The sequence below is a fragment of the Eubalaena glacialis genome, chromosome 16 (genome assembly GCF_028564815.1).
Source record: "Eubalaena glacialis isolate mEubGla1 chromosome 16, mEubGla1.1.hap2.+ XY, whole genome shotgun sequence".
NCBI lineage: Eukaryota > Metazoa > Chordata > Mammalia > Artiodactyla > Balaenidae > Eubalaena > Eubalaena glacialis.
The window spans coordinates 62,928,592-63,072,770 of record NC_083731.1 but is presented as its reverse complement, the minus strand read 5'-3'; positions in this window follow the sequence as shown (position 1 = coordinate 63,072,770).

Here is a 144,179-nt window from a genome sequence, read left to right as displayed (position 1 = left end):
CAACCACTTTACTACTTTCTGTTTTGACTTTTTTTCTGAAGATTCCTCATATAAATGATGCAAAAAGTCTCCTTTTGCAAAGCATGCATATTAAAATCTTGTAGAACACTGCAGGTGTTACCATTTTCAGAAACTGAAGACTCAAGTCATATCCACTGAAACCAGGGATAAGACAGGATCCTCATGTTGAGAAAAGTCATTTAGCTTTTTTTTTTCTTCCTATATGGAAATTTCAATTAAGAAGACAAGGAAGGAAGGAAGAGAGAGGGAGCTAGGGAAATAACCAAATGGCAAGTATTAGTAAAGAAGAAACATATTTTTAATGTTCTTAAATTTACAGGATTGCTTTAATCCTAACTGCATCAATTGAAAAGCTTTTAAACCAGGGAGTGTACTAAAATAGTCAGTCACAAAGTCAATATATAGAACTTAGTATCTCTTCTACATTCCCAGAAAAGATCATTTACAAATTATAGTTGGTAAAAAGCTCCCATTTCCAAGAAAAACAAAGCATGTAATACAGCTAACAATACATTTTACAGAATCTAAGTAGTGTTTATATGTAAAAAATAATTAAAACTATGAAACTGTTTTTAAAAGTATGTAAAATATGCAAAAGTGTAACAAAATGCACTATGTAAAGAAAGTACAGAACTATATTCATTGTTATAAAAATACATAAAGTCATTTGTCCTGGATGGCAATCTTAATGTTGTAAAGAAGCTAATTTTTCTCAAATAGATCTTTAAATTTACAATTACTTCAATCAAAATACCATTTTCTTTCTGGTATTCAAATAAATTGTCCAAATAAATGTGAAAAATTAATTCTAAACCTTATACAGAAAAATTACAATAACTAACAAATCACGGAAAAGATTTTGTACTGCCAGATATTAAAATTCACTAAAAATTCATAATTATAAATATGTTGTAGTGATAAAAATAATACCTATACATATAAAGGAAATAGGATAGAATATTAGAAAAATTTTCCAGGTATAATAAGAGTGCAGTATAAGTATTGTGTAACACGTTTAAAAGTCAGTATTGTACCACCAGTGGTGAATGAGAACAATGACCAATCCAGGGCAGCTAAGGTGTTGGGAGAAAGCTTATTTTATAAGCTGCCAAAGCAGAATGTCAACTGGAATAAATTTTCTGGAGAAATTTTCATCAGTAGGTTTCAAAAATGTTCAATTTGTATATGCCCTTTGGGCTCCGACTTTCTTCTCTATCTCCTTGAAGCAGTATAAAATTTTTATTTCTAGTAATTCATTCAGAGATAATTACAAATTTCACAGAGATATACTCTTGAGGCTGTTAATCTCAGTGTGGTTGAGACTATATATATTTTTTTAAAAAGAAAAAGACAAAAAGGAAAGAATCTAAAGGTCCAACAGTAAGGGTTTGGTTTAAATATAGTTATATTTCAGATAGGTAATGAAAATGATGCTATTATTAAGATTGAGGGGATAGATCTGTATGTGACATGAAAAATGGTTCACAACATGTAAGAAAATTTACAGTACACAAATATACATATATACATTTTATACATGAACACACCTACATAATATATATTTATATATGTATGCTGTGTGTGTGTGTGTGTGTGTGTGTGTGTGTGTGTGTATGTTTCTCTCTCTGTCCCTTTCTCTCTGTCTCTGTCTCTCTGTCTCTCTCTTGAGAGAGAGAGATGAGAATATCTGGTACGGATTTTTGGTCATTCACTCCTCCACTCAATTATTAAGTTCCATGGAATTTTAGAATTTGAACTTAACCCCTCTTTCTCAAGTCTCTTCACTTAATTAGGATTGTCTCCTGTCTTTCACAGGTGAAGCTCCTTGCTATGTTTAGAGCCCATTGCCTTGTTTCTGTCAAAGAAAGACGTCAGCTTCCTAATGAAAGCTTCTGTCTCACTGGGGTCATTAGATGGGAGCCTCTCTTCACTTTCTAATAAAGGGACGACATTTTCCTCATTGGTTTTGCTCTGTTCTGCCATATGTACATGGCCTGGCACAGTAAGTTCCTAGATCCATGGCCGTTCATTTGGCAGAAGTTTATTTCCTTGATTTGTGCATATGTTGGTTAGGTTGTAGGCTGTAAATTTCTATACTATTTTACTGGGTGAGATGAAGTCAATAGTAAACTTTACTAATTCATTCAATTGAACTAAACTTTGCTATAACAAATTGTAAGAGGTGTCCAGACTATTTTGAATGTTATATCAAACCCAGGACCTTTGGTTCACTGTAGCCTCATGTGGTCTGTGTCACGAGACTTTCCTTGTACTGTAATGCTTTGGTGACAAGAAATCATACTTGCTGTGCATTGCCTTTGCTGCTGGAGGCTGACAGTACAGGCACAGCTTTCAAAGTTAAAACAAAAAATCTTACAAAGCAAATAATTAATAATAATAAATTACCCAATGTAATCTAAACATACTAGAAATTAAAATGCGGAGTGTTTTCAAATTATACTTATATCCAGTTCATTTACAAAAAATGATAAATAATATTACATGATTTCTGTAATTTGTCAAATGACAACTCAGGGAGTTTGCCAATTTACTGAATTATTATTTTTTATTTCTGTTTTGTGACAAAGTATAAGAAGCTATGAGAAAAATATATTTTTGAGTGATTAAAGAAAAATAAATAATTCCCTTCTTTAAAATTGGTAAAATAATCATTATTTTACTGATGATAAGAAAAGTTTATTTTCCTGGACAAATTTTACACAAACTGCCCCTTCAGTGTCATAAACAGAATGCTTAAGGCCAGAAATATCCAAACATATATTTTCGGTCTGTTCCACAGTAAAAAAAATTGACTCTAACTCAAAAAGAAAATCTGTGATTTTATGTGACAGGTAGTTCTGGGTTTTATTTTAAGGTAGATGTTTAACATTAAACCTGTAATTCCAGTGAAAAATTATATTTGCTCATTTTCAACTATTCATACAGCCTATGTGACTTAAAGACAATGATGTCCCAGCTTGTAGAAAAATCTAATTACTGATTCTACTTTTCTTCTGGTTTTCTCTCCCTCTCCTTTTCACAGCTTTGTGCATTTTATCTGCTCAGAAAAATAAGCCCGAGAGCCTACATACACAAAGGAAAGATAAAATGTCACCTCCAGAGCTTTCATCAAAGGCAGACTCAAACTAAATATTCTAACAAAAGGTAAAGGAACAATGAACTAAAACAAAGTAACAAATATGTAATGAGCTGCAAAAAAAAAAAAAAACGATCAATAATTGCACTTGAGATCTGTGAAAATTTTACTGTCCCTGATCCAACCAAGAGACTCTTTTGCTGCAGTATTTTGTGAACACAGCTCTCCTGTGGGATCGGGCTGCAGAGGACATTTTAGTGGGAGGACGAGAGCAATAGGAAGAGGGGTATGATTCATGTTCAGCATCTCAAGTGGAGGAAGGAGTGCAAGCATTGAATAATGAAACAAAGACAAGATATTCTGCATGCCAGGAAGGTGACTGTTAGAGAGCTGTTAGAATTATTTAAAAAGGTTAGTCTATGAATAAACATGCTTCATCAAGGTCTCTTACACATGCAAAGAGAGATGTTAATGAATAATAGAAGAGTAATGGGGACTGGCGAAGAAATGAATTTAATCTTATCCAAAGCAGATACAAATTAATATTGGAGCAACATTTTTGTAATCACTTCTCAAGGCAAAAATTCAATTAATGTGACTATATCAATATTTCAAATCTTAGTCCCTTGAAAGTATACTTGTCTCTCTTCATATAAGCTTGCTCTCCTCTGCGAATGGCTGTAGCTCACCTTGTCAATACTTAGGGAGACTTCTAAATGGTATAGTTAGAGGATATTGAGACCAGTTTTATAAATCACAGGGCTATGATGCAGAATTGCCTTAGGGCACGTTTCAGTTAGGAAATTCATGTTAGAGAAGAGTAATTATTCTATAGAAAATAAATATGCAAGTCCAGAACAGTTTCACTCACTTCATGATTTTATTTCCTGCTTTATATACACAAACACGTATATATTCACACACACACAGGAGGGAGAAAACTCCATGATTTCTGGAGAATACACATTTTTAAGTACATGTTTACACTCACGTAATAGGTGTGTATATATTATATAATATATATATGTTTACCCCTATAATATATGTATTTAAATAACATCATATCAAATGGATTAGCACAGGAAACCACCACCAAAAGGAGAGTAGTTCTATCAGTGAGAAAACAATCATGTAAACCAAAGTTGAAAAAAATGTCTGCATCTGAGCTAAATTTCATGCTTTGTCACAGCCTGCTTTGAAAACAGGAAAAAGAAATTGAATATTTTCCTTGGAATTATTAATATATCTGATTTTTTCCACTAGAGATTTATTTTATCTTATACCTTTTTCTTTTGTTGGTAGTCACTAGATACATTTTATATAGTGAGTTATATAGCATATATAGTATCCTATTTGACATGCAATATAAATGCCTGTCATAGTTTGTTTAAGGTGTCAGAGACTTAGAAAAAGTTTATGAAACTAAATGGACTCCTTGAATAAGTGTTTTACAGCTGGGCAGAATGTGTTGTTTATGTTGTAATGCCCTGACAGGTTTATATAATAAGAAGTGCTAACGCCACCATACTATGATAGATTGGACTTATTTGAAGCATGGTGCTGTAGACAAATATCCTTTCATGCTGTTGTTTGCAAAACCAAATGACGATCCAAAGCAAGCCACCCTATTAAAATAACTGTCTGGACAATCTCACTTCTGTAGTTTTAATAGACAGTGTATCATTCCCATAATGCAAGAAACATGAAATGGTTTCCATACACAATGAGTTCCCTAGAGGGGTTGGGATTTGTCTCATTATATAAAGCTTTTCCATCACCGTTGCAATACCTCTTCTCATCTTTGCTTCTCATCCGAGTGGAGAATTTTCTGTCAACAGCTTTAGCTTGGCTAAACCTGCATAACACAGAAGAGAAATATATTGGAGATAAGATTACTTCTTTCTATTTATGTAGAAAATTATACCCAGTATCCCTGCCTGAAAAGGAGTACTCTCTGATGTGGACAGCATTCTGCACTCTCATTAAGAAAGGCAGTCTATGATTTTATTTTATTTTATTTTTTAAAGAAGTTGGATGTGGCAGGAAATACTATCTGAGATTTCCTGCTGTGAAATTCACCAGGGGGAGAAAATCACCACTTGTGATTTCTCCTCAGATGCCTTTGGGAACTAACAGTCCAATGCTGTACCGAGAGCTTCCCATGGCCAGCAATCCTACCACCTGCCTCAATAATTTTGATGGGAGGAAGAAGGTTAATATGATGGAATAAAATGAACTTTGTCAAGTAATATTAAAGTTCAGTTACTAACTGACAAGCCCAAGGACTTTCTGAGAAAGGATGCTACTGTGCTCTGTGATTCTCCTTGACTTTCTGCTGCTTCTTTTTGCTTTAGTTCACACAGGTCCTTTGGGCAGCCATTATCTCACAGCAGAGGGACTTCTTCTTGTCCTCCCATGCTCCTTTATATCCTCGTCACCAACATCTTCTTCATTCTTATCCTCTTCCTCCTCCTCCTCCTCGTCATCAATCATTGGGTACTTATAATATATCAATCAATATACGTTCATCATCAAAAAAACACTTCTGTGTATTTTTATGTTCATTGCACATTCAAAAATGTGACTTAGGATATAATTAACTTCTTCAAAGTCACAAGCTAATAAATGGAAGAAATAAGATCCAAAACCATGTTTGAATCTAAAGACAAGGCTTTTAACCACTCTGCAACACTGCCTCAACAATGATGTTTCAATACTGTTGTTCTTCAGACATATTTCTTCTATGAATTTAATCCAAATATCAAGTGCTATTGTTAAATTGCCAGATTAGGGTAAAGCCCCTTGAGAGGCAAAGCTACTCCTTAACAATCCACCTCCTAGACATCAGGCTTATGGAAAAACATGCTGTGATTTAACATGCAGTAGGAAGAACAAATTTGCATGCATGGGTTTGTTCTTTGACAAGCAATCAAGTGGTTTAATTTTATTTGATACTGATTTCCAAATGGTTATTCTGGACATATCTTTAAAGACAGGTATAGCAATGAAGTGAAGCTTGTTTTTTTTTTCTTTGTCATTTTAATAATTTCTCACATAGCAATGTAATTTTCCTTGTATTTACAAAAAAGAATTTAAAATTTAAGTGGTGATGGAAAAGGTGAAAACATGTGTTGTCCATTATTGCTTTTAATAGAAGAACTGGATTAATCAGATTGATGTAAGATAAATGGGACAAAATAAAAATGATCAAAGAACTTAACTCTCCAGTAAAGAGGGGAATTACTGAGGAAGCCATCAGCAGCTAACCAAATCTGTAGCAAGCACTGTCATAGGTAAAGGCTGGCAGAAGGTATTCCTATGGCTTGCAGATAAATTTCATCAACTAAATAAAGCACTCTCTTCAATGTACTTTGAATCACTCCATGTTACCTTTTATGGAGTATCTTCTAGATCCCATTCTATGGATAAAATAAAATAAATATGTTTAAGATCAACATTGAAAATCAAAGCTATATAACCTACCAGCAGATGACTATTCTGTTATTTCCATGGATATTTTTAGGTCTGTGGTTTTGCAGCATCCATCTTCTTTGGGGGAATTATCTCTTCCTCATTTCATGTCGTGATAGTTGACTGTAATGTAAGTCATATATTGGCTCTCACCATGCAGCTGAAAAGGTTCCTGGCAGTTCCTTTAACAAGTCCTTTCTTTTACAGCCCCAGTATTGCAAAAGAATGTATAATCAGACCTTCTCTCTTGGAACACTGAATCTTGAGTGAATAATGCAAAGATGGAAAAAGTGACTGAGTTTTGTTCTAATTGTGGTACCCTGATGACTGGGGCGGGGGGGCAATTCCTGCTCTAATAATTTCTAGAACTTCCAGGACTCCCCCAAACTTAGTTTGTTAATGTTACCTCTGTATTAGTAAGATCCCTTGTATCGTTCACAATAATTATTTATTTATTTAAATAGGGCCACTTTCTATTTCTTGCATCCAGAACAGTAAATGGCTAAAATTCAAAAAGCCAAATATAAATAGCCAAATTTAATTGGTAAACTGAATTCATGTGTCCTTAAAGACAATTCCATGCCAAACCATCATATACTGTTAAGGTAAAGAAAGGCTAATTTGATGATCATCATTTGATGATCATCTTTGTTAAAGGTAATTTACTTTCCCTGTCTAATCAGCCAGCAAGTCTAATGGTCTGTCCTTCCAAAATGAATCTCATACCTAGCTGTTTCCATCATGACTTCTAAAACCTTTGTCCAGGCCACCATTTTCTCTCTTTGTTTAGCAGATGCCATATCATTTTATTTGCTCTTCATTTTTTGCTCTACTCCAAACTAACATCCACTTAACACCTAAGGAAATATTTTAAAAATATAAATTCAATCATTTCACTTCCTCCTTAAACTTCTTTGATAGCTGACAATTATACTTCAGATAAAATCCAAACTACCATGCTTTGTAAGGCCCTGGATAATCTAGCCCATGGCTCACTGTTAAACCATATCTCATGTCACTGTTTCACAAGCCACTTCTACTTTCTTTAAGGTCTTATCAATTTCAAAACGGGGCCCCACCTTAAGCTTTCAGCTATCACCTTAAATGCTACCTCCTCAGAAAATTCTTCCCTAACAATCTCTTTTCACTTACTTGCCCTTGTTTGTTTGCTTCATGGTTTTATTATATTTTAAGTGTATACTATTTGTTTTTCACTCATTTATCATTTGTGTATTCACTGGAATGTAAGATCCTTGAGGGCAAAATGATTCACAGATGCATCCCCAGTGGGTCAGTGCAATAGAGCCCACGATGGCCTCTCAAATAGTTTGTGAAGAAGTAAATGCATGTTTTCTACGTAGATCAGCACTGAATTGCTTTTCTTATAAGAATACAGCTTATTATCCTCTTTTCCTTAAAATGAAAGAGCTTTTTGTTTTAATTCCACATTTCATGTTTTAGTGCTTGAAAATTTCATACAAACCTTTATGTAAGCTTGTCTTTTATAAGATATAAAATGAATAGTATTTTGAAGTGTTAATGCCTATTTCCTTTGGTTTATGTAACAGTAATGAGATTAAAATGAATATAGTATAGGCAGGAAATTTACTAAAATTTCACCAGAGAATAAGCTTATAAAATACTCCTTGTGTCTGGGGAAACCTAACAAATCTTCTCTCTACCTGTAAAGCGTTTTTGTGTTATAGACAACATGAGATTCCAAGATCTCCTGTAGACAGTGGAATGCTACACTTGAATTACTGTATGCTGTGTCAAATTCCTGTTTTTTCTCTGAACAATACACTCAAAGAAACTCTCACTGAAATGGTTATTGAGTTAGAAGGAAAGAGAGCTCAACACTTTTGAGAGAAAAAATTCAAATTCTTCCACTTTGGAGCAATTATGGTAGTGATTAGAACTCTGCAAGACAGATCATTTCCATGGAAATGTCAACAGGTTTCATATGAAAAATAGTATAAGGAGTGCTATGCTCCTTTTTTTTCACATTCCAGCAATACTCATCCACCCGATGAAGAATGAATAGAAGTTAGAAGGGAACGTGTGCAGAACTGAGATAGCAAGATGCTCTAAGAATACAAATAAAAATTGAGAAAAAAACCCTGTCAAATAAAATGCACACTCTGATTTCCATTTGAGATATAATTTTCACATTTAAGTTGTAACAAAATGTCAAATATGATACTAGATACCATTTGTTGGATCTAGTCTGGGCAAGGAGATTAACTGGAGAAAGTCTATTAGTCTTTGCTTTCTCTTTGTTAGAAAAACATGGTGACGATATTATTTCTATGAGGCAAACATGTAACATTTCATTACTGGAAAGGGAAGAAGAGAACACTGATAAGCTCTTTTTTGTTTTTTGTTTTTTCTGATTATAGCGTTTGATCTAAAATATCACTAATTTTAGATTTAAATGATCTAGTTTAAAAAGATGTTACAAATGATTAACTTTTCACATGGGTGAGATCAATGTTCTAAATCCAATTTAATAAACATTTTAAAATATTTGCTATTTAGAAAACACTAGGCAGTGGAGTTTTTCAAAGGTGTACAGACTTTTCTCAAGTAAGTTTCAATTTACCAGGATATATAAGACTTGCACAAATTAGGTGAGAAATCCAGGCTTCTCAAAGCTTAATGAAGGAAATCTCTTGGAGGTCATAGTAAAATGCAGGTTCTGTTTTAGTAGATTTAGTGTGGAACCTAGAATCTGCATTTCTAACAAGTTCCAGAGTAATGCTGATTTAGCTGTTTTATGGACCAAACTGAGCAGTGAAGGTATAAAGGATAGTTGTCTGAAGTGGGTCTCAAAGAGTAAGCTTTCCCTTGACTAGAAAATTGCACTTATAATGAATATCTATGGGATGTTGACTGGATATATTCTAGAAAAAAGGAAACCGTGTAAGTAAAGGAATACCAGTAGGAAATTGTCCATCGATTTTGGATGGAAATTGATAACTATTATGCCTTTTTTGGAGTGAAGGATATTGGTCACCTGCTATGTGCCAGATCATATACAAGGTTTTACTATATATAGTTGGTAAATTTCAAGATTTACCACTGGTTAGTGCAAATGTTTATTTTTGAAAGTAAAAAATCAAAAACAACATCTTCTCAGAAAATTGAACCTTTTTCCAGGTTTCTTCTTTCCTAGTATACCTGTGAATCTCCAGAGATGCTTTCATATGTAACTACTAGATCATTTTGTGAAGTCTTATTGCAAATGTAATTACCACCATCCTGCTCTTTTGCTCTGTAAGCTCCTGCCTGGTTTCTTCTGGCCAGAAGTGAAGTATTCCATACTTCTTGTGCACAGTCATTCAAAAGGCGTTCCACAGCAGAGAGATTAGGATCCTGATCCTGTGAAACTTTCTTTCTCAGAGTAAACAGAATCTGGGAGTGAGAAAAGGACCCAGGTGGGTCTTGGGTTAGAGTGGTGAGGTGCATCCCTTACATGTCAACTGTAATCATTCTAGGCCCTGCTGCTCTGCCTGGCCCTTTCTTCTAGACCTCTCTCCCATATTATTCCCATATTATTTTCTTTCTTATGGGTTCCTGTAACAGAGAAGAACAAACCTGACTCCATATTGGATCCATTCCTTTAGCTCTAACCCTTGTGCTCTGTTGCCTGTGCTTAGTCATGCTGGCTCTGTGCCTTTGTCTAGTCAGACTGTAAAAAGAATATTACCTATAGCCTGAAATACACAGAATAGTCCATTCTCAAGGCTCTGATCTTTAAAGGTATAACACTTTTCCATTCATATAGAGATTAAAGTGGTGCAGTAACAATTGTCTTGTTGGAAATTTATAGGAATACTGTGACCAGATCTACATGGACAGCTGCAAGAACAAAAGATTCCAATACAAAGAAGTTTGCAACTACCAGCCACACTCCCTCCCTCCCCCTTTAGTATAAAAAAAGCCTGAATTCTAACTCGGGTAAGATGGTTCTTTGGGACGTTAGTCCACCATCTTCTCGGTCTGCTGGCTTTCTGAATAAAGTCACTATTTCTTGCTCCAACAACTGATCTTTTGATTTATTGGCCTACTTTTCAGTGAGCAGTATGAGCTTGGACTCAGTAACACTCCTTATTCTTTCCCTTCATCTGATTTCCTTCAATTGCTCTTTGTTTTTGGATAAGTCTATTAAAAAGAAGTTCACATTCTTTTACACTGTGCTCCTACACCCTGTGTAAATTAAAGCTGTGGCTGGGTAATGTTTTAGCAAAATTACACAATCTGTGACATTTTTATAAACACTAGAACTTTGTATTACATTCAAGTGGTTGGTCTATTTGGAGGACTAAGGGGACTTCTAAGAAGTAGTCATTGTGTATGCCACCCACTTGTCTATCTAAGTCTCAGGTCTGGCTCAAACATACAAACCAGTCAATTGTGCACTATCATTTAATCCTAACAACCACCTTATAAGTTAGATATTATCTCCATTTCAAGCAATATTTTAAGCATGGAAAGCAATTAAATCTCAAGAAAATTAAATAACTTTCACAAAGTCAGATATCTAGTATGGTGTTAAGCCAAAAGTGTTCACCTACTTGGATTTGGAAGATAACTGTGGTCCCAGTGAAATAATAACTAGTATTTCTAAAGTACTGGCTATATGCTCGCCAGTGTTCTAAACCCTTGACATGTGCTAACTAATTTATTCCTTACCACAAACCAAGAAGGTAGGAGTTTTATAGTTGAGGCCATTAAAGTACAGAGACTTGTTCCAAGGTCACACAGTAAGTAAATAGAACAGCTAGGATTTAAACTCAGGCATCATGGGTCTAAAGCCACATCCTTAACCAGTAATATGTGAAAGATGTATTAGAGTACACTGAGACTAAAGATAATAGATTAGGGTAATAGATTGTTACTGAAATGTAACCTAACCAAATGCACTGGATGATGGCAACTATGTGTAGCATGGTATGAATCAGCTGATTACAGATACTTTTCCACCGTGGAAATCTTTGTCAGGAGGTGGAGAGGAGGTCCCTTGAACTAAGTGCACAGAAACCACAGAAACAAAGAAAGAAAATGAAGCAAGATTAGGTTGAGAGAATCGTGGGGAAGGATGTGAATTGCCAAATCTCAAGAGAGTATCTCAAACAGAGAATTCCTCTGAGTGTAGAAGATTGTATGGAGAGTATAAATCTTAGGTGGTATTGTGCAGCCAAAGTTAATCCACTCCAGCTAGGGTGTAGACCCACTTAAAGTTTCAGTTCCTGCCTCATGGAATTCCTTCTTGATATTTTAAAAATAAAATCTGTATATATTGAAGACATATAACATAATGATTTGATATACATTACTGCAGTCAAGTTAATAAACATTTCCATCTCCTCATATAGTTACCATTTGGGTGTATGTGTGGTAAGAGCACCTGAAATCTATTCTCTTAGCAATTTCCAGTATCCAATGGATGAGAGACTAACAGTTTGATTTCAATATCTTCCATGACATGAAATAGGCCAAATGAGAGGAAGTCAAGGTGTGAACTATTATAAACTATGTGGAAGAAGAGAAGCCCATAAATGTGAAAGGCAGGATGTAGAGCAATGGAAAATTCTGTGTGATTCCTCACATATAGGAAGTGAGACAGAGAGATGAGTTGAAGGTGGAGATACACTTTTCATCCACTACTTCCAACATCTACCATCAGAGTTATTCTATCTGGTTTGGTGCTATACCTGATTATTTCACTAACTGTTTGTGCCAGTTAGTAAAGTACATCAGCTTTAACCCTCTGTTCAATAATCTGTGATGCTGGGGCTGGAACTGCCAACCACATTTCTGTTTTCCCACTTTGGGTCCCTTTTGTGCTCAGCCAATGAGGGACCCTAGAGGGAAAATAGAAGACTGGAGGGGGAAGAAGAAACTTGTTTTTCCTCCTGTCAGGATTATTCTAGCAATATGTCTTCACTTGGTAGTGGCAGTTCATTCTAGTTAGTAGTAGTTGAATCCAGTTTGAAGTTTTGTCATACATTTGTAGGACCAGTCTCATTGTCCCCCTGCCTTGGAGATACCAGCACAAGCCAACTATTCTGGCTAATGGCTCCATGGGGTCCCTCTTCTTAGAGACATCAGTACAAGCTTAATGGCATCGTATGTTTAGCAGTCTGTGTTTCAGCTTTGCAGAATCCTTCCTTGTAGCTTCTAAATTTCAATAATTTCAGCCCCTTCTCTGCATCAGGGGTGGAAACTGCCCCACAATTACTACCTCTGTGATAGTTTTTGGCTCTTCAGTTCTTCATTACCTAGTTAGAAATTATATATATATATATATATATATATATATATATATATATATATATATATATATATATATATATATACATAGTATACTGTGTTTAAAAAATGATGTAGTTTCTGTCTCCTAAATAAACTCAGACTGATATACCACATTTATGCCCTTGAAAAGTTTCTGAGACTTAATTATTTCATTACTAAAAAGAAAGGTTTTTGCTGGACAAAAACCTTTTAGCTGTAAGTTCTATGACTGCTTGTATGGCCTTTAGAGCTTCTTTCTTAAAATATGTGTTCACTGCCAAATTGGATAAAAGAAAAGACCTGGAAGTTTTACTTTGTTTTTCACTTACTATTGGCTTTACAAGGATTATCAGTCTAGCTTATAGTCCCATCAAATACCCTAAACATCTTGGCTCATGAGGATAAAACATAGTCATAGTAAATTTCACTGAAATTCAGAGGAGCAAATGCTAGATGCATACAGTGTTGGTACAGAGACTGGGATGCTAACTGGGGAAGGAAACCACAAGTCAGGACCCAAGACATAATAACTAGAGAATAAGAAATTAATTGTTACTAATATTGTTATTATTTATTGAACACAGACTTGATACCTAACACATGGTTAATCCCTTTATGTATGTTTAATCCATCCAACAACCCTATGTAGTTGTGGTGGTGTTTTTATTAACCTCTTAGAAGTTAAGAGGAAACCAAGGCTTAAAGAAGTTATATAGGGTACCCATCCTCTGTAATAAGTAACGGATGGGGCTGGATTCCAATGCTAACCCATGATGTTGCAAAGCCCCCTCTTTTAATCTTTATACTTAATTTCCTGTGGTAAAGTGCTGGACCAAGGAGGGAGTGGGGCCATTAACAGGGCCAAAAGATGGATTATAAGAGAAAGATACTACTAAAAACAAATGTTATATACATCAACTTCTGGTTCTCAATATATATTTAGTGCCACTTTTGCATTTGAATGAGTTATATGACCTTTAACCAATTTCTGGTTTATCTTCTTTTTTAATATATATTCTCAGGTACAAATTTTCTATCAATAATCATATCTAAGCCATAGAAACAATTGCACAGAAACACTGTCAAAGTAGGTCCAGAACCTAAAATACATACAGTTGTATGAATTTCTTTATTTTATTTTTAAATCCTACAGGTTAATAATTTACATCTGCATGTGAATTTGCTGACACTCTGTTAAATTTTGATTCATGTATATTGGCATCCTTTGTAGCTACTGCAAACAAAGCTGAATTTGTTGGGAAACTCAAAAAAGAGACTGATTCAGACAAAAATTTTACCCTTTAGTCTTAGATAATGATTAATGGACAGAAACCAGTGCTTCTAATTAACAGGCAAGGTATCATGAAATTCTGCCCAAATCAATGACCTGCTTATTACAAATAAACTAATATAGCTAATAAGGTCCTATTGTTTCAATCTTGAGTTTGTTTATAAGTTATACTTCTGCACAGTAAAGCAGCAAAGTAGTGATGACAATGAACATGAACACGTTTCTAAATTTCTCAATCCCGCATCTAAAAATTCCCTGTCTAAAAATTCAAGAAGATAGAAGGATACTATGTGCCTATCCATCAGGGAAGTTACTGGGTTTAATGCGTTGGCATCTGCAAAGTGCTCAGAGCTGAGGGAACCATCCTGAATAAGTATGGATTATTACTATTATTATAAAGTAGCAAATGGTCCTGGGCATGTGGTTAGTGGTTAGACTACTAAGAAATTCAGTGTAAAAAAGCAGTAAAGAAAAAAAAAAAAAAAAGATAAAGAAAAAAAAAAAGAATCTTAACAAAAAGGAAAAAAAAAATTGCTGTTATAAAAATTAGTTAGAACTAAAAGTCAAAAGTTAGAAATTTTATAGGTTACTGGCCGGATGCTGATCATTCTCCTTTGAGCTCTTCTGGTGCCTGCGCAAATGGGCTGAAAATCTAATGAACTCCGTCTTCCTCATGACATATCAAACATCCCACCCTGAGACAGCACCAAAAATACCACAAGAAAGAACGGTCCTTCTCAGAGTACCCCAGCTTTCCTTTTCCAGATGGATGGTATAATAAAAATATTCTTCCAATTATTTCAGGGCCTTAAAAGAGAAAAGGAGAAGATACAGCTTAAGTTCAATTCTGAAAAGGCGTGGAGCTTTCAGTGAAGTTATTTCTGAACAGGTTGGCCATTCCTAGTAAAGATTCTTTAAAGATAACTTTTCTGTCCTGTTTAAAAAAATATTAGAGGGAAAGTAGAAGAGTCACCCCCTTATATCATAGTAGCTGTGGAAGAAATACAGTGTGGAAGTTTGTGAAGTCATTTAAAATTTTGAAATTCTCAGACAAAAGACACACAGTAAATATAGGAATGTACAGGAATACTGAACTCAATTTGGCAGTGGCATCAAAAGTACTTTCTTGTAAGATTTCCTCAGGGGACGGTCTAAAGGAGTAACTGCTAAGTACTAAAGGGAATTCCTTCCTAATTTCTCTTTCCAGAACACACAACCTCAACTCTTTTTCAAAGTCTCCTCATAATGTGAGTCTATGTAAATACTTACCAGAAGTGAGTAATAGATTTTCAATGACTAAGGGCCAAGTTGAACCTGTGGAGTGTGTCCCCAGTGTAGATGATTACTCCTGTCCAGTTCTCCTTCCTCTAGCAGGTGAAACCGTGAAGGTCATAGTGTCATCAATCTGCATGGAGAGACTCCCCTCCTATGTCACATACTTTGTCTGAATACAAATTCCCTTAAGTAAGAGTAATGCTGGTAGTAACTGTATTACAGAGAAATTCCATTTTCTAAAATTGAATCCAAAAATGAAAAGGAAGTTAAGGGGACTAACTTAGTAGGCTATTGCAACAGAGAGCACCTTGGACTTGGAAAAACACTCATATTTTCCATATAACTGACTTTTATGTTTAAATTGGACAATTCCATTTTACTCTCTGAATAGATGCAGAGCAAAATCTTGTGATCTTTCATGTGGCAGAGAGAGTAAATACACATTGGACAGTTTATTTGATAGTGTTCAGGACCAAATTCAGTAATTCTGAGTTTTTATTCTGGCTACCACTAGTACATGATTAGCAATCAGGAAGAGATGAAATCCTTTTACTTAGAATGATCTGAAAGGAGTTACTTAGAATGATCTGAAATGAGTCAGCATCAATCTCTTGCCCTCAGAGAGGATTCTCTTGAAAATTATTAAAAGCTGCCTAAGAACTAAGGGTTCTCTGATTTCTGTGTGGGATATGTGCCATTTATTTATTCGAATGTATTATTCTTTGTTATGAACATAGCCCTGGTTGTGTGTTTATGACCCTAAGCCTTATTTAGCATTTACATAGTGCTTCTACTTTTACAAAAGTGTGCTATAGCCACTTTTACTAGTTATTCCTCAGAGCACCCTGGTGAAATAGAACAATATTACTGTATTATTTCCTGGATGTAAAACAAACTCAAGCAGGGCTTGGAAGTATGGCCATTTTTAATTGATACATTCAGAATTAAAGGATGTGACTTCAAGGTACACTGTTTTACTGGGTGAGCCAATAAATATGTTTTGAAAAAGAGATGAAGGATTCAGATGCACTTCTTATCTTAATTCACTAAAGATTTTTATATGTTTGTTGCCTTTCAAGACAATGAATGTGTATGTTGGTAAAATAATGTGTTCAAAAGCTCACAAAATATTCTCCATACACAAACATATACATATATTCAAATATTCAGCCAGGAATGCATTCCTCAAAAAGAAAGGCTGGATGAATCAGTTGTTATTTTTGTTGCAGGATTATCTTTCAATTCCTCTTTTTGCAGGACATAACATTTCCGAAGGAAGAGGCTGATACTAACCTTTTAGCAAATTGTCCATTTGTCTTCTGTAGCTGTTTCTGTATCGATATGTAAGGTTGACATTTATAGCTGCTTCTCCCTACCCAAGACTCAGTAGTTGCACAGACAACAGATTCAGATACAGTGGAGCCCTATTAAGCCAGTTATTTCAGCACTGTCAAACCAATAGAACAATTAATCAAGGTCATTAATTCCTTTTGTTATTCTGTTATTACAGCTGGGAGAGAATTTATCTCATTGGTTTCTTAGTCTCTGAGCTATATTTTATTCAAAACAGATTTGTTAAACATCCACTTTGTGAAAGGAACATTGTAAATGGTGGGGATACAAATTGATGTAGTGGGTCTAAGCCAAGTTTCAACTAGTTGATATAATAATGATATTTTCCCTGGGTGGTAGATGATATTAAATATCATTTAATATTTTTCTCTGGTTTTACAAATCTCCAGGCACTTTTGATTATTTCAGCAGTCTCATAGGCTTCATCACTCTAGTGGAGCAAGGTGAGTTAGTGGAAAAGTACTGGAGGGCAGTAAGGGGGAGGTTGATCAATGGGATTGAGTTGTTCTTGTATTTGCAAATATTTTTTTACTCTGCGATTAGGTCATGTATGTTTGCTAATTGGTGCCCATCCTATGTTAGGCTCCTACTTGCCCACAGAGACATAGAGATAATGTTACCATCTCCTATGAGGTTTAGATTTCCAAGACATAGTTCTCAGGTCCTGGAGAAAGACATTCCCTGGGTTGGAAACTGGCAAAAGACTGGGAGAAAACTTACATACGTGTCAAAAGAACAGAGAAAAAATTTACAGTTGCAATTTTTGTAAAGTAAATGCTCCAGAGGAATTCCCTGGCGGTCCAGTGGTTTGGACTTGGCGCTTTTACTGCCGCGGCCCAGGTTCAATCCCTGTGAGACTAAGATCCCACAAACTGCGTGGCGCAGCATAAATAAATAAATAAAAATAAAGTAAATGCTCCAAGAAAAGGGAGATCAGGGGCCTATGGTGAGGAAGGAACCTGAATAATGTTAGGTAAGCTAAAGGGAATGTTAAGACCATTTTGGGCACCACTGTTTGTGGAGAGACTGAACCTTGGCAAATTGATTAAACTCTGAAGGGGGTAGGGGAGCAGGCTGTGGTCATCAACTTTCCCAAAAAGAGAGAGGCAGCCTATGGAGGCCCCTATGGTTTACTGTTAAGGGCAGGACTAAAGTAATAGTCTTTGTTGTGTGACTCATGGATCAGACGCTTGCATACTTATTCAAATAAATAGACAATGACCCTTGCCTTGCAGTGGCTAAGAATTCTAGTTATAGAATCAGGCTGAATTTAGTTAAAATTCTGTCCTTGAAATGTATTTGCTGTTAAATCTGGAAATTTTACTTAATGCTTCTACTATGAATAGATAATTATACCTATCTCATAAGTGTATTGAAAGAACTAAATGAAAATGTTCTAAGGAACATTTTCCATACAGTTCTTGGCACATGATGAATGCTCAAGAAAGGGTATATACTTTATGTGTACCCAAATGAGTGTCAGTTCCTAATGGGCCTGTTGCCTAATATTATTCTCATTCCGCATCTCAAACCCAGCAGATAAGCACTTATATTTAGTCTTGCTCTTGGAAGAAAAATATAGCTATCTCTTTGATCTCATCATGTTAATTTAATTATTAATATTTATCTTTGTTATTATTGCTTATACTTTACATTCACACATCATTTATGAATTGATTATCACAGGTGGAAGTGATCTTAAGGGGACTTACTCCAAGATATAAGAAGATTTTTACTTCTTCTTTGGAACACTGTCATTCATTTAACCTCTAAAAAATTTTATTTGAATAGTGATTTCATCAAAGCTTTATATATCCTTATTACCTTACAATTCTGAATCTTTAGGGAAGCTGTATGTTACATAAGCATGAAGGGCTTTAGAAGAGAAAATCAGTAGAGCAGAGTGAAACTCATTCTTCAAAAAAAAAAAAAAAAAAATCCCCAAGCTTCCTCGGGCCACCAGCAGAAGAAATTTTTCTTTATAACAAGAGCCCTGCTACTCTATAAGCCCTTTTTCAAATAGGATAGAATTTTCTGGATTTCCAGCTTGCCTAAAATGCCAAGCTTCCTGCATCACTATTACTGATTACCTCAGCAGGAAAGATGTCAAATAAACTCTCAACCTAGAAAGTAAGGCTGTAGCCTTTGGTCAATTACTAGAAACCCAATGTTGATTAGAATATCAGTATAAATACAATCTGGACGCAGTGACTCATTCTGTTTTCATTTAACTAATTTAACTAGGCAAGAAAATATTTATATTTATTTTATAAATGCCTACTATGTTCTCAGTACTTTTGGAGGTACCTATATGATATCACCAAAGAGAAAGACTGACATTTGCTGTAGGCTAAATGTTCATGTTCCTGCCAAATTCATTTGTTGAAATCCTAACCCCCATGTATTGGGCGGTGAGTCTTTTAGGAGATGATTAGGTCATGAAGGTGGAGCTCTAATGAATGGTGTTAGTTCTCTTGTAGAAGAAACCCTAGAGATGGCTCCTTTGTCCTTTCTGCCATGTGAGGACAGCAAAATGATGACCATCTATGGACCAGGAAGCAAGCCTTCACTGGACACCAGATCTACCGGTGCCTTGATCTTGAATTTCTCAGCCTCCAGAACTACGAGAAATAAACTTCACTTGTTTATAATCCACCCGGTCTATGTTATTTCTGTTATAGCAGGACTAAAGGACTAAGACAGTATTGTTGTCACCATTTTCAAAGATGAGGAAAAGCATTCCCAAGATTAATGAGTTGGGAGGGGATTTGAATTCAGATCTCTGAAAGTTTCTAACAAGTGTTAAGAAGACAGACAAAACAGAAAACAGGTGAGTAAGTCCAACACTGAAGGAAAGAATGCTTTTGGAAAAGGGGACAGCGTATGTCTTGAATACAGGTAACATGTCAAAGCAAAGGAGAGACTCTCTGAAGGAAGGATTGTCTTCTTTATACAAAGAGAAGGACCATTTACTGGCGCTCAGAGAAGACAGAGACCTTTATTTAATGCTCTTATCAACTGGGATTTAAATGAATTATTTTAGAAGATGTTTTCTTCCTCTCTGATTCAAAGAAAAAAAACTATCACTCAATTTTTCTTTTCTAAGAGATATTCAGCAAAATGTCAATTAAAAATAAAAAAGAAAATAAGTGGGTATGTAGGCAGGAAGTAAATATTCCAAATCATTTACCTCTATAACTACACAAAAACAAGTGGCTCTCTGCAAGTGAAGACAATAACAATAACACATTTGAGATGCTTTAGATAAAAAAGTAAAGAATCACGATAATCAATTTGATTATCTAGCTCTGGAAATATTAAATTTTGTTATTTCTTCTATCGGATATAATTAAATACTAAAACGAAAAGGCCTGCTATTGATAAGCTCTTTAAAATTCAAAAAGCTGAATTTAAGCAAGGTACAAAAGACTTGATACATATAAATCACCATCATGGAAAAATCTCAAGGTATAAAAGCCTTTAAATGATTTCCTTTACAACTCATAAAATATGCCACAGGTAGCCATTGGTCTAGAATAAGCTCCAACAAGAAGAAATGTGTTCATGAAACTTATCATGAACAAGAAACCTTGCAGGTGTGAGACTTGCAAAGAGAGAATTACAATAATGTAGCCTGCTGGTAATTTATCTTAGCCAAAATCACTGAAAATATATACATGATATTAAAATTCTGATATCTTGTTCTTGTGTCAGAAATGACAATGACAAAGGAAAAAAGAATCCATTGTCTGACAAATACCCTAGGACCACACAAAATGGCCAAGTATGTCATCAAAATGAAGACAGTATGAGCTTATCTGCTGGAAATGCTTTCTTCACACTCTAGCTAAAATTAGTTGAAATGTGATTCTACTCTATTTAAAACAGTTTTTATTTCCAGCTTCATTTAGAGAAAAATATTCTCTTTCTAGGGTAAAACTCTCCTGGCAGGAAATGATACACAAGTTCATGAAGCTGTACTCTCCACAATAGGGTTAATGGGCGAATCTACTGTTCACAGTAATTTATTCTTTTATGTCTAGTCATCCAACCTGGTTATAACTATTACTTTATTTACGCACTCATATCCGAGGTTAGTGAGAGGTCAAGATGGAAACACTATCACAAAAGTATCTATAGTAGTGCTCTCATTTTTTGATATATAAAAATTTATAGAATTCAACAAAACAACACAAAACACACCCAAGCACTGTCCCTTAATTCTCTATATCCATATTAATACTGTACTTAGTGCCATATTAAATTGTCCTTCCTAAGATTTGCTTGCTTCAGGTTGAAATATGATGCTTCATATTTATACTTTACATGTTGCTGCTATTTAGAAACTTATAATTATCTATCTTTGTAACCTTTGCTTTAATGTCATTATAATCACAACCTGGTTTGGGTGCAAATTAGCAAAACTCTACTGGAAGTCCATTTGGAAGTATATATCAAAACTGACCCAGAAATTCTACTTGTAAGTATTTATCCTACAGATATACTTGCATGCTTTCAAAATATCATGTGTACAAGATCAGTCATTGAATCATTCTTTCTAAGGCAAAATATTGGAAACTATATAAATATATATATAGAAATGGATTAAATCAATTATGGTATAATCACAAAATGGACAATTATGTAGTCATAGAAAATAATGAGGTTGCTTATTTATGTGCTAGTGTGGAAAGAGCTCTAAGATGTACTCATAATTAAAATATCAAACTTTGTATAGAAATTTCCTAAAAGAGGAAAATGTATACACATAGCTGAAAAAACTTCATCAGAAATTAAGATTATTTTTTACTATGTTTAGGAGAACTAGGTAGATAAGGAAACAGTAGGAGAACTAATTTTCCATGAATGTTCTTATATTTAAAAAAATTTTTCCATATGTGAATGTATTACTGGGCAAGGAAAGGTTAACTCAGCAGTCCTGGATTGCTCAAACTCTGCACATTTCAAAGAAAGGTCTGTCTTCAGAACTGGCCTTTGGTAGACTCCTGGGAGGAAACATCTTAGTCTTTGGTATATTCTGTCTGGGAAGAATGATTTTTGTATGACTGATGCCTTACATCACACTGTATTTATGGTAAATACCTGTGTTTGTATACCAGAGACACTGAGTCACACTCTACCAGCTTGATCAGATACAATTTTTTCCTAACAATGTAATTTATTGTGAACACCTGCTTTTCCTCAAGTGTTTGGGGAGAGTGAAGTGGGAAGACTGGGGTCTGAGTAACTGAGGTCATCCATGTAGGTACTACATGCCTCGGTGACTGACCCCTAATAAGACCCTGGACACCAGGCTCTGGGTGGGCTTCTGTGGTTGGCATCATTTCACACATACTGTCATATACTGTTACTGGGAGAACTGAGTGTGTCCTCCTGTGACTCTACTGGGATGGGACACCACTGAGAGCTTGCACACGGCTTCTTCTAGTCTTGGTCTCAGCTGAATTTTCCCTTTGCTGATTTTAACCTGCCCCCTTTCACTGTAACATACTATAATCATGAGCATAACCATTTTTCTGAGTCCTAGGAGTCCTTGTAGAAAATCACTGTGTCTTAGGATGGTCTTGGGGAACCTGACACAACTGCATATTCCCAAAATCAAAGTAAAATATTTTAAAGTTTAAATTGCCTTTATCAGAGTCAAATCAATCAGTAAATAAAAAGTTATTCAACTCCTACTATAACCAAGTTCAGTGCTAGACACTGGGAGAAATCCTAGAAAAAGGCCTTCACCAAGCTTATTGGCTAATTGAGGGATACAATTAAGACAGCAAAATTATTTACAATGCAAGGAGTTATGACTACTTCATATAAAGAGTGAATCAGAGGCTCTGAGCTCCTGGAATTTAAAGGTTATTATTGTTATGGAAAAGAATACAAGTGCTGTTTAATGAAAACAGTTCTCTCTTACTGAACATCTACTGTGCTCTGCAATTCTTGCTACTTGTTTTACTTTCATTGTCTCTAAATCACTTCAAGGTAAACATTTATATTCTTATTACAGATGAGGCAATTGAGGCTCAGAGAACCTGAGGCCAAGATCATGAATTTAATAAATGGTGGAAGTAGGTTTCTGGTCAAAAATCTCCTATCTTATATTTGTTAGTGTATTATAGATGCAACATAATTATTTAATAGTATATGAGTGCATTATTTACAATTTCAAGCTTTAGAAGTGAAGCATTCTAAGGGTTGGAGAGATTAACTAACACTCAGATAGGAAGAGACGGACCCAAAATTTGAAGCACTGTCCACTTAAATCTGAAGAGGGCTTTTCCTCCTGTTGTGTTAATGTGTCCTATGTCTATAAATAAGATTTTATTTTTAACTTTTATCGAAGTATAGTTGATTTACAATGTTGTGTTAATTTCTGCTCTACAGCAAAGTGATTCAGTTATATATATATATATATATATATATATATATATATACTTTTTCATATTCTTTTCCATTATGGTTTATCACAGGATATTGAATATAATTCCATTTGCTATACAGCAGGACCTTGTTGCTTATCCATCTTATATATGATAGTTTGCATCTGCTAATCTGAAATGAGATTTTATAAGACAGACCACACTTACATGATTCTAGAGAAATAACAATACATCTGATTTTAACAAGAAATTTCAGTAATGCTATATTTATCTCTGAATATAAACTAATTGTAAAGGAAGAAACTGTTAGAGTAGTAGACTTTAAATAGTATGAAAATATATGCATATAAAGCTACTCAACATTGCACAAAAATTAAATATATGTATATATGTGTGTTACAAACAAAAGAAAGTGAAACAACTGTAATGTTCTCTAATTTCAACTAAAATTAAATGAGGGAGTCCAGATACACACTTCTCAGACTTTAATTCCTTATCCATAAAATATCTTTTGTACTTTGAATGTATTGCTATATAAGTCACAAGTAATCACAGAAATAGTAAAGAGTTGTCAAATTGCATTAATAGATAGTGCATCTATGGCAACATCATAGTTATTAACCTAGGTATTAATTTCCAAGCAATTTCTTCAAACCTCTTAGAGGGAGGCTAAATGCAGCTTTGTTTGATGACCCCCATCATTGCATTGTTATTGAAGAATCCAACAGAAATTTAGGTTACTAACTAAACACATTAAAAGCTTGTCTGAAACTCCAAATTATAGTCTTTGAAGATTCAAAAAGTCAGAAACACAAAAACAGCTATATTTAACTGATTTAAAAGAAAAAACAACACAGCTGGAAATTTATCATAAAATACAGTGCTCATAATACAGAACTGCATGTAGTTTTCACTGATGTCTATCCAAGAATTCAAAGGATGCTTTAACTTAAAGACAATATACATTTCCCTTAGGATATCACTGTGTTAAAAGTAAGGTGCATTTTATTTTTTGTGGAAGAATGAAGAACAGTTTGAATCTTGCCATACTTTATAAGCAATAAGGATGTATTACCCCCAAAGGCAAGTCAGATGCAAAGATTTTCTTAAGAGGAGATTAGTGGAACACATGCTTCTTATGATAAAAATTGGTAGGAGGAAAATGATGAGATAACATAACTCTCTGAGCCATCAAAATTTTCCTGAAAAATAGTCCATGAATTCAGGATTACAAATCTGATAGATCAAGGCTGTGGGATTGAAATGGTATCACATCCTGGGATTTTGCATCCACTGAGGTCGGATCACTGCAAGTATACCACAGAAGCTGCTTGGTGCTTATATATAGCCTGCCTTGAATCTTTCAAAAAAGAAAAAAATTATTAAGTAAAGCAGGAAACATTCCTCAATCTTCCTTTTAATTTCATTCATGCTTAAACGACAAAGGAATATCTGAATATCTTGGAAGAATGGAAGCAATTTAGTGGCTTGAAGTATACCAACAAGAGGAAGGAATAAATGATGATGAAATAAAACATTTTTTTAAAGAAACTGCAAAATTGGTTAAAAAAAGAGTTTATTAATACTTATTGCAATACATTTTGTCCTTTTTGTAATTTTCTTACAAAATTTAAGATACAACATTTTTATTGAAGTATAGTTCATTTGCAATGTTGTGTTAGTTTCAAGTGCACAACAAAGTGATTTAGTTATATACACACACGCATCTATATTCACTTTTTTCGATTCTTTTCCATTATAGGTTATTATAAGACATTGAGTATAATTCCCTGTTATACAGTAGGTCCTTGTTATTTACCTATTTTATATAGTGTGTATATGTTAATCCCAAGCTCCTAATTTATCTCTCACCCCCCTCCCCCGCTATCCCCTTTGGTAACCATAAGTTTGTTTTCTATGTCTGAGTCTAGTTCTGGGTTTTTTTTTGTTTGTTTGTTTTTCCATTTCAACCAAGTATTCTTTATTCCCTGTGGACTAGACATCTCATTTTAACTTCTATATTTTTCTTCTCTGTTATCTTCTAACTAGAATCATTTAATGTTATACAAGATGTCCTTTATATGTACTTTCCTTTCAATTGTTAAACAAACCCACCATTTTTGTCACTGTTCCCAGAAGATTCATTTGCAAGTTTGTTCTTTACCTTCCAAGGAAACATGAATCATACCATGAAGTATTGTCACTGACATTTTAATCTTGACTATTGGAGAAGTTAATCTTTTCCTCTTAGATTCTCTCCTCCGTGGGTTCTTCTTCAGTCTTCCAGTTAATTCTCTAATCAATTTGCAGTGGAAAGTCATTGTTGTTTTATAAGTAAGTTCATTTGTATCAAATTTTTTAGAGTCCACATATAAATGATATCATATGAAATTTGTTTTTCTCTGTCTGACTTACTTCACTTAGTATGATGATCTCTATGTCCATCCATGTTGCTGCAAATGACATTATTTCATTCTTTTTTATGGCTGAGTAATATTCCATTTTGTATACATACCACATCTTCTTTATCCATTCATTAAGATACAACACTTTTAATTAACATAAAGAGAGACACATTCCCTGACTTCCTTTAAATGTCTATTTTAATTAAGAAAGCAAAAGACTTTATTAAATGTATACCAGGTGTCAGCAATATATTAATTTTTTTCTGGAGAACCAAAAATAAATGAGACACAGTCCTTTAAATACCCTTCTAAGGACACAATGAAGAATTTTGTATCTAAAAATTTTAGGATTAGTCATAAAAGTGTGTAGCATATTTTGACTGTGATGTTGGATTCAAATATCAGCTAAGGAGAAATTGAATTTGGGAAATAAGAAAGGAAACAGAGTGATGCTAGACTTGGAATTGAGAACCAAATGAGGCTTTTTTATATAACTTCAGGTTGGGTTCTAAATAATTTCCTAAAAGTGATACATAGATGGAAGCTAGGGATCTTTCAAGATGATCCTTGGTCTTTACTGTGTATTTTTGACTTGTTGAAAATGCCTTTAATTTAATATGTTCTCAGTTCTTTGAGTTCCCCTAAGCAAATAATATTATAAGCCTTTTAAAATAAAAGTTTTACAAGGAATTGTATGAATTACTGTGAAAGACCAAATCTCAGAGCACAAACTTTGTGTTAACTGCCATTGCAAAGAAAAATTTTACTAAAAATATAAGGCTCTCTCCATATGAGACTATTTATTCTGCCCACTAGGCAAAATTAATTCTCCTTTGAATTCTTCTCTTTCCTATTTTAAATATTATTTATTTAGCATTTGTTTAGTAAACACATTTATTTATTTTACTTAACAGCTTCCTTATATATGTACTTTATGCAACAGCTGTTGTTCATGTTTATTGCCCTAAACTGAAGTCACTAGAGGCACACAAATATCTGTCGAATTAGTAAATACAATTTGGATGCAGAGTAAAGTCAGTTGAGATTCCATTTGGCAAGGATTATCTAAGTTAAGAAAGGTTTTGACCACTGATTTGCAAGCAATATTTTTGTAGAAAACCATTGTGGCACAGAGATTCAGACAAAAAAAGACAAATAAATATGTGTATGTGTGTGCCTGTCCGTGTGTATATTTAAAACCAAATGGATACTGTGAGTCCTGTTTCTAAACCCTTAAAGTATAATAAAAACAGGTTTAGGAGATGATACACAGCACTTTGACATAGGCAAAATTAAACACATTACTGGAATATGTTAGTGGTGAAAACTGCTTTTTTGATTTCCACATTGATGGATGCTGGCAGGAAATTCTGGGAAATTTCTCATAATAGTCTCTTTCTGTCTTTTTTGTTGACAAACATGTTTTCTAACAAACACGGTGTAGCATTACATTGTAGTAATGACTATCTTCATTGGTGTCATACACAATAGCACATGTACTAGTAAAGAAAGAGTTTTGAATTCATTTAATTAACTAATGAGATACATTAAATTTAACAACCTGCTCAAATGGAAATTAAACAGGCTGATTATTCATTTACATATATTTGTAATATATAGAGAGAATAGAAAACCTTTACTCTGAGTTATTAATTCTCTTTTGGAAATTGAGCAAGATTAAGTTAGAATTTGTAATGTTTCAATCTGGATTCATTTTCAAGTTTTCATGAAAAAATAGTTTCTCATACAAATTTTGTTTAAATTATTTTGTCTAAATTATCCAGCTCCAGTATTTGAACATGTTTAGATTCAATAATCTGCTCAAAATGGAAATTAAGCAGACTGACTATTCATTTACATATATTTGTAATATATATAGAAAATAGAAAATCTTTGCTTTGGTTTATTAATTCTCTTTTGGAAATTAAGCAAGATTAAATATTAGAATTTACGATGTCTCAATCTGGATTTATTATCATTTTTAAGTTTTCATGAAAAAAAGGCTTCTCATACAAGTTTTGTTTAAATCATTTTGTTTAAATTACCCAGTCCCAGTATCTGAACAAGTTAAATTTTGGATCTCTTTTTCCTAATCTGTAAAATGGGGATAATAATAGTCACTACTGCATAGGCTGTTGTGTATATTAAATTAAATGTAAAATAAGTACATCAATATACGGCTTATAGCAATCACTCAATAGTTGCTAACATTTGCTATTGTTGTCATCATAATCATCACCTTTATATAAGCTAGTTGCTGGTAATTTATATAATTAAAATAAGTTCCATAGGGTCACTATAGAAAGACCTTACTGTTATTATTTACGATTGATCAAATATTTGAAGGCAATAAATTAAAATAAAAGGTTGGCTTTTTCCCCACTCATTGGACTGGAATTCCTTCTGTTTAGGCTGTCAAATAGACAGCTACAAAATAGCTAACAAGTACTGTAAAAAGAATGCTACTCTGATAGCACACAATAGGAATACCTAAACTGAACTGGCAAGTTTGGAGATATTTCTCAAACAAAATGAAATATGTGCTGAGTTCCAAAGGATAAGTAAAACATATTCAGGAGAAGTTAGAGATCTAGGGAAATCCAGGTAAAGGAAGCAGCACGTGTAATGGTATGAAGATTTAAGAGAGTTCCCACATTGGGGAATTTTAAGTACAATAGTTCAGTAGCACTGGAGGTTATGAGGCATAAGTAAGTAGAAAAACAGGTGAGAAAGAAAACTGAATGAAAAATGTGAATTATATAGACCATTGTATGTGTTTAAAGGTATTTGAAATTTATCCTATAGGCAAAAAAGAATCAACCCAGGTATTTTTGTTGGATATATAGCTTTTAAGTTGTTCACATATAATTTACGTGCATAATTTCTTTAGTGTTCAGTTTGATGTGTTTTTACAATTGGTAATTCACATGTAACAATTGCTCCAATTAAGATGTAGAACACATCTATCTTCAAACAAAGTTCCCTCATATCCCTTTAAATAAATGCCCCTTCCCACCTCTGATTTCATTGTTACATGTTACTTTTCCTTGTTCTTGTTCTGTATATAAATAGAATCATAGAGATTGTATTATTTTGTGCTTGGGTTCTTTTGTGTAATAAAATATTTTACAAATTTACACAGGTTGAATATATCATTACTTTATTCTAATTTATTTTTAATAAGTATTCCACTGTATGAATATATTTCAATGTATTTATCCATACTTTTATTGATGAATATTTATGGGAGTTGTTTCCAGATTAAGACAATTATGCCCAAGGCTGTGATGAACGTTACCTATAAACCTTTTTTTTGTGTGTGTGTGAACATATGTTAAATACCTCAAAGTGGAATTGTTTCATCATTGTGTGGAAGCATGCATAATTTTAAAGGAAATACCAAACAGTTTTCTAAAGTTATTGTGCCATTTATGCAATGAAACTCTCAGCAATGTATGAGATCCAGTTGCATCAATCTTGTCAGCATTGTGAGCTTTCTTGATATTAAACATTCTAGCAGGTGACAAATGATGTTTAATTGGGGTTTTGATTTGTATTTCTGTAATGACTAACACTGTTGTACTTTTCATATATATATTGAACATTCATATATCTTCTTTTTCAGTTATTTTCAACTAATTTGTCTGTTTTTGAACTGAGTTCTCTATTACTGCATTGTAGAAGTTCCTTATAAATACTGGATGCACCATTCTTTCAGTTTGTGGCTTTTCAGTTTATTTTCTTAATGGTGTATTTTATGAGCAGAAATTATTAGTTTTGATAAGGTCAATTGACCGTGTGTGTGTGTTTGTGTTTGTGTGTGTTTGTTCTAAGAAACAATTTATCACAATCATGAAGATAATCTGTTTTCTTCTAGCTTGTGTGTCTCTAGTTTTCATGTTCAGGTCTATACCATTTCAAATCAATTTTCCTTTATAGATTAAGGCAGGGGCTGAGATTATTTTTCTTTCTTTTCCATTTTTTAGCATAAATATCCAGTTGTTTTAACACATGTTAAACATGCTAAATACACACACACACACGCACACACCCTCCTTCCTTTTTCCCTTTAAATTGACTTTGTACTTTTCTGTAAAAAAAAAAATCAAGTGATAATATATGTGTGGATTGAGACTCCCTATTCTGTTCCATTGATCCATGTGTTTATCCTTAGACCAATACAACACTGTTTGATGTAGTTTCACAGTATGTCTTGAAATCAGGAAATATAAATCATCGAACTCTGTGCTTGTGCTTTTTAAAAAAATTTATTCATTTATTTATTTATTTTTGGCTGTACGGTGCAGCATGCGGGATCTTAGTACTCCGACCAAGGATTGAACCCATGCCCCGGTCCATTGTTTGTGTTTTTAAATGTCAGATTCCTTTAGATCCTTTGTATTTATATATTGACATTAGAATGAGCTTGCAAATTTTCTTTTTAAAGGTCTGCTGGGATTTTGGTTGTGATTGTATTGAATCTATACATCAATTTAGGGAGAATGTATATTCAAAAATATCAAGTATTACAATCCATGAACATGGTATATTTCTCCTTTTACTCATATCTTCTTTAATTTCTCTTCGAAATATTTTGTAGTTTTCAACATAGAGATATTGCACGTTTTCATTAAATTTATTCTTAATTATTTTATGTATTTTGGTGCTATAGTAAGTGCTATTATGTTAATTTTCTTAGATTGTTTATAGATTGCATACAGAAATAAAATCAATTTTATTCTAATCTTGTATTCTGCGATTTTCCCAATTTCTTTTCTTATAGCTAATAGCTATTTTGCATATTCCAAATGATTTTCAAATATATAACTGCTATTTTATTTTTTTCTCTTTAATCTTTACACTTTAAAGCATTTGTTATCTCTCCTTATTGCATCTGTTAGGATTTTTCAGTACAATGTTGAATAGAAGAGATGAGCACCTACCAGACATCCTTATCTTCTTTATTTGCTTTGTTTAAGTGGGAAATGCTTGATGTTTGCCATTAATTGAGACGTTAGCTGTAGATTTTTATAGATGTCCTTTTTCTCATATTGAGAAAGTCTCTTCTAATTCTAGATACTGAGATTTAAAAAAACATTTATCATGAATAGGTGTTGATTTTTTTCAATTTTTTCTCTGTATGTATTTTAATTATCATTATACTTTTAATGTGATAAATTACAATGATTAAAGATGTTAAACCAACATTACATTTCTGGATTAACTCTAATTGGTCATGATATACTACCTTTTTTGCATATTGTTGGATTCAATATGCCAACTTTTGTCAAGAATTTTGCATCTATGTTCATAAAGTTTATTTTTCTCTGATTTTTTTGTGTGTAATGTCTTTAATATCAAAGTTATGCTGTACCAATCGAGTTTGAAATTAGTCCCTTCTCTCTATCTTTGTAAAAGACTTGTTTATGATTTGTATTATTTCTTTTAAATATGACTGATGAAATTCACTTATACATCTGGCCCTCGATTTTTCTTTTTGGAAAGGTATTTAAATATGAACTCAGTTTCTTTGATAGGTATATTTGGGTGTTTATTGCTACTTATACCAATTTGACAATTTTTTTTTTTTTTCAAGAACTTTCTCAATTTTATTTAAGTTGTCTCACTTACTGGCATATTGTTTCCCTTAATATTCCCTAATTATTGTCTGTCTGTGGAATTTATACTAATATCCTCTATTTCATCCCTGACATTAGTAGCTTTTGATTTCTCACTCTATTTTATTTTTTTCCTTTATACATCTTGCTAAAACATTATGAGAATAATTCACTTTATTCAAAGGGTAAATTTCTGACAATGTGATTTTTCTATATTTGATCTATTTCTTATGTCATTGTTTTTCACCCATTTTTAAAATTTCTAACTTCTACTTAATTTTATTTTAATTTGCTCTTTTTTTCTAATTTCTTAAGGAGGAAACTTAGATAATTAATTTTATATTTTTTTAATATAGGCCTAAAATTCCAAGAACTTCTTTAATTATTTCTCAAATTTTTATGTGTTTTCACTAAAATTTAATTTATTTTATAACATCCATTATGATTTATTTGATTTATGTATTATTTAGAGGGGTGTTGTTTAACTTCCAAATATTTAGGGATTTTTAAGATGTCTTACTGCTTTTGATTTCTAATTTAATCCTTCTATTGTTACAGAACACATTTTGTAAGATTTGAATTTTAAGAATTTGTTTAGAATTGTTTTGTGGATAAATATACAATCTGTCTTGGAGAATGTTCCATGTACCCAGGAAAATAATGCTTATTCTACAGTTATTGGGTGCAATGTTTTGTAAATATCAATTTTGTCAAGTTGGTGGATAGTGTTTCATTCTTCCTATCAATTACTGATGAAAATTGTTGCATCTCCAAGTATGATTTTGTATTTATCTCCTTTGCCTTTAGTTCTATATTTTGCCTCCTCCACTATAAGGAATGAAGCAATTGAGACTAGATTATGAACAACTAACTCACATGCAAATTTACAAGGATTTCATTGGAAATTTCTTAGACCAACTATTCTAGGAATTTATAATTTCTAAATTCTAGGGGTCATACCAATTTCAAAATCATACAAAACAAGATTATTCCTATTCAGGGAAATGAAGTTACATTATTCACCAGATGTAAGAAATAGAATGAAACTTAACATATTATATGTAAAGTCTGAAAAGAAAATGACTAAACTTCAATATCAATAACATAAAGAAAAAATCCTTAAAAATTGTGGAAAATACAAAAATTATTAATTTTTTGTGTAACCAATGACTGTGAAAATCTCCCATGTTCTGAATGAGTTGAGTGAATGATTTGGAGAAATTAAAATCAATAAGGTGTCAATTTCCCAGAAAATAAAATTTATTTTATTGTGTTCAAATTATGTTTGTCTTGAAATAAGTAGAATTGATACACAAAATCACATTTACATGAACATACCTACAAACTTAATAGTTTCCCAGCTTAACACCTCACTGTTTTCAAAATATGTAGGCCTCACAAGTAATTTCTAATGGATTTATTGTGCTATATAGAATAGTCAGTTAATCTTTTCACTCATTTTACATTTGTACTTTAAAAGGCCAAAATATCTGTAAAGAGCAGAAGCTTGCTATATTTTATCATTCTCATATAAATTGATCAATCTATACATGTACAAACACCACTAGGTGTTTTACTTAATGGCTATCTAAACATAAAGAGATAATTAGAACAGCTATGAATGCCATGTCTATTTTCTGCTTGGGGGTGGAGGGTTGTTGCTTGTCAATGAGATTGTGCTCAATCCTCTGTATTATGGAAACATAAGCCTCTGTATTTGGAACCTTCTGTAAGAAAAATTCAGATAGTCAAATTTTCAAAATAGCAAAGAGTTAGCATTTTAATCACCGGTGGTTGTCCTTGTGCATTAAAAAGGATACATTTTTAAAATATGAGATTTTTCCCTAAGCTCTGAAACAGAAAAGTGAACATGATTTAAACCTCACTTTATAGGCAAGGGGATAACAGTAATCTTCAAAGTTTGCCCATTACTCTAAGTATTATATAGAAGCTTATGTTAGTGATGTTGTACACCATCCAAAAGAAATAGTAATTGCATCAATTGTCTTTGGAAAACAACCCTGATGACAGTTTACTTTTGGGTCACTTGCTGTTAATTGTATAACTGATTATTCAATGAACATAACACTTACAAAGCAACTACAGTGTGTCCTTTAATTGTCAGTGTATTAGGGCTTCAAAGATTTTATATTAGTCTCTGTCCTCAAGAAGCTTGCTTTCTGTTAAAGCCGAATGAAAAGCCTGTGTTAGCCAACCCTGTCCATCCAAGCCCAACAATGCTGCAAGGTGGGGTTTTATACTCCTATTACCTAGGAGAAAATTAGGACTCGGAAATGTTAAATAACTTAGCATACACCAAACAGTGGTGAATGTAAGAACTAAATTCAAACTCAGTTCTGACTTTCAAACTTGTGTTCTTTCAGTACTTCCATGCCCCCAAGGGTTTTGATTTACAGTGAAGCATCTTCACTTCTTCCCAGTCTTCTCCCCTGGGGAAGACAAATTCTGTGAGGATGGCTGCTTATCTCTGCACTCTTGACATTCTGAAGCAGCCAGTGATGCCTCCTTTGCTGTGAGAGTTGCCAATTTCAACAAATCATAGATCTTCAGGATTGGGAAGGTCCTTACAAGTTGTCTAACCAAGCCCCTACATGTGCAGTTTAAGGCACTCAAGCTTAGCAAAGGCGACTTCACAGTCAGACCAGACTGCTGTTGGCAGAACCAGGAACAGAGTGAACATATTCTCTAGACTTGCAGGCACATGTCCTTTCCATCAGGCCATGGCATTCTTCCTCGGATGTATTCTCTATGCTCTTCCATTTCCTAGTTCTTTAATATTGCTTAGTCTTCATTTAAAAAATACAGGCTTCAATAGAGATGCCATCAGTCGGTTAGATGACTACACCTTTCCTTATGAAGGATATAATAGCAGAGTAAGTATATTCTTCTGCCTTTTAATCCTTGTTTATATGTTATTGGATGCTTCTACAAGATGATTTTGGTTAACAAGTTCTGTGTGTTCCCTGTGATTAAGCTAGTTTGCACATGTAGACTAGGTATGAGTTAGTCCATACAGAGCTAAAGTGATGTAGGCCTATGCTTCTAGGACAATCTAGACTGTTTCAGTTCCATTTTTAGCACTGTTGCCAATTGGCTTATTATAAGAACAGCCTGGAGAATGTGTTCAGTTTTTACATAATTTGGAGTGGGTTTTTTTGTTATGAAATAGTTTTGCTTCCACAAATTCTTACTGTGATTTAAAAAAAAATAGCTATTTCTAAGTATTTTTATTGGCTCTCAGTTTTACTAACATCTCAATCACAATAGCAACTAAAAGAGACCAATGCTTCTGTATACATTACTAAAAAATTTATCCTTTCACTGATAAATTAAAAAAAAAAAAAGCAGCTCTTTCTTCTAGGTTGACAAGCTCCAGGTCCAGTCACATGGGAGCCAAGATTTGGTACCTGGACCCAGGTTGGATTTAAGGCTTCACTTCTTCCTTTGGTCAGATGTCTCTTTGCAACAACCTACAGGAGGTATATTTTCAACCATGTGGATTAATCAGAGATTAGTTTGTTAATACCCAGGCATGTCCCTAAATGATGTTTTTGACATAGAGGAAATATACATAAGGAATGGTCAGGGACAGAGAATATGACAAGTACACACAAAGAACATCTTGAGATACCAGGTTTTGTATAGTCTGGACCCTACCTTGATCATCAGTCAGTAAGAATGTATATGATTTGTATATGTGCATGCATTTTTGGATTTATTTGACACTGACTCCCTCTGATTTCACATTGAATACATTTAATATGTCATCATTTTATCACCTTTTATAAGATGATGCTTTCACTGTCACTATTTTGGAAGAGTGTTGGTAAATAATGTCTGATCTCAAACAGATTTTGTGATCATAGTCACATAGACTAAGTCATAATCCCCATTCCGTTGTATTTTTTAGAGTATTTTCAAAGGCTTTTATACGTATTGACTAGCCAAGCATTTCTAAATACTTCAATAGGGAGACCAAGTTATATTTATCAATTTAGTTTGGATACTATCTGCTAGAAATGTAAGCAATTTAGTGTACTTGGTAAGTAATTTAGTACACTTGGTATAGTTTCTAAAAGATTATTCTGAGTGAAGATTACACTATTCATTAAGATTCTTGGAGTTATGTTTCATATAAAAACAAACACTGAAAGAGATGGAAGCTAACATTATACATTCTTCCAACCTCATCAGAGTGATTGAACCCATGAAAATGTGGGAGACTAATCTCTTTTATTGTTATGTTAAAACAAAATATTTGCATCTTTGGCATTCTAGCATTACATGTGTAGATTTTTTTAAAAACTGCCCTTCGGTGTATGAGCAAGAACTAGTGGTATTTATTACCTTTGCACTGTCAGTGCAACTTTATGGCCCTGTGAACTGTCTCTGTATTTGACAACTGTAGAACTTTTGCTGTATTTCCTAAGAAGTAATGGGCTCTTAAAAACTGAACTAAGATTTTAAAAACCTGGTCACTCCTTTAAGATCTGCCACTTACCAGTCAAGTAAACCTTAAAAATTTATGAGGCTCACATTTCCATCTGTAAATTGGGGCAAGAAATACTTGTCCCGGCTTCCTTCGAGGGTCGAACTGTTAGAAACAAATGAAAGTAATATATGCAAGTATTTTAAAGTTGTAAAGTCCTATGCAGAAACAAAATGTAATTATTTGAAGTCTATTAAGTTGTACTTTGGAAAGTGGTTTCACTTCTGTTATTGACATCACGTATCATCATACATCAAATGTGGTCAGCCAAAATACACTTCTGAATATCATCTTTTAGCCCATCCACTCTCATCATCACGTGTTCGTCAATAAATTATGCATCCACATTTTCCAGTGTATAGATTCCAAGTGCGTCAGGCCATCCTCCAAGGCTAGAATGTGGAGAGTCAGGGTTCAGGCCCCAGAGAGAGGTGATCACTTGTATTAGAAGGCGATTGCAGCTCCCCCTAGCGGCAAGGCCTAGATTTGATCTGTTTTATTCACTGACGCATCTCAAGCACCTACAACAGTAATTAGTTCTTACAACCTTTCAACGAGTACTTGCTGAATGAATGAAAAAATATCTCCCCTGTAATAGTGAAAAGATCTGAGTACAAGTGGGAAAATGCAGTCAGCCGTCGATGGCATTTTTCAAAACAACGGTTTATGTTCGTTGTGTGTCCGGGGAAATGCCAGTAGACTTAGCTCTTTCATAAAACTCATTTATATACAGATCGCATTCATGCCTCAAGGTTTAAAAACCACTCAGTGAAGTTCAAGGGAATAAACAGCACATTTCCTTACAACCCCTTATCCATCACTGAGAACCTACATTTGCTTATACTATTTTTATTAGTAAGCATTATATATATATAGTGAAAAATTCATATAATACCAACAGTTAACAGGGAATGTGTCTCCCTTCAATGCTGTCTCTCTGTATCTCCAATCTTTTCCAGAAATATCCAGTTACCAGTGACCTATGAATCATTTCAGATATATCTCTGAATATCTAAATGATATCATAATATATATGCTCTCTTGCAACTTGCTTCTTCCCCAAACTAAACATCTTGGTTGTTATTGATATCAATTTATATAGATCTTAACAAATTTTAATGACCATAATAACATATTAATTCATTATATGCTTATACATAATTTATTTAACCAGTGATCTCTTAACTATTTCTGTTGATTTTAATCTTATGCTACCACAAAAAATAGTGAGATAAATATCCTTATCCAAATGGTTTGTGCTAAAGTATGAAAACACCTGCAGGATACAATCCTAAAATGAAATGACTGTATCAAACGTTTTATGTGACTTTTATTTGGCTACTTAAAAACAAATTTCCTTCCAAAGAAGTTTCCATTATGTGAGCCCACACACTCACATTCCAACATCTCCAACAACAATTCAGTGTATAATCAACCTTTCACAATTTTGCAGTTGTGATAGTTGAAATATCATGTCTCATCTTATCAATTTTGAATAAATTTTATTATAGTGGAAAATTTACACAGTATTTTTCATGTGCTTAAAAGGTTTTTGCCTTTATTTTTATATGAACTATCTTTCCATATCGTTTGCCCTTTTTTTAATAGAATTTTCACAGATTTTCATTGATTTGTAATTGCTCATTATAAATTAAGAATTGCATTTTTGCCTATCAGACGGCTCAATATCTTTATTTTGTGTGTCATTGATTGTTAATTTGGATAATAATACTTTTCATGGAAGAATTTAAAAAATCTTGTGTAGTCAAATTTATCTATACTTTAAGACTCAATTTTTTATTATATTGAAATGTTTTGCCCACTTTAATATTATGAAAAACTTCAATTTTATGATAATGTTTTTATCAATTAATTTTCCATTTAATTATTTTATTCTCCTTGTATTTATTTTGTATTAAAGACTGATATAGAATTCAAATTTATTATTGTGCTTTTCTCAGGTGGTTGGCAAATTTTCCTACTTATATTTATTCAAGGATGAATTGTTTCTTCAGGAATTGGAGGTTACCTTTATTATAAACTAAATTCCTATTTGGGCATCTAATTCTGTGTTCTTTCTGTTATTCCACTGATCTGTCTGTATTTTTAGGGATAAGTACCTGGTTGCTTTGTTTTCTAAAACTATATACATATTGAAATATCTTACAGGGCTAGTTCCTACTCATTATTCATTTTTAAAAGAATCTTCCTGGCAATTCTTACAAGATTTTTATTCCAAATATACCCTATAATTAGCTTGCTTGGTTGCAAATAAAAATCATTTTGGTGATTTGTATTAATGCTGCACTAAATTTATGATTGATTTATGGAAAACTGGTATCTTTATAATACAGAGTCAAAGAAAATTCATGGTTTTCTAGTCAAGTATTCTAAGTCCCCCTTTTCATTTTTATATCTTCTACTTTTCCTGTTAAGATTTTCCAAAAGAAGTTCACCTTATTCTGTTACTATTGTAAAAATGGGGGATTCTTTCATTATGTTTTCTAGATGGCTATTTTTACATAGGAAATATGTATATACATATATATGTATATATATAGTTTTGCCCATTATGTTTTTACTCAGCCACATAACAAATTATTTTATGTTCTATAAAGTTTTTCAGGTTATTTACATGTGTATTTAAGGTATAGCCCATCACTTCAAATATCTATCTATACCTTTGATTTTCTCCTCCAGTCTAAATGTGTCAAATAATTTCTCCCCAAAATATTATATATATATTTTTTAACATCTTTATTGGAGTATAATTGCTTTACAATGGTGTGTTAGTTTCTGCTGTATAACAAAGTGAATCAGCTATACATATACATATATCTCCATGTCTCCTCCCTCTTGCATCTACCTCCCACCCTCCCTATCGCACCCCTCTAGGTGGTCACAAAGCACTGAGCTGATCTCCCTGTACTATGCGGCTGCTTCCCACTAGCTATCTATCTTACATTTGGTAGTATATATAAGTCCATGCCACTCTCTCACTCCATCCCAGCTTGCCCTTCCCCCTCCCTGTGTCCCCAAGTCCATTCTCTACGTCTGCGTCTTTACTCCTGTCCTGTCCCTAGGTTCTTCAGAACCATTTATTTTTGATATTAGAATTTCTTCAAGCATTCTTGCCTTTACAAATAAAACTTCTAATTCTCCATTAAAAATTCTACTTGCTTTTGCTTTGTCTATATCTATATCTATATAGCAATACCTATATCTATATTCCTATATATACATATATATAATGCAGGTATTTAAGTGTACCTTAAAACTATGCTTTTTTCCTTATACCATGTGCTTTTCACTACACTTGTCATCTGTGACCCTTGAAGGAAAACACGAAGGCAGGTGGAGTATTCTGGGCTTCCGTTAAAAAATCTTATTTATGTTTCTATCCAAGCACAATGGAAAAGTAAAATTCATGGGCCCATCCCTCTAGTTTGTGTAAGGTAAGGCTTCTCAGGGTACAGTGAATGCAGCATTGCAGTGAAAACGAGAAAGTTGTTAGTTTTTTTGTTTTTTGAGGAGGGCGTTTGAATGATGGGAGATGGATATGAGAATTTTTGGGTCTCAAACAAAATGATACGTCCTTTCAGTGGTAAAGTAAATTGAGAAGAGTTGTAACCCCAAGTCTGATACTAATTGTATATTTAATACATTACTTTCTTTTTTCGTCATTTGAAGTGTGAGAAAGTTAGAGTAGATAGGGCCAAAATATTTTTCATATTTAACATTATTTAAATTCGTTCACTTAACGCAACCTAGAAGGTGGTGACCTGACAAGCTGAATTACCGAACTAGATTATAATCTCCCATTTATGCCTCTTTATTCCCTAGTTTTAAAATGTAGAGAAATAAGGCGCTTCAAAGCTTCTCTTTCTGCTTATTTGATCTGCATTTTCATTTGTATGAAAAATGGGAAATGAATTCAGAATATATTTCTGTTTGATTTTATATTCTGCCAAGTATTTTTCCTAATTTGGTTGAAGAGTTTAAATTTTTACAGAAGATTAAGCTCTACTAAGATGCAGATTTCTTGGTTGTGAAAATAAGGGATTGGAAAACATGTGATTGGTTGACATGGAGTGGGTAAGTCCTAATAGTTTTAGCTTTTCTTGGTAAGTAAACCTCAATGCCTGTAATGGTTTAACATAATGGTATTCAAGATTGTGATGATATATTTTTCTTCTCTAAGTAGGTGCTCTCAGGGAATTCCCCGGTGGTCTAGTGGTTAGGACTCGGCACTTTCACTGCTGGGGCCCCGGTTCGATTCCTCGTGGGGGGATCTAAGATCCCACAAGTCACGCAGTGCAGCCAAAAGAATAACAAATAAAAATAAGTAGAAGCCGTTATCATTACCTTTGCCAAGTCATTTCAGTGTACAGGATTTGAAATACAGGATACCTGCACATGCTGCTCTGTGCCAGGCAAGTGCTGGTCACCAGTGAAGCTTGAGGTTAGTAGGTGGAGGCAGTAAAATTTGGGCTTGCTACAAATCTCCATGGAGTTTCTTGCAAGCCTGATTCAGTGTCCTCCAAGAGCTTATGACACATGAGCAGTAAGGAAGGATGAGTAATAATGAAGCTCTGGCAAGCAACCAATCCCCCTGCGATGAAGCTCTGCTCACTTTAACGAAGCTCCACTGGGCTGGATACAGGTGGAGGATGGATGATGGCAGTATGCTGAAACAGCTGCTCGGGGAGAAGCTGAAGTGGACCACATGGATGTGGGCAGGGAAGGAGGAATGTGGACACTAGGACATTTGCCTGAGGACTGCTAAAACCACACCGTAACACCATGGTGCCGTCAAGTTGTAGACTCTTACAAAACAGTAGCATCACAGAATCCATCTGGGCCTATAACTTTCAGGGGAAAAAAAAGTGCCTTTCTTTTAAAATAATGGATGAGAATCAAAGCAACAAAGTTCTTTCTGGGAATGCTGGACCGACTCTTATTTTGACATGCACTCCCTTAAACAGTCAATAGACAGATATCTAAATGTTTTGATTTTTCTGCTATACAATCAGCAGGTTCTACATTTCCAGGCTTCAGAATGTGCTCTTTCAGCTTCCTTTTCAAATCCTATAAATCAGCCTGAGAAAAAGTATGGCATGAGCTAAGGTAAGGTAATAAAAATGAAAGAACAATTAAGAAGTAAAAAAAAAAAAAATCTGTACTACTTTTCTGATAATTAAGCCTTCTCCTGGAGGGTTCTGTGTATTTTTGGAGGTTAAATTAGTCTTAAGTTGGTGCTAAAGCTTGAAGTTGTTGTCTAAAGAATAAGCATTACGTTCATAGAAAAATATACTGAAGAATGTTTATTGTTTAGAGGAAATATGCTATACCTGGATGTCCATTTATTTGGATATAGTTATCTCAAATACAATAGATCATGACCCATTCCTTTACTCCAAGTTTGGAGCTGACTACTTGATTATGTCTTATATATTAATGTACAGTTTGTATATATGACCAGATTTAAGTCAGTTTGGTTATTTGGATGTTGTCCTTAAAATCAAGATATTTCAGATATCCCCCCAAGCCCGGCAATCAATAACCAGCATCCATTCTTTTTCTTTTTGCTTTGCACATCTACCCTGTACTTGACACAGTGCAAGGGACCGAGTGTAAAAGAATGAATAAGAAACATATAGTTCCTCAACTCCTGGAACTTGCATAGTTATTGTTTAAAGCTTACTTTACTTGTTATTGTTCAGTGATACTAAGTCATACAATACATGATACCTTCTCATAAAAGGCCAACAATTTCACCGGCTAAGTATGAACCATTGAAAAGAAAATAATATGAGGCAATATGTAATAATTATCTAATGAGTTCTTCAGAGCAGGCAAACTTTTCTACAAAGGGCCAGAGAGTAAATATTTTATGCTTTGTAGGCCAAATGGTCTCTGTTATGATTACTCAACTCTGCTATTAAAGCACAAAAGGAGCCACAGACAATAACTAAGATAATGGGTGTGATTTTATTCCAATAAAACTTTATTCACAAAACAAGTAGTGAGCTGGATTTGCCCCATGAGTTGTAGTTAGTCAACACCTGCTTCAGAAAATAATTTGTATAGGGACAGAGGAAGAGAGGTCAGAGAGGAGGTTCACTGGATAATAAACGCTGGAAGGAAAAGTGGTTCATATCCATTTACTGAATTTCAACAAAATAATTAATATGACATATATCTTATTGACAGTACATGAATTCATTTATCTGGATCCAAACTCTGTTAGCCACATCAAGTTTAGCTCCATCTTTTCTAGCTCAAGTCTTTCTACCTGATCCTTTATCCTTTCCTTTGGTTTTTAGCTTGGTCCCTGGAAAAGACTTAGTTCCCAGATCTCTTAAGCACTTAACAGACAATCACAAACTGACTGCTTTAAGGCTCAGGTCTGGATTTTTTATTGGTTGGCCGGCATAGAATTCTGTACTTGATAGTGAATGAAAGCAAGTAGAAAAAGAATGAAGAATAGGATGCACATACATAAGAGTGGTAGAAAATGGGTAGTGATGGGAAGAATAAAACCTTAGGGGAGATTTTTCAGAGAATGAAAGAATGTCAAAGAGGCACATTAACTTTCTTCAGAAGGTCTAGTTTACTATGACATGCCATTACCTCGGACAGAGACAACTTCATTAAGAATTTGATGATGTTACAGTTGGTTAATGCCATCTCTATAGAGAGCTCATGGAAAAATTATATATTCCTGCTGTTTTATGAATATGTCACTAATTAGAACATACTTTCTATTTCTATAATACTCTCCATAGTCTCCATAATTAAGCATTAATCATTTGTCGGTCTTTGAGTTCTTTGAGGTTTTCCGATTATTGTATAAGGATTGAAGAACTTTACCATTACAACTTTTTCTTTTTACCAAAAGTTGTTAATTAAGTAACAAAGAACACATGATTCATTTTTAAGTACCAAATACATTTTAAATAAATGCACTTGCAAAGTGTGTACTCTTGTATTGCTTGGGACTATCCAGGCAAAATATTTCTAAAAGATCTTACCTCTTTATGGTTCTGCCTATGTCCATATTTTCCAAATTACTTCCCTTCTGCCTGGCACTTTCCCTTGCATTCACATGTAACTGAACTTTTCAACTCATTCTATCGCATCCTTCAAAGGAGTTTTCCTTGGTCTTCCCAGGAAGGTTAAGTACAAACCACATCTACTTGTTTAGGACCATCGTGATGCTTGTCACATTGATTTCTAATTGTTTTTTTCTAATCCATTGGATTATGAATCTGCAGAACACAGAAATTCTTTTTGGTCTCAGTAGTCACTGCTTTTGCCTGGTACATAGTAAGCACTCAGTACATACTTGGAGGAACAAATGAATGATAAGTATTGTGCAGGTATTATGACTATATCCTAGAAGTACAAGAAAGCATTTTTTTTTCTTTAGCGTAATAGCTAATACACTATGCATCTCATCTTTGACTTACTCGTTTATGTTCAACACACAATTGGAAATAATGCATAGAAGTTACAAACACAATCATCTATAGTTGTAGTATTTCTGATCTTAGACAAAGACAACTTAAGTTCATTACTTTCATTGTCAGCTGGGGTACTTTGAGAAAGTCACTGAGCCTCTCTGAGCTTGAGTTTCCACATCTATCAGTAGAATGATAATAGTATTCTCCACGGTTGCTCTGAGGATGGAAAAGTTAATTCTCATAATGGCTTCTAAATCATATCATGAAATATAAACCATCATGATTATTTCATTTCTGCTCATATTCAGCTCTAAGTATCACCCACTAAAACATGGTTAAAAGTCTCAAAGAGCAGGACTTGCCTTGAAATTTATATGGAATATTATTTCCAATCATTACCTATTTGCCCCTCATTGTCATCTTTACTGTTCCTACTGGGTATTTAAAATGCTGCACCAGATACACATTTCCATAGTATTATTTATTTCTACCTTTGGTTTGAACCTCTAATGACAAATGGAGAATTAAGATCGAAAATAGTCTAATTTTCTAACTAAATAGAACCAGGGTAATAATCATGGTTCTTTAGTTTTTAATGAGAATGATTGGTCTTTAGATAGAGATGTGTTAAATGATCAGTTTACAAAGAACACAGTTTCCAGGGATTGGATATGCACACCAGGGCTCCTTTCCCAGGTAATCACTTGGCCAGCAGAATAATGATTCTGTCTTTCTCTTGCTTGAGAGGAATCTGGCTATGCCTCTAGCAAATTCATGCTGTCTGACTCTGCATATCCATTATCTGTGAAAGACGGTTTGGTCTCCAGAATGTTAACTCACATTTACAATGTTGGCAAGAGCTTGCAGTGCAGGAGTGAATCTTTAAACAGACTTACTGCTACATTCACCACCCATCTTATTTAATAAAATGGAGCAGTGGAGGTGCTTTAAAAAACACATTTGTTCTTCAAATTAGAAGAAAAACAGTGCATTTCTGAAAGCAGAAGTTTTGAGTGGCGGAAGTAATTGCCTAGGTCATTCACATATGGAAATGGAAAGACTCTTGCTATGCCATACTTAGGTGTGCAAAATGTTTTTCAATTAACTTTCTTAATTTTGACTTGGAAAATTTGGAAAGGAGATAACAAAGTAGATATTTCCAAATGGTGAGACCAAATTTCACAGTAAGACAGAATTTTTCATCACTGAATATATCAATGACATGGTCACAATTTAAGCCGGGTTAAAAGTAACACATTTTTATAACTCCTTTGTCTGGAGGTGAGTCTTCTAACTATTCCTATCTTGTAAATTGCAGAGAAATGGAGTTGGAATTGGTAAGGGAGTAGAAAAGTGGGAAAGTGTATTACGTGGGTCCCAGGCACAAGGATGCTTAATTCTGGGACTCACAGAGTGATGATAAGCCCCATGACACCGAGGCCATCCCTTCAATAGTGCAATTTCCATGTAAGAGACTTTCTAAAAATACATTGCCCTGGGAAAGAACAGTTAATTCCAGCCTTCTCTTTCTAAGTTTCTAGACCAACCTTCCAAACTGGAGTTAATTTGGATGCCTGGATGGAACTGCTAACAAATATAACAGCATTTCTTCCATTCTGAATGTTCTATAGTTGGAAATTCGACGGATAAATAAAACAAGGCAGGGGGATATAAACTGTATGGTTGTGTCAGGGGAGGGGCAACTTTAGGGAAAGTGTTCTGGAAAAAGTCTGAAAAATGTGACAGTTGATCGTGAAAGATGAGTAGGAGTGAGACCTGCAGATGGCCCACGAAAAGGTCCTGAGGCTGCAAATAATTTGATCTGGGTTTGGAGTAAAATGAGAGAAAGGACAGGAGTGAAGAGGTAGAAACCTCATCTCTTAAGGCTTTGAGGCTGTTATAACCAGTTAATTTAAAACTCTCAACGCATAGTGGATAAACATAAACCTTTTATTTAAACCTGTCACTGTATTAAATCACGTTCTAAAATATTCATTCCTTTTTGCTCTCGAGAGGCATCTTTCTGGTTATAGTTTATTAAAATCTATCCAGTCCACGTTCAAACTTCCAGTCTCATATTTGAATCCCATGTTTCAAAGTTCTACCCGTCCTCTCCTTCTGATGCTAGGATGTAGTCCTCCACAATGTTCAGAGTAGGGAGGTAGGCAGGGAAGAGGACAAATGGCTCTTTGTGGCCACATTTGGGTTTTGGCCCTTCCTTGCCAACTTTCACTGCTTCTCTAGCTGATACTGCTGGCCGTCAGTCTCTGTGTGGCAGGCACTGACCTGCTGGCTCCTGCATGGTGTGGGTGACAGATCTGGGGGCCCTGCAGGTCCTCCCCACTGCCCAGGTCTCTGATCTGGGAGTTCTGACTCCTATTCAGTCCCTTTCCTACCCACACCGGCAGCCCAGCTGCCAAGAGATGGGAGTGCAGATTCCTAGACCGCCAGCCAGCCTTCGCTCCAACTGCTTATTTTCCCTGCTGAGAAAGTCAGAGAGGAAGGTCAACAAGTTCACTGCCTAGGCAGATACCCAGCTGGGAGACAGAATGCCAATCTCCTTTTATGGTGACAACATCAGTGATTATCTTGCAGTCTCCCTGTCATCTCTTTGGGGAGCTGGATGCCTCTCCCAGCCAGAGAGCTCTGTCCATAAGGCCAAAGATATTGACCACCTTGCTCTCCTTAGTCTTCTAAGTACACACATTGGGGAAAGTTGGGGAAGCAGGGACTGCTTTTGGCATTTGGTGGCTGACAAAACTCAAAATCAACAGATAGAGTTGAATTTAATATTCAACAACATTTGGAAAATGATGGATTGAGTCTCCAGCATAGTTGTAGGAGTATTATGGGCTTTGGAGTAACTGACCCATGTTCAAATCCTGGCTGCTGGATTTACTAGAAGTTTACTCTTGTATAAGCTAAATTCTTCAGGGCTTTAATTTCTAATTTGTAATTATGGGTAAAATAATAATATCTACCTTATAGAGTTATTGTGAAAAGTATATGGCTTAGGGCTTCCCTGAAGGCGAAGTGGTTAAGAATCTGCCTGCCAGTGCAGGGGACACGGGTTCTAGCCCTGGTCTCGGAAGATCCCACATGCTGTGGAGCAACTAAGCCCGCACATCACAACTACTGAGGCTGCATGCCACAACTACTGAAGCCCGCGCACCTAGAGCCCGTGCTCCGCAACAAGGGAAGCCACCACAATGAGAAGCCCGAGCACAGCTACAAAGAGTAGCCCCCGCTCTCCACAACTAGAGAAAGCCTGCATGCAGTAACAGAGACCCAACGCAGACAAAAATAAATAAATAAAATAAATTAAAAAACAAACAAACAAAAAACAAAGCAAAACAAAAACCCCACTACCCAGCTGGAGTGTCAAAAAAAAAAAAAAAAAAGTAAATGGCTTAATCCCTCTAAAGTATGTACCTAAGTACTGGCATATAGGACTTGGTGAGTTAACTATTATTAGGGACTCTGATTAATAATGATTTTATGTGATCATTCTGACTACTAAATGAAAAATAGACTGGGCGAGGGAAAGCAGGGCAGGATGGAAGCAGAGAAATCATTAAGGCAGATAGCAGAGGAGTCCAAGAAAAATCTTACAGGGATTTGGAATAGAGTGGTGTAAGTAGAAATAGTAAAGTAGTCATTTTCATTATTTGGTTCTAGGTATTGCTGTCAAGACTTGTTGAGGAATTTTTCATTGGGTTTGAGATAAAAAAAGAGGAATCAATGGCTCTGACATTTTCAGCCTGAGACACTAGGAAAGCTGCTAGGTTTTTAAGGTAGGGTTATATGAGATCAGAAAATAAAAAAGAAACAAAAACGTAAGGATCTGAAAGGAAAAAAAAAAAGAAAAACTATATTGTCATTATACACAGATGTTGTAATTTTCTACGTGGGTCTATTCAGAGAATTTACCATATGCTATTAGAATTTAAGCACATGATATGGATTAAAAAAAATACTCCATGGAAAAAAATGTTTTTTGCAGGTGAAAATGGATCCCCAAGTATGTCTACACCTTAATACCTTGAACTATGAATATGTTATTTTACATGGCAAAAGAGACTTTGAAGATGTGATTGAAGTCAAAGACATTGAGACAGTGAGATAACTGATGGTTTCAATCTAATCACATGGGTCTTTAAAATCTGAGAATCTTTTCTGTCTGGATCAAGGAATATTGCATTGATGGGGGAAGAGTCTGAGAGATGGCAGCATGAGAAGGATTCCATGCCCAGTGCTGGTTCCGAGATGTAGGGGGCTATGTGCAAGGACTGAAGAGAGGCCTCTCAGAGCTAAGGGTGGTCCCTAACTTTCAGCAAGGAAACAGAAAAGTCAGTCTTACAGCTGCGTGGAACTGAATTCTGTCAATACTGGATGAGCAAGGAAGTGGATTCTCCCCTAGAGTCTCCGGAAAGGGACGAAGAATGATAACGCCTTGATTTTAGCCTACTGAGACCTCTACCACACCTCAGATCCACAGATCTGCAAAATAACTAATTTGTATTATTTTAATCCAAAAAGCTTTTGACAATTTGTTGCAGCAGCAAGAGGAAATTAACACATATATCACAAAATTCACGCACTTTTTTGGACATTTAATGAATTTATAGAGTTGTGTAACCAAAATTCAGTCGTATAGTATTCCCATGACCCTGAAAATACACCATGTAACTATTTGCCTTCAATTCCGGTTCTGACTCCCAGCTCCAGGCAACCACTGTCTGCTTTCTATCTATATAGATTTGGTCTTTCTGGACATTGCATATGAATTAAATCATGTTATGTGTAGTCAGAATTTTTATTATTATGAATAAAGTTGCTGTGATCATAGGTCTTTGTGTAGACCAATGTTTTATTGCAGGCGGATATCTTGGAGTGAAATTCCCAGGACATAGATAAGTTTATGTTCAGCTTTTTAAGAAACAGCTCAAATTGGCTGTACCATTTTACATTCTCATTAGCAATATAAGTAGGTTCCGGTTTTTCCACTATCTTTGCCTTTTTAATTATAGCTGTTCTAGAGGGTGTGAAGTGGTGTCTCATGTGATTTTTTAATTTGTATTCCCCTAATGACTATTAATGCTGAACATCTTTTTGTGTGCTTATTAGCTATTCATATATTTTCTTTGGTGTAATGTCTATTCAGTTTATTTGCCCACTTTTTAATTGGGTTGTCTTTCTTATTATTAAATTATGAGTTCTTTACATATTCTGGATACAAATAGTAGTGGGAAAATTGGATATTCTCATGACAATTATGTAGACATATACACAGATAAGTAAGTTAAAATGAATCATATGCCAAATCATAAAGGTTAAATATATGTACATAGTTAACCCTTGAACAATGTGGGGAGTTAGGGGCTCAGTTTGACCCTCCATGTGGTCAAAAATTTGCATACAACTTATAGTCATTCCTCTGTATCCATGGTTCCTCTGAACCCTCGGATTTGATCGACCATTGATTGTGTAGTACTGTAGTATTTACTATTGAAAAAATATTCGCACATAAGTGGACCCAGAAGTTCAAACCCATGATGTTCAAGGGTCAACTGTATGTGTGTGTATATATATATATATGTGTATATATATATATATATATATACATATATATATATATATGTATATATATATATTTCTCCCAGAATATAACTTACCTTTTCATTTTCTTAGGGGTGTCTTTTAAAACCAAAAAGATTTTTTTTTAATAAAGACCAATTTTTATTTATTTATTTTTCTTTTATGTACAACTATTTTGGTGTCATGTCTAAAAACACTTGGCCTAAAATCATAAAGATTTTCTCCTAGATATTATTCTAGAAGTTTTATAATTTTAACCTTTACATTTTTGTGTATGATACATTGGATTTGTTTATATATGATATGAGGTATCTGAATTAAATTTTTTTCACAAGAATATCCAATTTCCCCATCATTATTTGTTGAAAAGATTATCCTTTCCCCCACTGAATTGTCTTAGCACCTTTGTGGAAAATCAGTTGAACATAAATGCTAGGGTTTATTTCTGAACAGCATTCTAATAATCTATTCTATTGATCTATATATCTGTCCTTCTACCAGAACCATAGTGCCGTGATTAATGTAGATTTATAGTAAGCTTTGTCACTGTTATTTTTCACAATAGTTTTGGATATCATTGGTCCTTTTCATTCTCATTTAAATGTTAGGATAAGCTTGTCAATTTTTGCAAAAGCACATCTGTTGGGTTTTGATAGGGATTATGTTGAACCTGTACTTAAAACTGTGGAAAATTGCCGACTTTATAATATTGATATTTCCAATGCATGAACATGGAACGTTTCCCCATTAAGTTTAGATCTTTTAAATTGTCTTTCAGTAATGTTTTGTTGTTTTAAAGAATAGGTCTTGAATTTTTTGATAAATTCATTCTCAAATATTTTATTCTTTTTGATTCTACTCTAAGTGAAACTGTGTTTCTTAATTTCATTTTCAGAAGTCATGCATCCTTACAAAAGGGATGTTTGATAATTCAGGGGGGCAGTTGGAAGAGTATAGGTCTTTTTGTGAAGCATTTGATGGTATATTTGGAAGGATATGCTGAATTAGATTTTAAAATACTTTGCATTTAAATTCTGATCTATACAGAAAAATGACCTATACAGTGAGGAGGAGAAAATAAAGCTAGAAGGAAGAAAATTGGGAAATGGAGATCTTTGCAAAAAATGAAAAATTAGAGAAGGGTGACTTGAGGAGGGCCTGGACAAAACAGTAGTAGGGACAAGTATGATTTTCAGCTTGGGGTGTACATCAACCTTATGTCTAGTGAGCCAAAAGGAAGATCTGCCTTTCAGAACCCATCACCAGTCTGGCTTATTTGAGGGGTGGAGGAGTGCTCACATAAGTAAAAGATTTGTTTTAAAAAAATAATAACAATAATTGGCCTGAGAAAACAATGTATTTCATTTTAAGCAATATTTTTATTTATTTATTTATTTATTTATGGCTGTGTTGGGTCTTCGTTTCTGTGCGAGGGCTTTCTCTAGTTGTGGCAAGCCGGGGCCATTCTTCATCGCGGTGCGCAGGCCTCTCACTATCGCGGCCTCTCTTGTTGCGGAGCACAAGCTCCAGAGGCGCAGGCTCAGTAATTGTGGCTCACGGGCCTAGTTGCTCCGTGGCATGTGGGATCTTCCCAGACCAGGGCTCGAACCCGTGTCCCCTGCATTGGCAGGCAGACTCTCAACCACTGCACCACCAGGGAAGCCCCCATTTTAAGCAATATTTTTGACAATCATTTGTATGTTTCATTTTTAACTTTATCATTTTAAGAAGTGCTTTCTGTACTTTATTTACTATGTAGAAATTTGCAAAGTCTTGGTTTATAGCTTTACAGTGAAGCAAAAAAGTAATAGATAAAAATCCAACTATTCATTGGCTTTTAAGGAGAGAATGTGTTTGTTTTGTTTTGGTTTGTTTTTTTTTGGCTGCACCACGTGGCATGTGGGATCTTATTTCCCCACCAGAGATCGAACCCACGCCCCCTGCATTGGAAGCACAGAGTCTTAACCACTGGAACTATTCACTGACTTGTGTTGAACATTCCCCAAATTGTAAATAGTTGTGGTGAGCACTAAATGAGGTAATATCTAGTACAGTACAAAAAACTGGCAAAAAAAAAGTCATCACTCAATAAATGTTTGTTTTCTGTTCCTTCCCCTTATTTATATTCAGTATTTATTGTAAGTAAAATTATGCTTGACATTCAGAAATAGGTGTTTCCTCTAATTTTTTTTTTTTTTATATTATGAAGGCAAAATTAAGGTTAAAAAATATCAACAGAAATTTCACAGCACACATCCTACAAGAAGGACAGGAAAATAAGCCTGCAATTAGATAAAACTGCATGCTTTTCAAAGAATTTTATTATGAAATATTCAAGATTATGTTCATTAGGGAGGATGTAAACTCAAAGACATACCTTTTTGCAGGACTTTTGACAGTAACTAACCATTAGAGAAACATTAAATGAAACATTGAAAGGGAAAAGCAGTTCAAGAAATGGACCAATTTGAACAACTCAAAGTACTGCTTTAGATGGCACACTTAGAGAACAAAAGACAAAAGAGAAGCAGAGAGAAAAAATCGTTTAAAGACCAAGTGGCCATTGTCCATTGATTGAGAGGTCACACTTTAAATCATTTTGACAGCTGAAAAGGAAGAAGAATATAGTTTTTCCAAAAGGTAGTTTAAACACTTTTTTTGAAAATAATATAAAGAAAAGGACACCAGAGCTGACCCAGAAATGACCGAGAGATTTAGTTGCAGATGATATGACCAACATAGGACTAAGTCCAGATAAAGAGTATTTAAAAATTGGATGCAGAATAGATAAAGGGAACAACTCACTCACTTGGCATTTTCTGGCACCTTTCGAAACTCTATCTCCCTCTAGCAATATTCTACCCTTCCATTTTTTTAAAGTATAATCTCATTTTTTCCAGCATGATCTGGGTTTATGACAGCTTCCATTTTTTCTTAGCAGAGGCATTTATTAGATTTATTGCTTATGACAAATTCTCTCAAGATTTAGACGGTGAAAACAATAGCAACACCAAAACACTTTGAACTGTTTTCGTGCTTCATTTTATAAGTCCTAAATATGTGCATCTTATCCACCAAATTTCCTGTATATTATATACAATATATTCGAGGTGAATCAATAAAATGAAGTATGATTTGCTTTACATCTCACAGACTTGTGATCAAACAGGGTTGGCATTCGTATTATAGCTTGGGAGATTTTCTTTCTTGATTTTATTTTGAAATGTTCAGTGATCCTGTCAGTTGGGCTTATGCCACATACACAACGAGAAACCTGGAGAAATGAAGGAATTATCAGGATGATTCATGCAAATACCCCATTTTCATCTGAATTCTATGAATGTCAGTAAGCATGATTTAATGGTTGGGTTCTCAGGTTTAGAGTTAAACATACCTGGACCTGAATTCAGTTTATGCCACTTAAAGTCATTAATGTTCTATTCCCCTTTATATACTGGAATAATAATAAAATTGATATAATAATAGTAATAATTTCTATGAAGATTAAATGGGATGATGCATAGTACCAGAAAGAGTAGTTATTCAGCAAATGAAAGTGATACAGTAATCATAGTAATAATAGTAGATATGATAGTAGTAGTAGTAGTAGCAGTGGGATTACTAGTCATAGCAGTTGTATTTTCATATTTGGCTTGCATTATCAAATATTTTTAAAATTTTACTCTAATTCTTGAACCCCAGACTGAGTCAATTAATAAATGAGAATCTTTATATGTGAAAAGTGGAAGGAGAGTAAGTCATAATAAAAATGGCCTCAACTTAACAATGCTTTTAAACCATGATTGATATTCTACATGTACTCTCTCTTAACTCCAAAACAACTAATGAAGGAACATTAGTGGAACTCTAGTTATAAGTTGCTAATGCATCTGTAACTGGTTTCATTTTATAAAGGGGATGGTTCATCTTACAATTGAAGCCATGGGATGGAAGTGATGTCAGAACATCTCTGGATTCCATGTTGTCTCTATTCTTTGCTATTGCAGATGTGCTTCTCTTAGAGGTATGTCGGTAGTCACTCTGGTTCAATGCCTTGCAGATCCCTGATCAAAGGGAAAAGGGACCTGGTCTCCTTCATGTCTAGTTTGAATACAAGAACAGAGGACATCCACTTGCTTCAGCTGGGGTAATGCTCTCATCCTCTGGCAACAATCACTCTTGGAGATTGGAAGTACAGTTGGGAGTTAATTATGGAAGTAGGGTTGAGAGTTGATTAGCCTAGCTTATGGATATGACCTTTCTGTGTCCAGGATGGGATCTGTAATGTCAAGAATGCAGGAAAGATTGCGAGGCACCAAGAAAGATAGCAACTACAGCATGTAATCAGAGCTCCTTATTTAAAGGTAGGAAATTAGGTTTCTGAGAGAGTGAGTATAATAACCCTCAGATTTATAGTGGGAATTCAAATTTGTGTCTCTTTCACTGCAAGCCACGTAGTCTGTCCACTGTCCCATACTGCTCTCATAGTTCCACAGATAATATTTATATAACAAATACAAGTAGTAGGCATTGAATATCAGGTCAGGGAATCCATACTGAGTTCTGCAATGTAAGTGCTAAATAATCCCAATTCTCTTGATAATTGGCAAACCTTCACTTAGTGCTAAAAAAATTTTACTAAAGCATCATTAAATCCACACAAATTGATGTGTTTTCCTAAATATCCCAAATGATATTCATTCAGCACACAGCCCAATTGCTATTCGTCATTCAGTTGATCAATTTTCAACAGCATGCTTAGCAGACCTTGTCATTAGTAATGTCTTCCCCAGATCTAGAGAATGTTTGCATTTTCTTTCCATTTTCCAGAAGATCTCATGGAGCCCTTGAGGTGGATATATATACATATTAAAACATAGATCAATCGTGATTATCTGCTACCTCAGCATTTTTTACCATGATTAAATAATAAGTACAGATTATCTTTTGAACTATTTTGGAGATCCTTAAAGTGTCCAAATGCATGCAAAAGAAAATTGTTTAATTCACTGGATTGTAAGACCCAAGGTCCATAATGCTGAAGAGTCTGGGAATATTGATTCGATTCATACTTTCTTTACCGTTTTTTTTTTTTTAACCCCTGAAGTCATTGATTTAATCAGTTTTATTCCACCCCCCACCCCGAATTTAACCTCGTTATTTGGTTTTGATATGAACTCCAAAACCATGCTCTTTTCCCAAATGCTTCTTGACATATTACAACCAACTAAAACAGTAATACATAGTCTATTACGCTTTGTGGCATGATCAATAATATAAATAAAATGTGCTTTGATGTAATTTGCTTTTTGAAATATTAGTGGTTACAGTTTATTAAGCTATTTATAAGGTAAGATTAAGTTATGCTGTAATTACCTGCCTTTTCCTCCTGTGTGTACCATAATATTCTTTATTGTTTCTACTGTCTCAATAGGTGAACAATGATTCCTTTTGTTTTATGAATTTGTATTTTATTGTACAGACTAGTGTGATCATCACACTTTGGCTTAATTGCAAGCCTGCCTTAAAATGTATTTACTCTGTTTTCCAAGTAGATAAGAAGTTCAAATTTTGCATTATGCAAAAAAAGTTCCATTTTTAAAGGAACTCAAAAGTTAATGTTAGTGTAATCCTAAATAAATGAAGCAATGGTGAAGAGAACTGCAAAGCAAATATGAAATTTATTAATGGCCTTCCAACAGCTTGCCTTTCAAATTATTAGGAATTCATTAAACAATGTTTGAGAGGCACTGACAATTAAATTACTCTCATATGAGATATCTGGCCATATTATGAATATTGCATACTACATAGCTCACATTTCTAAAGGGATGTAGACAACAAATTGGATTTCAGATAATTAACATGCAGCTTGAATTCAGTCTCTAGACACCTCCCACTCTGTTTCCAAGCAAAAGTAATTGGGATGTAACTGTATAAAGAAAGTTAGCATTAAAAATGTTAAAGAAAAAAAAAAAAAAAGAATGTAGAACTTGTGGCTGCATAGAAGGCACCTTCCACAGTTAGAAAGTTAAGAGGCAGAAATAGTAATAGTGAATAACCTGACAGAATTGAAAATATTTTGCATAAATCAAGCCTTTTAAAGCTCGCTTGTATGAGGCACTCTTCTTTTTCCCACAGATTACCAAGCAAATGGTAGAAGTCATGCTGTTAAATGTGTCACAGCTGGGACTGAAACTTATAGAGTTTGAATTTATTACCACTGCTCTACAAACCTTTTAAGACACATAGAGAAGCATCATCCACAGTCTAACAGCTGGACTATTTTTTAATATTATGTTTAGTGTCTGTGTATCTCCTCGAAAACAATGAGAAGATTCTACTAAGAATATGTGTAAAAACTAAAACCCCAAAAAAGGCTTACAATAAGTTCTTCCTGTGAAGCTGTCTTATTCACTCTTTGGGTGGAGCCCATAGGAAGTTGGGAAAATGAGAGAAAGAAATGCAGAAGACAGGCCTGAATATGGACCAGAAGTTACGGAGAACAAAGTTGGAGTCTGTCTTTCCTGTGGTGGGCTTCTGTTAACTACTTTTTGAAATACACTTTTGAATTTTAGAATACTTTTAGATTTACATAAAAATTGTGAAGAGAGTACATACCCCACATTCAATGTCCCCTATGATTAATATGTTATTATTAATTAATAATTTAAATGTTAATATTATTAACATTTATCACAATTAACCAATTAATAAACTACTATTGATGTACTACGATTAACTAAAGGTCGTTGCTTATTCAGATATCCTTACCTCATGTCCTTTCTCTGTTCCAGGATCCCACCTAGGACACCATATGACGTTTAGTTTTCAGGTGGTTTAGGCTCCTCTTGGCTGTGAAAGTTTCTCAGACTTTCCTTATTTTGATGACACTGACAATTTTGAGAGTACTGGTCAGGCATTTTGTAAAAATCCTTCTATTGCGACTTGTCTTATGTTTTACTCATGATTAGACTAGGGTTATAGTTTTGGGGGGAGGAAGACCACAGAGATAAAGTACCATTTCCATCACATATCACGAGGGCACATAATCATCATGATCTATCACTTGAGGTCTTTCTCGCTCACCTGGCTGAGGTAGTATTTGTCAGGTTTCTCCACTGCAGTTACTTCTCCCCACCTCCTACCTCCATGCTGGACACTTCGGGAGGATGTCACTGTGGTCTTTCTGTTGGCTCCTGTGTTCCTTTGACATCCTTTCATCACAGTGGGGTTTTTTGAGTACTTCAAGTTGCTTCAGGCACATTTTGTATAGTTGATGCCCCATCAATTAACTTTTAATGTCACTGCATGTTATATAGTGTACACATTTTAAAAGGCTGATTTATTGAATATAATTGATATAAAGTGCACATAATTAAAATGTATAATTTGCTAAGTTTTGAAATATGTATACAGCTAGGAAAGCATCCCCACAATCAAGATAGTGAACACACCATCATGCCCCAAAGTTGTCTCAAGTGCCTTTGTGGTCCTTCACTCTTGCCCTTTCCTCTCTTCTCCTTCCCCGTCCCCAGACAAATACCAGTCTGCTTCCTGTCACTAGGAATGGTAATGAATTCTCTAAACCTTCTTTTAAAAATTGGACTGTTTATTGTATATCCATTTTCAATAGCTTCTTTCACTTGGCATAATTATTTTGAGTTTCATCCATGTGTTATATGTATAAATAGTTAATCCCTTCTTATTGTTGAATAGGATTCCATTATATATATTGTTAATTTTTGTATAAAATATATAATATAAATGTATATATAAAATGTATATAGTATATACATATCAAATTTTTTTTCTCCATTTACCTGTCCATGGACATTAGGGTTGGTTCCCTATTTTAGTTTTTACAAATAAAGCTCTTCTGAATATTTGTGTACTCTTCTACATTTCTCATGGGTGAGATGGGAATGGCTACTTCATATGATTGGACTATGTTTAACTTTTAAGAAACTGATGAATTGTTCTTCAAAGTAGTGGTACCTGGACTTCCCTGGCAGTCCAGTGGTTAGGACTCCAGGCTTTCACTGCAGGAGGCATGGGTTGGATCCCTGGTCAGGGAACTAAGATCCCACAAGCTGCATGGTGTGGCCAAAGGAAAAAAATACAAAAAACAAAGTAATATTACCATTTTTAATTTCTAGCAACAGTGAGGGAAAGTTCCAACTTATCCAGTTGCTCATCAGCACTTGGTTTGTTGTCTTTTTGTTTTCAACATTCTAATACATGTGCAGTGTTATCTCACTGTGGTTGAATTTGTATTTTCCAAAGAAAAATGTTGTTGAGTATCCTTTCATGTGCTTATTTTTCATCTGAACACTTCTTTGATACAGTGTTTGACCTTAAATTGTGTTCTGTGCTTTCTTTTTATTGTGTTGAAAGTTCTTTTTATATTCTGGATGCAAGCCATTTATCAGATATTGATTTGTAAATATATCCCACCTTTGTGACTTATTTTTTCATTTCTTAATAATGACGTGTAAAAATCAGAGCATCAAAGACCACTGATCACAGAGCGCAATAGCAAATATAATAATATTGAAAATTTTCAAAGTGTTGCAAGAATTATCAGAATGTGACACAGAGATACAAAGTGAGCAAATGCTGTTGGAAAAAATGATGCCTATAGACTTGCTGGGTGGAGGGTTGCGACAAACCTCCAATTCATAAAAATACAATGTCTGGGAAGCACAATAAAATGAAGCAAAATAAAACAAATTATGACTGTACTTAATTTTATGCAGTCAAAATTTAATCAATAAAAGAAGAATGTTAAAGTGCAATCTCTCTCCAATGCTATTTTAGTTCAATAATGGATTTCTAACTTGTCTTATACCCCAAACATTTGCTATCATTATTACTACTGTATTTCTAGCCAATACTGATTTAAATTTATCCAAGCCTTTTGATCACTACTTCTTACATTTCATTCCATCCCTCAAGGTTTAATTTTGTACATTCCTAAAGTATGTATTATTTTATCTCCTACATTGAGGGACTGGTAAAGATAAAGATTCAATCCTTGTCTAAAAATATCTATATTTAACCTACACTATTAAATGTTTTTAAAGTTTTAGCTGGTTGCTATTTTCTGGTGTTACATTATCATCCAGTTTCTGTTGTTTCTGTGAATAGCTAGGTATCAGTGTGATTATTGATTATTACAGGTAAGTTTTCTTTTTGTTTGCTTTTAGGAATTTACTTCTATGTGCATTGTTTTGCCTAATTGTGTATTATTTGGCCTTCATAGTGCTGACTTGGTGTCCTGATTTTGAAGGATGTATGCCTTTTTTCAATTCAGGAAAATTTTTCTATCACTTTCTCTTTTGGTATTGCCTCTCCCCCATGTTTATTAAAAACAAAAGTATACAAGGTATGGTATTTCCATCAAGATAAATAGGTCAACAGAACAAAATAAAGAGCCTGGAAATATACCCTCATTTTCTCACCTTTCATTATGCAAATATTATCAAACATAATTATCCTCAATTTTTCCTTTATTCCTCTTAACCACCCTTTTATATTTTCCACATATCTCCTTTATATGGCACTATTTACAATATCCTCAAACTGATTCTGTCAATTGTATCTAATAGTATAATCTATATAAAGGTAGATTCAAATCAGGAGAATTTAGAATGGCTCAACTAAAAAAACTTAAAGCCTGTAAGTTTAAGGTTATTGTTCTCTGGATATATACCTGATTTTTCATTTAAAACCTGTTCATCTTAGATATAATTCTCATAATTTTAATGGCCCCTAATGTTGTACTTTCAATTGCAGTAAACCGAATAGAGAAACATAGAAAAATCACAGATGCCTAGATGTAAAGATTAAAGGAGAGATGACAGAGAGGCAGACGGGTCTGAAAATATACTCATTGCTAGTAATAACATGCATAAAAGTATAGTTAAAGAGTTATAATGTTACCCTACCAGGGAAGAAAATTGTTGAAATATTTTAATCACATTAATGTTATTATCAAATTTCTATTTCAGAAAGTTAACATATTTTTCAATGAAAATGTGAACATAAATTAGAAAACTATTGTAATAGCATATTTATCACATGTATATGATGTCTTCTCTCTACTGTGAACTTCTCAAAGGTAGATTCAGTGTCATATATATATATATATATATATATATATATATATATATATATATATATATATATATATATATATATGTATATATATATAGGTATCTCCAGAATCTTAATCCAGTGACTGTAACAAGATAGTTATTCTCTAAGTGGTAGTTGAATTGAACTAAAAATAGTAAAATGACAGGTTTAGGATCCCAATCTTTAGAAAATGTGATAAAAATATCATAAGGTTCCAATTTCTCATACATGCTTCATGCATAACTTTTAATATTAAAACCTAATAAAATTGCTATCTATAGTAAATAAATGACTACATATTGATAGTTTCTTCATAAAAATTAAGAGGTTTGCATAGATATTGGGTTCTACTATTAAGATATTAAACTGTCAAGAATGAATAGTAACATGTATTTCCTGATTATAATGTTATAGGTGACTGAACTCTGTATTTTTATACTAGTAAGATATAAGACAATTATATTTATTAAATATGGTCTACAAAGTGTGGTATTTCCATCTAGAGAAATATATCAATGGAACAAAATAAAGAACCTAGAAATACACCCTCAAATAGAGTCAACTGATTTTTGACGAAGGTGTAGAAAGAATAGTCTTTTTTCCAAATGGTGATTAAACCATTGAATATCTATATGCAAAAAACCCCAAAACTTTGAACCATATTTTTCACTGGAAGTTAATGTAAAATGGATCAGAAACCTAAATGTTAAATCTAAAACTTTAAACTTCTGGAAGAAAACAAATCAGGACATCTTTGTGACACTGGATTGAAAATTTAAGACAGAGCAAAAACCCACAAACCATAAAATAAAACTACTGATAAATTAGACTTCACCAAAATAAAAGTAAATACAGGCATCCCTTGTTTCATTATGCTTCACTTTATTGTGCTTCACAGATACCACATTTTTTGAATTAAAGGTTTGTGGCAACCCTACATCCAACAAGTCTATTGGTATGATTTTTCCAACAACATTCGCGTAGTTTGTGTCTCTGTGTCACATTTTGGTAATTCTGACAATACTCTAAATTTTTCATTGTTATTATATTTGTTACAGTCTGTGATCAGTGATCTTTGATGGTACTATTGTAATTGTTTTGTGATGTCACAAACTGAGCTCATGTAAGATGGCAAACTTAACTGATAAATATTGTGTGTGTTCTGACTGCTCCCCCATCATCCCTTCCCTGTCTCTCTCCCTCTCCTCAGGCTTCCTTATTCCCTAAGACAAACAAAATTGAAATTAGGACAATTGATATCCCTACAAGGGCCTCTATGTGTTCAAGTGATAGGAAAAGTCATGTCCCTCACTTTAAATCAAAAGCTAGAAATAAGTTTAGTTAAGAAGGCATGTCAAAAGCTGAGACAGGTCAAAAGCTGGATCTCTTGAACGAAATAGTTAGCCAAGTTGTGAATACAAAGGAAAAGTTCTTGAAGGAAATTAAAAGCTTTACTCCAGTGAACACATAAATGATAAGAAAACAAAATAGACATTGCTGAAGTAGATAAAGCTTTAGTGGTCTGGAGAGAAAATCAAACCAGCCACAACATTCCCTTAAACCAAAGCCTAATACAGAGAAAGGCCCTAACTATCTTCAATTCTATGAAGGCTGAGAGAGGTGAGGAAGCTGTAGAAGAAAAGTTTGAAGCTAGCAGAGATTGGTTCATGATGATTAAGGAAATAAGTCATATCCATAACATAAAAGTGTAAGGAGAAGCAGCAAGTGCTGATGTAGAAGCTGCAGCAAGTTATCCAGAAGATCTAGTTAAGATAATGAGTGAAGGTGGCTATACTAAACAACAGATTTTTCAACATAGATGAAACCCTCTTCTATTGAAAAAAGGTGCTAACTAGGACTTTCATAGCTAGAGAGGAGAAGTCAATGCTTGGCTTCAAAGCTTCAAAGGACAGGTTCTCTCTTGTTAGAGGCTAATGTAGCTGGTGACTTGAAGTTGAAATCAATGCTCATTTACCATTCCAAAAATGCTAGGTCCTTAAGAATTGTGCTAAATCTACTCTGCTTGTGCTCTATCAATGGAACAACAGAGCCTGGATGACAGCACATCTCTTTATATCATGGTTGACTGTATATTTTAAGCCTATCTGTTGAGACCTACTGCTAGGAAAAAAAATTCAAAATATCACCCCAATTGTGCTCATTGACAATGTACCTGGTTCCTCAAGAGCTCTGATGAAGATGGACAATGAAATTAATGTTTTTTTATGACTTCTTACACAACACTCTTTCTGCAGCCCATGGATCAAGTTGTAATTTCAACTTTCAAGTCTTATTATTTAAGAGACACATTTCATAAGGCTATAACTGCCATAGATAGTGATTCCTCTGATGAATTTAGGTAAATTGAAAACCTTCTAGAAAGGATTCACCATTCTAGATACCACTAAGAACATACGTAATTCATAGGAAGAGGTCAAAATATCAACATTAACAAGAGTTTGGAAGAAGTTGATTCCAAACCTCATAGATGACTTTGAGGGGTTCAAGACTTCAGTGGAGGAAGTAAATACAAACATGGTAGAGGAGAGAGGGGCAAGATGGCGGAAGAGTAAGACGCGGAGATCACCTTCCTCCCCACAGATACATGAGAAATACATCTACACGTGGAACTGCTCCTACAGAACACCCACTGAACGCTGGCAGAAGACGTCAGACCTCCCAAAAGGCAAGAAAATCCCCACGTACTTGGGTAGGGCAAAAGAAAAAAGAAATAACAGAGACAAAAGAATAGGGACGGGACCTGCACCAGTGGGAGGGAGCTGTGAAGGAGGAAAGGTTTCCACACACTAGGAAGCCCCTTCGTGGGCAGAGACTGCGGGTAGCAGAGGGGGGAAGCTTCGGAGCCACGGAGGAGAGCGCAGCCACAGTGGTGCGGAGGGCAAAGCGGAGATTCCCGCACAGAGGAGCGGTGCCGACCAGCACTCACCAGCCCGAGAGGCTTGTCTGCTCAGCCGCCGGGGCGGGCGGGGGCTGAGAGCTGAGGCTCGGGCTTCAGTGCTAGCCGGGAGGGAGTCCGGGAAAAAGACTGCAGCTGCCAAAGAGGCAAGAGAATTTTTCTTGCCTCTTTGTTTCGCGGCGCGCAAGGAGAGGGGATTCAGAGCGCCGCCTAAACGAGCTCCAGAGACGGGCGCGAGCCGCGGCTATCAGCGCGGATCCCACAGCAACAGGGACGCAGAGGGAAAAACGGAGAGATTCCCGCACAGAGGCTCAGCGCCGAGCAGCACTCACCAGCCCGAGAGGCTTGTCTGCTCACCCGCCGGGGCGGGCGGGGGCTGGGAGCTGAGGCGCGGGCTTCGGTCGGATCCCAGGGAGGGGACTGGGGTTGGCTGCGTGAACACAGCCTGGAGGGTCTAGCGCACCACAACTGGCCGGGAGGGTGCACGAGAAAAAGTCTGCAGCTGCCGAAGAGGCAGGAGACTTTTTCTTGCCTCTTTGTTTCGTGGCGTGCAAGGAGAGGGGATTCAGAGCGCCACTTGGACGAACTCCAGAGACGGGCGCGAGCCGCGGCTGTCAGCGCGGACCCCAGGGACGGGCATGAGACGCTAAGGCTGCTGCTGCCGCCACCAAACAGCCTGTGGGCGAGCGCAGGTCATTCTCCACGCCGCCCCTCCCGGGAGCCTGTGCAGCCCGCCACGGCCAGGCTCCCGTAATCCGGGGACAACTTCCCCGGGAGAGCGCACGGCGCACCTCAGGCTGCTGCAACGTCACGCCGGCTTCTGCCGCCGCAGGCTCGCCCCGCCTCCTCCGTACCGCTCCCTCCCCCCGGCCTGACTGAGCCAGAGCCCCCGAATCAGCTGCTCCTTTAACCCCGTTCTGTCTGGGCGGGGAACAGACACCCTCAGGGGACCTACATGCAGAGGCGGGTCCAAATCCAAAGCTGAACCCCGGGAGCTGTACGAACAAAGAAGAGAAAGGGAAATCTCTCCCAGCAGCCTCAGAAGCAGCGGATTAAAGCTCCACAAACAACTTGATGTGCCTGCATCTGTTGAATACCTGAATAGACAACGAATCATCCCAAATTTAGGAGATGGACTTTGGGAGCAGGATATATTAACTTTTCCCCTTTTCCTTTTTTTTGTGAGTGTAGATGTGTATGCTTCTGGGTGAGATTTTGTCTGTATAGCTTTGCTCTCACCGTTAGTCCTAGGGTTAGGTCCGTCCGTTTTTTTTTTTTTTTTTTTTTGGCTTAAAAAATTTTTTTTTCCCTAATAAATGTTTTCTTAATAATTTTTTCCTTATTTTCTATTTTTAAAAAAATTTTTAATAAGTTTTTTCATATTTTTTATTTTAAAAAATTAAAAAAATTTTTTTCTTAATAAATTTTTTCTAAATAATTTTTTTCTTATTTTTAGTATAAAAAATTAATAAATCTATTTTTAAAAATTAAAAAAAATTTTTTTTTCTTAATAAATTTACTCTTAATAATTTTTTTTCTTATTTTTTATTATAATTGCTTTATTTTATTTTATTTTATCCTCTTTTTTTCTTTCTTTCCATTTTTTCTCCCCTTTATTCTGAGCCGTGTGGATGAAAGGCTCTTGGTGCTCCAGCCAGGCATCAGGGCTGTGCCTCTGAGGTGGGAGAGCCAACTTCAGGACACTGGTCCACAAGAGACCTCCCAGCTCCACGTAATACCAAACGGCGAAAATCTCTCACAGATCTCCATCTCAACATCAAGACCCAGCTTCACTCAACGACCAGCAAGCTACAGTGCTGGACACCCTATGCCAAACAACTAGCAAGAGAGGAACACAGCCCCATCCATTAACAGAGAGGCTGCCTAAAATCATAATAAGGCCACAGACACCCCAAAACACACCACCAGACGTGGACGAACCCACCAGAAAGACAACATCCAGCCTCATCCACCAGAACACAGGCACTAGTTCCCTCCACCAGGAAACCTACACAACCCACTGAACCAACCTTAGCCACTGGGGACAGATACCAAAAAAACAACGGGAACTACGAACCTGCAGCCTGTGAAAAGGAGACCCCAAACACAGTAAGATAAGCAAAATGAGAAGACAGAAAAACACACAGCAGATGAAGGAGCAGGGTCAAAACACACCAGACCTAACAAATGAAGAGGAAATAGGTAGTCTACCTGAAAAAGAATTCAGAATAATGATAGTAAGGATGATCCAAAGTCTTGGAAATAGAATAGACAAAATGCAAGAAACATTTAACAAGGACGTAGAAGAACTAAAGAGGAACCAAGAAACGATGACAAGCACAATAAATGAAATTAAAAATACTCTAGATGGGATCAATAGCAGAATAACTGAGGCAGAAGAACGGATAAGTGACCTGGAAGATAAAATGGTGGAAATAACTACTGCAGACCAGAATAAAGAAAAAAGAATGAAAAGAACTGAGGACAGTCTCAGAGACCTCTGGGACAACATTAAACGCACCAACATTCGAATTATAGGGGTCCCAGAAGAAGAAGAGAAAAAGAAAGGGACTGAGAAAATATTTGAAGAGATTATAGTTGAAAACTTCCCTAATATGGGAAAGGAAATAGTTAATCAAGTCCTGGAAGCACAGAGAGTCCCATACAGGATAAATCCAAGGAGAAACACACCAAGACACATATTAATCAAACTATCAAAAATTAAATATAAAGAAAACATATTAAAAGCAGCAAGGGAAAAACAACAAATAACACACAAGGGAATCCCCATAAGGTTAACAGCTGATCTTTCAGCAGAAACTCTGCAAGCCAGAAGGGAGTGGCAGGATATACTTAAAGTGATGAAGGAGAAAAACCTACAACCAAGATTACTCTACCCAGCAAGGATCTCATTCAGATTTGATGGAGAAATTAAAACCTTTACAGACAAGCAAAAGCTGAGAGAGTTCAGCACTACCAAACCAGCTTTACATCAAATGCTAAAGGAACTTCTCTAGGCAAGAAACACAAGAGAAGGAAAACACCTACAATAACAAACACAAAACATTTAAGAAAATGGGAATAGGAACATACATATCGATAATTACCTTAAATGTAAATGGATTAAATGCTCCCACCAAAAGACACAGACTGGCTGAATGGATACAAAAACAAGACCCATATATATGCTGTCTACAAGAGACCCACTTCAGACCTAGAGACACATACAGACTGAAAGTGAGGGGATGGAAAAAGATATTCCATGCAAATGGAAATCAAAAGAAAGCTGGAGTAGCAATTCTCATATCAGACAAAATAGACTTTAAAATAAAGACAATTACAAGAGACAAAGACGGACACTATATAATGATCAAGGGATCGATCCAAGAGGAAGGTATAACAATGGTAAATATTTATGCACCCAACATAGGAGCACCTCAATACATAAGGCAAATACTAACAGCCATAAAAGGGGAAATCGACAGTAACACAATCATAGTAGGGGACTTTAACACCCCACTTTCACCAATGGACAGATCATCCAAAATGAAAATAAATAAGGAAACACAAGCTTTAAATGATACATTAAACAAGATGGACTTAATTGATATTTATAGGACATTCCACCCAAAAACAACAGAATACACATTTTTCTCAAGTGCTCATGGAACATTCTCCAGGATAGATCATATCTTGGGTCACAAATCAAGCCTTGGTAAATTTAAAAAAATTGAAATCGTATCAAGTATCTTTTCCAACCACAACGCTATGAGACTAGATATCAATTACAGGAAAAGATCTGTAAAAAATACAAACACATGGAGGCTACACAATACACTACTTAATAACGAAGTGATCACTGAAGAAATCAAAGGGGAAATCAGAAAATACCTAGAAACAAATGACAATGGAGACACGACGATCCAAAACCTATGGGATGCAGCAAAAGCAGTTCTAAGAGGGAAGTTTATAGCAATACAAGCCTACATCAAGAAACAGGAAACATCTCGAATAAACAACCTAACCTTGCACCTAAAGCAATTAGAGAAAGAAGAACAAAAAAACCCCAAAGCTAGCAGAAGGAAAGAAATCATAAAGATCAGATCAGAAATAAATGAAAAAGAAATGAAGGAAACAATAGCAAAAATCAATGAAACTAAAAGCTGGTTCTTTGAGAAGATAAACAAAATTGATAAACCATTAGCCAGACTCATCAAGAGAAAAAAGGAGAAGACTCAAATTAATAGAATTAGAAATGAAAAAGGAGAAGTAACCACTGACACTGCAGAAATACAAACGATCATAAGAGATTACTACAAGCAACTCTATGCTAATAAAATGGACAACCTGGAAGAAATGGACAGATTCTTAGAAATGCACAACCTGCCGAGACTGAACCAGGAAGAAATAGAAAATATGAACAGACCAATCACAAGCACTGAAATTGAAACTGTGATTAAAAATCTTCCAACACACAAAAGCCCAGGACCAGATGGCTTCACAGGTGAATTCTATCAAACATTTAGAGAAGAGCTAACACCTATCCTTCTCAAACTCTTCCAAAATATTGCAGAGGGAGGAACACTCCCCAACTCATTCTACGAGGCCACCATCACCCTGATACCAAAACCAGGCAAAGATGTCACAAAGAAAGAAAACTACAGGCCAATATCACTGATGAACATAGATGCAAAAATCCTCAACAAAATACTAGCAAACAGAATCCAACAGCACATTAAAAGGATCATACACCATGATCAAGTGGGGTTTATTCCAGGAATGCAAGGATTCTTCAATATACACAAATCAATCAACGTGATACATCATATTAACAAATTGAAGGAGAAAAACCATATGATCATCTCAATAGATGCAGAGAAAGCTTTTGACAAAATTCAACACCCATTTATGATAAAAGTCCTGCAGAAAGTAGGCATAGAGGGAACTTTCCTCAACATAATAAAGGCCGTATATGACAAACCCACAGCCAACATTGTCCTCAATGGTGAAAAACTGAAACCATTTCCACTAAGATCAGGAACAAGACAAGGTTGCCCACTCTCACCACTATTATTCAACATAGTTTTGGAAGTGTTAGCCACAGCAATCAGAGACGAAAAAGAAATAAAAGGAATCCAAATCGGAAAAGAAGAAGTAAAGCTGTCACTGTTTGCAGATGACATGATACTATACATAGAGAATCCAAAAGATGCTACCAGAAAACTACTAGAGCTAATCAATGAATTTGGTAAAGTAGCAGGATACAAAATTAATGCACAGAAATCTCTTGCATTCCTGTATACTAATGATGAAAAATCTGAAAGTGAAATTAAGAAAACACTCCCGTTTACCATTGCAACAAAAAGAATAAAATATCTAGGAATAAACCTACCTAAGGAGACAAAAGACCTGTATGCAGAAAATTATAGGACACTGATGAAAGAAATTAAAGATGATACAAATAGATGGAGAGATATACCATGTTCTTGGATTGGAAGAATCAACATTGTGAAAATGACTCTGCTACCCAAAGCAATCTACAGATTCAATGCAATCCCTATCAAACTACCACTGGCATTTTTCACAGAACTAGAACAAAAAATTTCACAATTTGTATGGAAACACAAAAGACCCCGAATAGCCAAAGCAATCTTGAGAACGAAAAATGGAGCTGGAGGAATCAGGCTCCCTGACTTCAGACTATATTACAAAGCTACAGTAATCAAGACAGTTTGGTACTGGCACAAAAACAGAAATATAGATCAATGGAACAGGATAGAAAGCCCAGAGATAAGCCCACGCACATATGGTCACCTTATCTTTGATAAAGGAGGCAAGCATATACAGTGGAGAAAAGACAGCCTCTTCAATAAGTGGTGCTGGGAAAATTGGACAGGTACATGTAAAAGTATGAAATTAGAACACTCCCTAACACCATACACAAAAATAAACTCAAAATGGATTAAAGACCTAAGTGTAAGGCCAGACACTATCAAACTCTTAGAGGAAAACATAGGCAGAACACTGTATGACATAAGTCACAGCAAGATCCTTTTTGACCCAGGTCCTAGAGAAATGGAAATAAAAACACAAATAAACAAATGGGACCTAATGAAACTTAAAAGCTTTTGCACAGCAAAGGAAACCATAAACAAGACCAAAAGACAACCCTCAGAATGGGAGAAAATATTTGCAAATGAAGCAACGGACAAAGGATTAATCTCCAAGATTTACAAGCAGCTCATGCAGCTCAATAACAAAAAAACAAACAACCCAATCCAAAAATGGGCAGAAGACCTAAATAGACATTTCTCCAAAGAAGAGATACAGATTGCCAACAGACACATGAAAGAATGCTCAACATCATTAACCATTAGAGAAATGCAAATCAAAACTACAATGAGGTATCATCTCACACCGGTCAGAATGGCCATCATCAAAAAATCTAGAAACAATAAATGCTGGAGAGGGTGTGGAGAAAAGGGAACACTCTTGCACTGTTGGTGGGAATGTAAACTGATACAGCCACTATGGAGAACAGTATGGAGGTTCCTTAAAAAACTAAAAATAGAACTACCATATGACCCAGCAATCCCACTACTGGGCATATACCCTGAGAAAACCATAATTCAGAAAGAGTCATGTACCAAAATATTCATTGCAGCTCTGTTTACAATAGCCAGGACATGGAAGCAACCTAGGTGTCCATCATCGGATGAATGGATAAAGAAGATGTGGCACATATATACAATGGAATATTACTCAGCCATAAAAAGAAATGAAATGGAGGTGTTTGTAATGAGGTGGATGGAGTTAGAGTCTGTCATACAGAGTGAAGTAAGTCAGAAAGAGAAAAACAAATACAGTATGCTAACACATATATATGGAATCTAAGGGAAAAAAAAAAAAAAAAAAAAAAAGAGGTCATGAAGAACCTAGTGGCAAGATGGGAATAAAGACACAGACCTACTAGAGAATGGACTTGAGGATATGGGGAGGGGGAGGGGTGAGATGTGACAGGGTGAGAGAGTGTCATGGACATATATACACTACCAAATGTAAAATAGATAACTAGTGGGAAGCAGCCGCATAGCACAGGGAGATCAGCTCGGTGCTTTGTGACCACCTAGAGGGGTGGGATAGGGAGGGTGGGAGGGAGGGAGATGCAAGAGGGAAGAGATATGGCAACATATGTATATGTGTAACTGATTCACTTTGTTGTAAAGCAGTAGCTAGCACACCATTGTAAAGCAATTATACTTCAATAAAGATGTTTAAAAAAAAAAAAACATGGTAGAATTAGCAAGATAACTAGAATTAGAAACAGAGCCTGAAAATGTGACTAAATTGCTGCAATTTCAGGATAAAACTTTCACAGATGAGGAGGTGCTTCTTATGGATGAACAAAGAAATTGTTTTTCTTGAGATGGAATCTACCCATGGTGAAGATGTGAAAATTGTGAAATGACAGCAAAGGATTTAGAATATTACAGAAACTTAGTTGATCAAGCAGTGGCAGGGTTTGAAAAGATTGACTAAATCCTTACAGATACTTCTTTGAGGAACTCTCTGCTCTTCTCACATTTGTTCCTTAAGGAAAGCTATTCTCCCAGAACACTCTTCACCGTCATCCCACACCTTCTTTCCAGCCTAATTGATCAACACTTCAGTTCTTATTTTAATTATCATAGGCTATGACATTTTAGCCTATGACATTTGCTTGGTCTATGACTTTGCTTAAGACCTTGAACTTCTCTTTCGTCAGCTTTGTCACAGTTTCCTAAAATGACTTTCCTTCCTCCCATAGAACTCTGAAAGGGCTGTGATGTAAAGGAAAATGTGCTGGATTTCCTGTATCCCCAGACCCAGCCAACAGGATAAATAAATGAGAGTAGAGCTCTGCGGGTTGAAAGAAAAACTTTCCTCTTACTTACAGTGTTTAAAAAAATGTTTTCTTGGAGTAATATATTCTTTAGGTATCCTTCATGCTTCTTTGAGTTAATTTGTTCAATATTCTTTCAGCAGGTACTTATTGATCACTGCAGTGTTCCAGGTACCACGACCAGTGTTGGGTTTTCAATGGTGAATAAGATAAACATGGCTCCTTTGCTGATAATGCTTCTTAGAATTTAATTTTTTTTTAAAGGGTACATATCCTTAACAGCTTACATTTGGAGAGGAAAGCCATTAAATTAAGTAATGTGTTTTGATTCAGCAAACCAACATCAGTGTTTACCTCCTTGACAAGAACTGTGGCTGAAAGTAATGTAGATGAATGAGACTCAGTTCCTGCCCTGAGGGACTTATAATCTAACAGCAAATATTGACTACAGAGCTCGAGTGAATGAATTGTAGTGTGATTGTGTGGCTTGAGTCTGTTGGAGCACAGAGAAGGGAGCAACGTTAGGTATTGGAAGCTTTGGAAGAATTCACATGGAAAGTTACATGTTATCTAAGGCTTGAGTCTGGAACTGATTTGCTAAGTGTGATCTCTTCAGGACACTCTCAGTGAAAGATAGAATGAATCAAGGCCAGTGGTAGACACCTTCACTGACTTTTCAGAATTATTAGCCAGCCTTAACATCCATTAAACATTTAAGGAACAGCATAATATTATGTAAAATTTGTCAATGCCTAGAATGTAGTGACAGTTGCTATGGGAATGTGACTCCCTTATAATTGGGATTGTAGGTGAAGCTATTTCTCTATTTTAGTCCTTTAATCAAGTGACATAAGAGTTAGAGTGGTCAATACACAGCTCACAAAAATAATTGCCTCTTCTATAACAGTAAAGAACATGAAATTTTTATTTTTTTAAAACCTCCTTCAAAACAACTACTCTATTATATTCTTCCATTAATTGCCATGAATTAGTTTAACCCAAAGTCAGTTTACACACTCATTCCTCCTGACTTTATGGATGCAGCATCAGTCATAATTGTTTTTTATTCCATTTCATTTAGAAAATTTAACTCTGTAGAGACCACTTCCATTCTAGTACTACTTAGTCTATTCAAATGTGTCATTGAACTTATTTACAACCCTGGTACAGAGTGTAAATTGCATGCAAAACTCTGTTTATTTATGCAACTGCATTTTTCTTCAGAGTTCATGATCTTCATGATCATTAGACTCTCAAAAGGATGAAGACCTAGTAAAGTCTCAAAAGCACTTGAAATTCTTTCTTTTTGGATTTGTCAGATTTTAGTAACCTTGAAAAGACTCCACTCAGGTGTTTTCTTGAAAGCAATAGAAGTTATTTAAAAATATTTTTTCTTATATCAAAAAAGGAAGCATTACTCACTGTACAACTCCTTCACAATGTCCTGTAAATTACTCTGGATTGTCAACAGCTGACTTCTGAGATGGAATCCTATTTGTTCTAGTATAGCTGGTATTTTACACAATACACACCGCATGGTTGGGCCTCTGTATACGTGAAAAATTTGAATGGATGAAAGACATGAGTTCCTTTTTTTGTTCACTGTTTCTGGCTGAGTACACATTGGATGCCATATACCCCTAATCATGTTGCCTTGATATAATTTGTTTTATGGCTACATCCATCCTGTGACATAAGCTATTTAAGTTACAGTAAGTCCCCTACATACAAATGAGTTCTGTTCTGAGAGTGTGTCTGTAAGTCCAATTTTTTTGTAAGTCCACAAAATTAGCTTATGTACCCAACTAACACACTTGGCTATATAGTACCGTACTGTAATAAGTTTATAATACTTTTCACACAAATAATACATAAAAAACAAACACAAAGAATAAAGAAAACATTTTTAATCTTACAGTACCTTGAAAAGTACAGTAGTACAGTACAACAGCTGGCACACAGGGGTTGGCATCGCCTGAACAGGCAAGAAGAGTTACTGACTGGAAGAGGGGGAGGAGGTGGGAGGTGGTATAGCTGAAAGATCATCAGCAATAGGAGATGGAGGGCAAGCTGCAGTTTCACTCATGCCTGACATTGATGGAACAGGTTCTGGTTCCTTGCTGGATTCAATTCTATATACCCTCTTGAAAAAATGATCCAGTGATGTCTGGGTAGTAGCACTTTTTTCTTGTCATAAATGACACGGCAGCACTTGGTTGCTTTCTGAAAGGGGGCTGCAACCTTTATGTACTGTTCTACACTCGGGTCCTATGCCTCAAAAACGAACAGTGCCTCCTCAAATAAAGAAAATCCCTTTGCCATTTCCTGCGTCATGAATCTCTTCGGTTCTTCAGTTACTTCTTCTTCCTCTTGTCCCTCTTCATCCTTTCTCTGGGCCTCTAATTACATCAGATCTTCATTAGTAAGTTACACAAAGTAAGTACACAAAGGCATAACCACTTGTAGAGGTTGCACACACATGACAATGTACGCCAGACACGTGAACTAATTTATGGGATTGGATTTGCGAACTACACGTTCGCAACTTTGAAAGTTCGAAACTTGAAGGTTCGTATGTAGGGCACTTACTATACAGTAAATGTTTGATAAATATAAATGCATATTAAACATTTATCAGTTAAAACAAACAAATCAATGTCTGCAACTGCTTGGTTTACTTAAAAACAAATGGAATAATGGACATATTACACCTTCAGGTATTCTATTATTTTTAACACTATTTTCATCCTTCATGATTCTTTTTGTTGTCCTTTAATATTACTGAGTTTCCAATAGGGAGTCTGAGCTGAAACGTCTGCCACGTGAGGCTGGGACTACATTGTAAGGAAATCATCAGAAGTGAGTCTCAGTGCATTTGCGTCATAATTTAAGGCCTAGTTGAAGTGTGATGAATGGTCCTTGTCTCTAATCATTATACCACCTGAGCAGGGCTATGTCATTCATGTCTTCCCGTTGTACTCTTGGAACTGCCACGGAGATAGCAAATGTACAATAAATACATTGCTGGATTAAATTTATATTTCAGAAAAATTCAATGTGTTAGAGAAATAGTAGTAGCAAACTTAAATGTAGCTGAGATTCTACAGTGAAAAAGACTTTATTGACACCCCCCGGCTCCATCTCTCATTTTACGGTTCAGAAACAAAGAACCAGGTATGTTGAATATTTTCCCAAGAAGATAATCAGTTACTATTTGATCTAGAATTAGAACACAGATTAATTATTCATCTAGTAATTCCACAAGTATTTATTGGGTGACTGTAATGTTCCAGGCACCTAACTAGGTATAGATTAAGTTAAAAGGCAAATTTTGCTCTGAAGGTCTTTGGGTCTAATAGGAGTGACTAACATATTAGTAATAATTGCAATACACAGTAAATGAAAAGAGCTCCAAGGGAGGTTATGTACAAAGCCCATAGTGTTTTTTTTTTAATTATTTGCAATGTTGGAGAAAGTCACGTATGTGTTGTTTTTGTTTTCTAATGAGAAAATGCTTTCATGCAGGGTTGCCAGAAAAATACAGGAAATCCAGCTAAACAATGATTTTTTTTTTTGTTAGTATATCCTAAATACGAAATTCAACTTTAACTGGTATCTTGTATTTTTATTCGTTACGTCTGACAACTAATTTGTTGTTGATGGCAATTCCTTATTTGAAAACTATGAAATTTGTGGTGTTTTGAAACATTTTTTTGTTTGAACTTCAGCTGCTATTATTTTATTTTTAATTTTAATGACTCACTTTTAAAAAATTCCTTTAAAATTTTATTAACTATTATATAGAAGTAACTGGTATGCTACAGTTTTTACAAACCTAGGTTTTAACCTCCCAAATTATGGCAACTTTGTAACCCTCATTTTGCATAAATTGAGAAAACATAATTTTCATTTAGTTAATTTTTAACCTATATTCTCTCTTACAGGATTCCATAAGGATATTCACATGATCCACACATTCAACCTTGATGGTCTGGTACCTTCAGACTAATTTCTACTCTACTTCTCTGACAAGCCACTTGTTCACTACAGATCAAATCTACTCATTCTAGTAGTACAGTCCCTCCTCCTCCTCCTCCTCCTGTACAATTCTAGTAGTAGGTAAATAACCATTCTCAAAATTCTAATGTTTTTCCTTAACCAATTCATCTCAATAGTAGAAGTGCTCCCTATAACTGTCAGCTAAAACCAAGCACTATTTACAACAGCCAAGACATGGAAGCAAACTAAACGTACTTGGAGAGATGAATGGATAAAGAAAAAGTGGTGTATGTATACACACACACACACACACACACACACACAATGGAATACTATTCAGCCATAAAAAAGAATGAAATAATGCCATTTGCAGCAACATAGATAGACCTAGAGATTATCATACTAAGTAAGTCAGACAGAGAAAGACAAATATATGATATTACTTATAAGTGGAATCTAAAATATGATACAAATGAACTTATTTACAAAACAGAAACAGACTCACAGGCATAGAAAACAAACTTATGGTTACCAAAGGAGAAAGGGAGGGATAAATTAGGAGTTTGGGATGAGCAGATACAAACTACTATATATAAAACAGATAAACAACAAGGTCTTGCTGTATAGCACAGGGAACTATATTCAATATCTTGTAATAATCTATAATGGAAAAGAACATGAAAAAGAATAAATATTGATATGTATGTATAACTGAATCACTTTGCTGTACACCAGAAACTAACACAACATGGTAAATCAACTATACTTCAATAAAATATTCCCATAATTTATAGCTGATGTCATGCTATAGTTTTTAAAGTAAGACTTTCTATAGTTTTAAGAGTAGGGAGACAAAATCCAATACTGGGAATAATTTTTAATTGTTATTATACATGAAGACTCCCACAGATTATATTGTATATAGAAGCAGATGTAGCTTTTGTCTCTTTCACTGTCTTGAGAAGTATACTGCATACACGCACACACACACACACACACACACACACACACATATATATATATAAAACATCAATATGTATAATATTGCATTTTTTATTCCAAGAGTTTGACTATTTTATGGAACACCATAAATTTAGAAGTCACACACTTAGAAAAAAGAAAGAATCATGCCCACATTAAAAACAAACATAAATTGTAAGACACAGATTGACTTAGAAATGTAACAATTTGAAGTAAAATGCACATATTAGAGTTGACAGTATAAAATAATATTTACACAGTCTAGCCCATCTGGTAGTAGGCAATAAATAACTTTTTACTGAACTTATTTAAAAAAACAAGATACTTAGGATAGGCATTAGGAAGAAGGGAATCCATTGCTCTCCCCCTAACTTTTTCACCTAAGCCATCTGAGTATCCTTTCTCCCTCTCTGCCCCAACCGCCACCCAGGGACACGTTGCTAATCTAAATAGTCTGATACAAGAACATTTATTGCACTGTGATTCCTAGTGAAATTTGCTTAGAGAGTAGAATTTAAGACTCTATTCCCCCCCAAAAAAGATACATATGTGAGATGATGGATGTGTCAATTAAATCAGTCTGGGGGAGGGGGCGGGATCCTTTTACAATTTATATACTATCAATTCATCACATTGTACTCTCTAAGTATCTTACCATTTTGCTTGTCAATTATACCTCAATAAAACTGCGAGGGGGAAATATTTGTATAGAAGTAGGTGAAAATTAAGTGCTTAAAGTAAATTAGATTCATCTTTTCTCCTCATTGACTTAAGAAATTTTTGATCAGGTTGAAGATCATTCTCTTTTATAAGTTTTGCAGGTGGATAATGGTGGAAGTCCTTAAGAGCCTTAACTTACCCTTAATGACATTATAACAAATATCAAGATGCCTTCTAAAAGACAAGAGATTTTGTCTAAAATTTGTTTTAATTTAGAACTTATTTTTTAAAACAATATTTCTCCAAAAATACTTGAGTCCCTTCCTGGGAAAAAATGAGCAGTAGCAAAATTATTGTGCTAGAGCAGCCCTCATATCCCTCGGAATGAAGCTATATCATTCCATAGTGATGTTCATGTAATCATGATCATCCTTATTTGTTTCTAGAATTCCTTCTTCCAAGAACTTTCGGTATTCATTGTTAGTGAATGACTTGAAGAAATATCTTTTTTGGTGACAACATTGGCTTTAATTAAAAATATATGACAGAAAAATCTATGACTTTAGTAATGCACTTACTTTGTGTCTATTAAGGATGGCCTTTGCTCCCAGTAAAGTTACGTGGGCACAGTCACTCTCTACTCATTATAACGTGATTTTCTTAATGAGACAGTTTTACTTTTACTTCAAAATGAAATAAAATATATTTTACTGTACTCTCCTTGGGTCTATTCAAATTATAAAAAGCATAATACTTATTAATGACAAGTGAAGAAAGCAATGGCTAATATTCTCTTGTCCTTCCTGTCTGCCTCTGAAAATGATAATTACAATTTTAATTTGAAGACTAGGCATATTTTAAAAATGTTCACCATGTGATATTTCTAGGTTGAACTATATACTTATTTTTCATTATGAGTCGTGCAACAGTTACAGTTTCAATTACATTTTTCAATCATAAAACCATTTATATTACTACTATTGATTTCAACATGAAAAGTTTCAAGATGCAGTCTTTCCCAGTTAGTGATATATATTGTATACACTATTATAAGTTTAATAACCACCATTGTGGAGGAGATTACCGCTATTACGAAGCTCTAAAAGGGTCTGGCTATTTTCTCATAAGCATATGTTATGCCAACAAAGCTATGTGGAATCATCTGTTTTCATGTTTGTTTGTTTTTCAATGAAAGATTAGATTTTATTGAATAGCAAACATATACTACATACATACAAAAACAATGGAAAGGTTTAGTCAAAACAATAAAAGTTTAAAAACATTTTTATTAATGTAAAGTACCACTTAGCTTAAAAATGTCCTGCATTTTCAATTATTTAGTATGAATATATAGTTCACATCAAGTTACTTTGATTATATTATCTTTCAAATATTGTTTCCAAAATCTCTACAGATTCAGTGAAAAAGAGGGCATCATACAACAAAGTTGCAGTAAAAGCAAACTTAAAAGCCCTGATTTAGGCATAGAAGTATGGCCTTTACCTTCACACTAACGTTCTAAAAATTTTGTGTAATTTTATATTTCTTTCTAACCTCTTTCGAATTCCTCCAAGAGTTATTATTTCATATGCATTTGTTTAGAATTTCTTACTAATAGCTTCTTTTCAGTAGGTTTTAGAAAATTGCTTATGAAAGGAAGTCTTTAAATACATTATATCAATTCTAAAACATATATTTGACTAAACTATTCACCAGCTGATAACATTTTCAGTTTTTTTAAAGTTTTAGTGAATAGTGGAAATATAACACTTCATTGGCATTCTCTTTGTTTTCCTTTTTATTACTTTTCTTTGCCTTTATGCATTTTATTCACCTCCGTGACAGTGAATTCTGAATCCCAGGTCCCTATGTGAGGTTTGGTTTTGCCTCATCTCTTAGATCAAAATAAAGATTATTATGGAAATAACAAAATTTCTGGTGATGATTTTTCTTGTTAAAAATCTTTATATTTAAGTATCTGTTTCTGAATACATTCATTAGTGGATGGTGACCCTCATGAATCCCACATATACAAATATAAACTTTTAAAAGTTGAAGTTATTTTCATTAAGTATTTGTGAATTATAGATATGGAATGGTTGGGTACAGAAGTGGCTTCCTGCAAAAATCACATATATAAATTAAGATCTTCTGAAACCATGTAACCATATTTTATTATCACCTCAAAGTTCCTTATATTTTAACAACAATTCCCAAATGGTATACCTATGAACACCTTTTATATTTTAGGGTTTTGAGGCAGGATGTTTGAATCCATTCTATTTTATTCCTATCTTACCTTTCACTTGAAATGCCCTTGCAAAACATTAATCCCCTTCTTACTTTAGCATATGTGATCTAGTATTGTGTTTAAAATTAATTCAGTAATCTGCAGATTAAGATAACACCTAGATACACACTATGTTGTAAAGGAGATCTATTTTCAAATAAGGTGACCCATTAGCCCATGACTGATCATTGGTATGAATGAATTTTTCAGATCAATGCACTTGAACTAGCCCAGAAGAGGGACCTCAATTGAAAAAAGGGACAAAAGAAAGAGTTGCATTTTGAAAGCCAAATTTTGTTGTAAAAAGTATAACATGGATATTACCTAATAAAGGTAAACTGAGGCTCATTTGACACTACCATGGTAAGGCATGGATACGAGGCTGTGAAATGGCTGCAGAGCTCTGAGAATGATGGATGTCCAAGGGTCTATGAATGAGTAAAAATAGGTGGAGGATCAAAGAAAACTTTCTGATTTTACTTTGCTTATGTAGAAACTGAAATAATCAACTTTGCATATCATCCATATTGTACCAGACTCTGTTATTTATTTGTAAAACTGTTTTAAAAGATCATGTAATAATTTCCTACTCTTAACCATTTTGACAGTAGGATTTTATTTTTTAGATATAATCTTTAAAGATTATACACCTAGCCTTCTAAATAGGTTAAATAATACATTTTATAAATTGTGAGGGATTGCCCTGCATATTCATTTACCCCTGTCTTTGTCTGATTTGCCCTTCTATACATGTATTGACAGTGTTTTGCACCTTTTGTCTTTTACCCTAGGGTGCTACTGGGGTGTATTACAATGTTCACTAACATCTCTAACAGTTTTTGACATCCCATGATCCCAAAGGAAAACTATGGTCGTGTACTCTATTTTTACATTAATGATGCCTTTTACTTATGCAAATGTGACAAGTCATTGGAGGGTGGAAATGATGAGTAGGTTGGATATAAAGTGAAGTCCTCTCTAGTTAATTGATTTTTCATTTGTTTTACTGAGTTAGAAGGAATTGTTTTAGCAACGAACTTACTTCAGCCTGAGTTTTCTTCCTTTGATTTCGTGCTTTGTGGTGTATATCTCCCCCTTTCTTTTAATGATCAGTAACTGCTTACCATTCTGCTTTTTACCCGCTGACCTAAGCTAATTAGTTTTCTCCACTAGCATACCACTACAATTACTCCTATTTCTACCATTTCTCTTAAGAGCGACACAGTATATTAAAGAGTCCCTTGAGTTATATTTTAACTGTATAATGACATAAAAATGTGAAATTTTAAGAAGTGAGTCAAGCTCATATTATGCATGCGATGTAACATACCTCATCTGTTTCTCATCTTAAATCTCCTTAGATCTTCACAGGACAACATCTTCAACCTGTAAAATGATATTTTGAGGAGAGCAGACATTTCAGTGATTCTAAATTTAAAGTTAGAAGATTATCTCTAAGGTTGATCTATTGGAATTACTTCTCTGAGCCAAAGTAATTCAAGTAATTCAGGTGTAGTGAAACACTTCTAATTTTAAATTCAGAAGCATTGAGGAATGAGTTGGGTTATTGGCTATAGCGCTTAGCTGATCCTCTTTCTTATCATCCTTAACTTTTAAAGCCTGGCCTTTGTAAAATGTGTTTCAGAAATCCATGTGTTCACAAGCATTTGATTCATTAATTTTGAAAGACTATTACAAAGGTCTTTTAGTGATAAGTTCAGAGATACCAAAAAACCCAAGAGTGAACATACACAATTAAAATAAAGAACTCTGTAAAAATGTCTCAATGAATCAGAGGTGAAAAGGTGATCATATTCTAACAGGGAAGTCATATACATATATATGTCTAAATCCTCACACAATGGATCCCTGGAATTGGAGGTGGGCAGAGAAAAAAGAACTTCCTTTTTGTCCCTATGTTATATGTGTTTTCAGTATATACATTTGTAACACTTTATTTTTGGTATTTGTTAGCAAGTGTTAGCACTTGCTAGCACTTGTTAGCAAGTGCTACAAGGGAATAAAGAGAATACAAATTTTACAGATATCAAATCAAATGTCTGAGTAGAGCATGTACCAAATTTAATATTGAAAGACTAGGCATAAGCTAAACTAATGTTCAAGATATTTTTCTTTATTTCTCTCTCTTTCTTTCTTTCCTTCTATTTTCCTTCCTTCCTCCCTCCCTCCCTTCCTCCCTCCCTTCCTTCCTTCCTTCCTTTCCTTCTTTCCTCACTCTCTCTTTCTCTCTCTCTCCCCCACCCCCAGCTCTCTCTCTCTCTTGCTCTCTTTCCCCCCTGAAAGGTGTAATAGCATTTAGCAAGAGTAGGTATGACATTGCTACCATTTATTCAAATCTCTAGTTCTATCCAATAGTCCCTGTTGTATGTATGTGGGTGTATAATGTGTATATCTACAGATGTACACATATACATGTAATATATAATTTTATATTATAATACAATATATACTAAACAAAATATGGGTTTCAGATTAAATAATTTTTTATAAGCTGAACTTTTGATGCTTACTAAATTGTAATGGGTTACACATTTTAATCTATTACTACAAAAAGATTATTTACTTACTTTGTTTTCTAATTCTATATAGCTTTTTTGTTTGCTTGCCACTGTACTGGCATAGTAGAGGCAAAAAGATGAATCTTTACACTGTTTTAAACTTAATAACTTACTGTTCAGCTGGAGGACACATGTCAGTAACTACCACTTGATCTAGGTTTTTGGGTAGAATTAGAAGTATCGATATTACAGGGAGTGGAGAGGAAAGGGAAAAGGCCTTTAAGATTTGGGAAACATTTTCAAAAACAGAGAAGGAACAAGAATGGAGAGAGCCTTACTGTGAGAAAGGGGACTATTGGACATGGCAGGAGACAATGCCATGGCCACATCAGGGAGAAGCTGAACAGCGAGGCTGAGTGATGGGTGTTACTGCATGAAGAACAAACATGTTTCTAGGAAAGAGGAAAGAACAAATGAAAGGTAAAAGAAGATGAAGAAGAAGAAGAAGAAGAAGAAGAAGAAGAAGAAGAAGAAGAAGAAGAAGAAGAAGAAGAAGAAGGAGAAGGAGAAGGAGAAGGAGAAGGAGAAGGAGAAGGAGAAGGAGAAGGAGAAGGAGAAGGAGAAAGAGAAGGAGAAGGAGAAGAAGGAGAAGGAGAAGGAGAAGGAAAAATTGCCAGATCTCAGAAGACAAGAGAAGAAATGGGCTAAAAACAAACAAAAGGAATACAAAGAACATCTTGGGAAAGTAAGGACACAAGGGATTTGGCCCTACTTTGTCCATCTAACCATTCTTGCAGACATTGCTAATCCACCATGTTTTTCTCCAGAAAAACTTGATCAGAACGAGAATCATTCATGAGGTAGTACTCCAGGAACCCCTTATCTATCATTACTGACACATGAGATGAAACTTATTTTCTATTTTAGAAATAATACATAAGAGTTCAAGAGGCACTAGAGACAGAAGTCACTCATGTTACCATTTTCACTTGCAAAGGTGTAGATAAATAATTTTACTTTTTATTTCCTGGATGGAGAGTTCATTGGTTGCACAGTTGTGGGAGATTATCCACCTAAACTGTTTATAATGCTGTGTTTCTCAAATGATGGTCTGCAGACCACCTCCAGCAAAATTGTTGCCCTCCTGAATCTCCAGATTCCTCTGCTAAGGCATCCTGAATGAGAATCCAGCGCAGGGAACAAAGAAGTTGTGTTTTTAGCAAGCACCTTGCCTGCAAAGTTTGAAACACAGGAGTATAAGGATCGCTCAGCTGGGTAACATTCCTATCAGCACTGAAACAGCAAATGCTGACTGAGTGAACTGGTGAAGTTACTTTTCCTTAATGATACTTAGTTTCTTTGAATTCACAGCTTTAGGAAGGCATCAAACCTACTAGCTGAGATAAAATTTAACAAAGTATCTGTGTTAGCTAAATGGAAACACAAATATATACATTTGTACAATACTAAAATAATACATCTATCCAACTATATTGTTTCTGATTTTTAATTACCAGTGATTTAGACTAGATGAGGGTGAAAACTCCCCCAGGCATAACCAGGGTATGCCTCCTGACTAGACCCTCTTTCCCTTTCGCCTGCTGGTGTTATGTCACTGTGTCAATCTTATTCCATCTGCTTATGTGTTCTGTAACCCTAATTGAGACCTGCCCATTATAATTTCCTCATAAAGACTTGTTTAATTAAGTTCTGCTTGATTTTCCCCTCTGGTGATGCAAAACAAAGTAACATGCCATACAGAGTTGTGAAGGAAGGAAAATAGTTTTGCATAGGTGGTCAGATTCAAGTCATACATATCTTAATATCATATACAGAGCTACTAATAGTCAAGCTAAATCATGAAATTTAAAACCACTTTCCATCATTTTCCCCTAATATATGCTTTTTACTTTCTGTGCCTTTCCTCACTTTACTACTTCTGCCTAAAATGCCTTTATTCCTCCCACATCTTACCCCTCCCTCACTTTTGCCTGTCTAGATAAAATATTTTCAACCTATAACTATCTATAATGTGTTTACTATGTCTCTCTTATGACAGTCAAATATACCTTATATTTTCTTATATTTATGGTAGCATAATTCCTTATTTATACAAAACTGTCTCCAAGGGCAGATTCTCTTTGCTTCCCCAGCACCCGGGTGTATACAGTAGGTGCTCAATTATACTTGCCAAAATTAACAAATTAATAGATGATCAAAAAAGCCAGCTCTGGGAGGATTGTGCAGCGATAAATTACTTTTTGCCTCATCGTCACTGTAAAATGATCTTGCTAGAAAAATTTTGCCCTGACCTGAACACAGAGCCACTCCATCAGTTCTGAAATGTAACTATCCAATGGGTATTTTTGAGATCTTCATTTGTGCACAGCGCCATGGTTACCAGGTAAACACAAAGTGTTGAGAAGAAATTCAATTATTTCTTTGTGACTCATTGACATTCCACCTAAGTAAGCACTTGTGCATTTGTTTTAATGATTCTTTCTAGAAGTTTTAGGGATAGTTAAGAAAAGAAGTTATGGGACTTCCTGGTGGCTCAATGATTAAGAATCTGCCTGCCAATGCAGAGGACACGGGTTTGATTCCCTGGTCTGGGAAGATCCCACATGCCACGGAGCAACTAAGCCCTTGCGCCACAACTACTGAGCCTGCGTGCTGCAACTACTGAGGGCCGCATGCCTAGAGCCCATGCTCCGCAACAAGAGAAGCCACCACAATGAGAAGCACGCACACAGCAACAAAGATCAGCCCCCACTTGCCACAACTAGAGAAAGCCTGTACACAGCAACAAAGATCCAACACAGCCAAAAATAAATACATAAAATAAATTTATTAAAAAAAGAAAAGAAGGGCTTCCCTGGTGGCGCAGTGGTTGAGAATCTGCCTGCCAATGCAGGGGACACGGGTTCGAGCCCTGGTCTGGGAAGATCCCACATGCCGCAGAGCGGCTAGGCCCGTGAACCACAATTACTGAGCCTGCGCGTCTGGAGCCTGTGCTCCGAAACAAGAGAGGCCGCGATAGTGAGAGGCCCGCGCACCGCGATGAAGAGTGGCCCTGGCTTGCCACAACTAGAGAAAGCCCTCGCACAGAAACAAAGACCCAACACAACCATAAATAATAAATAAATAAATAAATAAAAATTAAAAAAAAAAGAAAACAAGTTATAATGCTTAGAAGTCTATAAAATTTTTTAAAAAATTAACAATGGACTGTAAGATTTTATGACAAGGATGGCAAGTGAGATGGGGGAAGACATGCCATGTATTTAAATGAATTTGAACCCATCCTCAGAGCCACTGTAGACGATACCCTCAGTCTATTGATGGGCATTAAAATGAGTCAGAGAATGAGGTTCAATGAAGCTCAACCCAGTATTCCCAGTGATTGAAAAAAAAGCCCAGAATGTTTAATAGTTTTTTGAAAATAAAAATTTGGGGAAAATACATTTCTCAGAATATTTCACTCTTATGTCTAATATATTACCCTGAAGAACAGTCTATTCTCTTGCCTAAATTACCAAAGACTAAATAATCATTTATTCCCTGAGGTAGTGGATGTTGAGGGTTTGTATTACGAGAGTAAAGACTGCTAGAGATAAAATATAGAGTTACTTCACTAGAATTTTTTTCTCAATATCTGCTGTATTATACATCACGCCTATCCCCCTAATTCATGTTATGACACTGAAAAATGCCAGGTGGTCGAATTTAGCTATTAATTACTTCCTGCTCCTAGAAACACTGGCATTCCAGAAAGTAAATTAATTTTTCACTTCTGGTTTCAGATTACTGACTTTTGGTAAATGGGTTATGCTAATGTTTCTGGTCCAGTGTCAGTTGATGAGTCCCATAAAAGCACAATTAAAATGCTATAAAGATCTCTTGTCTTTATCAAATATTTTTAGGCAATTGTGAAACCAATGAATAGGTTTATCCTGCCCCACCTCCTAAATAAGGGAAAAGAAAAGAAAAATTACTGCATAATAGCCTTATGACTATGTATATTTAGCCTCTATTTTACAGTTGAATACATTTTATTGAAATATGCAAAACATCCAAAAATTTTAAAACATACACAAAAAAATAATACAACAAAATGCAAGCTATCCTTTAATGTCACCCTTTGCGAAGGATGTTGGGAAGCTGTTATACATATTTTCTCTGAATTTGCCTTGAAATATGCATAAATTCATATGACATTTTGGTAAATGTATTTCCCTAAGAAGATGCCGTGCATCTCAGTAAGTGTATGATTTGGCAATTATTAAAGAAATTCATTTCTCATGTATAAAAAATAGTTGCATTAAATACATGTAACCTGTCAGAATGTGACTTATGGTTGCCTCTAGCAATAGCAATGTATGTTCTCTGCTCATTCAATTTAATAATACATTTTCAATAATAAATAAATTAGGTAATAAATTCATGTTATGTGCTGGAAACTAGAAATAACTCTCTTTCTCTGTCTCTTTCACTCCCCCTTCCCTTCCCTCCCTTTTCTCTGTCTTTGTCTCTCTCATCCCTCTCTCTCTCTCTCTCTCTCTCTCTCTCTCTCTCTTTCTGTCTTCAATGTGCAGTATTCCACTGAAGTCAACATCTTTTGGAAAAAAATTAAACAAGTAATATCCCAAAAGAAAAATAATCCAAAGGAGACTAGGCCAAAATTGAATATGATCAATAATTCTTAAGAATCCTTCCTTATAATTTTATTAATTTATTTTTACATTTCAAACTGCTTTACATCTCTCATCTTATTTTACCTGAATAAAATATTGTGAGGGTCTAAAATATCACTTTGACAATTTATAATAGTATCAGTGGAAGTCAAGGTCCATTGAGGTCACATGATCAACAGTTCATATGGGAAGTGGTAATTAGTAGCATATTTAGTTTGAGAATACAGTTTTCTTGACTTCAGTTCCATATTCTTTTTCGAAACCAAAGAGGTAGATAATATTTGTACACCAATTCCCCCCATTTATTGTGTCAGCTTTGTGGCTTGTCCTTTTTTTAATCTTAAGTGTTTTAAACCCTTCCTCTTTGCCCCTGTCCTAGAATAGAAATAAAAGCAGTTGAAAAAGAACTTTCCTGCTTAGATCTCAAAGATGAGATCTCAGTTCTCAGTCAATATATGTGCTTAAGGTGAAGTCATCATTGGTGAGGTCTGAGGACATATATGTACTTGTCTCCGAAGGAAGAAATTGGGATTTTTGTAAGTCACATGATTGCTCATGTGGGGCACAGCATAGTAAAAGCAGCATAGATGTTAGAATTAGATATTAAATATGAGTGTTAACCCCTGTTCTCCCACTCACCAGCTATGTGTTCTTAGAAAGCTGAAGTTCAAATTTGCAACTAGTAAAATGATGGAGTTGTAATATTTAAGTGAAATAGGCCATGCAGGGGCTCACTAAATATTTAGAGTACTTTCATCTCATTCCCTGTAGATTTAAACTTGCTTCTCTACGTTCTCTCTATTGACTGTATTGAACTGTCTCCTCTTCTGGTATAGGCTGAACACAGACAATGAAAGTCAACGGAAGGGAGAATGAAAGTGAACATTTGTGTAGGCACTTCTTGCCCCAGGGCCCTTTCTACTGGTTAAGGGCTCACCTTTCTGTACCAAAGGAGAGACCTGGTGTCCCAGCAGATGTCCCTCTCCCACTCCAGTTTCCACTTTGGCTGGGTCCCAGTAAACCCTCCTTCCACTAAGCCGTTCAGGTTGAGGGTGGGAATAGCTTTCCTGCCATGGTTCTTCCAGAGTGCTTCACCATCACTTGTTGACTTCCTCAAAGCTGCTCACACCTTTTAAAATAATCCCTTTATTACACTCTCTTCGAAGGTCCATTTTCAATGTGCCATCTGTTCTCCAACTGGGATACTGATCAAATCATTATTCTCCTTATCATTAAATATAATTATTAATGAATGGTTTCATTGAATGCCATACTGAGTGTTGCTATGAACAAGAGTCATAGTATTTAACTGCCTTGAGATCGTGAAAGCTATTAAGTGACATGTGGAAATGCAGAACCATCTATCTTGTGAGGCTTCTTGATAATTGCCTAAAATGCAGATGTCATAAAGGAACTCAAAAATGTTTATATCTGTTGAGAAGTGTACTAATTTACTAATTAGCAAATATGTATATTTAATAGGGTATTGTTGAACACTGCACAAACAGTATATATCTGTCAAATTTTATAAATAATTATAAATGCAAAGATAACACAAAAATCACTTTTATCTTTTACATTAATGAGAAACATGAAAAATATGTTAAACTTGTCTTCCTGGGAGTGGCTAGGATGGGGATTTCAGAGAGAGAGGCTTCTGCCTTCAGCCCTGGGATGATCACAGCTGTGAGCAAACTCATCCTGACCTGCCCAGAGCCTGTGATTCCAGTGGCATACCCACCATGGGGACTGGTTCCACACTGGCTAAGATAAATAGCAATAAACAAAATCTATTCAACTGCATGGAAAAAACAGAAGATGCTGAGGGATGGGTTTAATGAAAAAAACACTTTGGCAAAAGATAAGAAATAGAAGGAGCAAAATATTTTTTAATTTAAAATACTATAAACCACATAAGTTAAATAATTTAAGTAGCATGACTTTTAAAACTTACACATTGGCTAATATTTTTCAGTCATTTTCTCTGAAGCAGTATAATACGTATCAGAGAAAATCAGCTGATTCACTTTTACAAAGCCAGAGGAAAATAAATTGGGATGAGAGTTTCTCCTCCTAGTAAATGTGGAGAAGATGAGCATTCATTTTCCTGATGTTTCCTATCAGTGAGATTTCCAATAACCCATAGTTTCAGGCAATTCACTCCTTCTACCTCATTTGGTTGACCCAGGCATTGGGATTGATTGCTACAGGTTTAATATAGCTACAACTAATGGCTTGTAGATTGTTTTATGATCAAGACTTGCTTGAAATGTCTATTCAGCTTTGCCCCAGGAATCAGAATGTTAAAGTGCCTAGGACAAATGACTTTCTCCACGTCCGGCGTAAAAACCCTTCCTAACAGGATAGCATAGTAGTTGTTTATTCTGGCACCCACTAAAATTAATTTTAAAAAAAAACAAAAGTGAATATAAACAATTACAAGAGCTTTAAGTGATAAGGAAGATTTTGGAGTTCACTAGGAGTAAAATGTATTGTTTCACAGTCTATTGGTGACATAATGGATTACAGAAGATCCTGAAGGTGTGTGATGCTTTTTACTTACAATGTTGGCGGTAGGTTTCCATCAATGCACACAGACGTTGCAGATATCAGTCTAATAACCTTGAATTTCTTTCAAATGTGGACGTTATTAGACCTGTTGAACTTTGTTTTTTCAAGAATTAGCATCTTATGAATTTAAATACCAACAGTGAAGATAATAAAAGAATTTGTTGTCTCAGATTATATTTTTAAATAACTCTTTTTATGTTGTGCCTGTAATTTGTTTCAAATAACTTTAGCTGACGTAATTACTTCAAATATCTAAAAGTTTATTTATTTTCTCCAAACATCTGTTTAGTATATCTTAAATAATGCATAATAAAAGCAATTACATAAGTGAGGCTTCTGTATTTTTTAAATAGTGATAAAAGTTAAGGGAATACCAAAAAGTCTCAAACTGACTCTTGAGTAGGAAAAATTAGGTAAGGATGAGAAATAAAATTTTGAAAATATTCTACCTAATCCATTTGTTTGTGTTTGAGGCTGATGACGTACTGATCTGGCTTAATTAACATGAGAACATAATTGTTAGCTCTTACCAATGGAAAATTGTGACAGATTCCCATCTTTGTTCAAAAAGAGTCTGAAACAAACTTCTTAGCTTTCATTCAATAGGTTTTATTCATATATCTAATATACCAGATATTTTTATATGTATTTATTTATAAATACAATACACCCAAGTACATCTCATTGGATTTTGATCTGTCTGAGAGCATTTGAGATAAATTGCATTATGAATATAATTAAAATCTTAAACTAAGAAATAATGACATCATGAGAGAGCTAAAATCAAAATGTTGAACCATGTCATCCTGGTTTAACATCTTACATCCAAATATTTCTTCTCAGTGTGTCTGGTGCTTTGATTCATGCATTAAAATGCTAGTTTGCATAAATGTTCAAAAGATGAGCATTTCTTTATCTCAACAGGTTTTAGACTTACTCTTTTTTTTTTTTCCAGTTTGAGTCTTTTATTTTTTAGTGTTTTTTAACATCTTTATTGGAGTATAATTTGTTTAAAATGGTGTGTTAGTTTCTGCTTTATAACAAAGTGAATCAGCTATACATATACATATATCTATAGACTTATTCTTAATGAAGGATTATCTTTTTGATTAAGCTCAAACTAAGAATCAATGCAAAGAAAGAATAAAAAATTTCCAAGCTTTCAGAATACTTTGGATATAGGTATGTGTATGAATCAAGGAGAGGGGGTAGAAGGATACTTACATCAATTGTGAACAATGATACAGCTTTATTTTTGTGACTGCAAAATCATATATTTTCTTTCATTAGGATATATATAAAAATAGCAAAATTGCAAATACTTTAATCTAACAACTGGTCATTTTCTTTCAATCACATATTTTCTACCTGGTTGCACTTCTGCTGGCCCACTTGTTTTTTTCTTTTCTTGTTGTTCATTTTGACACGCACAAACCATTGCAACTTGTAATATGTATATTTATCGTCATCTTTCAGTCATTTGTTATTTTGCTCACGGTTGGTTGAAGGCTTTGTTTGTTTCAATTTGTTTGTTTTTTAATAACTCAGAGTCTGTGACTATTTGAAATCAACTTGAAAATAAAAGTGGAAAAGTGTGTTCTTTGTTGTTGTTGATTTTTTTTAGAATGCCTAGTGCCTCTCTTTATAGGGGAAATTGGGACAAGAGAGTTGAAAACTAGAGAAAAATATAAGATGAGCAATACATAGTCATCAGCTATCTTTATAGACTAAAATTCTCTTATTCAGTATAAAAAATATAAAATTACATTATTAGTAATGTTATTTGATTTCTTTTCAAAATTATCATATTTGATATATTTATATATACGAACACATAGTAAAGAAGAATAAATAAGTTTTGAATACATGGTTTGAATTTGCCCTTCTGATAGTTGGAGACTGCTGAATTAAAAGCCATTAGCAAAAATCCTCTCCTTCTATGTTCTCAACCTTTATATTTATTATTTGAGACACCTTGAATTTTTGAGGACTAAGAAGTCTCCTTGTCTCACATTACAATTTGAATTCTGACACAAAATAAATCTGTTTTGAAGAACATCACAATAGATAAGCTATCAGGATATTCACATTTATACCCCCTTTTAAATAATGTTTAATACAGTATTTTATAGTGTTTGCAGATCGGTTATCTCTGAATAGTCCTTCTTGAAATTGTCTTATACTTTAAACAGCAGAAAATTAATTAATGTTGTGTATATTTAAATACTCATAATAATATGTTAGAAATTTTGGGTTGTTTTAGGAAGCAACAAGAAATCCAGTTAAAGAAGATTAGAAAACAATATTATCTATTATCCACTGTAACTTTAAGATGAAAAGTGTTGAAAACAATTTTGTTAGTTGTCTCTAATTATAGTTTAAGGTAAGTGATGAAGAAAACTTAAATGTAATAAACTCCCCATAATACATCCTATGGAGCTATGCAAAATATGGCCAGTTTGTTTCTTAAGACTAAACATTTAAAAAAAGAAAAAGAAACATGTATCAACACTTACATTGGCAAATACACTTACCTTCAGTTGATTAGAGCTGATATGGTGTTTTCAGACAATGTGGGCTCTACTTAGTTGAATTTACTTCTTGACTTTAAATTCTGTACAATAAAAGCAAAGGGACCTCAATTTAAAGTCAAATTGTTCTATACAGCATATTTGAAATGTACCTGAATTCCAGTTTATGTGCTTAATGAATGAATCACAATACTCAGGCACCTATTAATAATGAAAAAATGAAGTTAGATAAGACAGGACTGTCTGATCTTCGCCGGTCTCCCAGAATCAGAATGTATTGCTTTCAGGCAGATGTCTTGAAGAGTCAGAGTGTGGGAGGATGACTTAAATTCGGAAAAAAAAAAAAAAAAAAAACACCTTAACAATGAGGATGAGACGATCTGTTGTGTCACAACTTCCCAAGTAGCTCTTCTATAAATAAGGATGACATGTAGTATAAGAATCTTCCCTTTAGAGAAACAATTGCAGACATGTGCCTACAGTAACTCAAGTGCTCTGACAACTCATAGAAATGATGCTCTGACCTATTTGGCCAGTTTTGAACTAGAAGCATTAGAATAAATTCCATATGTTGGAAATTGAGTAAACTCATGTCGAGTAATGAGGATGATAAATTAAGGAATATATGCGTGATTTATCACTCCTTTCTGGAGAACACCGTTAGCAATAGCAAATGTAAATTAAGATGACACTACAAAACAGATTAGTGGAAAATAGAATGCAGAATTTCAAGGAGATTAACAAGCAGGACAGGAGGCACTTTTAAAAATCACAGAAGAAACTCAAGTGCCTGCTGGTCTTGAAAAGAATCAGTATTTACCTAGTCCCTTTCATCCAAGAATCTTAGTATATTTCAAAGTATTTCAAATTGCTTTTTACCTGGTAAGGTATCCATATTGTCATCTAAATCTTACAGATCAAAATAAAAATCAAAGTGCCCTATCTTTATTAAAAACTACAAAATAGGAAAAGCAAGTTAGTGATGGATCCCTCTTGGTATATTATTCAGAGACACAAATGCAAGGAAGATGAGCAGAAAACACTATACTTTACTAATACTGTGTGGCAGGATAATTTATTGGAAAATTCATTTGTGTTTTGTTTTCTCTGCTCAGGAAGAATCAGAAAGAATAAGTTCACAGTGTTTTGTGCTCTGCATTTTTCCTTCCATTCTGAGTAGTCCTTTATGTTTCTTTGCCTGAGGGACTGTTCAGGAACTGAACAGAACTTATTTGAAAATAGCCTCTGTTTCCAGCTTTTGTGAAAGTACAAACCAGGGGTCACAAATTCAAATACTGACAGAGCCAGGCAGCACCTAAGTGAACAAAGTAGACTGGGTTTAATTTTTTCCACATAGGCTCGATTTGGTTGCATATTTATTTTTGTAGGAATAGTCTTTACTTTCACTAAAGAGTATACTTCCATTTTTTTTTTTAATTTAGAATTTTGGTTCATTTTTCTTTTCTTCTTTTGATACTGTCCACGAAACACTGCACCAAACAGAGTTAAACAGGCAAAGAAAACTTTACTCAAGATTACCAAAGGGGCCAAGACTGTTGCAATAGGAGAAAGAGATTGAAATCAATTTTGCTGAAACAAAAAGTGGGATGAACTAAACAAAATACGTAAGAGGACGTGGTGGGGAGGTTGATCTCTGTGATTAGACCATCTGTGTTTGTTGATTGTCAGTTATCAAAATTAGGGTCTAGCATCCCACAGAGATTGGGAGATAGGGTCAGGAATCCCTTGGATGATTACATACCAAAGGGAAGACTCCCAGGTCCTTGAGAAAGACCTTTCTGAGTTATAAAACTGCCAAGAGCCCAAGAGAAGCTTTACATCCAAAGGGACAGAGAAAGAATTCACAATCACAAGTTTTCTAAATAAACGCCCCAAGAAATGGGAGGTCAGAGACCTATGGTCAGGAAGAAGTCTGTCTAAAATTTAGCCAAACTGAGGAGAACGTTAAGGCATTTACAGTCAAAAGCGATATGGTCAAAGGGAAATCTTTCTGTTATATGTGGAGGACAGCAGTGCGAATATGGTGCTAAGTGGTGACCATCGGATTAGTGTTGTGAGAGACACCTGGTACTGATGAGGGATGCTGGAAGCTTGCCAGGCTCATTTAGATGGGGCAGCAGTGCTATCAAGAGGAACTGAAGACCTAGTTTTGCCAGATCTGTCCATTTTTTAGGAGAATCTAGATGTTTATGTAGGCAGTTAATATAAAGATTTTATCACTTTGAAATAGTAATAAAAGATTTACCTGGCCAGCAAGCCATCAGTCTATCCTCTCTTGCAAGATCTCAGAAAGCAATATATTAAACATCCTAAAAAGAGATGGAAGAGGGGGAACCGCCCTTTTTTGGCCAGGGGCTGGGGATGAAAGAAGTGGAACAAAGAAGAGACGGTTCAGGAGGATGATTAAGGACTGTCTGCATGGGTAATGGATCGTGAAATCAACCTGCCTTCCTTCCACTGGAATCAAAGAGCTTTAAGGCTTAGAGTCAAGTAGATTTGATTTAAAGTTAAAAAAGAAATCGGGTATTTCCTACAGAGTGAAATTTGTGGAGTAAGAATAATACCCAAATACAGTGACTGCATGACTTGATGGTTACCATTATCTATTTCATATGATAGGTATGTGCAGTGGGGGAAGGGGGATGTGATTCATATTTTCCTATCCAGATGTACAAAAGAATAATGTTATTTGCTTTCTATAACTGATGTCATTTTTTATTAACCTCCATTTCTACTTATAGAATACAGTGTAGGGTCTGAAAGATCTCAACTTGCCAAATAATACCTCAGTCTTCCCATTTTTCAAACTTTGTCCTTGCATTCTCAGTCTCTTTTGAATACATAGTCAGAATTTTAAAGTTAAAGCATCAAACCAGGGCTGTTTCTCCTGTTTCAAAAGGGACCCCTTTTTTCCTCCCTGTCTTCTTTTTTCATGTAGCCCCTGGGTACAGGGAAATATATATTCTTAGTGGAAGAAAGAGCCTCACCTGTGTCCACGAGAATGTGATTGCTCTGGTCCTGTATCTTGGGAATCAAACTTATAGTCAGGATTTCATCAAGAGAACCAATATATGTAGAGTTTAAGATCATAGACAAGGGGATAATATTCCCTGGACTCATAGCCCAGTTTTGCCACTTATTAGATATCTGACACTGGGAAATTACTTAAACTTTCTAGGTCTTAATTTTGTCATGTGTAAAAGAGGGGTAAAATAGTACCTACTCATAGAGTTTTAAAAGGATTCAATTACTGAATGCAAGCACCTGGTAATATGCAAGCTCCAGATAAATATTATCACTACATTACAGGACTGATATCAGCTGAAGGGTGGTTGGTACTGTGGTACTCACATCCCTAGGGTTGTTGCCATTGCCTCTGGTGAGGGAGGTCCATACCACAGTGCCTTTCTTACCCCAAAACAAGGCTATTCTTGTCAATATCTTCTTAACTGTACTGGAATTCTTATCTATATTCTCCTCACCATAGTCAACACATAAGTTGTCTGTGGGTTTGGTTAACTCAGTTATAATAAATGACTTAATTAGTGTAATTAGTAGCAATAGGGAAGTCTTTTTCTTCTTAGTTTCAATCCCCTTTTTATTTCTTAAACATGTGAAACATATTTGTAGGTTTCTTCCAAAGTTTGAAGTTTATAGGTTAGTTTACATAATCTGCTGTTTCTCCTGACTTTTTTTTACAGAGGTTAGCTCAAGATGGTGGAGTAGAAGGACATGAGGTCACCCGTTCTTATGTAAACACCAAAATCACAAGCAACTGCTGAACCACCATTGACAGAAAAATGCTGGAATCTACCAAAAAAGATACCCTACATCCAAAGGCAAAGAAGAAGCCACAATGAGCAGGTAGGAGGGCACAACTGTGCTAAAATCAAATCCCATACCAGCCAGGTGGGTGACCCACAAACTGGAAAACAATTATATCACAGAAGTTCTGCCACAGGAGTGAAAGTCCTGAGCCCCATGTCAGGTTTCCCAGCCTGGGGGTCTGCAACAGGAAGAGGAGCCCCCAGAGAATCTGGCTTTGAAGGCCAGTAGGGTTTGACTGCAGGAATTCCACAGGGCTGGGGGTAAAAGAAAATCCACTCTTGGAAGGTGCATAGAAGGTCTTGTGCCCACCTGGGCTCAGGGGAAAAAAGCAGTGACCTCACAGGAGACTGGGCCAGACCTACCTGCTAGTATTGGAGGGTCTCCTGCAGAGGTGGAGACTGGCTGTGGCTCATGGCAGGCAGAGCTCTGGTGAATACTCACTAGTGTGAGCCCTCCTGGAGGTCACCATTAGCCCCACCCTACAGCCTGTAGGCTCCAGTGCTGGTATGTCTCAGGCCAAGCAACCAACTGGGCAGTAACACAGTCCTGCCCATTAGCAGACTAGCTACTAAACATCTTCCTGAGCACAGCCATACCCACCAGAGCAATGAGACCCAGCTCCACCCACCAGTAGGCAGGAACCAGCCCCTCCCATCAGGAAACCCACACAAGCCTCTTAGACATCCTCATCCACCAGAGGGCAGAAAGCAGAAGCAAGAAGAACTACAATCCTGAAGCCTGCAGAATGGAAACTGCTATCACAGAAAGTTAGACAAAATGAGATGGCAGAGGAATCTGTCCCAGATGAAGGAAAAAGATAAAACCCCAGAAGAACAACTAAGCGAAGTGGAGATAGGGAATCTACCGGAAAAAGAATTCAGAATAGTGATAGTGAAGATGATCCAAGATCTCAGAAAAAGAATGGAGGAAAGATCAAGAAGATGCAAGAAATGTTTAATGAAGACCTAGAAGAACTAAAGAGCAAACAAACAGAGATGAACAATAAAATAACTGAAATGAAAAATACAGTAGAAAGAATCAATAGCAGAATAACTGAGGCAGAAGAATGGATAAGTGACCTGGAAGACAGAAGCAATAGAAATTTAGAATCTAATTACTAAGAAAATTTTATAAAATTATTTAAACTTTTGACATTTCAAGTCATTCAGTACTCATTGAGCATTTATGGTATGCAGAAAGCAGATTACAAACTAAAGATGGGAGTAGGGGTTATTCAGAAATTATAAAAGCATAGTCTACCTTTTAAGAGTTGAATTTTCATCCAGAAATGGAAACAAATGTATTCATATGCATAATACTGGAAACAAGGCAAATGCACTTCAGTTCACAAAAGCATTATAAATAAATTCTGATACTCAAACAAAAAGGAAGTTATAACCTTCCACTGAAGAAATGTTTATAAGAAGAGGAGGGAACATACAGAGTTAAAAACATCTGTATGGGTTTAATAATCAGATAGAGAAGAAGCACAATTAAAATAGGGTACATATCATTAGGGAATATGTGAGAATTTTTCCTTTTCTGATAATTCTTAATTGAGATCTGTTTTGAGGTTAGAAATAGAAACAGATATTGAATGAGTTAGAGCAATGAATATCAGAAGACATGTTCTGGTCTTTTCTCCCTAAGCGAAAAAGAACCTTCAAAGGTACATGAATGTGTGAAGACGCAAATTTGTGTTTAAGGAAAAGTACTCCATTGATAACATGTAGGATAGATCTGAAAGAAGAAAAATTAGAAACATGTGGATGAAATGGAGTCTCACTTGCAAATCATTTCCTAATGGGCTTTTTAATTTTTTTTTTCTTTTTAGGTTGGGTACAGCTGGGATTTATTTCTTTATAGTGATTTGCAGGAATTCCTTGGAAGAAAAGAATGCATGAGGAACTAATCTGGTGGCTGAGATACCAAGTTTCCTACTCTGAGTTGTATTCTTTTTCACATCTCCAATTTGACTAAAACAATATATCACAACAATAAATTAATTCTGAATTGATTTTGAGTGAATTGAACTGAATTATAAAGGTAAAATGAAAATGAAAGGAAATGTAAAAGGGTCTCTATTATTAGATAAAGAAATATATAAAACTCAGAAAATATTGTCACAAAACAAGCAAAATTTGAGTGTTGATCAAGAGTTCTAGGCTGTGTGTGTGTGACTGGATAGAAGCTTCAATAATGTGAATTAGAAGAAGACAAAGATTCATCTGTTAAAACTATCTCTTTGCCAGAAGGTCATGCCAGTGGTCACCATTTCATTTAAAGATCTTTTAGAGAAAATGTGTTGATTCCAGAAAATGTTCATACATTTTTGTAAAAGCATTTTCCCAATTATAAATTTAACTCTGCAAGAAGATTTCTTAGAAACTCTAACCCTTCATTTATATTTTAGTTCAGAGGTTTGAGCTGATTATAATAGTCTGTTCTGATCTGTGCTCATTATATTGTCTTTTCCCTTTAAAACTGACTGCCCTTCCCTTCCTGTATCCATTGGTAAATTTCCTATGTGTTGTCATAGAATGTGTACTGTTGTTTTTATGTGCATATATTTTAATGTACATAAATTGATTGTGTCCTACAACTCATTTTTCTTACTTTTTTCCACTAAGCATTAAACTTTCAAATTCTCTCCATGTTTTTATGTGTAGATATATTCCATTGCTTCTGACTTCTATTTGAATTCCATGGAGTGTATTACACTTTACTTATCCATTCTGAACAGTGATGGATGTCATGATTAACTCTAATTCCCAGAACTCACAAGAATGCTGTCATGAATACTCTTGTTTGTTTCCATTAGAAATCTCTACAAGAATCTCCTAAGAGTGGCATTGTTGGGTTATAGACTGTACTTATTCCTACAAATTATAAACAATTTCATCTCCAGAATGGAGATGCCAACCTTGTCTCTCACCAATGGTGCATGAACATTCCTCCATCCCCACATCCTCACTAACACTTGCAATTATCCATCTTTCTAATAGATGAAAAGTGGTATGTTTTCATTTTCAATTCTTTAACTATTAAGAAATGAATTTGAGCATGTCTACAATGTGCTTGTTAGCTTTTTGTTTCCTCTTCTATGAATTTCATGTTCCATTTTTCTAATATAATAAATTGATACATATAAGCTGATATGCAGAAATTCATTAGGTACTCCACATACAAGTCCCCTCATCATTTTTGTCTTGCAAAAATAACTTTACAATCTATAGTCTGTTATTTTTGACCCTAATACTTTTTCACTGAGCACAAATGCTTAAGCATTCGTTGTTATCTAATTTTCAATATTGTCACCTTTTTTGTCTTAATGATTTTGCTTTTAGAAATTCTTCCCCACCCCAAGGTAACAAAGGTCATTATATGACCTCAAATTAGTTTTAACATTTTACCATTCCCATTTTAATTATTTTGTAGTTTTACTTTAAGCACCTATCTGTACCCATATAATCTCATGGAACTAATCACCTTACATGTCCTTTAAAACAGGGAAAAGTGAAGATAAGAAGAAAGGATAAAAATTCATCTTAAGCGAAAAATAAAGATGTGGAGTTCTTTGACAGAGATGAATACAAAGAAGGACATATCCACCAGGTTTAAATCACATAAAAGATACTAAATAGTGGTGCTATGGACTGAATTGTGCCCTGCCACTCCTACTCCATTCATATGTTGAAGCCCTAATTCCCACTACCTCAAGATGGGGTCTTTAAATAGGCAATTATGTTAAAAGGAGGCTATTTGGGTGACTCTAATTCAATCTGACTGGTGAAGTGGAGATTAGGACACACAGAGAGAGACACCAGGGATGTCCCTGCACAGAGAAAAGGCCACATGAGGACACAGTGAGAAGGGAGAGAGGCAAGTAGAGAGGCCAGAGGAGAAACCAACCCTGCTGGCACCTTGGTCTTGGACTTCCAGCCCCAAGAACTATGAGAAAAGAAATGTCTGTTGTTTAAGCCACCCAGTCTGTGATACTTTGTTTTGACAGCCAGAGGTAACTAATACAAGTGTGTTAATGTGGAAGTGAAACTATAGATTAAGTTTTCAGAACATTCTTACCACCAAATACTATTGGAATTATAAGATGATTAGTCCAGGTAAAGGATGACAATAACATCCCCTGAAAAGATTTACAGCTACTTAGTAACAGATGCTAATACAAATGATATCTTGTATATTGACTGGTGCTTAACAGATGCGGCTATGGATTGTTAGTTCATTTCTAGAATTGACTTCCATGTTCTATTAACAATTGTTCATTGTTTACTTAGCTATGCTGTAGTAATAAGAAGAAATGTGAAGTCTTGGCATAAATAACGGAGCAGAAAAACAATGCAGTTGCACGTAAACAAAAACAGCTATTAGCTTAACTTCACTCTCCTTAAATAACAATTTTCAACAAGCCCTAGTCCACTCTACTCAAGTAAATTGTTTGTTCTTTAACCAAGTCTAAGTCAAAGAGTGACTCATTTCTTGTTTCCCTTGATTCTCTATTTCCCAAATAAGTAAATAGTTCTTCATTGGAATAACAGTGACTCCTATCCTTATGCAAATAAAAGTGAAGCAAATTCTCACTTGTTATCAATGCTTTGACAGCAGAAGCTTAAGTTCAAAAATGATGTTTTTTGCTTAAAGAGACCTCTTTCACCCTTTAGAAACCCTGTTGGTCTGAGATAGTTTTCTTAGTATATTCAATGCTTTGATGATAACCAGAGCAAGGGCTGTATGCAACTGTCAATAAATACACATAGTGAGAAAAAGCATTATGATATAACTCAAGATAAAATTTATTGATGAGAACTGGAGCCCCTATCATCAGTCAACTGTCTCCTTTCATTTCACCCAGGTACACTGCCTTTAATTTTTTTTAACTTAACAAGGAGCATATTGCAGAAGCTAAAAAATGGTAAGGACTCACTCATTGATTTATAGGATGCACAGGCCTCACAGCCTTAACTGGACTGAAGTTTACCTGAGTAATTCTTATATACCTAAATGATGATACCTTCTTAGAGTGGTGATAAAACACCACCTCAGCCCAACGTTAAACCAGCCAGGCAAAGAGGACAGACCACTCCCCCCCATCTTCATTCGTGATGATAAGATTATATCACTGGGAAAAGAGCAGGTCTAATTCAAGATATGAAATGCTTCTTTGTTCTCTCAGATACACTGAGGAAAAACATTTCGAAGTTTGCCAACTCTACAGGAGTAATCATGAGAAGTTGATTCTCACCAGGCGACAACCATTTTACTCAGCAATCTCAGAATATCATTTTACTGTAAACCAATTTGAAATGTATTCAGATGATTTGGCTTTGAGAATCTTATAATCTCATATTTATTTTCACAGAATAGGGTCAACAGCTGGGAGCAACAAATTATGAAAGTGTATGTGAAAGCTGTCTCTCTTTCTCACTCTTGCTCTCTGGTCCCCTCCCCCTTTCCCTCTCGTCCCCGCACCCCATGTCATTCTAGCTCTCACTCCTGCCCTTTCATCATTTCAAGGAGGATAGAGCTGGTGTTGTGTTGATCTAAATTCAAATCCTGATATTGGCACTTAATATCTGAGCAAATGTCGACAAGATGTTTAACCTTCTGAACTTTAATATATTCCTCCATAACATTTAATATAAATTATGTACTGAAGTACTCAGTTACTTGCCCTAGTGCCTGGAAAATATTTGTCTCAATAAATTTTAGTATATTCAAATTTCATCCCTATGTTGTATTTTTCAAAAGATATTTTATAGATTTCAAAGATTATTAACACAAAATTGCAAGGATATCTTAGAATAGAGATGAACTTGTTTTGATTCAAAAGACCATAAGAATTTGATGTTTTAGAACTCAAGATATAAGTAAGAGTAGGCACTTCATTTAAGATGGATCTTGATATATGCCTGTAATGCCATAGTGAAAAATAAATATATTTCCTACTATCTTTCTTACAGAAAACATTGTTCTATATTTTTCCCATTAACTCGTTAATTGGTTCAGTTAAAAGAATTCTAAAACATTCCAATATTGCTATTGTACCATGTGCCACTGCAAACACTACGTGTTTGTCAGTTTAAATGGTAGAATGATGAATTTTCATGATGCTGGGATACACTGGCTGCTACAGCAAGGATGCCTTCCCTGCTGAATGATGTCTTCTGATCTTAGTACAGATTTTTGGTTGCACATGTACCAGCCAGTATCTCAGGATTCTGAATTTCTTTCAGATTTTGATACTTTTAGTTGGGTTTGAAATAGCTTTCCCAACTAGTTCCTCCAGAGTAAGGCCATGCTTTTCTTTGTTTTGTTTTTAGTGCTGACTTACCAAAGCCCTATTTCCAGTAATGTTCATAACCTTCCCATAAATAGATCACCTGATTTGGGTGGGCTTTAAACCTTTTTTTTTTTTTTTTCATGAAAAGCTTTGCAGTTGGAAAACTTTGGACTCCATGTGAATTAACTCTGAGGCCCACTGCTGGCCTGTTGTGTTGAGGAAGTATCTGGGTATTGCCCAAAACATCTGTGTTGAAGGCCACTTTTTAACTATTTGACTTTCTAAAAAATTTCTAATTTATTCCAGATAGACACTTTAAAAAAAATGATGCTTAATTTTATGTGTCAACTTGACTAGGTCACAGAGTGCCCAGATGCTTGATCAAACATTGTACTGGGTATTTATTGTGAAGGTGTTTCTGATTAGATTGACACTTAAATCAGTAGACTGAGTAAAGCAGATTGCCCCTCACATAATGTGGGTGTTACTTATACAATACATTGAAGATCTAAGTAGAACAGAAGGCCTGACCCTTTCTCCAATAGGAGGGATTTCCTCCTGCATGACTGCTTTTGAGTGGGGACATTGTTTTTTTCCTGTCTTCAGACTTGAACTGAAACATCAGCTAGTCCTGGGTCTCAGGCCTACTGGCCATCAGACTGGACATATACTATTGGCTCTCCTGGCCTCAGGCCTTCAAGCTCAGACTGGATATGTCATTCCCTCTTCTGGGTCTCTAGCCTGCTGACTTACCCTGCAGATCTTGGGATTGTACCCCTCCATAATCTCCTGAGCCCATTGTTTATAGTAATGAATGGGTTTATGAGATTATGGATATATACATACATATATATGTATATATCTTATAGTTTCTGTTTCTCTGGAGAACCCCTACTATACACTATACCAAAATTAGCTCCTATGAAAATGAAATAAATAAAACATAATATACAGAACTCTAGACCCAGTTTTATATTTTAGTATTACTAAATTAAACAGATGTGAAATTACTCTGTCAAATTGTTGTAAAAGTCTGTAAATGTTTTCTCTCAGTTTTTGTTCTTACCTTATTATGAACAATAAAGAACAGTTCAGGGATACATGAAGGTGTACAGTCTAAACTCTGAGCAGCACCGTTCTAACATATTTTAATAGGACACTAGAGAATAGATAAGTAAATGTTTCTTCTTAAGTGAGTGAGGAGAGGTTATAGAGAAAAAGCAATTGAATTGGTGTAGATTCTTTGCAGTATTAAACACATTTTGAATATATCTAGTATTGTTTAATTTTTTTTTAATTAATTAATTTATTTATTTATTTATTTTTGGCTGTGTTGGGTCTTCCTTTCTGTGCGAGGGCTTTCTCCAGTTGCGGCAAATGGGGGCCACTCTTCATCGCGGTGCGCGGGCCTCTCACTGTCGCGGCCTCTCTTGTTGCGGAGCACAGCTCCAGACGCTCAGGCTCAGTAGTTGTGGCTCACGGGCCTAGTTGCTCTGCAGCATGTGGGATCTTCCCAGACCAGGGCTCGAACCCGTGTCCCCTGCATTGGCAGGCAGATTCTCAACCACTGCGCCACCAGGGAAGCCTGAGTGTTTAATATTTTTACACTAAACACGAGTGTTACAAAATCAGTAAAGAAAAAGATAAATAAATAACATTTTCTTAGTGAAAAGAAATAATCTTGCTTTCCAAGAGGAATGGATGGTAGGAAACATTTAAGCAAAAATGCAAGACAGAACATATGACGTGTGACTTTTTATTTAGAATGTTTAGAAATCAGTATTGTAGGAAATATTGGCCTTTTCCCCTTAAATTCTGCATTCTTTATGTAGGATGTGGGATAAAATGGAATTTGTAGAATGAGTAAGCTTTAGACAAGTGGAGACAAGGATTAGCATCATTCCACAAAGAACTAAGAGAGAGTAATCATGCAGCAAGAGGCATGAGCATGATGTATCCATGGAAGAATAAACAGATGTATGGCCAAAATTTTAGAGAGAAATATTATGGAAAATGTAAATAGAGGTCAGGTAATGAACAATCTTGAAAAGGAAGATGAGAAGATTGATGATACTGATAGAAATAGTCTCAGGGATTTTGACTTGGAGAATGACATAATAAATGTTCTGTATTGGTATTGAGGTGGACCTTCCACTGCTATCTGGAAAAACAATGGAAGTCAAGAAAAATTAATATGACAGTAATAACATTTATATCAGATTATTCAGACAATAATTAATGATATTCTCAATTAATATTGGGTTCCATTGTCATAGAAATAGGCTTGGGAGTCAGTGAATACATACTTTTCATTTCTCAGGAATAAGGGTCAAAGACATCATAAAAGGAAGAAGATGCATGTCTCACATGAAGTAGACTGAGGTGTTTCAGAGTTAATACTCATGGTGGTGATGGATGTTTTTCCCTATGTAATTTAGAAGACACATAGCCATGGCCATTTCCAGTGAAAAGTAAACTTGAGCCAAACTTCCCAGTGTTTTATATGCTCCCTGACACCAAAACTCATATCTCCCCTTTGGGAGCCTTCAGAAGGACAGCCAAAAAAGAGGTAAATGTCTTTAACATCTGGTTGAAACCTGATTTGTTTTTACGACACAAAAAGAAAGACAGGACAGGGTCTCCATTATTATGTGAGCAGCTATGGGGAAGGTATAAAACGAGAGAGAAAGCTGAGGTTGCAAGAATCCTAAAACAGATCCTGGAAAGACAAACTATAGAAAATATAAAATAAGAGTTAGGAAAATAGAAAGTTAGGGCTTAAAGGGAAGATCTATGTGAAAAACCATCTAAAATCTGAAAGAGAAGAGCCTTGCTTTCCCTATTTTTTTTTTTTTTTTGTCACTCTCCAACCCTCATTCCTTGTTTTGTGTGTTACAGGTGGTGGATTTGTTCTGTGTCCTAGACCCCCAGTCCTGTACTGCTGCCTTGTAATACTTAGGAAGATTCTGAGAAAAAGCATATCTATTAAAGATCACTGTGTGCTAATCTAGGGAGGTTTAAGGGAGGGTTAGGAGAACACACAAGAGGAGGAGAGCGCATATTCTTGTGGTCCAGTGGATCATAGGCTTTTCTTTTGGGGAGATTAGTAGACAGTGAAGTCTCTCCAAACTTAGAAGACCAAAAGGACTTGTCCTCTGTGACTAATGATAAGTATCCCTCCAGAATTAAAGAAGGACCAGGTCATAAGAGTTTCATTAAAAGGGTTATTTCTGTGTAAAATAAAGAACATAAAGACATCAACATCCTAAAAAAATAGAATAATATCAATTCCGTGAGCAAGTATTACTGAACATCTACTGTGTTCTTAGCCCTGAGTTAGCCATTGACATTGAGATGCTGAATAATCTATCTGGAGAGACAGAAATGACAAAGACAAGGTGTTATACATTGTGATACATAATTAGATGCTAAATTCTGTGATGCAGACATTAGGACTCATGAAATGAAGGAAAGGGCGTCAGTATGGGATGGATAAGGGATCAAGGAATTCTTCTGGGACCTGAAGCAGAAGTCAGCCATAAATGACGAGTAATAATGTGGATAGAAGCATGCATCTCTTTCAGAATCTGTATAGTGTAAGGATTATCATTATATAATGAAGTCCATTCTTTTCTAGCCATCCACATGTTTTTGGATATTGTAAACCTTGGAATTGATTTTTCACAAGAGAATCTACACTAAGTTTTCAATAAGCAGCACGTGTGCCACTTAGTGGTAGCCAAGATGCCAGTCCTAAAATGATCTTAAGAGTGAGGACATGCTGAGGGGATAAATTACTTAAACATTTCAAGGGCAATATCTCAGAGCTAAAAAACGATTTCTTCCCCATATCATTGGTGTAAATAAGAAGCATTCCATTCACAAACTGATGCTCTTTTCCCATTGATTTGTTTCCTGGGGGATTTTACTGTCAGGAATATGGAGTTTTGCTTTAATTCCAGGTTTCTTGCGAGGTGAAACTTCCTGGCACATCTCAGGAACTCCAGCATGCTAAGTAAACAGAGAAATAGCATTTGCCTTAAAAGAGCTGCTGGATGATCTTCGCTTTGATTGTGATGGATGACACAGCAAGCCCTGTGAGTTTTAAGCAGTTACATTTTCAGGGTTCCTTGTCACAGCTGTAGTCACTTACCCTGGCTGGTCCAAAGAATGTATATAGTAAAACATTCTTTTGCCTGGCTGATAAAATATTCTAAAGCTTCTGGGAGATCTATGAAAACTGATAGCATCCTTGATGGTTTTGCAGCTTTGAGCCCTCATCAGTATCTAAATCTGTCATAATGTGTGTTTAACAAGAAGGAATAGCATTGGTGAACTGACTTGTTTCATTAAGGTACTGCTACATTCTCATAACCAGATAGGAAATTTTATCATTGTTATCTTAGCAATAAGACACTGGCTTACTTCTGACACCACGTTGGTGGGAATGATTTTAAGCAATTCATGCTCTCAGCCTGTCAGCCACCCACACCAACATCCTCTTAGTGACTTGTATAACCATAGAAAATGAGTTTGCTTTTGCCTTGATGGCTCTGGAAATGTGACTCGAAGAGGTTATTCATAGAACAAAATGGAAATGGGATGAGTTAATAGACTTATCTGAATCATTTGGAAAATAATTATGTCTTTGTTGGCATCTTAAAAGTGAGAGGTACATAGAGATGTGAGCTGCAGGGTTATGATAGCTGCTTTTAGAATTGGAATGGCTACCTGATGTGAGGACAAGTAAACTACTGTCATATGCATGGAAATATGCACAGACATCTATATGGGAGTTTTGCCACATGAGATAAGTTTATTATTGAATCTTACAGGACACTTGAGTTGCACTATTCACCAGAAGCTCTAAAGTTACTTGGATATGATACTAACAACACATATAAGTCAACATTGAAGCAAAGTCCCTCAACCCAATAAGGTTAAATGACAATGAACCAAACTGTCCAACCACATTTTTTATTGTTAAAAGGGGATTTTCTACTGTTGCATTTGTCAGTGTCAAATTTTTCCAAAATATTTGCAGTTCCTTATTACACCAAAATATATACTACTGATCTTTATTGACAACCATAATGTCTTTCTAATTCTCTTCAATAGGTTAATTCTAAATTTAGTTATCATTTTCCATACTGTATACATTTCTGTTTTGAGTGGACATAGGTAAGTTTCCAATCCAAGCCTGCAGCCCTTCCCTTCAGATAAGTTTTACAAAGTTACGGTATAAGCAACATTTCTGTAATACATCATAGTACACAAGATCATGGCTTTGGGGTTAAGTCAAATCAGAGTTTAAATACCATGCCTGTTACTTGCTTGCTGAGGAACTTTGGACAAGTAATCGAAACTCACTAAATTTCAATTTCTCTAGTTACAAAATATGCAAATATAGTATTATACTATACTACATATTCAACCAACAGGGCTTTTGTGAGGATGGATTGATTTTAGAACAGTTCTTTGCACAGTATTTGGCTTAAAGTAATCACTCGATATTTATTATAAATTATGGATGAAAAATATAATATTCATAGGTACCTGAACTACACTTACTAAGAGTAACTTACATAGATTCACTAAATATTCCTCCTTGTCAGAACCCTATCCAGAACTAGGGACAAAAAGTCAAGAGCATTTTACATATTTAGCTTCACTCCTTGAAATTTATTTGTGGTGATATGAGATCAGTTAAGTATTGTTCAGGATAATATTGTCTTTACCATCAAACAACTATACATAGAAATTTGAGACCATGAGTTTCATAATTGCGCTTCACTCTTAAAACTTTAGATCATCTTTGACTATACAGTTTACTTGTAATTTCACATTTTACAAATTTATTAATATTTTTGATTAATTAAAAGGGGTGAAATTGCATCCACCTTCAAATCAGATTCAACTCAAGGGATAACTGTGAATAGAAATTGTGTCCACCAAATTGTCAAAAATTAGTTATTTCTGTTTTACATGATTAATTAAATCAACCTACTGGTGACTTTGTGGAAACAGTGGTCTCTCTAGGGCCACCCATGGATCCCTTGGCACCCTGGTTGGAAAGCAATTCTCTACATAATTGACAAATAATTATCACTCATGAATAAATAACTGTGCTGACCTCCAGGCTGTTGCTTACAGAACATGATACAAATTCCTTCTATTTCTTACTTTTTAATCTTTCTTAAAGTATTTTACTATTTCTCCCTTCTGTCAAAACATATCCATGTTATTTTGAAAAACTTTGATCCATAATGCCACCGTTCCACCTTTTCTCCCTTTTCTGTATAAATATCCATCACTGCTGACATTTAACATTCAGGAATGATGGTAGCAGATTTCACTTATGCATGACTGGGTATGATTTTCTATATTTAGACACATGTTTGGTTTATCCATAAGATTTCCCAAATTCTTTATATTCATAGATTGATATATTAAAGCAATCACACTTTTTTCACAAAATAAATATGACCAACTAAGATATTTAAAACATTCTTTTCTCAGGTTATAAATATACACTTTTTTGCCAGTTAAAATAAACTAGTAAATCATTACAATAGACATTTCACAAAATCATATATAAACTACATTCAGAAAATTAGAATTAAAAGAACTGAACAATGTCTTTTGATAGAATTGGATTGTACTTCAGCCTGACACCTTATATATGTTGGACTCCCTGTTCTTTTAATAATTTACCCACTACAGGATTAGCCTTGAAAATTAGATGAGACTTCACATTACAGTTTTGCACAGGTGTTGCTGCAGTGTTGGCTCAAGGATTAGCTCCTTCTTTTTGCTTACTATAATTGCAATTCCCACAGACAATTAAGGTAGAATCTTATTAGGATCCATATTTTACTTGATTTTAGACACCACATTTTCTCTCTACAATTGAGGGAATTATCTGTCCATCCAGAAATACCTTTTAGTTGAAACATTTTGGTCACATATACATATACATCCACAAATGGGGGTCTTTCTCTACAGTGTTTTGCCGATAACCACAATTTGGTTAATTTTAGATCCAAAGACAGCTCTTACTGATGTCCCAAAATGACATGTGTATAGCATGGGTTCCTTTAAGTCAGTCTTGCTGCTTAGGCCAAAAGGAGAAGTCCAAGTGTAGCATATACATAAACACACACACACAGGCATGCACATACACATATACACACACATAAACACATATACATATATGCATATGTGTACATGTGCACACATATATGTCATATGTTTATAGAATGTACATTCATGGGTATATATATCCAGGGATAAATATATTTGCATTATGCATGAGTGAATAAAATGCAAATTTTATTTTAGCTATCAAATAACCTGGTAATCATAAATCATGCATGTTGTGGTTTAAAGCAACCATAGAGGTCAAGGAAGGCAAAACAGCTGTGAATCCAGGCATGAAGAGCAGTCAATGCAGAGGGCAGAGGTAGTGGAACCAGCACAAGGCTTGGGGTTGGGGGCCGCATGTCCATTCCCACCCAGGTTGCCCAGCTCTGTCATGAGCCCTTCTTGTGTGGCATACCTGTACAAATACTGCCACCCTAGCCACTCTTTTTCCCATGACTCTCTCAACCACTGCCACTACTAATTTTTATGGTTGCTGCATTCTTGCAAAGTAAGCCAGAGCCAAATTCTATAGATATATTTGTAGTCTGCTTGGCTATTTCTCCTCTGTTTCTGATTCTTTTTCACTGTCATGTTCCTGTGAATGTAAAGCTGGACCCACTGCTTGCACATATCAAGTCTTTATGTGCCTTGTAAAAAGGCATCTTATCTGGTAGACCAAATAGAAAAAGGCATCTATCCTCCCAGAGGAGGCCAAGCATTTCCAAATGCAAAGCTGGGTGAGTTCCGTGCAGGAGTGATTTCGGCCTCCACCTGCAGGGTCTCTGCCAGGCATCTTTGTGCAGGGCACAATTGTCACAGCCCTGTGTGTCAGCCTTCATGGGGAGCCTACAGATGGCCACATTACTTATGCGATAATAACTTGTGATGGCTTAAACTAACCTAATATTTTTAGGCCACCACTGTAATTCTTAACACAACTAGTCTATGTTGTTTTGGGACTTTGCCAAAATTAGGGAGAGCTTACTCCTTTTTGCAAATCTCCTTATTAATTAATTGCTTACTTTTTCAAAGCTGTGAGATGAAATTTCAGAACATTAGGAAATAGATATAACTTGAAAGAATTTTTTCAAGTGCCTTTTTTTGGAGTTTTTCCAAAATAAATGGAATTGACAAAGAGGTTTGCCAAAATCAAGTTTAATGGCCACTATGTGGTCACTGCTTCAAAAGGGGATGTTTCCTTTCCTCTGTAATCTTCCCAGAGATATTGGACAGGGATAACATCCCATTATTACACTTTTTCCCCTTTTTTTGAAACACTGAAAGCAAGTACTTCTGTAGTCTCTAAAATAAACTTTATAAAGTAGCTGGCAGACAAAATTTTAGTTGGAAGACAGGTAGAAGAAAATGCTTCCATTACTTTTTCCCCCTTAAACAGCATGGATAATATATCTCTTGGGCTGGAACATTCATAGTAGAAGCAGTTTATCTATCTTACTTCTTCCCCAAGAAAAGGAAGAATTGTGGTCTGGCTGATGTCCAGAAAACTCTCTCGCTGAAGGCAGTAACATGCCCAACTGTTTAAGGCATAAATTATTTTAAACTTTGTCATTATGTTGATCTGGATTCAAATCCTGCATCTGACACCTTGAAGAAGAGAGTTGGCTATTCTGGAGTGCCCAAATCAAGTTATTAAATAATGCTGTCTCTGAATCTAGCATAATCCATAACTTAACTGACTACAGAATCCTTTAGGGAATCAGATGGTTTTCTCATTGTCTGAGAGTATTCACACGTTTGACATATAAAATACAGCTATGAAAGGTAAGCCTTCTTAGTGACTTTTTTTGTTGTTGTTTAAAACAAATGAAACTTTTTGCTAACTTTGGCAGCATATAGACCAGAATTGGAAGACACCAACGAGATCTTTGTGGCCACTGAGTAAGTGTGATCTGGCCCTCCTAAAGTGAAACTCACTGTAGAAATATACAGAATAATTTATTGAAGACTCATTTTACTAAAATCTCCCTAGATTTAGTGAAGTAGATATCCACCATTAGAAACAAATTAAGCCATTTATGAACCAGGAAGGTAAAATCAGATTATGCACCAATGTTCAGGGGCAATATTTGTATAGATGCTACTATTGGCTTGATCAAGAAATAATTATCTTTTGATTCACCTGAATATAGTGACTTACAGACTTCTCTAAAGAAGCTGAAACTTGGGTTTCGGGAACCTCCCAGACAGATGCACACACAGCAATCCAGTGATAGAATGCAGGATGTCGCTGACTATTAAACTCCTTTCTGCCTAGACATTATTTCTCACACTTTCTGTTGACAAATGACTTTAGTCAGCAAGTTCTTCTTTAGAAAGTTACCTGTGGATGTTATTTCCAGTGAAATATAGGCTTGAAGCATCACCTTTATTTACTTATTCAAAATTAGGAAGTTGTATATATAGAAAAGTCATGAGATACCTCAATTAATATGTGAATAAAATCCTCATAATGCTGCTTGTAAATATTTTAAAATAATAAAAAGTCCACTTAAGGCCCCATACCTGTTGCACCAATAAAGATGGTGAAATATGTTATGGTAGAGATGTGAACTATTTATTGTAACAGAGGGAATGACAATAGACACCATCTGTGTGAGTGTGCTTTCTGGTTAATTGTACAATTTAGACATCTTACTTAAATCAAGTTCATATTGCACTCTGAATTTCAGTAGTATTGCATTAATGACTATTGTAATGAACGCATTAAATCTGAAAAGTCAATATTAATTTATTATCAGAAGTCTCTTAGTGAATTACATTAACAGTTGAGAAGAAATGGTTTAATATTATCTGTCTGATTATTTCATAGCCTATGTGCAGATTATAAAGCAGTTTCTGGTTGCTAAATTCCTATTTCAGCTATAATTACCTCACAGTGAATTATATCATAGTGGCTTTTCAATGGAAAATCATAGCATAACTATCCACGATTATATTTATGACATCTTTTTATGCAGAACATTTCTTGTATGTAAAGTCTGTTTTATGGAATAATGAAATCCAAATATTTTAACAGGTTTAGGGGAAAAAATCAATCTCTTGATCACCCTTTCTAATCCCTGCTTCTCTGGCCCCATGGGAAATTGATAACTACTTTCAACTTTTCTGGCTGTTTTCACTTCTGAAATTTACCTGCACATTTCTACATAGTCTGCTTTTTCTACTGTGTTCTAATTTTTAAAAATATATTATCTACTAATTTCTATGAAAGTTATGGGTTTAATTCTAGAACCCACTCTCTACTATAATTCAGTGAGCATTAGTGCACATGGGTGTGAATGTACATCTGTATATAGCTACACACACTTCCCCTCATCCTATGTTCCTTATATAATTTTATCGATTTTTGGTTAAAGCAATATCTAGTGTTTGTGTTATTAATAATTAATAATATTAATGTAAATATTATTCAGTGCTAAGTCATGCAATTCACTATGATTATATTTGCTTTTCAAACACATTTCTGATGACCCTGGAGGTAATAATTGTCTTATTTATCATTTGCTTCACTTTCTTTGTCACTGTCAGAATTCAGCTCAAAACACTACAAGGGAAGTATAAATCTGTGTTCAACACATTAAAAATTGTCACACAATTTCCCAGATTTATTATATTCTTGGCTATATCCTTTCTAGAGACTTTTATATCCATCTTCTGTCTGGACCAGTTACTTTCTAGGTGTGCCACACAGCTGTCCTCCTGGATGACTTTGGTCCTCTCCTAGTATTATGTTATTATGCAACATTATATTACCATATTATTATTATTATTTTAATGACCATATCATACAGTTTCTTCTTAAGAAAGAGTGAATGGGAAATTTTTGAAAATGTGTATACTTTAATTTTTTTTTTTTTTATTTTAGCCTCACACATGACTGAAAGTTCACCTTGGTATTGAATGCTTTTTTGGGAATCATATTACCTCCAAATTTTGAAAGTAGTGTTCCATTATCAGCCAGCTTTTTGCTATTGAGATGTCTAATTCCATATGTTTGAGTTAGAGGATGTGAATTTTTTTCCTATGCATGTCTTTAAAATCTCCTTTTTATTCCCAATTGTTTGGAAATATCCTGAAGATGAGCTTTGGTGGGGACCATTTTTCATTCATGATGCTGGGCCCTTGATAAGCCCTTTCAAGCGAGAAAGTCATTTTTTAAAAAATATAATATTTCTTTGATAGTTTCTTTCTCTTGTTTTCTCTGATCCTGTTTCTAGAGCTTCACTTATACAGTAAGATAATGGATAGGAGAAAAGTGGAGCTACTGGGTCAGTCCTCTAATTTTCTTTTCTATTTTCTATTGCTTGGTCTTTTTCTTCTGCCTTCTGAGAGATTTCCTTAAATATATATATATATATATATATATATATATATATATATATATACACACACACACATATATATATGTATATGTATGTATGTATATAACTCTTAAAACTTTGTTGTTTTCGAATGTAACTTTAATTGTGTTTAAGCATTCTGTTTTTATGACATGAGTGCAAAATTTCCCCCTACCTATCTGAGTACAGTAATTACAGTTCCTTTTCTTTAAGTTTTGCTCTATTTCCTGTCTTATTTCTCTTTCAGTTTAGCTGTCCTTTGTTCATTTTGTTCCCTGTCTTCCATCTTAGAGACTTTCTTTAAATGCCTGGCATTCCAGGACTTCCATTCAAATTTTTTAAGAGAGGAACGAAACTCAGACAGAAAGCTCTGGGCATGGACAAGACTTGTTGAATGATGGGTTGTGAAGGGGGGTGTGTTAATTCTCAATTGCTGACATAACAAATTACTTCAAACTCAGTGGCTTAAACAATAGAAATTTATTATCCTATGGTCCTATGTTAGACGTCTAGCACAAGTCTCACCTGGTTAAATCGAGGTGTTGGCAGGGCCACATTGCCTTCTGGAGGCTCTAAGGGAGAATTCATTTACTTTCCTTTTCTACCTCCTAGAAAGAGGCCACCCACATTCCTTGGCTAGTTGACCTCTTTCTGCATCTTCAAATCCAGCAATGGTGGGCGGGTCTGGGTCTTTCACATCACGTCATTCTGACTGTTCTTTCATAACCACATCTTCCACTGACCACTGCCAGCAAAAGCTATCTGCTTTTAAGGACCTATGTGCTCAAATTGGAACCACCTGCATAATACAGGATCCTTTCCTTAACCTTAATGTATGATCCTAACTTAATCACAGCTGCAAAGTCCTTTCTGTCACATAAGGTGACAAACGGATTTTATCCAGGGATTAAGATCTAGACATCTTTGGGGTCCAATATTCTGCCTACCAGCAGAGAATCAAGCAGAGAGACCCAACCATTTTTGTTGATGAATGGTTTTCAGGGTTGTGATTCTCTGCTCTTTGAGTAAAATATTTCTTTTTTATTCTCCTTCCTTTTGTATATAAGACTATCTGCCAGCTTTCAAGGAGTCAGATGTGGGAAAGTGACTGGGGTCAAGCTGACTAGGATGTTGAACTCCTGTATCTATCCCTGGTGTACTTGAGTTTCGAGACCCTCTCATGCAGTCTCTGGAGAGAGCAAATCTGCTGGTATGTTCAGCGTTAGGGACAGGAAGTCAACTCTTCACACAAAGTGGACATGGGCTTTCAATCAGTTGTACTAGTCTTCATCCCCGAGTTTTGGAGCATTCCACGCCAGCTTCTTGACACCGTCAGCCCACAGGCTCTTAGCTTTCAACTTTCACATCTGCTGAGTTACACTGAAAATCTGCTTTTCCTCTTCCAAAATTTGGTTGACATTTCTCATCTGCTGTCATTTTTCTCCTATTCTCTTTGAACTTATGGGTTTACCCATTTTTGAACTATTTGTCATCATTTTAGTGAGTTTACAGGACATAGTGAAGGTAAAGGTGTATGTTCAATACATCACTTTAAACTAGAATTCCTTATGTATAGAAATTAAAACATGAGACTTCCTTATTTCTCCCTATTCATGGTTGGTTTTTGCAACATTGCCTTATGTGAAATCATTTTGACACTGTAGTATTCTGTAGTATTTTTAAGGTATGAAGAATTTATAGTTTAGATATATCTGAAGACAGAACTGTAGGCAACAAAAATCTGTCATTTGAATAAATATGTATAAGACATTTATTTTGAAAAAGTGGAATATTAAACTACAGGGAAAAAGAAATGAATGGTCATCATAAGATAAAACTATTACAGGAGAAAGTGGCAGGGGGGCAGTGTGATGAATTGGGAGATTGGGATTGACATATATACACTAATATGTATAAAACAGATAACTAATAAGAACCTGCTGTATAAAAAAATAAATAAAATAAAATTCAAATATTCAAAAAAATTTTTTTAAATAAAAAAAGATAAAGCTATTACCACCAAATTAAATGCACAAAGGTTTTAGTATGTCATCATTATAATTTAAGTATCTCCATCATCCTTATTGAAATCCATGGACTTATCTTGAAAATTTTGTTTTTTTATTTGATGCATGTTTTATACTAGAAGGAATCCTGTTGTGATTATTGGAAAAAACACAGTACATAATTATAATAATCCATAGAAAATCTTTTTAAAATTCTTTTCTTAACATAATTGTAAGAATAAGTGAAATTAAATTTATTTTTATAATGCATCAAAACAATATATTTCTCAAAAGTAAGAAGCAGGGCCACATATTAGGATTCATGAATTTTGTCTGGATTTCTTAAATTTCCTTTTAGAGGCCAATGAAATAAATATTAACTAACTAGACCCAGCATATAATTTGGAAGCAAAACATTTTGCAAGTTCAATTAATTTTAAACAGGAAAAAACAAATTGCTGGAAGGCATTTGGAACGCCCCAGGCTCAGACATAATGACTAAACCCTGTCTGATCTCCAGGGTGTTGCCTTTGGAAGGCTTTATTTTATTGTTTGGAAACTTTCCTTTTTCTTAAGATTCTAAAATTACTGGTTGTCAACACATATGGTACATCTTGTAACCTACAGTAAATAGATAGTAGGCAAATAAATACATGGATTATAAATATTAGTGAAAATAAGAAACAAAATAAAAGAAAGAATAACTACTAGTCTTGAAAATCAACATTACAGAACATTAGATTCATGATAAAGGGAAATATAAGGTAAGATGGGATATCTGGAAAACAGAACAGTATGGGAAGCAAGAAAGCCAAGACAATAGATTATATATTGGGGGAAAATATTACTCTGCTGAAGGACATCTGGGAAATTCAAGTTAGATGTCTCTAAGGAATGGTTAGCTCAGGTGTCCTTCAAGCAAGTGGAGACCAGGTAGGAGCCATGATAGCAGAAATTAGTTCAGCAGGCAATACCAAGAGCATGTGGCCTCTGTAAAATCAGTTTTAGGTGATCTGTTCATTAACAAGGTACTAATGAGAGACTGTAGTGATAAGAGGAAGGATCTTTTGTATGTGGATGTATGTGGTTAGTAAGAGATAAGTGGGCTGACCAAAAAAGCTGAGCAACCAGACTTATATGTAGAAAAGAGCATTCAGGCATTAAGTGGGAGAACAGTCATATTATAATAAAGGTAAGGGAATGTCAAGGTTTAGAGATAATATACTAGGTCTATGTCAGTGAGATGAATTCCATTCCTCCCCATATAGTTAGACTTGATGGCTAATATATTACCTACCCAGAGCAGCATTTTTTTGTAATAAGTCTGCAAGTGGACTTCAGATAGGAGGGAGGGTTGAGGAAGGTAGGGACTGGCAAAAATAAAGATCCATCAGTCTCTACAAAGCCAAAGTTTAGTTTTTGAGTCTTTCTAAATTAAGATGTATTTGGATCTTAATTTAGTCCCAATATGATAACAAGTAGACTAGGTTGAATTTCATTATCAAGAAATGAGCAAAAGTCTTCCAAGATATTGACTAGCTCAATTGTTTTTAATCCTAGTTGTACATAGAATCACCTGGGTATCTTTTAAAGCTACTGATGCCTGGGCCTTTTAAAAACAGAAACTCTGCAGGTAGGGCTTAAGCAGCACTATTTTGAAAGACTCCCCAAGTGATTCTAATGCAGTCAGGTTGAGACTAAACAAACCATTAAGAGGTCATCATTTTCCCTTAGATCGTGATTCAAATGATCCTTGGAAATAAATGTGACCTTGAGAAATTCTGGGAAAATTGTTTAGTTTTGTAAGTTCAAGTAGAGCAGAGACCAAGTTTGCAAAATTCAGTAATGAATAAAACTCTGAAAGTCACTCTGCAAGTTTCAGTTATTTTTTATAGTTCCTATGCATTTCTACAACATACCCAGAAGCTACTCAAATGTGTCTTTTGCAAGTCCACTGAGGAAAAACAGTACCTTTTTCTCAAACTGTTTCTGTTTCTACACTGTAAGCAAAAAGGAGGATAGAAGCTATTATGTTGATATTTTAATCGAAAAATTATCCCAGCAGTAGAGTTTAAATATCTTGCTAATTGAAGCAAAAGTAGTATTTTTTTTTCTTTTTCCTATGTTATCTGGAAAACTATCTTGATTATGGACTCTGCAGGCATAGCAACAGCCTTCATCTAGAGAAGTAGAATTCATGATTTATTCACATCTGTAATGGTAATGAGTCATTGGTCTGCGAGGGAAATTCGAGTTTATCAGTTATTCCAAGGGTACTGAAAGCTTTCTTTACATCTAGCTATTCATCTCTGTGACATTCCTGGAGGGCGTCTTTTGATAGTTGATTATTATTTGAAATGGCAGGAGGCAGGCAACTTCAAATGAAGCAGCTTCTTCAGCTGGAACTAAGAGTCTTGAGATGATGTTTCCTATTCGAAATATAACTAAGTTTGTTGATTGTGACCATGGGAATTTAAGGGATGTTGTGGAAGTATGTACATTAGGAAAAAACAAGAGAAGGAAGTAATACAATCTTGGAAACAGGTTAATATGAAGCCTTAGTGTTATTTCCAATCAAGGAGAGATTTGCCAAAAGTGAAGTGTTGGGGAAAGATGTGACTAATCCTTTCCTTGAATGGAATTCATGCGTTCACCTTTCAAAATGTAAAACAGTAATATTACAAAATCGAGGTCTCTCCAAGGCACAGGAGGATAAACTGTGTAAAGAAAGTAAATAAACCATCCTGCTTCAACCCAAACAGTCCAATTTTTATTTACTCCCATATTGGTATTTGACATAATTTTTGGTTTGACAGAGTATTTTAATATTAAAAGAAACAGAAAAACAGTAACAATAATAATAAAGTTATGCAGCCCACTATTGGAAAGGATTCAGTTATAGTTGCCACATCTAACCCCCAAATATGTATTGCACCATGTAAGCAGAAGTTATCAGTGCCTTACACATTGTAGACTGCTCACCTCAAACCATGCCTAACATTTCCTCTGCCCTTTTCTGGAGCTTTCCTCTCCACTCCACTATTCCTTCTCCCTTTCCTCTCTTCTCCTTGGCAGCTGGCTATGAAGTGTGATGTTAACACCTCTGCCATGGGTTTGACCTCACTGGATACTCTTCCTTTTTTCATACTCATTATTTAAGGCCAGTTTGGATAATTCTCCTTCATTCTCACTCTTTAGAATACTTGCACCTTAGTTTCACTTGCTTTGCACAGATTCAAAAACAGTAAATAGGTTAAGAACTCAAATAAATGAGGCCCAGAGCTGAAGGCCAAACTATTAATAATGCTATTTGCTGTGTTTCACATACTTATTATAGTACCTGGAGAAAAGCTACTATTTGCTCCTGCTTTAGGTACCTGTAGAACCAGGAAATGCAAAACATTTGTAGAAAGTCTGCAGTAGAAATGGAAGCTAATAGTATTATACATCTTATATCCGGAATGAAATTATTTTGTGAGAAATCACACATCTGTGAACCATTTTCATCATTGTATCTTGGTGTACATCTGTTTGTCTGAGTTCACTCACAAAACTTGATTTTCTAATGGCCTAGTAACTCTAAAATTTAAATCCCTATAAACTCACTCAAGGGCTACAAGAGGAGTCAGAGCTGGAATCCACTTCAGGCAATCATCTGCTCAAGCCCCATCTCACACAGATCCACAATAGAACCGTCAAAAGGTTAAGAAATAATATCATAAGAGCTGAACATTTAAACGTCATCTTGGATTTAAGCTCTAAGGATCTTATTCCTCCACAGCCCTTTATTCCATAATTTAACTTTGCTTATTTTTCTCTAGATAATGTGATCAACAACGATTCCTTATATGCTCTTTTTATTCTGCTTTTCTTCTGCAGTGCCCTCACATTAATAATTATACACTTTCAAATGTCTAGTAAATAATCAATTAGGTCCCCTTTTCACAGGCTAAATTGCCCATTATGTTTCAAGAAAGTAAACCTTTATTGCACTATATAATATCTATTGACTAGTTGGTTGACAGTCTGACTTACTCCTACCTAGTTTCTGGGAGTCTTTGACACAGCTATTTTTTTCTATCTTATTTGTCTCCTATCTGAACTCTCCTCAGTTTTCAACTCTTTTACAATGCATGAGTCAAGATTGAATAAATTTCCATGACCATTGCAAAAGTACAATGAAATAACTAACTCTGACTTCTGCATTTCAATTTTTCTAAATTCTACTTACTGGCATTTTTAGTGAAAGTGCAAGTCACAGTCAGCATGCTAGACCTTATGATACTGCTGCTTTTGTTTCGATTTTCCACCACTTCCATCAATGTAGTTTGGTGTGTATCCCTAAATATACCAACTTAGCCATGTGTCTGACCAACTTAATTTTGGTTTGGGTGATTCATTACATTATTTTATGACAACTACTATTTTAATTCAAGACTTGCATTTTAATTAAATAAAACAAGGTGCATTTCTATGATCTTAAGGTATATTGTATAACAGGTAAGACATTATACTTATTCTTCAAACTCCACTGTTGGAGATTGCAAGCAAATTATTAAAAATAATAACACCAAACAGAGTATATTAACTGCACTAGATATTGTATAAAAACCTAAGATAAATTTTATATTCTTAAATTTCTATGGCAACCAGGATTTGAGAATCATCAGCTTGAATTTTTCCAAATGTTACATGAGAAATTCACATGGTCTGTGATCAAAGATTTAAGCAAAAGTCATGTAGTATTGTAATACTGAAGAGATGGTGCTGGAGGACACATTGAAGACGTGTGTTGGGCAGAAACAACAACAAGCATCTGGCAGAGAAGGCTGATCCAGGACCCTGGGAACAGGTAGCGCATCCCCATCTGACTCTGAGAGTTTAATGGGCAAGGCCTTGCAAAATCCTACAGCTTTTGCTGGGTCATCAGCATCCACATGCAATCTGCTTAGCTAAACTTTCTAAAGTTTTTCTTTTAATAAAAATAAAGTGTCTGTAACTTTGTGATAAGAATTCTTTCTAAACATGTACGATTCTTCTCTTAGTTAACAAATTCATCCAGGATCTTGATGCTATATGTACCATGGACGAAAGGGTAACGTACCACATGTAGAAAAAATATGTAACATAAAAAATATGTAACATAAAAAATCACCGTCTCTTAAAGAAGTACCACCCAGTGAAGCATGCTGTTATAATGCTAATTTGCATATGTACACATTGTCACCCCTTCTGGGGAATAGCCACGGCGATTAAATCCCAACCCTTTCCTGGGCATTAGCACAGTTACTAATGCCCTTGATTAGGAACGCCCTGATCTGAGCTCTTCCTATGGATATAGTCAGACTTCTTATCGTAGGTGCCTTTTCTTCAGTTGTTGATAATTCCCTTGTACAGATGATACTTTTTCATTTTCTTGGTGAGGTCCTGCAGGATCAGTATAAGAATAAAAACCATGCGTTATACAGTTTGTATCCCTAGAACTTCATGCTACAAGTAGAAAGAGTTGTACTCTCACACTGGAATGATTTTGAACAGACTCTTTTATGTAATCTTCCTGGTTCTTACATTATTTCTACCAAATAGCCACAAATCTGCTGATTGTGACAGGGTTTTCCCAACACTTCTTAAGCAAGTGAGAAATCTATTGATAACTAAAGTGGACTTGGAAAATTAAGCTGTGCTCAAGGACACAGAGTGTCATCTAGGAGAATGACAGAGTGGAGTCCTATGACAGCCCGTGAACTGAAAAAGCAACGGGGAGAGAGGGGCAATGCCTCAAATGCCCATAAGTTTCCCAGACAGTTGGAAGCTTTGTGCTGTCATGGGGACAGAAACCTAGGCCCAATTAGAGTCACTTTACAATATTTACCCCTTTTTTCCCCCACTACAGTACATAGTTCCTCTTTTCAAAAAGAGCTGACAAAGGTGGAGTGCCCACATCTCTTTGGGCGCCTATTCCCATGGAAATGAGAGCTTTTGTTTTATTCAGATTTGGACAAACAGTATCCTCCAGTAAATAACAGAAATAGCAAAGCTGCAGACTCTAAATCACCGGGTGCCATACCATGCACTAAAAAAGAAAAAAAAAAAAAAATCTGTAGAAGCTGCATCATTTAAAATTAAACAGCACCCAAGCATTTGAGAATATGCTGTTGGGAACAATTTTGCTTTGCATTAGGTAGCAGGATAAATACTTGTGTATCCTAATTTGATGATTTTTCTGCCATGGTGATGACATTCTGAAAATGGGGTACTGCTTTCTTGGGAGTAGGAGCACTGCTACGTCTGTTGACCTACAGAAAAATTCCAAAACATGAAAAGCCTAGGGGGAATTCAGTGCCAGGTGGCAGCAAGTATTTCTAGTTAGCACGCCTCTTAAATGCCTGTCACTGCAGGTGAAGGGCTAGAGCAACTGACAGGGCCTCTCCAGTGCAGATGGGAGAAGGTGCCAGCATTCTTTTGAGAATCCCTACTGACTTTTGAATATTCCATTTTACTTCACTGACATAGGCAACTTGAACAATGGCTAGCATATGTTTTTGTTATTGCTTTAGCAAGTTGTAATTTTAAGTTGCCCTTGTTGCAGGGACATTGCTTACTGTAGCTTTTTACAGTCCATAAGGACTTATGTTCAGCTGCTCAGTTTCTAGCACTTTCCTGAGATCTTATGCAGGACATAGGAAGTGTTTTCCTTCAGGGAGCTTGCAATCATGGCATTGTTTCTTAATTGCTTTTAAAATATTGTTTTATTGAGGTGAAATTCACATAAAATACAATTAACCATTTTCAAGTGCACGTTTCAGTGATATTTAGTGGATTCACAATGTTGTGAAGCACCTAGCTCTCTCCAGTTTCAATACTATTTCATGTTCCCCTAAAAATAACCAGTACCCATTAAGTAGTCACTCCTCAACTCCCCATTCCCTGGTAACCCCCTAATCTACTTTCTGTTTCTATGAATTTGCTTGTACTGAATATATTATATTTGTGTTTATAAAAATCATACAATATGACACCTTTTTTCTGACTTCTTCCACTTAGCATAATGTTTTCAAGGTTCATTCAAGTTGTAGTTTATATCAGTACTTTTTTTTTTCCTTTTTATGGCTTTCATGATTTGTATACACCACAATTTCTTTATCGAATCATCCATGGATGGGCATTTGTGTTTCTACCTTTTGGCTATTTTGAGTAAAGCTGCTATCAGCATTTGTGTATAAGTTCCCTTGTGGACATATATTTTCATTTCTCTTGGGTATATACCTAGAAGTGAATTGATGGTCATATGGTAACTCTATGTTTAACTTCTTGAGGAACCACCAAACTGCAGCCACCTTGGCTGCACCATTTTATGAACCACCAGCAGTGTATGAAAGTACCTATCTCTCCACATCCTTGCCTACACTTGAAATATCTAAAATATTGATATAATTAAGTCATCATTTTAGAATTTTATAGCTGGAAATGCGTGCATCAAGAAAAGAAAAAAATATCTCAAATCAAAAGCCTAAATTTGTACCTTAAGAAACTAGCAAACTAAACCCAAAGCCAGCAGAAGGATGAACATAATAAAGATTAGCATGGAGATCAACAAATAGAGAATGGAGAAAACAACAGAATGAACAACAACAACAAAACACTTATTTCTTTGAGAAGATCAACAAAATTGACAAGTCTTTTGCTAGACTGAGTAAGAAAAAAAGGGAGAAGACACAAATAACTAAAATTAGAAACGAAATGACCACTGATCTTATAGAAATAAAAAGGATTATAAGATAATACTATGAATAACTATTCATCAATAAATTAGAAAACCTTGATGAAATGGAAAAATTCCTAGAAACACACAAATCTCTAAAACTGGCTCAAGAAATAAAATATCTCAACAGACCTATAATAAGTAAGAGTTTGAATCTCTAGCCAGAAACCTCCCAATAAAGAAAAGTCCAGGTTCAGATGGCTTCACTGGTGAATTCTGCCAACTATTTCAAGAATTAACAGCAACCCTACTCAAACTTTTCCAAAAAATAGAAGAGGAGGGAACACTTCCTAACACATGCTATGAGGCCAGCATTACCCTGATACCAAAACCAATGACACCACAAGGAAACAAAAGACCAATATCCCTTATGAAAAGAAACACAAAAATTCTCAGCAAAACACTAGAAAACCAAATTCAATAGCACATTAGAAGAGTTAGACTCCATGACCAAGTGGGATTTGTCCCAGGAATACAAGGTTTGCCCAACATAAGAAAATCAATTAATGTAAACTGTCACATTAATAGCACATTAATGATCTCAATAAACAAAGAAAAAGCATTTGAAAAAAATGAAAACCCCATTGCTAAAAACTCTCAGCAAACCAGGAATAGAAAGAGACTAGTGGGCTTCCCTGGTGGCGCAGTGGTTGAGAATCTGCCTGCCGATGCAGGGGACACGGGTTCGAGCCCTGGTCTGGGAAGATCCCACATGCCGCGGAGCAACTAGGCCCGTGAGCCACAACTACTGAGCCTGTGCGTCTGGAGCCTGTGCTCCACAACAAGAGAGGCCTTGACAGAGAGAGGCCCACGCACCGCGATGAAGAGTGGCCCCCGCTCCCCACAGCTAGAGAAAGCCCTCACACAGAAACGAAGACCCAACACAACCAAAAATAAATAAATTAATTAATTAAAAAAAAAAAAGAAAAGTAGGTAAACATATATATATATAAAAAAAAAGAGACTAATAATTTCCTTTTAAGCCAATTAGTTTTTTGTTTGTTTTCTTTTCTTCTATTAAATATTGGGAAATTTAAATACAATTTCCTTCAGTTTATGCATTGTATTCATCAGTTATTGTCAAAACAGTGATGCTTTAAATAAAATTTCCATATACCAAAATTTTATATCTCCCCAAAATAAGCATTTATTTTTCTCTTTCAGCTTAAGTACAACTGGGCTTTTGCTCAAGGTTGCAGGCTGGATTTTGTTTGACATCACATGTCTCATTCATTAACCTTAGACCAGAGAATAAGGTAGACCAGTCTATCCAGTTCTAGTTCTCCTTGTTGAGAGGTCAAACAGAGTCAAGATTATGAATAGAAATGCACAGTTTCTTAAGGCTTTTGCTCTAGATTAGCACAACTTCACCGTTCGTCAAATATAACTAACCAGGAAATAAAAAACTATATGGCAATCCAAACACCAATAAGTAAGTAGACTTTACTCCCTCTCTTACACTGCAATATCACATACCAACAGGGATTGAAGAATTGAGAAGGATATCCCAATCTACAAAAGCCTGTCTTAAAAAAATGTAATATAAGAAAGTAGAGAGGGGAAAATGCCAAGAATGGGGGTGCTCTATAAAGACATATTTATATGAAAAATAGGCTAATTTCTGTAATACACTATTTCAAAATCTCAGTGGCTTAAAAACAAATTTATTTCTCACTCACTCAAAATCAAGTATAGATGTTCCTGGTTTGCTGGCTTTTGGGGCGGCTCTCTTCCAAGTGGTGATTTGGAAATTCAGTCTGTTCCCACCTTCAAGTTTATCTTTCTGCCATCTATCTTGCAACCAAGAAGAGGAGAAGAAAAGACGAAAAATGTTTGTTAAAAACGCTCAGGAAATTTAAACACCTTGCCATTGAAATGACACACCTCATTAGCTCACATTCTACCAGCCAGAACAAGTCACATGACTTCACCTACATGCAAAAGTGGGGGTTAATAAATGTAATTCCTCACTGGGCATTGATTTGTCAACTATATCACCACTCTACCTGAAGGCAACAGAATCCCTGGTGATTAACCAGCTCTTTGGTTGAGGAGAGAATGATGGAATACAGTTGTTTGACCAGGAAGCCCTGTCTATCCTAAAGTTAATGTAGAATATAAGCTTTGAGATTGCAAATAAACTGTGTTGTTGGCATTGTTGTTTTAATAAGAAAAACAGAGGAGTATGGGAAATTTGGTTTAAGTCAAACCAAATTTGGGTAATCAAATGCTATAATAATCAATAACATTTGCCTAATACTTTTATTATTAACTTTAATGTATTTTATTTTATCTTTATACCAATTTTGTGTATTTCTGTATGTTATAATACCAAGAACAACTGCTATAGAAATATATAGATACACTGAAAAACACTATAAATCAAGATAAAATCATAAACATATTCTAATAACCCACAGGAAGATAATATAAAATAAATTTAGGAACAAGAACCAGAGCAAATAATAAAATATCAGACTTAAGTGCTAACATATCAGTAGTTATCTTAAATGTAAGTGGTCCAAATGTATCACTTGAAAGACAAGGATTATCAGAGTGGACAGAAGATATCACCTGATTAGATGTGTCTTACAAGAAACTCGCTTCAAAGTTAGGGACAAAAGTAGATTGAAAGTAAAAGGATGGAAAAAGCTATACCATGCAAACGTTAATCAAACAAGCAAGTGTGAGTGGCTATATTAAATTGCGGACTACAGAACAAAGAAAATTACTAGACACAGAGAGGGATAATGCATAATAATAAAAGGATGAGAGGATAAAATCATTGCATAATGATATACAAGGCTAAATGTTTACCAACCAAACAACAGAGCCTTAAAATATATGAAACAAAAACTGTTCGAAATGAAAAGAAAAATAGACAAATTCACAATCATTACTGGGGATTTCAACACCCCACTTTCAGCAACTTATACAAACAGTAGATAGAAAATCAACAAGGACATAGAAAATCTGAAAAATACAATCAACAGATCTAGTTGGCATTTATAGAACATATCACACAACCACAGCAGAATGCACATTTTTCAAGTGCTCAGGGAACATTCACCAAGACAGACTATATGTTGTGCCCTAAAACAAGCCTCAAATTTAAAATTGAAGTCAGAGAGTGACTTCTCTTACATCATGGAATCAAGCTAGAAATCAATAACAGAAAGAAAACAGAAAAATCTCTAAATATACAAATACCAAAAAGCACATGTCCAAATAACCAATGGGTCAGAGTTAAAGTTTCAAAGGAAATTTCAAAAATAAATTAAACCAAATGAAAATCAAAACATGGTATACCCACTTATGTGGGATGCACTTAAGTCAGTGCTAGCAGGCAATTTATGACATTAAATGCTTTCATTAGAAATGGGAAATGGTTGTGAATAATAATAAATGAATAAATGTGAATTTCCATGAAGAAATGGAAAAAGAAGAAAAAAACAAAAAACCCAAAGCAAGCAGAAGGAAAGCAATAGAGTAGAAATGAATAAAATTGAAAACAAATCACAAAATAGGAAATCAGTGAGACAAAAAGCTGAATCTTTAAAAAAAATAATAAAATTGAGAAGTCTATAACAATATTGACAAAAATATAGAGAAGAAATAAAACCACCAACATCAGAAATCAAATAGAAGATATTACTAAAGATTTAGCTGCCAGTAAAAAGATAATAAGGACATATTATCACCAAATATGTGCACATGAACTTGGAAATAAATGACCAGTTCCTTGTAAACCATAAACTAAGTCAGCCAAAATGACATACATAATCTGCATAGTCCTATAATGATTAAAGAAATTCAATTCATAATTAAAAAGCTCTTGAATAATAAATCTCCAGACTCAAAAAATTTTACTGGAGAAATCTACCAAACATTTAAAGATAAATTAATACCAATTTTCTACAATCTTTTACAGAAAATAAAAGAAAGAATATTTTTTTCATCTTATCAATATTACTCTGATACCAAAGCCAGCCAAAGAGGGTAAACAGAAAGAAGAAAAGATAAGGTAGGAACATAAAGCTTTACTCCTAGTGACTAAGTTCTATCCATGCACATAATATATTTACTCAGCAACACTCAGCAGTGTAAGTCACTTGCTGGCCAGACTTGAGGAATCTGGGAAGCCATACCTGGCTGTTACACTGCGACACTGGATAGGATCTCAAGGAGCTTTGGGAGGTAACACCATCAATATTACATATCCAAAAAAATGGGACAGATTAGGAGAACATTCTATCTCTGTTATTTGAAATCTATCATTATCTTTTTAGTGTGAAAACATGGGAGTTTTTCCAGTTTTAAAAAGTCTACCTAATGGGACAAAAGGAGGAGTAGGTTTCTCAACCTTGTCACTCAAAATGTAAATGGTTGATATATCAAAAGTATGTCTGTATATAATAAGCATTTCAAAATTATCTTACAAGCTATGACAGTACCTAGTATGTTTAATTGTAAATAATCCTTGTAAATTGCTGTATGATGCTAATTATTATTTGTGATAATTAAAAGATAATAACATTAAAAAATGCTCAAAATACAATGATTTAACTTTGATAGAAGTTTATATTTTCTTTCCCATAATACCGTGGCCAGACTAAGCTGGGATGGCAGCTGGGTGGAACAGTCACACCAGGACTTGGGTTCTTTCTAACTTGTTGCTTTATGATTCTCTGAAGCGTTGCCCTCATCTACCTAGAAATATCTAGGTTACTAGCCTATTCATATTTTAGAATTTCAGAAGGAGAAATGAGACTAACTGAAGGGAAACTGATTGTATGTATATATGTATATATTTGAGTTAGAGATCGTCCAACCATTTTGCAGATCACTTTGCCTAATTTCCCATGAGTCTGACATTGATCTCATAGCCACATCTGGCCAAATGGGAAATGTAATCTCTAACTGAATGCCCTATATCCAGAAATAAGGCGAGAATAATTATTGTCTAATTTATGAAGAATTGTGATATAAGGGGTAAATGTGGGTACATGAGAAACATAAAATAAGAATTTCATGACTGGGACAAATAGGAAAACAAAAATAGAGAGGTAATAGACTTAAATTCAACTAACTTATAATTTCTTATCAGCTAAAAATCTAAGGTTACCAGAGTGGTTAAAAAATGTCTAACTAGATGAAATTTACAAGAAACTCATTGGAAATGTGATATAGATAGTTAAAAGTAAAAATAAAATGTACCTTGATCTGTATGGTGATTGTATAGTTGTACCATGTGTAATAATTTATCGAGCTCTTACCTTAAAATCAGTAAACAATGTGTACTTCACTCTGTGACTGTTACACAGAAAAGGTTAATTCAGCAGGTCTGAATTGCTCAAAACCTGCATACGTATTTCAAAGAAAGGCCTATCTTTAAGATTGACCCTTGACCCACTCTTAGGAGATAGCTTCTGAGTCCTTGGAATATTCTGCCTGATAGGAATATTCTGAGTTTTTGCATGCCTAAAGCTTTGGGCCATGCAGTATTTATGAAGAATATCTATTTTTGTATGCCTGGGGCTTTGGGCTATGCTGTATCAGTTTGACCAAATAAATTTACCTAACAATGTGATTTATGGTGAATGCCAGTCTTTGCTCTGGGGGTTAGGTTGGAATGGTTGGAACCTGAGAGCTGAGGTCAGTCATATGCATGCTGCATGAATATATGACCCACCCCCAATAAAAAGCCCTGTACAGTAAGGCTTGGTTGACCTTCCCTGATTGGCAACAATTTGCATGTGTTATCTAGTACTGTTCGGAGATTTCCTTGACCTCACATGGCATCTTTCTGGCATAAACATATGGTGTTTACGATCATGGCAATTTAGATAATAAAAGAGGAGGATAGAATTAACTAAGAGAAGTGATATTCAAATGTCCACATCAGGGTGGTAGAGAGGGCATTTCAATCGCTTTCTCCCCTCATTCAGCTCTAAGAATGATAAGAAACAAAACTATAATTGCACAAAGCTATTTCAGATATTAATATATATGTTTACAAATATGAATGTAGGTATATGGTTTTCAGAAGTCAGAGTAAACCAAAAACATTATTTTCAAAAATAAACAAAACTTTCCAATAGCATCACATTATTTTACTACATTCTAGAATTGTACTAGGTAGAAGGGACATAAAATTAAACAAAATTGATATGCTTTCTACCTTCACAAACACACTGGAGGAGGCAGAAAACTTAAACAATGATAATACATTATGTATTACTGCATCAGAAGTGCCCTGGGAATAGTTACAACTGTTACTAAAATATGTACCAGTAACATAAAGCAATTATCGAAACCAACATAAATAGGACATAAGTCCCCAGGAAATTCTTCAGAATGCTAAACACTAAAAAGGGGGCTCATTTGATGATTATATTCAATTTTTTCATCTCTTCCATATGCTTTATATATATTTTAAAGCAAGAAGGTCAGTAAGCCTTCCCTTGAAAGCTCTGGCTAAGCTCTATTTGTACATATCATCAGAGAGGCAGTGTTGTCACACAGATGGCCCCCTGGTCTGGGCAGCTTGATGAAAGTGCCTTTGTGTTCCTAATTAACTAGTGAACAACTGTGCCAATTGCTTTGATACTTTTGAAACCTTCTGTTCTCAGACTTTTGATGAGCTGTTTATTCAGGAGCAATACCTGCCTGCTTTATTGGCCCCGGCACACCACTTTTAAAGGGCAGAGCTACAGTGAGACTGATAAGTATTCCTCAGTTCCAAGGAAGATCATCAGGAAGCATTAACCATATTCAGGTAGTCTGCTTTAGATCTCATTGATGAAAGGATAAAGCCTATGACTATAGAGTGCAAACATTTTCTGGCAGTAACTCAATAGATCTAGAGCTCACAGCTCAGTAATGAGCTGCCACACCAACTCCTTCTTTGACTCTGGGAGTTCCCAAATCTTTAGCAGTATTTAAAGAAGCAAGGTTTCCAGGATCTTCACTCAACCCTTCAAAAGATTAGTAGTAAATTAGATGCTGACATAGAGAGTAAATTAGAACACCAAACGATACCAGAATAATAAATGTTAAAGAGCATGCCAAATTATATTTAGCATACAAAGGAAAGATATGTAAATGAAGCCCAGAGCCCCAGACCAATTTTGTGCATATAATTGTGTGAAATGTAATGGGAGGGACAAATGTTAGTAGCTTTTTAAAAATTTCCTTGCCTGAGTGTAATGTACATAGTCTCAATGCCATATGATGAAATAACTACCTTTTTCATTTATAAGTGCAGCAGATTAAATAAAATGCCATTTTTCAAAATTAAAAATTATAAATCTACAAGCATATTTTTGGAAAGGCTCTTTGCAAGTTAGAAAGCTAAAGTTTACCTTAGGACCAGTGGCTATGATGAAGAAGGGAAAAAGTAATACCAATGTCCAATCCTAAAATATTTTAAAAGTAGCCAATGTGTTTCCTCTTAATAAAGGAGAATGTTTAAATCAAGATATCTCAACCTTGACACTATCGACATTTGGACTAGATAATTTTTGGTTGTGAGAGATTGTTCTGTGCATTGTAAGATATTTAGCAGCACCTGGGGGCTCTACTCACTAGATGCCAGTAGCACTCACTCCTATTTTGTCAACCAAGAAGGTCTGTAGACATTGTCAACTACCAGCAGGGGTAAAGAACCACTGGTTTAACTTAGAGAAAAAGGACTTTCAGTCTGCTATATAATGTGGTATAGAATCATCTCTGCCTGCTTCTACCTCTTAAGTACAACTATAAAATGTATTAATACCTTAACAGATGAACAAAGGAGAACTCTGAAATGTAGTAAGAAGAAGGGAAATTGGTTAGGAAGCTCTGGTGAGGGGGAACAATATAGCAGCAGAACTCTCACAGAATTCTACCCAACAGAAGAAGACAATCCAAGTCCATGCTCCCTGACCTCTGACCAAGGAGCTAAAGGTGGGCCAGGTAAACTCATTCCTTACCAGGACCCAAGGAGAGTCCTCCAACAACACAAGGATATCTTTACTAAACCAGCAAGGAGGATCATTGATCCATTTGCCATACTAACAGTAAAAGACCAGAGAAAGTTTGCTCCTTCTGCAATAGGCCTGAGCCTCTCTCATCCCACTTACTTTGTGACACTGCATGGTCAGGGGACAGCAAACACCAGCAAGGAGTATCCTGCAAAACAAGCTCCTGGATCAATATTAGAATGGGGATAATAGGGAATAGAATCTGTGGACTTGAGGATAGATCAATAAAATTTACCCAATCTGAACAACAGAGCCTCCAGGACCAGTGGGACAACATCAAAAAGATACAAAGTTAGTATCACTGGAATCCCAGAAGGAGAGGAGAAAGAGAGTAGGCTGAAAAAGCATGCAAAGAAATTATTGCTGAAAACGTCACAAATTTGTTGAAAGACATAAACCCACATATTCAAGAAGCTGAGCAAACTTTAACGGGTAAACTCAAAGAAATTCAAGCCAAGACACATCAAAATTAAACTTCTGAAAACAAAAGACAACAAAAGATTTTGAAAGCAACTAGATAAAAATAACACATTACGTATACGGGAAGTCCTATTCAAATAACAGCAGATTTCTCATCAAAAACCAAGGAGACCATAAGGAAGTACCACAACATTTTTCAAGGGCTGAAAGAACTATCAACAGTTAATTCTATATCTGGAAAACTGTCCTTCAGGAATGAATTAGAAATAAAGTTATTTTCAGAAGTAATAAAATTAAAGAAATTGTTACTTGCAGATTGAGCCTATAAAAGGCTAAAAGAAGTTCTTCATACAGAAAGAAAATAATAAAATGACTGAAAGAATCTTAGAGCATCACGAAAGAAGAAAGAAAAATAACATAAAATAAGTTACAAAAATATTTTAAAAGACAGCATTTAAAATGCTCTCAAGATGACTAGTACATCACAAATAACTACCAAGACAACTTTTGATACTTTTATAAAACTACACATCTCTGTGTCCCAGACTTTTGGAATCTGAAGTAAAAGCAGAAAATAAGGAGCAACTGTAACAGAGGAACAGGTATAATTCCTTTGATAAATTCTCCAGGGAGCACTACTTTCCCTTTCCTCCCATCTTCTTAGGGACTTCTAGTTCCCCCTGTTGCTTCTTTTATCTTTTTTGTCCTGTTACAACATTTAGTTCCCCTTTGTTGGCACTTATTCTGTTTGAGCCTCCTTTTCATGAAAAACCCCAAATTCCTTCCTTGAACATCAATTCCCATATAGCTGTCAGTTATTGCTCTGGCTCTGGACTTCCTCTCACAGGCAAATTTTATTGAACATATTCATTTCAATTGATGCCTCCATTTCCTCACCTCCTACACACTCTACAATCCACTGCAGTCTAGATTCTTTCCCCGTCACTTCACTTAAACTGTGTGTGCAAGATTACAATCATCTCTTGGTTACAAATTTTATTGAGCACCTGAGAGTCCTTACTTTACTCAAACATTCGGAAACATTTGATGTTGTTGACACATCTCTACTTTGTGAAGTGCTTTTGCCTTTGGTTTCCATGATATGATATTCTCCTGGTTTAATGGATATAATTTCATATGGGGATCTTCTTTGAGAGATCTTTCACCTCTGCTTACTTTGGTGTTGGTTTGCAAATGAGCCCCTGAAAACAGAGGGCAAGGAGAGACTGAGGAAAGAGGCAGATCACTCCAGATTGGTAGGCGGCAGGTGTAATAAGCAAGGGAACTTACATAGGAGGCTTGTCTTTGAGCAGCTACAAGATGAGTAGGTCTCTACAGCCACCCACCAAATCTTAAAAGTTTATACGGAGGTCTTCACGGGGTTCAGTCACATATAGCATCCAGATGTTTTCAACAACACATTGCTATCTCAAGGTTGTGTCTCTTTTGGGGGGGAAGCCAAGCATAGTGCACATTCCAAGGATGGGGTGGGTGTGTGTGAAGAACGTCAGATTGCCAAGTCCAGCTCTCAGGTCATCTGCGGTCTGGTTTCCTCAGTGACTTCCTCTGACACTTGTAATTCCTGATGTTACTCCCAGTTCAATACAAGGTTTTTTGTTGTTGTTGTTTTGTTTTGTTTTGTTTTTTTCTCTTCTCTTTCTGGATAGTTTACCCAGCCATTATCTACTGATGGCTGAGTTGTTATCAACAAACTACTGTATTTCATTTCCTACATGACCCTTTTCCCAAGCAAAACTTCTCACCAACTTTGTTCCCTATTTTTGATCACCTTCTTATGTTGCATACAAAAATCACATAGGTTCAACTACCTAAACAGAAACCTGCTTATAATATTTGGCTCCTGTGTCTCCTTCTCTCTTCAATTAGCAAGTTCTCTAGCTTCAACTTTGATACTTTGGAAATAGCATTCTCCATTCTTTCTAATCCATCACCCTAGTTCAAGACATCATTACCTCTTACCTGGGTTTCAGCAAAAACCTCTTCACCAAGCTGCCTTCACCTAGCTTTACTCTCTGCTTATCCATTAGGTTGCTCTTTACCCTACAGGGACAGTGTTCTCCCAAAACATAAATAGGATCATACCATCCCTTTTCATTATGCTCTCAAGATAAATTTTATATATACTTAGCATGATATTCAATATTTTTAATAATTACCCTCCATTTATATCTATAGTATTTTCCATTATCTCTCCCCACCCTTTCTAGTTATGAAGTTCTTTTAGGTCCTGAATACATCATGCTTAGTTTTACTCTTAAATAGTAGCATATCAGCTGCTTAGAACAACTTTTTCTCCCTTCCAGGTGCCCTCTGCCCTTTTATTCTGGTTAATTTTCAGTTTTTGAAACATCCTGCATGAATTCTTTCTGGCCTACTATTTTCTTTGTGCCCTCATGATACCCTACCCTCTGGGCTTTACCTGTCTTAGCTCTTAACAGTTTGAGTAGGAATTATCTTATTTGTACATATCTCCCTACCAGTCCTTATCTTCTGCAGCTCATTGAAGATGGAGATTGTCTATATCTTACAGTATTGTTTCTCAGTCCTTATATTACTTGAAACATGATAAATTGTTGACATAATTTTTTTCAGGAATAAATCAAAGATGACAATTCCAGAGTTATAAAGGAAGATGCAATGAACATAGGCTGCTTGTTTTTATGAGATGATGATGATTTTAAATGGTAACCAACTAAATTGTATCTGTACAGTTTTGTGGTGAGTATAATCAAAGTACTGTTCAAATTCATTATCACAAAGCCATATACTCAGCAAAAGCTAACAGCAATCAATAAACTAAGTTGCTTTTTTTCTTCTGGTTCATTTGAGTACACCTCTTGGTAATCATAAGGCCTTATCATTAAGGTCAAAGAGGGGGGCAAGTGAAACTCAAAGCCTCCAGGGAATCCACATACTACATATTACCTTTTAGAATGACTTTATTATATCACCAATTAATTCCTATATAACCCTTTCATTAATATTTGCTGAAAATGTACACTGATGATAAAATCACATATAATATAAATGCTATACCCATTATAAGTGGTAAATTTTGTTTAGCATTTCATTTACTTGGTCTACAAAGCATTATGAGATTAGGAAATTGATGTAAATACTGTTTCTCCTCTTTATAAGTGGGAGACTAAAACTCAGAAAAATATAGGTTATTTTTTAAAAAAAAACCTCTTTTCCAACATAATGGAAGTTATCAAAATTATTAAATCACGGTAATATAAAAATCAAATTGTCTTGGTATTTAAGGTTTGACTTTCAACCTATCTGGCCAATGAGATATAAAAGTGATTCTTCATGATACATTTCAAGTACACAAAGAAGTATAGAAAATAATACAGAAAGAATGCTGAAAAATGTGGCTAAAACCTGACTTCTAATCATAGTAATGGGACTTGGGCATTTGAGGAACTAAAAGGCCATTTAATCCTCATCTAATACTTGAAACTTTCCTATATCAAATAAATAGCCTTTAAACTTGAAAACCTCCAAATATAGGATACTTCCTCTCTCATGATCAGAAAAGTTGTCATAAATGTTTTTACTTATAATGAAGTACTGTTTGACTCTCCTTAATGTGTATCTATTAATGACAATCCTATGAAGTGTATAACAGAAGTTAAACCCCTGTCTTCTATAACGAGGTTCTTTTGGGACTTCCCTGGCAGTCCAATGGTTAAGACTCCGCACTTCCAATGCAGCAGGCAGGGTTCGATACCTGGTCAGGGAACTAGGATCCTGCATGTTGTGCACAGTGCAGCCAAACAAAAAAAAGAGAAGAAGCTTCTCTCTTCTACCATTATGTCCTCCCTCCTCTCCATCTATGCATTCATATTATACCAATAGTTCCCTTCCCAGAGTGCAGGGTTTAAGTTCAGTTCCCATCTAGGGGAATAACAGGGCATTCTCTCTCTTCTGCCACCCAGCTCCAGGAGTGAGAATGCTGATTTGAAATCTCTATCTCACTAGAGTGTCTTGGAGACAGAATGTTGATTTGAAATCTCTATCTCCCTAGAGTCTCTTCCAGACTTTTACTGGGCCGGGGAGCTCATTAATAAGTGGCATCAATTGCTGTGACCACAATAGGAACCCTAGCAAGCCATGTGTCTGCAGACGCACAGGCGCAGAGGTTGTGTGCACAGGTGCAGAGGTTGTGTTCAAAGCCACTGCCTTCCAAGCTCTCCCTATCTGTGGGGATTAACCTGGTTTCCAGTGAGATGAGTGAGCAACATCTTTTATTTTGTCCATGAGGCTGCAACTCTGATTGTAGATGTAGCCTGCCTGAACTGAATTCAAGAATGTGCCAATGGATTAGGATTTCTACTCTGACATCAAACCCAGGCACTTCCTGGTACCTGTGTGCAACATCCATTTCCTGTACCAACTCCCAAGTTTTTAGCTACTCTTAAAATGTAAGGGATAGGGCTACTGAGGCCTCCACTAACTGACAGACCAAAAATCTCAAACACACATTGTCTTCTCCCTATCTCTTTCTGAGTCCTAGACTTTTCTCATTTTAGAAACTCATACACCAAAGAGTTGACTGTATGAGACATCCAACACACTCAAGCAATATACCCACTCTCAAGGGCAAACATTCACCTTATGTGAACTTAGGACACTTAATTTCTCCCCTGATTTATTTTTATTATCTATAAAATGAGAATAATAGCTGATTTTCAAAGTTGGTATAAGATTAAAATGTGCAGTTATAAATATAAAATATTTTAAATATTGCATGACACAGAATATGTGCTTTATCATAGTAAGGTTTAGATCTTGATGTCTTCAGGGTACATCCATCAATCAATAAACTTCCCCATTTTTATCCTCACCATAAAAAAAAAAAAAACTTTGATGCTACCCACACAGCAAGGATGTGAGACCTGAATCTTAAGATGGAGACCTAAGTGCATTCTGGGAGTCCTAGTCCTGCCTTCCACTTATTGGGTGACCTAGTTGCCACTGTTTGGCTGGGACCTTCCTGGTTTTAGCACCGAAAGTCCTACATCCAGGGAAACTCCTCAGTCTCAGGCAAACTGGGATGGCTACTCACCCTACACTTTACCTCCCACCCCCTCTAGTTTCCTGAACCCTCTCCTACCCTCATTTCAGCTATCTGTACTGACTCAAAATTAGTTTAGATTAGAGGGTAACCATCTGGTATCTTGATGGCTAATGCAGAAAAAAAATTCAAGGTTAATCTCACACAGGGTGTGTTGCTACATTCATAATGCCCTTGATACATTTAAATAGAGTTGTTATCCCCTACCTCCCATTCTGGATTCAATGGTTTTGTGTTGGTTCCTGATGATCACCAACTGTTCCCTCCTAAATTATTGCATACTGTGCTTTTAATAACAAATTCTAAAGATAAACCTCTGAAATTTTTGGTATTGAGTTCTTCCCCCTTTTGAACAATGGGGCTAGAGTTGAACACAGTCTCATACAGATGTCTCCTCTCTTGTGTCTAGCAGAGCTCATTAACTTGAGCTGATGAAACTCTAAGTGTCTTGAAAAGTATACAAGCCACACACTTGAACTCAGAGCAGCTAGGTTTTCTTTATAATCTTCTTACTTACATTAAATTCCAATTTCTTCTTCTCAATGCTCATCTTACCCCTCCCAGTTGTGAGTTCATTTTTGCAAGAAATCAATAATTACCAATATTTACTGGGTGCTTGTTATAGGCTAACATCTGTGATCAGCACTTACATTGATTTCTTACCTTAATACTCAAAATGGCTTGATAGGTAGATAATATCCAGATTTTCAAACTGGGAAGGAAATGTCCAGATGGGGTTAGATACTTTCCCTAGGATTATGCAGCTGGAAAGTTTTGAAAGGGAAATTTGAATTTAGGTTTTTCAGACCTCAAAGCACATGATCTTCTTAACCACTAATAGAAGAAAACTGTAATTGAGACATTTCTGCCCTTGTAAATATTATGCCATGTATTCAATGCCTACATCTTCTTTTAGTCTCATTAATCTGACAGAGTACCCAACTGGCAGCACTCTCCCAAAATTATTTTGAAAAAAAATAGTGTATAAGTTTAAGTACATCAATTTTAAGTAACTTTTTCATCTTTCAGAAGTCCTTGTTTAATTGCTTCTTGATTCTAAGTCTTTTGATTCTTGAATAGGTTGCTGCATGGCTGCATTCAGTAGTTTACGTATTAATACACTTATCTATATATATGTACACATATCATAGATATATATATTCACCAGAATAAATGCATTTGAGAACATTTATATATTTTTTAATAGATCTTTATTGGAGTATAATTGCTTCATAATACTGTGTTAGTTTCTTTTGTACACCAAAGTGAATCATCCATATGCATACACATGTTCCCATATTCCCTCCCTCTTGAGCCTCACTCCCATCCTCCTTATCCCACCCCACCAGGTCATCGCAAAGCATGGAGCTGATCTCCCTGTGCTATGCTGCTACTTCCCACTAGCTCACTATTTTACATTCGGTAGCATATATATGTCGATGCTACTCTCACTTCGCCCCAGCTTCCCCCTCCAACCCCATGTCTTCATTTCTATTCTCTATGTCTACATCTATATTCCTGCCCTGCAACTACGTTCATCAGTACCATTTGTTTTTTTGTTTGTTTGTTTTTTAGATTCCATATATATGCATTAGCATACAGTATTTATTTTTCTCTTTCTGACTTACTTCACTCTGTATGACAGACTCTAGGTCCATCCACCTCACTACAAATAACTCAACTTCATTTCCTTTTATGGCTTGTAAATAAAAAGCCCTCATGATCAACATAAATTGAGGCACACTAAAATTAAGACGTGTAGACCGAAGAAAACATAATTTTAAGTATAAAAACGTCATTATCAATGTCTTTTTCTGTTTAGTAAAGCAAATCATGGGGGCTAATACTTCCGGAAATGGTTTGAATCTAAGGTGGCTTTTCAAAATTCCAAAAATTTCTTATACAAATTTTCCCCCAAATCTTGTCCTGTTAACGGAAAGTTAGCCTAATCAAGCCCAACCTGTTGAGCATCTACCCTTAGAACAGGAGTTGAAGAGAGATAAGGAGTCACCAAAAGTAAGTCAAGCCAATAAGAACCAAAGCCAACAGCTCATCCTGAAATGGGAATCCCAGCCAGTCTACAGAATGGACTCTGGTGGAGAGAACATTAGGGCTACTCCTTTCTATCATCCAGTAGTGTGTTTCTCTCCTTTTCCCTTCACCTTCCCTTCTCAGTTCTTAATTCCATTTATATGTAATTCCCATTCTTGACTTTATGATTCTTCTATGTCATGTCCTAAACTTTCTAACTGATTTCATCTTTTCACAAATATTACATTTGGTGTATCCACTGCGTGGGATTTGAAGAACCTGTATTTGCTCACAAGGTACTTGCCTTTCCTGATGCTGATTATTATCTTAAAAATATTTTCCAGTATCCAAGAGTCAAACATTTTGTGCCCCAATATTTTTTTCCCCTAATGAAGTATTGTTTACAAATACATGATACCCTTTCTATCCTCCTTGAACAGTCTCATCTACTGGGCTATGACTCTGTGCAACATTCTTTTATTCTGTTCTATCTATAGACAAGTTATAAAAGAAATCCTCTTTGCTGTATCACTGAAGTCTTTCTTGTTTATTTCTTGGTATCAAAGTCTATATGACAGAATGGGCCATTTAGGATTATGGCAGCTGATTTATTAGGGTTACTTACCTCTACTGTGGTAAGTAACATCAACCCCAACTAATAGGAAATGGATGAATAAATATAATAATTTCCCAATAAGCTATTTTCCCAACTTAAATTTGGACATCTTATGATATTGTGTTTGTTTTTTGGAGAAATGATGCTCATATTATTTTTCCCTAAAAAGTAGTTTTGACCTGTGAACAGGCAGGATTAGTTTGATTGCGGTTGGTTTGTTATTTAAACTCTGTTAAAATTCTTATCTGAACTGAATTCTCAGAACCACAGATAATTCAGAGTTGCATATCTTACTTCTTAATAACAATTAACACAATGACATGGAATAAAAGGGCCAGAAGCAAACTGATTTATTGAGTTTATTTACTCTCAGAATGCTTGCTTTAGTTATGTCAAAACAAACCAACAAAAAACCTCTTAATATGGAAATATTTTGTCTTCTCCCAAATATCTTTGTGCTTTCATGAACTTCATTTATTTATGTCTGGTAGACCATCACTTTGGATCGATTTGGCTTAATTCACTTATCAAATAAGGGGCCAAAAAGTATTATGTCCATCACCTCATAATTTATGCCTAAAATAAGAAAACTTGTTTAAAAAGTCCTATCATTCTACTCATATTTATATGGAAATAACCTGTGTTTTGAACTTGTGTTATATTCAGTGTCCCATCTATGGAAGAACTATGTATCTGAACTCCCTTGAATTTAAGTATTCCATGTGTATTAGTTTTCTATGGGTGTTATAGCAAATTATCATAAACTGAGTGGCTTAAAACAAAAGAAATGTATTCTTTCACAGTCCAGGAGGCCAGAAGTCCAAACCCAAGGAGTCAACATGATTGGTTCCTTCTGGAGGCTTTGAGGGACAAACTGTTCCTTGCTTCTCTCCTAGCTTCTGGTGGTTGCCAGAAATCCCTAGTGTCCCTTGGTTTGTAGACACATCACTCTAATCTCTGCCTCCAATCTTCATATAGCCTCCTTCCCTGTATGTCTGTGTGTCTTCCTGTGACTTTTATATTAGGACTTCAGTCATTGAATTTAGGGCCCACCCTAATTCAATATTACTTCGTCTTAATTTAACAAATTATACCGCAAAGATCTTATTTCCAAATAAGTTCATATTCTGATGTTCTAGATGGCCATACTTTTTTTTTGGCAGAGGTTGGAGGGGGGGTTTTATTTAATTCAGTACATCACATTACATGTTTTGACCAATAAAATGTGAGCAGAAATGTTCCATGGATTCTGGGCTTAAATTTTAAAAGCTAACACTTTGTTTGCCACCCTCTCTTACTTTTCTCCTTACTCTGCCAATTAGAATGAATATTAAAATTGACCCTGCATATTAAAATGGAATCTCCATCAGCCTGGAAAAGACATGTGATGTAACACATCTCACGAATAAGGCATAGACATTATTCTTTTAAGACACTGAAATGTTCAAATGTTTCTTTCCTACAGAATAACTTGGCCATCATGATTGTTGTACAAAAATTAGTTTTGGATCAAAGGTGCTCCCTTAATAGACAACTGAAAAATGTGGCACTGGATATGAGGTCAGGAATTTGGAGCATGAGTTTTTTTAATCAGAACCTAGAAGGTTGGTGATGCATGTCATGCAGTGGTTAACTATTTAGAAAAAGTATCATATGTGATAACTTAGAAGGGAGATATTGTACCTACTAAGCTTTATTTGTAAATGAAGAGGTGAGAAACCAATGCTAGTAGCCTGAGTTTCTTCCTGTTGGTTGCACTTGCCAGGATAATGTGAGAGAGGTGAGTTCAGAAAAGAACTGTTTTGCAAGCAGAACTTAAGTAAAACAGAGAGAATACAGAGTGGAATGGCTGTCTGTGTTGGAAGTTTAACTGGCACTCATCTCCCTTTAATATATAGAACTGACAAAGCAGCTGAATAAAAATAACCAATTAAAATTCAGGCTTAAAGACCAATATCAGGGTGTAGTTATTACACCAATTTAAAAAACTCTTAATGGGCATCATTTTCCCAGGAAATTCTTTCAGTTGGAAAAATATGGTTTAAAAAAAAAGAAAAAAATGGCATCTATCTCCTATGGAAGTATGCTAGGCTTAAGTTACCCATATTAAATCCAGGGTAAGAGGCATGGTTCCAGAAGAACCAGTGTGTTTCTTGACACATGAGACTCACGAGAATCAAGTAAATAAATCGGTTAACTTTTTGACAGAATTATACAAACCAGCAAACCATGGACCTAAGATAATTGTTTTTTTGAGACTTAAAACAAAGGTTGGACCCCCAAATTCTATGGACAAGAAACAGGCAGAGATGATCAGCTAAAAAAAATGTTCATATAATATCAATAAAATACCTCAGCCTTCTTACTGGAAAAATTAAATTATCCTAGGAAATTATTAATTAATTTTAGCTATAAGTAAAAATTCTTCACTATATTTTCCAACAAGAAAACCCATTGAATTTTCTGGTAGCTATTGATAATTACTGATAATCTCTAATTTATATAACACAGAAGAAATATATTCTATATACATTTTTGTAACTATGCTTCCATGTATTTGGAAGAGCAGTTAAGCTAATAATAGGCATAGAAGCAAACCTTTGCTGGAATTTAAATCTTTTGTGTTTTTGGCTCACTTGCTATAAGAAATAGTACAGGAAAAGTTTCAACTGGCTTTCAAAATGCAAATTTGGGGGAAATTTTAAAAAATAATTTTTCTTTCAGTGTTTTAATAATTGAAGATTAAAGCAATGTTTTCCATTTTCTAGTTAATTTTTTTTTCCTACTAGAAAACATTGCTTCTCTTCAAAGCATGCTCTTATTTTAGCAGCAGGTACATTAGAATATTTTGGTAGGACAATTAAATAAACATGCTCACAATGCCAACTTGAATATGCTGTTTCATGCTGCTAAGCCTGACTGAATCAGGCTGTGAGCCCCACTCTTCCTCACAGCAGTACACACAGTAAGAAAGCAGAAGCCAATTCAGGGGGAACAAAACACAAATCTTTGTATCGTATGGTAAATAAAATCAGGTAAATCTGATTTCAGAACAATGCACACTTTTTTTTCTTTTTAACATCTTTATTGGAGTATAATTGCTTTAAAATAGTGTGTTAGTTTCTGCTTTATAACAAAATGAATCAGCTATTCATATAAATATATCCCCATATCTCCTCCTTCTTGCGTCTCCCTCCCACCATCCCTATCCCACCCCTCTAGGTGGACACAAAGCACCAAGCTGATTTCCCTGTGCTATGTGGCTACTTCCCACTAGCTATCTATTTTACATTTGGTAGTGTATATATGTCCATGCCACTCTCTCACATCGTCCTAGCTTACCCTTCCCCCTCCCCGTGACTTCAAGTCCATTCTCTATGTCTGCGTCTTTATTCCTGTCCTGCACCTAGGTTCTTCAGAACCACTTTTTTTTTTTAGATTTTATATATATGTGTTAGCATATGGTATTTGTTTTTCTCTTTCCGACTTACTGCACTCTGTATGACAGTCTCTAGATCCATCCACCTCACTAAAACTAACTCAATTTTGTTTCTTTTTATGGCTGAGTAATATTCCATTGTATATATGTGCCACATCTTGTTTACCCATTCATCTGTCAATGGACACTTAGGTTTATCAATTTTGTTTATCTTCCCAGCTTTTATTTTTACTGATCTTTGCTATTGTTTCCTTCATCTCTTTTTCATCTATTTCTGATCTGATCTTTATGATTTCTTTCCTTCTGCTAACTTTGGGGGTTTTTTGTTCTTTTTTCTCTAATTGCTTTAGGTGTAAATTTAGTTTGGTTATCTGAGTTGTTTTCTGAGGTAGGATTGTATTGCTATAAACTTCCCTGTTAGAACTGCTTTTGCTGCATCCCATAGGTTTTGGGTTATCGTGTTTTCATTGTCATTTGTTTCTAGGTATTTTTTTTTTTTAATTTTCTCTTTGATTTCTTCAGTGATCTCTGGGTTACTTAGTAGTGTATTGTTTAGCCTCCATGTTTTTGTATTTTTACAGATTTTTTCCTGTAATTGATATCCAGTCTCATATTTTTGTGGTCAGAAAAGATACTTGATATGATTTGAATATTCTTACATTTACCAAGGCTTGATTTGTGACCCATGATATGATATATCCTGGAGAATGCCCCATGAGCACTTGTGAAGAAATTGTAATCTGCAGTTTTTGGATAGATTGTCCTATAAATATCAATTAAGTCCATCTCGTTTAATGTATCATTTAAAGCTTGTGTTTCCTTATTTATTTTCATTTTGGGTGATCTGTCCATTGGTGAAAGTGGTGTGTTAAAGTCCCCTACTATGATTGTGTTACTGTCAATTTCCCCTTTTATGGCTGTTAGTATTTGCCTTATGTATTGAGGTGTCCCTATGTTGGGTGCATAAATATTTACAATTGTTATGTCTTCTTCTTGGATTGATCACTTGATCATTATGTAGTGTCCTTCTTTGTCCCTTGTAATAGTCTTTGTTTTAAAGTCTATTTTCTCTGACCTGAGAATTGCTACTCCAGGTTTCTTTTGATTTCCGTTTGCATGGAATATCTTTTTCCATCCCCTCGCTTTCAGTCTGTATGTGTCCCTAGGTCTGAAGTGGGTCTCTTGTAGACAGCATATATATGGGTCTTGTTTTTGCATCCATTCAGCCAATCTATGTTTTTTGGTTAGAGCATTTAATCCATTTACATTTAAGGTAGATATTGATATGTATGTTCCTATTACCATTTACTTAATTGTTTTGGGTTTGTTATTGTAGGTCTTTTCCTTCTATTGTGCTTCCTGCTTAGAGAAGTTCCTTTGGCATTTCTTGTACCGCTGGTTTTGTGATGCTGATTTCTCTTAGCCTTTGCTTGTCTGAAAAGGTTTTAATTTCTTCATCGAATCTGAATGAGATCCTTGATGTGTAGAGTAATCTTCATTGTAAGTTTTTCCCTTTCATCACTTTAAATATGTCCTGCCACTCCCTTCTGGCTTGCAGAGTTTCAGCTGAAAGATCAACTGTTAACCTTATGTGGATTCCCTTGTATGTTAATTGTTGCTTTTCCCTTGCTGCTTTTAATATTTTTTCTTTGTATTTAATTTTTGATAGTTTAATTAATATGAGTCTTGGTATGTTTCTCCTTGGATTTATCCTGTAAGGGCCTCTCTGCATTTCCTGGACTTGATTGACTATTTTCTTTCCCATATTAGGGAAGTTTTCAACTATAATCTTCAAATATTTTCTCAGTCCCTTTTTTTTCTCTTCTCCTTCTGATACCCCTATAATTCTTATGTTCGTAAGTTTAATGTTGTCCCAGAGGTCTCTGAGATTGTCCTCAATTCTTTTCATTCTTTTTTCTTTAATGTGCTCTGCAGTAGTTATTTCCAATATTTTATCTTCCAGGTCACTTATCTGTTCGTCTGCCTCAGTTATTCTGCTATTGATTCCTTCTAGAGATCTTTTAATTTCATGTATTGTGTTGTTCATCATTGTTTGTTTGCTCTTTAGTTCTTCTAGGTCCTTGTTAAACGTTTCTTGTATTTTCTTCATTCTATTTCCAAGATTTTGAATCATGTTTACTATCATTACTCTGAATTCTTTTTTGGGTAGACTGCCTATTTCCTCTTCATTCATTTGATCTAGTGGGTTTCTACCTTGCTCCTTCATCTGCTGTATGTTTCTCTGTTTTCTCAGTTTGCTTAACTTACTGTGTTTATGGTCTCTTTTTCTCAGGCTGCAGGTTCATAATTCCTGTTGTTTTTGGAGTCTGCTCCCAGTGGATAAGGTTGGTTCAGTGGGCTGTGTAGGCTTCCTGGTGGAGGGGACTGGTGCCTTTGTTCTGGTGGATGAGGCTGAATCTTGTCTTTCTGGTTGGCAGGACCACTTCTGGTGGTGTGTTTTGGGGTGCCTGTGACCTGATTATGATTTTAGGATGCCTCTCTGCTAATGGGTGGGGTTATGTTCCTGTCTTGTTAGTTTTTGGCATAGGGTGTCCAGCACTGTAGCTTGCTAGTCATTGAGTGGAGCTCGGTTTTAACGTTGAGATGGAGATCTCTGGGAGAGCTTTCACTGTTTGATACTACATGGGGCCAGGAGGTCTCTGTTGGACCAATGTCCTGAACTCGGGTCTCCCACCTCAGCGGCTCTGGCCTTACACCCCACCAGAACACCAAGACCCTGTCTGCCACACGGGTCAGAAGAAAAGGGAGAAAAAGAAAGAAAGAAAGAAAGAAAGAGAGAGAAAGAGAGAAAGAAAGAAAGAAAATAAAAATAAGTTTAAAATAGAAAAAAAATTATAAAATAAAAAAGTAATAAAAAATAGAAAGAGAGAAAGAAAGAAGAGAAGAACCAAACCAAAAAACAAATCCACCAATGATAACAAGGGCTAAAAACTATACAAACAAAACAAAACAAAACAAAACAAAATGGACAGTCAGAACTCTAGGACAAATGGCAAAAGCAAAGCTATACAGACAAAATCACACAAAGAAGCCTATACATACACACTCACAAAAAGAGAAAAAGGCAAAAATATATATTTGTACTAAAAAAAAAAGGAAGAGGGCAACCAAATCAATAAACAAA